The sequence below is a fragment of the Sciurus carolinensis genome, chromosome 1 (assembly GCF_902686445.1).
Source record: "Sciurus carolinensis chromosome 1, mSciCar1.2, whole genome shotgun sequence".
Taxonomy (NCBI): domain Eukaryota; kingdom Metazoa; phylum Chordata; class Mammalia; order Rodentia; family Sciuridae; genus Sciurus; species Sciurus carolinensis.
In genome coordinates this window covers 102,218,469-102,362,647 of record NC_062213.1, presented here as the reverse complement: position 1 = coordinate 102,362,647, position 144,179 = coordinate 102,218,469, and the positions used below count along the sequence as shown (strand labels likewise).

The window sequence follows — 144,179 nt, the reverse complement described above, 5'->3', positions numbered from 1 at the left end:
ATAAGATTCTTGGTTGGCATCCATTTTCCTTCAGAGTTTCAAAAATGTTTTTCCAGGCCCTTCTAGCTTTTAGGGTCTGGATTGAAAAATCTTCTGATGTGCGTATTCGTTGCCCCCTGAATGTAATTTGGTTCTTTTCTCTCACAGCCTTTAAAATTCTGTCTTTATTTTGTATATTAGGTATTTTCATTATAATGTGCCTTGGTGTGGGTGTGCTGTAATTTTGTGTATTTGAAGTCCTATGAGCCTCTTGTACTTGATTGTCCATTTCATTCTTCAGACGTGGGTATTTTTCTGATATTATTTCACTGAATAGATTGTTCATTCCTTTGGTTTGTTTCTCTAAGTCTTCCTCAATCCCAATAATTCTTAAATTTGGGAAAATGAAAACATGATATCCCATAATTCTTGCAGATTCTGCTCATAATTTCTTACCATCTTCTCTGTTTGGTCAACTTTGTTTTCAAGATTAAATATTTTGTCCTCAGTGTCTGAGGTTCTGTCTTCCAGGTGTTCTATCTTTTGGTTATGGTTTCTATGGAGTTTTTAATTTGGTTCATTGTTTCCTTCATTTCAAGGATTTCTGTTTGTTATTTTCTCAATATCTCTAACTCTTTATTGAAATGATCTTTTGCTTCCTGTAATTGCTCTTTTAACTGTTGATTGGTGTGATCATTCAGTGCATGCATTTGCTCTTTCATCTATCCTTCAATGCCTGCATTTGCTCTTTCATCTCATCATTTGCTTCCCTGTTCATTTTTATTATGTACATTCTGAACTCCCTTTCTGTCATTTCTTCTGCCATGCTGTCATTGGATTTTATTGATGTAACATCTAGATTTGTTTCGGGCATTTTCTTCCCTTGTTTTTTCATATTGTTCAGGTATCAGTGGATCACTGAGATATCACAGATTTCCTCTATTGACTTATAGTGTCCCTGAAGATTTCTAGTATATCACCTCCTAGCCTTCAGTAGCCTGAAGTGTTGGAGGAAGTTGATAATGCAGTGCTCCACAAGGAAGCTGCCTCTCTAGGTGTGGTGGCCTTCAGGTGGGGTGTATTCCCTGCCTGTGGGTAGAGGTGCCTCCACTTGTTGACCATTGGTCATCCAAAGGGGAACTAGGCTGCAGGCTGAGGCAAGGCCTGTTTGGACCTTTGTCTCTGGTTTTACCGTCCTTGTAAAACCTTGCCTGCAGGGAAGAGTCACATGGTGGGGAATTCTCGCTGGTCTGTTCCCCTCCTAGAAGTCCCCCTCAATCCACAAATACAGCCTGCACTGGGCAGCCTTGTTCTGCAACGTTCCCAGGGGCCCTGACCTACCTCCTGGGCCTGGGAGTCTCGCCCTGAATCAAAGAGTCTCCTTATACTGCCCCTCCTCAGAGAAGCTGCCAGCAGTCCTGGAACCTTCACTCTGCCCCTCGGCTTCTCTCTGTGCAGCTGGTCCACCAGGAAGCTGCCTAGGTCCTGGTACCCTCCTCTGCACCTAATCATCTGACTGTGCGGCCCCTCCTTTAAGCAGCCACCTGGAGCCCCTGTGCAGTCGATCCGAATCCAAGCATTGTGCTGAGCAGCCCTCCTCTACAATGCTCCCAGTTGTTCGAGTTCATTGCTCCAGTGGGGATAGGGGTGTCTCTTGGGCAACTCTATTTCACAAAGTTCCCTGCATTCCAGGACTACTGCCCCATCTGGGACGCCTCTCCAAAGGGAGAGACTCACCCTGCGGCTTTGAGTTGGTTCCATTCTCTCAAAACCTCGTCTTCTTGAATCCTGAGTCCTGGAGCAACATGAATAGCAGTCACACTCTAGTCCGCCATCTGAATACTCAGGAATTTCTCTGTCTTCCTGCAAAAGGGATAGAGGCAGCAGATGGCTAAAGAATCCATGGAGGGAAAGTCCTGATCATGCTGGCCAGTGAGACTGATGCTGGTAGTGCTGGGGAACACACCTGGGCCCTGACAGGCATAGACGCTGACTCTGCACTGAGCTTCGTTTACCCAGTGCCAGGGACAAATGTTCAGAGGTCTACTGAGCAGAGCAGTACCACCTGCTCAAGCTTAATCAAATGTAAGTTCTGCAGACCAAGGAACTCTCTGAAACACCCATACTGGCCAGCAGTAGGCAGAGGGATGTCTCCTGAGTAATAGTTTTTAGAAGAGTGAAAGTGGCAACTGAAACACTGGTTGTATTAAGTGGGGGAGATAAAGGCCCGAAGGGCTGCCACCTACCCATTCTCACGTCTGTGCTCACACTCAGCAGCTGTGAGGCTGAAGGAGTATCCCCACTTGATAGTGCTCTGTATTCCTGGTGGATCTTTTGGGGGCAGCACGGAAGGATGGTGTCAGACTGTGCAACTCCTTCCAAAAAAGGAGCATGCTTACATGAGAACCATACACATATGCATCTATTTGTGCATAAGTGTGTATGCGTGTGTGCATACATATACACACAGAGACATGTTTTTTCATATTAATAGTTTCTTCCCCACTTCAATTTTATTTAATATTTAATGGTCAGGTAATTTCAATTGTTGATTGAAGACTAATAAGAAAAATCTCCCTGTTTTTTTCCTATAATAAACACAGTAATTCTCCATAAAAAAGAGTAGAAGCATGAGAAAAGTATAGACATCTTGACTGGTGAACAGTGATGCAAAAATCTTATATAAATTGTTAATAAATAATGTAAACATTTTTCAACATACAATACACACAATGAGAAAAATATTAAATATGAATGTGACTCTCCATGAAGTATTATTAGTCACGTGACTATGTAGATTCTAACCAGGTTGAGAATTCAAACATAACAATACTCTTAGTAATCACCCTCATCTATATATTTTACTGGTTCATTTTAGAAATAAATGATAGTTGAGTTCATTTTGACACTTAGGTGTCATCTTACTCCTGTTAGAATTGCAATTATCAAGAATAAAAGTAACAACAAGTGTTGGCTAGGATGTGGATCAAAGTGTTCACTCATACATTGCTGATGAGACTTCTAGTTGTTGCAACCACTATGGAAGAAAGTATGGAGATTCCTCAAAACATTAGGAATGGAATCACCATTTGACTAGTTCTCCTAATTCTCAATACATATATATGAAAGATCCACTTGTTGGTGCTGGAGGAGGAAGTACAGGAAGTCAGGGCCCTGAATAGGATCTTCAAACTGGAAATCAGGGAGGAATTCTGTAGTAAGTGAGTCCAGTGTCTCACACTCAAGGAAATTTGAAGCCATAAGTCTCTCCCTTTGTCTACACTCATCAGGAAGAATCTGGGTTGACATTGTTTCAGGAGACTGGATCCTTGCCTGATTCAGATTTGGACAGGGTGGCAGTAGGCAGCTACTGAGCCTCAGGACTTCGTCCCTCCCATCTAGTGAATATCACATCAGATCTCAGCTTCACTGTGCTGAAGGTGTGGGTGTGGCAATTGGTTGAAACATCAGCAGAGGATTATCTCACAGACACTCGTAAGTGCAACCCTTCCTCTCTTAATTGTCCATAATTGGGTTGTTTCCCTGTTTGTTTTGTTCTGTTTTGCTCTGTTTTGTTAGAAGGTGGGAATTCATTTAACATTTTCAGTGGAATTGAATAAAAATGAAGGTAAAGCTGCATGTTTATGTGTAAGAAAGCTATAGAGGGACCAAGACAGAAAGTTACAAGTTTGCATTTTGACACACGTGGGAATATGCAAATCATGAATTCTGTTGCGTGGGACCAACACTAAATGTATATTTGTAAACTGTGATCTGAAAGAGAAATGGAAAGAATCCCTGAGGATCTGCCTGCCACACATTTAGGTCCGCAGTAGTCCTCAGGGTAGACGGTCCCCAACAGGAGTAAGGTCAGGAAGTGATGAGAAGAATTCCCTCAGGACCCTCAGATGCCCAAAAATCAAAGCCAGTCTCTGTCCAGCTATGGTGAGGAGTAACCCTTCAACATGTTTATGTCATTAGCACAGGAAGCAAAGTAGATAGCTGGTATCTGGAAAAGGACTTCACTCTTCTTTTGAGCCCAGTGATTTCTGTCATTGAATACACTGAGGCATTTTCACAAACTTGGAACATTGTCTCCAAAAGGCAGAAAAGTGTCAGCAGAGAAAGGGAAGTGGATATTGGATCATATTGTGGCCTGCACTCCATAAGCTTAAGGCCTCAAAATGCTTGGGACTACAGGAACTTCCACTGCTACTTGACCCTGGCACAGAACAGCCTCTTAAAGGCAGTTGGATCTCCTGAACATACACCAGCATGCACTGCAAGCAATGCACCACACACAGGAAGAGAAGCTAATAGACCAATTGCAGACAGCTCCAGTCTGCACTCGCACTTCCTCGCCCTCCACCTGGGGACTCTGCAGCCTGTGTCAAATGAATAAGAAAAACAGGGACAGATGCTCAACCACTGGCTTAAGTATTATGCAAAAATTGAGCACAGAGAGAAGTGCTGAGCCTTTGGTTTTGGGGGAACCATCAGGGAGCTGGTGGGATTAGGGAAGAGACCAAGGGGTGCACCTTGAGGAAACAGCATGAGAGCTGGTGCAGAGGAGAGGTTGAGTGTGCAGGTGGCAGCTGAGGAGAAACAAGGGGAGTGCAGAGGCCTGATGCCCACTGAGCAGGGTTAAATGGGATATGTCAGGTGGCACAGGTCCACACTGACCTTTGCACTAGGGAAACACTGGTCTCAGATATGCCATATAGGGTGTCCAAGTAGGTGATGTACTAGTCAAATCCTGGTAAGAGGCAAAATATCAAATTTATGTCAATTTTTTTGATGTTAAGTACATTAACCATTTCTAATCCATACCAAAAATGCATGCAATGGAGAAGACAGAGACTGCCTTTGGCATCCTTCCATGCTCCTACCCATTTTGTGTGGGGGAATAGATAAGACAGGCACTTGGCCTGGCCGGGGCCATTGTCTTTTGACCTGGGAAGGTGTGTGGTACTCTGGTCTCCAGGAGCCATTGACAGCAAAGCCTGAGGTCTTACAATGCCTTTGCCTTTATTCTCCTGGTCACAGGAGAGGACTTGAGGCTGTGGCTTCTACTTCCTGTAATCCCAGAGAAAGAAAGGAGATGCCTAAATGGCACTACAGGTTTTTCTACCTTTTTTTTTCCATTGAAATTGCTTGCACAACTTGAATAGATTACAGATACTTGGTTCCCAAACTGGTTACTTAATATCCAAATTTTGCAAGTAAATACTCAGAAACCACTCTGAAGTTGGGAATATCTCTAGCCTCAACTAATTCCAGGGCAGCCAGATACAGATCTTCTCATTCATCCCTGCATACAGGCTCCAAATGCACATTCAAGCTGGGAAATTCTTCAGGTGTAGCTCTGAGGATCAGAACCCCTGTCTTCATCCTAGAGATCGCTATGTACATAAAACCCAGTTTTGTCATGAGGTGCCTATGCCAGAAGAAGCTGATCTGTCTGATTCTTCAAGCCCCAACAGTGAGACTTGAGCACAACTTCCCTCCATCCAGATGCCAGCCCAGCCTTGCCATGACCCTGCTGGGCAGGAATGGAATTGTGGAAACATAAAACAGGACCTAGCTCTGATTATTGAAACTAAATGTTTTTCCTGTTTCCTTTTTTCTATATCTTGATCACTTCTTCCTGAGGAATTCCTACTGTAAGTTTCCATGACATTTAAAGAGACTAGCTGAGGAACTTCTGGAACAAAATCCAGTCTAGTTGATCTGTGTACTTCAGTACATTTGGTAATTATTAATTTATAGTTTTGAACCTAAGGAAGTAAAGAAACACTCTCATGTGATTCAGGAAGACATAATATTTTTCCTTTTTTTAGGACAGCATCTCACCATGTTGTCCAGTCTGACCTCAAACTCTCCATGTCTATGTCTAGCTCTCCAAGGTAGCTGGGATTATAGGTGTGTACCACTGTGACTGGAAGCAATAGATTTGCAGATTATATTTGGCAATGCTCCATCCAACATACCCACCTGTCTCTGATCTTCTCCCTCAACAATCTGCACATTGATAAGGAATGAACATGAAGATCTTTTTAAATAAACACCCATGATGTAATAACAGCACATTTTCAATTATCAAAAGTCAATTTGTCAAAGAAAGTGTGGGCAATGAACATGCATCAAGATTTCAAGGTTGTTAGACTCAGGCAGGGTCCAGACCTGCTTTGAGAATGATGAGACCAGCACTGGGGCTCTTTAGGCTGCCCTTTACACTATTTCAGGTTAAACCTTCCCATGTTACTTCAAATACTCTTCATGTTGGGGTGCTGGAGGGTGCCAAGAGAATGGAGGCAAAGGTGGGATTTTCACCATAATAGATTGGAGAAAACAAAAGTTTTATTATATGATATAGTTTTTTGCTGTGGTGCAGGGCCAGATTTTCTCTCATATCCCTCTATAAGGCAAATCATAATGAGTCATAAAAGCTCTTCATTCTACTGAGGTCCTGCCCTATACCCTCAAGGAAGGAATGCTGAAGAAGAGCCACAGAACGATCTTGCTGAGTTTCTCCCTCAGTCTGTCAGCATTGCCTCAGTCCCTTTCTGTCCAATCATATTGCCATATGGTTTTCCCAATGCCTACCTGTGCAATCACGTACCCTTAATGAAGCAAAAGTACAAGTTTCAGAGAGCTTCAGGATGGATGCATACATGGAGGTTTTGAGATGATGGCTCTGTCCTTCCCAAATGCTTTGCCCTGAGCATCTCTACATCTGTATCCATTGTTGTCATATCCTATAAATAGGTGGAGGATTCAGGGAGTTCTCACCCCCAAATCAAGCACCTCAACATGCTGGTCATCTACACATATTGGAACATAAAGAGCAGCAAGTGCCCAAACATTTTCCCCCTTTATATCTTCTTGCTGCTTAATGTCTGGAAAATCAGGGAGGGAGCAATTACCCCTGCTCCTTCAATAAGATTTCATTAACTGAACTCATAATGCAAGAATACTCATTTGTCAACACTTCTGCCCCAACTTCTGCTGTTCCATAGTCCTTTATTTAAGTTCCATAGAGAATGATTTGCAAACCATTGTTAATTCTGGGGGCCAAGAACACTTTGTCTAAAGCACAGGGAATTACCCTGAAAATTATTAGCTAGCTATCCCAAAATATTCTGCATACCTCATTTTGCACATCCCTTGCAGAAAAGGGGGTTTATCAGCTTTTGAATCATGTTGGAGAATGGGAAATTACAATGCTCTGGTATAAACACATGCAGTGAATTTCCCTTTCCCAGCATGAATATATTATATGCCTTTCTATTTTATCTTTGTTACTTTATTCAGGAATCAGATGAGAAATTTCCCCCTCCTCTTCCACCATAAGATACAGAGGTTTCCCAGGGATGATTGAGCCATGCAAGCAAATTTGTCAAATTCCTTCCTAGTTAGTTGATCAGAAGCACAGTTCTGTCAATCTGAGACTTCCAATTGATTTCTGAAGGGGTGAGGGGGCATTCTTGGTGAGGGAAGTGGTGTTTGCTCATGTAGTTCTGCCTCACAGAACCTTATGTGGGAAGGTCAGTGATAAAATTGTGAGGGATATGGAGACTTCTGTCCCTGTGTGGTCACTAGGTCACCCATGATCTGGAACAGCAGCTATGTTTATAACCATTTACTGAGTATACAAGTTACTACTGATATTTAGAGATCGAATCCAACACATGGGGACTTGGTCCCTTGGATGCACATGGAAGTGTATTTAATCAGGAATAAGTAAAATTACCAATCCCTTGGTCATTGTTATCCAGGAGGCCTAACGTGAAAATAGAGGAGTGGGCTGAGTCTGACTGATGCTAGACCAAGCTCAGAATTCATTCTACCTAAACTTAGATCAGGAGTCTCAGAATGACCTCCCCCTCTTGGGAAAAACTCCTGGCACAACAGAGAGTACATCTAGGACTCTGGGCACCAAGCAGGACACCCATTTGAGGAAGGACAGTACCAACAATCTATGGAAACCAGAGGGTTTGGATTGAAGAAATAGATTTACTTACTTTCATGAAATGGATGGAGACAGTAACAACATTAGGAGCAGAGTGTTTGGCTTTCCACTGAGGGGAAGAGCGTGTTTGTGTTGATGCAGGATGCACAACTCCAGGTGAAACCACTGCAGATGGCTCTTCCTGATGCAGAGTCACACTAGGTTATTTCCAAGGGAACAGATGGCCTTGGGAAATATAAAGTCACTGTACAATGACTTTCATGCAGAGGACAGGACTTGCCACAACCCATATAAATGCTGGAGGGGCTTACATGAAGCAGCTTTATTGCTACATATGTATGTGTGGGACTAGATTCAATTTGACTGGGATAGTTATCCATTCATTAAGCTCATCACCCCTGTCATGGGAGGTGCTTTGGTTAATGGGGGCACTCCAATTGGTTATGCAACTCTTCCTCTGCCAAAGCATTTCAAATTCATTGTCTCTGCTTCCCCTTATGTCTTACAGATGCAAATATAAAGAAGAAACTAATTAAAAAAAACTAATGAATAATGGAGGTAGAATTATAAGATTCATTCTGGGGAAGGTGAACGTATTAAAAAGACTTTTGAGAATTAAGATGGATATGGACATTGTTAAAGTAAAACTCTTGAAGCTACAGGATATCGGAAATATTCCATACAAATGCTGAACGGAAGAAGAAGGAACCAGATCCTGGGAAGGTCCCACAGTTACCAGCATCAGAAGAAGCTATGGGTTGGGCCATGCCTGCCCTCCAGAGCTAAGACCATTGTGTGGACTTTGGGGAAGGAAAGTACCGTGACCTTCACTGACCATAGATTAGCAGAACGATGTTTGCAGGGGAGGACTGGGGACAGGAGGATAATCTGTAAGAAGTACTTCTTGAGTGTTCTGGGTGAAAAACATCTCCCAATGACCCTTTGGTAGTCATCTATTGACCTTTTGAATCTAGGATTTCAACATGTGCTTAAGATTATGAAGCAATTCTTTGTTTATTTTCTCTTAAGGTTTTATCTCAATGACTTTACAAAATCTTTTCTTCTCTTTCATTCTTTGGCCTAGTACTGCATGTAGAACATCTCAGAATTTGGGGTCTTATGAAAACAATGGTGGGTGTGAAAGTGGAAAATTTAAAAGGAGAGTTAAAAGTCTCTTCCCAGCAAAGTGTAAATCTTGAACCAGTTACTAAGAAGTGGAGTGAATAAAATTGACATTGATGGGTTTAAAAAAATGTAATACTATCATGAGCTAGCTGTGCCATTAAAAGAGACTAGAGACATTGAATTCTTCCCAAATCTCAAAATTTATTGAATAATATTAAATTTAAGAATTCATTTGTTTTTCAGTAAGTCATGAATTATACCACTTTCACCAGTTGTAATTCACTGAAAATGTACCTTGTTCATTTGGTGTCATAAAAAAGGCAATCACAAGTTCTCTTATCTAATCCAATCTTAATATTAATCTTTATTGTTTCTAACACTCAAGGCATATATCATACATCACACAACTGTGTGTGTGTGCGTGTGTGTGTGTGTGTGTGTGTTGTATAGGTATAGAGGGAAAGTCAAAAGCGTTAAGTTTGCTACATGTTTCAGGATGCTGTGCAAGTGCAAAGAGCCAATAGGAATGAAAGGTTCACTTTAGGTGGTAACATAAGATTTTTAAGGAATCAGTTCTGCAGAGTTAAAGTGAAAGACATAGGACTGCAGATTATTTCAAAGTGTCAGTTTTAGGTGTCAGCATGAAATGAGTCATAGATGGTCATAAAGGGCAGAAGAAACCAGGCTATACATATGAGAAATCCAAATTCAATATCAAGCTCAATGTTTTAGTCAGCTTTTTCACTGCTGCAACCAGAAGATATGACCAGCATATCTTCTTATAGAAGAAAAGTACATAAAGGTTCATGGTTTTGGAGGTCTTAGTCTACAGAAATTCTTCTCCATTTCTCAGGGCTCAATGTGAGGCTGAACATCATTGAAGAACAGTGTGGTGGAGGTAAGCAGCTCACATGATTATCAGGAGGCAGAGAGAGAGAGACAGAGAGAGAGACAGAGAGAGAGAGAGAGAGAGACAGTGTCCACTTGCCAGATACAAATATATACCCCATAGCCATGCCCCCCATGAATCCCTTCCTCCAGTCACACCCCACCTGCCTCCAGTGACCACTCAGTTAATCCCATGAGGAATTAATTTGCTGATTAAGTTCAGGCTATGACCAATCATTTCTCTTCCAAACCTCCTTGCATTGTCTGAGGTGGGTGTTTTTGGTGTACACCACATCTAAACCATAACAGTGAATGTGAAACATCTGAAAACTTTTCCTTTAAAATATGGAACAAGAAAAGACTGTTCAATTTCACCATTCTTATTTGATATAATACTTGGAAATTTAAACAAAAAGTCAAATGGATGAATTAAGGAAGGAAAAAATCAAGTTCACAGTTTGCAGATGATACTATCCTGTACTTGGAAGATTCTAAAAGTTTCATCAGAAGGCAGATAGAACAAATAAACAAATTCAGAAAAGTAAGAGTTACAGGATCAACTTAAAAAGTAAATAACTTTGCTAGACACCAATAATGAATCTACTGACAAAGAAATCAGGAAAATGATTCCATTCACAATAGCCTCAAGAAATTCCTAGGAAAAAAATCTACCAAGGAGATAAAATAAAATGAAAACTATGAAACCCTGAAGAAAGATATCAAATGAAGAATAAGAAGGTGCAAAGTACCCACATGATCATGGATAGGCAGAATTAATATTGCTCAACTGACCATAGTACCAAAAGCAATATACACATTCAATGCAATCCTCATCAAAATATCCATCCCATTCTTCACAGACAATGACAAACAATGGAGAATAACATTGACCAAATTATATTGTTTTATTTTGTAGATGTACAAATATGTTACCAACATTATGTACCATCACAATGCACTATAAAAAAATTATGTCTGAGGAATCATAGTGTCATGGTTACAATAAAAACCTGATGGGAATTTGTTACTTAGGGAAATAATTAGAGAAATGAACCCAAAGTTGGCCCAATGTTCCTGGGTTCCATGGCCTAACTCTTGCTGGGGACCAAAAGTCTTTTATAGAAGGAGGAGAAAATGGACTGAGGTAAAGCAGAGAAATTCCTGGGACTAAAACATGAACATAAGCAATAGGGTTGAAATATTTGAACAAGCTTCCTGAAAAGTAAGAGATTGCAGGTTCTGATAAGAAGTCGCATCTCCTTTCCCTCATGTTGATGGGAAGGGATACTCTGTGCAGGAGAAGAACAGTCACACGAGGAGTAATGAAGAACTGAAAATAGTTGGGAAAGTCCAAACAGTGGCTGCAGGAGGTAATGGAATGAAGGTGAGAATTTAAAGGAGAGTTGTTATTTTTCAACAGAATGTATTGTGGGACTAGTGTCCAGTCTGCTCCACACTCACTGACATTCAGGGGTTGAAAGTCAGTAAGACAGAATCAGGCTCATTCAAGGACTGTCGTCATCAGAACACAGAGGTGTTGTGGACTTTGAAACTCCATCTTGTTGAGTTCAGTGGAAAAGATTTTACAGGGAGGGAAAGGAGATACACTGAGAAAATGGTAGTGAGTATTTTTACAGTAGGGTCTTATTCACATGGGGCAAGAACCTCCTGTGTTTTCCTCTGATTGGAACATAACTATCAAGCTTGCCTTGCTGGGACTAGGGCGTGTAGATTTGTTGTTGTAATACTGGTGATTGAACCCAAGAACATTCTATCTGTGAGGCACTTTCTCAAACCTTCACTCTTTTTTTCTTTTTATTTTGAGGTTAGTTCTTGCAAAATTGCCTAAGCTGGCCTCTACCTTCCTACCCTCCTATTTCCAGCTCCTGCCTCCTGCCTGGGCTCACAATGCCTGCCTGCATTTCCTCAACATATGCATATTACTTCTTAGCAAGATAAACTTCACAGCAACTATCATGCTTTGCATAGGTGATACACAGAACTAAGATATAAGCAGATATATTGAAAATATCACCAGATAATCTTGGTTCTGTTAATCTCAAGAATGATTATCTGGCAGTTATCTTTATTATTTATTTATATATTGGTATGAGGGTTTGAACCCAGGACGACCTTAACACTGAGCCACATCACCAGACCTTTTTACTTTTTATTTTGAGACAGGATCTCATTAAGTTGCTGAGGCTGGCCTTGAACTTGTGATCCTTTTCCATCAACCTTCTCAGTAGCTGGCATTATAGGTGTATGACATTGTGTGGTTGGCAGGGATCATTTTAACCATTTATGTGGAGCTCTCTTTAAAATTTTATGGTGCTGGCCAAAAGGGTACATATGTAGTCTTTGAAAAAATTAGGAAAGAGGAGTAAAAGTAAGTAACCCAAAAATAACTTCCACAGGAGCTGCCCTGATACAACTTCAAGTGAATTTTTTCCTCTCTTTCACTTGGTTGGGTTATGGGGATGGAATCTGATGATGGGAAGGCTTTCTTTTTTTCTTTTTTTTTATTATAAACAAATGGGATACATGTAGTTTCTCTGTTTGTACGTGGAGTAAGGCATAACATTTGTGTAATCATAAATTTACATAGGGTAATGTTGGTTGATTCATTCTGCTATTTTTTCCCTTCCCCCCACCCCTCCCACCCCTCTTTTCCCTCTATACAGTCCTTCCTTCCTCCATTATTGCCCCCCTCCCTAACCCTATCTCTAACCCTAAAACTAACCCCTCCAACGCCCCATTATGTGTCATCATCCACTTATAGCGAGATCATTCTTCCTTTGGTTTTTTGAGATTGGCTTATCTCACTAAGCATGATATTCTCCAATTTCATCCATTTGCCTGCAAATGCCATAATTTTATCATTCTTTATGGCTGAGTAATTTTCCATTGTATATATATGCCACAGTTTCATCCATTCATCAATTGAAGGGCATCTAGGTTGGTTCCACACTCTGGCTATTGTGAATTGAGCAGCAATGAACATTGATGTGGCTGTATCTCTGTAGTATGCTGATTGTAAGTCCTTTGGGTATAGGCCAAGGAGTGGGTTAGCAGGGTCAAATGGTGGTTCTATTCCAAGTTTTCTAAGTAATCTCCACACTGCTTTCCAGAGTGGCTGCACTAATTTGCAACCCCACCAGCAATGTATGAGTGTACCTTTCTCCCCACATCCTCGCCAACACCTGTTGTTGCTTGTATTCTTGATAATCGCCATTCTAATTGGGGAGAGATGGAATCTTAGGGTGGTTTTGATTTGCATTTCTCTTATTACTAGAGATGTTGAACATTTTTCCATATGTTTGTTGATTGCTTGTAGGTCTTCTTCTGTGAAGTGTCTGTTCACTTCCTTAGCCCTTTTGTCAGTTGGGTTATTTGTATTCTTGGTGTTGAGTTTTTTGAGTTCTTTATATATTCTGGAGATTAGTGCTCTATCTGAAGTATGATTGGCAAAGATTTTCTCCCACTCTGTAGGCTCTTTCTTTGCATTGCTGATAGTTTCCTTTGCTGAGAGAAAGCTTTTTAGTTTGAATCTATCCCAGTTATTAATTCTTGCTTTTATTTCTTGTGCTATAGGAGTCCTGTTGAGGAAGTCTGGTCCTAAGCCGACATGTTGAAGATCTGGACATACTTTTTCTTCTATAAGATGCAGGGTCTCAGGTCTGATTCCGAGGTCCTTAATCCATTTTGAGTAAGAGATATGGGTTTAGTTTCATTCTGTTGCATATGGATTTCCAATTTTCCCAGCACCATTTATTGAAGAGGCTATCTTTTCTCCATTGCATATTTTTGGCAACTTTGTCTAGTATGAGAAAATTGTATTTATTTGGGTTTGTATCCGTGTCCTCTATTCTGTACCATTGATCTACCTTTCTATTTTGGTACCAATACGATGCCATTTTTGTTACTATCGCTTTGTAGTAGAGTTGAAGTTCTGGTAATGCAATACCCCCAGCTTCATTTTTCCTGCGAAGGATTGCTTTAGCTATTCTGGGTTTCTTATTCTTCCAGATGAATTTCATGGTTCCTTCTTCTATTTCTGTAAGGTACGTCATTGGGATTATAATTGAATCTGTATAGCACTTTTGGTAGTATGGCCATTTTGAAAATATTAATTCTGCCTATCCAAGAACATGGGAGATCTTTCCATCTTCTAAGGTTTTCTTTAATTTCTTTCTTTAGTGTTCTGTAGTTCTCATTGTAGAGGCCTTTCACCACTTTTGTTAGATTGATTCCCAAGTATTTTATTTTTTTCGAAGCTATTGTGAATGGGGTAGTTTTCCTAATTACTCTTTCTGAAGATTCACCACTTATGTATAAAAATGCATTAGATTTATGAGCATTGATCTTATATCCCGCTACTTTACTGAATTCACTTATGAGTTCTAAATGTTTTCTGGTGGAATTTCCTGGTTCCTCTAAGTATATAATCATAACATCAGCAAATAGGGATAGTTTGAGTTCTTCTTTTCCTATTCGTATCCCTTTAATTTCTTTGGTCTGTCTAATTGCTCTGGCTAGAGTTTCAAGGACGATATTGAATAGGAGTGGTGAAAGAGGGCATCCCTGTCTTGTTCCAGATTTTAGGGGGAATGCTTTCAGTTTTTCACCATTTAGAATGATATTAGCCATGGGCTTAGTGTAGATGGCCTTTACAATGTAACGAATGTTCCCACTATCCCTATTTTTTCTAGTGTTTTGAGCATGAAGGGATGCTGTATTTTATCAAATGCTTTTTCTGCATCTATCAAAATAATCATGTGATTCTTGACTTTAAATCTATTGATATGGTGAATGACATTTATTGATTTCCTGATGTTGAACCAACCTTGCATCCCTGGGATGAAACCCACTTGATCGTGGTGCACTATCTTTTTAATATATTTTTTATGTGATTTGCTAAAATTTAGTTGAGAATTTTGCATCAATATTCATTAAGAATATTGGTCTGAAATTTTCTTTCCTCGATGTGTCTCTGTCTGGTTTAGGTATCAGGGTGATATTGGCTTCATAGAATGAGTTTGGGAGGGTTCCCTCCTCTTCTATTTCATGGAATACTTTGAAAAGTATTGGAATGAGCTCTTCTTTAAAGGTTTTGTAGAACTTGGCTGAGAACCCATCAGGTCCTGAACTTTTCTTTGTTGGTAGACTTTTGATGACTTCTTCTATTTCATTACTTGAAATTGGTCTATTTAAATTGTGTATGTCCTCCTCATTCAGTGTAGGCAATTCATATGTCTCTAGAAACTTGTTGATGTCTTCGAAATTTTCTAGTTTGCTGGAGTATAGATGTTCAAAATAGCTTCTAATTATGTTTTGTATTTCACTGGTGTCTGTTGTGATATTTCCCTGTTCATTCCGAATTTTAGTAATTTGGGTTTTCTCTCATCTTCTCTTTGTTAGTGTGGCCAAGGGTTTATCAATTTTGTTTATTTTTTTGGAGAACCATTTATTTTGTCAATTTTTTGTATTGTTTCTATTGTTTCAATTTCGTTGATTTCAGCTCTGAGTTTAACTATTTCCTGTCTTCTACTACTTTTGGTGTTTGTCTGTTCTTCTTTTTCTAGGACTTTGAGCTGTAGTGTTAGGTCATTTATTTGTTGAGTTTCACTACTTTTATTGAATGCGCTCCATGAAATAAATTTTCCTCTAAGTACTTCTTTCATAGTGTCCCAAAGATTTTGATATGATGTTTCTTTGTTCTCATTTACCTCTAAGAATTTTTTAATTTCCTTCCTAATATCTTCTGTTATCCATTCATCATATAATAACATATTGTTTAATCTCCAGGTGTTGGAGTAATTTCTGTTTTTTACTCTTTCATTTATTTCTAATTTCAATCCATTATGATCTGATAGAATACAAGGTAGTGTCTCTATCTTTTGTATTTGCTAACATTAGCTTTGTGGCATAATATATGGTCTATTTTAGAGAAGGATCCATGTGCTGCTGAGAAGAAAGTGTATTCACTCTTTGTTGGATGGTATATTCTATAAATGTTTGTTAAGTCTAAATTATTGATTGTGTTATTGAGTTCTATGGTTTCTTTCTTCAATTTTTGTTTGGAAGATCTGTCCAGTGGTGAGAGAGGCATGTTAAAATCACCTAGTATTATTGTGTTATGGTCTATTTGGTTTCTGAGATTGAGAAGGATTTGTTTGACATACATGGATGAGCCACTGTTTGGGGCATAGATATTTATGATTGTTATGTCTTGCTGATTTATGCTTCCCTTAAGCAGTATGAAATGTCCTTCTTTATCCCTTCTGACTAACTTTGGCTTGAAGTCCACATTATCTGAAATAAGGATGGATACCCCAGTTTTTTTGCAGAGTCCATATGCATGGTATGTTTTTCCCCATCCTTTCACCTTTAGTCTATGGGTATCTCTTTCTATGAGGTGAGTCTCCTGTAGGCAACATATTGTTGGATCTTTCTTTTTAATCCAATCTGCCAGTCTATGTCTTTTGATTGATGAATTCAGGCCATTAACATTCAGGGTTATTATTGAGATATGATTTGTATTCCCGGTCATTTGGTTCATATTTAAATTTTTATTTATTTATTTATTTAATTTTGACATGACTTGGTTCCTCCTTTATTTGACAGTTCCTTTAGGATAGCTCCTCCCTTTGCTGATTTGCTTCTTTGTTTTTCATCTCTTCCTCATGGAATATTTTGCTGAGAATGTTCTGTAATGCTGGCTTTCTTTTTGTAAATTCTTTTAGCTTTTGTTTATCATGGAAGGATTTTATTTCATCGTCAAATTTGAAGGTAAGTTTTGTTGGGTATAAGATTCTTCATTGGCATCCATTTTCTTTCAGGGGCTTGAAAAATGTTATTCCAGGCCCTTCTAGCTTTTAAGGTCTGGATTGAAAAATCTGCTGATATCCGTATTGGTTTCCCCCTGAATGTAATTTGGTTCTTTTCTCTCACAGTCTTTAAAATTCTGTCTTCATTTTGTATGTTAGGTATTTTCATTATAATGTACCTTGGTGTGGGTCTGTTGTAATTTTTTGTACTTGGAGTCCTATAAGCCTGTTGAACTTGATTTTCCATTTCAATCTTCAGATTTGGGAAATTTTCTGATATTATTTCATTGAATAGATTGTTCATTCCTTTGGTTTGTTTCTCTAAGCCTTCCTCAATCCCAATAATTCTTAAATTTGGCCTTTTCATGATATCCCATAGTTCTTGGACATTCTGTTCATGATTTCTTACCATCTTCTCTGTTTTTTTCAACTTTGCTTTCAAGGTTAAATATTTTCTCTTCAATATCTGAGGTTCTATCTTCCAGGTGTTCTATCTTATTGGTTTTGCTTTCTATGGAGTTCTTAATTTGGTTTATTGTTTCCCTCATTTCAAGGATTGCTGTTTTTTTTTCAATATCTCTAACTCTTTATTGAAATGATCTTTTGCTTCCTGTATTTGCTCTTTTAACTGTCAATTGGTGCAATCATTCAATGCCCGCATTTGCTCTTTCATTTCATTGTTTGCTTCCCTTATCATGTTAATTATGTACATTTTGAACTCCCTTTCTGTCATTTCTTCTGCCATGCTGTCATTGGATTTTATTGATGTAACATCTAGATTTGTTTGAGGCATTTTCTTCCCTTGTTTTCTCATATTGTTCAGGTATCAGTGGACTGCTGAGATGTTGCAGATTTCCTCTCTTGACTTATAATGTCCCTGAAGATTTCTAGTGTATCCCCTCTTATCCTTCAGTAGCCTGAAGTCTTGGAGGAAGCTGATAATGTGGTGCTCCACAAGGAAGCTGCCTCTCTAGAGTTGGTGACCCTCAGGTGAGGTATATTCCCTGATAGTGGGCAGAGGTGCCTCCACTTGTTGACCAATGGTCAACCAAAGGGGAACGAGGCTGTGGGCTGAGGCAAGGCCTGTTTGTGCCTGTGTCTCTGCTTTTCCTGTCCTCGTGGGAAAACCTCACCTGGCGGGGAAGACTCACCTGGTGGGGAGGTCTCGCTGGTCAGTTCCCCTCCTGGAGGTTCCCCTCAATCGACAACCACCACCTGGGCAGGGCAGCCTTCCCAGGCAACGTTCCCAGGGGCCCGGACCTATCACCTGGGCCTGGGAGCCTTGCCCTTCGCAGACGAGTCTCCTTAGGCTGCCCCTCCTCAGAGAAGCTGCCCGAAGTCCTGGCAACTTCGCTCAGCCCCTCAGCTTGTCTCTGTGCAGCTCTTCCACCAAGAAGCCGCCTAGGTTCCCAGACCGTGCTTTGCACCTAATCGCCTGGTTATGTGGCCCCTCCTCTGAGCCGCCACCTGGAGCCCCGTACAGATGCTCCGAGCCCCAGCGACCCGCCACACGCCTCTTCTTCCAGGCAGCCACCCAGTGTTCTGTGTGGTCGCTTGGAGACCAAGCAACTCACTGCGCACCTCCTTCTCCTCAGGGCAGCCCCACTACCGTTGTTCAGGAGGTTGCTCTGAGTCCAAACAGCTTGCCGCAGCTCTTCCTCTGGGCAGCCACCAGAACCCCTGCGGGTTGCTCCGAAACCAAGCTTTGTGCTGAGCAGCCTCCTGTACAAAGCTCCCAGTGTTCACAGTAGATTCAAAAAAAATAAAATACTTGGGAATCAATCTCACAAAAGAGGTGAAAGACCTCTACAATGAGAACTACAGAACACTAAAGAAAGAAATTAAAGAAAACCTTAGAAGATGGAAAGATCTCCCATGTTCTTGGATAGGCAGAATTAATATTGTCAAAATGGCTATACTACCTAAAGTGCTGTACAGATTCCATGCAATTCCAATTAAAATCCCAATGATGTACCTTACAGAAATAGAGCAAGCAATTATGAAATTCATCTGGAAGAATAAAAAACCCAGAATAGCTAAAGCAATCCTTGGCAGAAAGAGTGAAGCAGGGGGTATCGCAATACCAGATCTTCAGCTCTACTAAAAAGCAATAGTAACAAAAATGGCATGGTATTGGTACCAAAATAGAAAGGTGGATCAATGGTACAGAATAGAGGACATGGACACAAACCCAAATAAATACAATTTTCTCATACTAGACAAAGTTGCCAAAAATATGCAATGGAGAAAAGATAGCCTCTTCAACAAATGGTGCTGGGAGAATTGGAAATCCATATGCAACAGAATGAAACTAAACCCATATCTCTCACCATGCACGAAACTAAACTCAAAATGGATTAAGGATCTCGGAGTCAGACCAGAGACCTTGCATCTTATAGAAGAAAAAGTAGGTCCAGAGCTTCAACATGTCAGCTTAGGACCAGACTTCCTCAACAGGACTCCCATAGCACAAGAAATAAAAGCAAGAATTTATAACTGGGATAGATTCAAACTAAAAAGCTTTCTCTCAGCAAAGGAAACTATCAGCAATGCGAAGAAAGAGCCTACAGAGTGAGAGAAAATCTTTGCCAATCATACTTCAGATAGAGCACTAATCTCCAGAATCTATAAAGAACTCAAAAAACTCTACACCAAGAATGCAAATAATCCAATCGACAAATGGGCTAAGGAAATGAATAGACACTTCACAGAAGAAGATCTACAAGCAATCAACAAACATATGGAAAAATGTTCAACATCTCTAGTAATAAGAGAAATGCAAATCAAAACCACCCTAAGATTCCATCTCACCCCAATTAGAATGGCGATTATCAAGAATACAAGCAACAACAGGTGTTGGCGAGGATGTGGGGAGAAAGGTACACTCATACATTGCTGGTGGGGCTGCAAATTAGTGCAGCCACTCTGGAAAACAGTGTGGAGACTCCTTATAAAACTTGGAATGGAACCACCATTTGACCCAGCTATCCCACTCCTTGGCCTATACCCAAAGGAATTAAAATCAGCATATTACAGAGATACAGCCACATCAATGTTCATAGCTGCTCAGTTCACAATAGCCAGATTGTGGAACCAACCTAGATGTCCTTCAATTGATGAATGGATAAAGAAACTGTGGTATTTATATATAATGGAATATTACTCAGCCATAAAGAATGATAAAATTATGGCATTTGCAGGCAAATAGATGAAACTGGAGAATATCATGCTAAGTGAGATAAGTCAATCTCAAAAAACCAAAGGACAAATGATATCGCTAATAAGTGGATGATGACACATAATGGGGGGTGGGAGGGGTTAGTGTTAGGGTTAGAGTTAGGGTTAGGGAGGGGGGCAAGAATGGAGGAAGGAAGGACTGTATAGAGGGCAAAGAGGGGTGGGAGGGTTGGGGGGAAAGGGGAAAAAATAACAGAATGAATCAAACAACATTACCCTATGTAAATTTATGATTACACAAATGGTATGCCTTTACGCCATGTACAAACAGAGAAACAACATGTATCCCATTTGTTTACAATAATTAAAGAAAAAAAAAAAAGCTCCCAGTTTTCCGTGTTCACTCCTCCAGCGGGGTGAGGGGTGTCTTGCTGCCTGGGCTGGGCAGTCTTTCTCTGCAGTGTTCCCAGGGTCCCGGACCTACCTCATGGGCCTGGGAGCCTCACCGTTCGCAGACGAGTCTCCTTAGGCTGCCTCTCCTCAGAGAAGCTGCCCACAGTCCTGGAACCTTTGCTCTGCCCCTCAGCTTGTCTCTGCAGCTCTTCCACCGAGAAGCCACCTAAGTCCTGGGACCCTGCTCTGCACCTAATCGCCTGGCTATGCAGCCCCTCCTCTAGGCAGCCGCCGAAGCCCAGTGGGTTGCTCCGAGTCCAAGCACTGTGCTGAGCAGCCACCTCTACGGGTGCTCCCAGTTGTCAGTGTTCACTGCTCCTGCGGGGGGAGGGGTGTCTCACCGGGCAACCGTACTTCACAAAGTTTCCTGCGTTCTGGGATTACCACCCCATCCGGGACACCTCCCCAACGGGAGAGACACCCAGCAGCTTTGAGTTGGTCCCAAGTCTCTCAATATCTCCTCTTTTGAATCCTGTGTCCTGGAGCAACATGAAATGCAGCCGCCATCTAGTCCACCATCTTGAAAACCTCCAGGAAGGCTTTCTTAACCAATAGTGTAATACCAAAAGCATGGAACCACATCCTTATTGAAATATTAAAGGCACATGCTAAACAGGAATTGATCAGATTACTTCACCCACAGAAAATAGTGTAACCTCTACTGTGCATGTAGGGACACATTCTCTGTGCAGGTTCACCAAGTGGCACATACTTTAGGACTGATGATAAAGACCTCTGAGCACTTCCAAGTGAATACTGAGGGTTGGTACTGAGTAAATTTTACTGTAAATTTTACTGTAATTTTACTGTAATTAAATTACTGTAAAATTTACTGAGTAAATTTTACTGAGTAAATTTTACTCAGTTGGTACTGAGTAAATTTTACTGTAATTTTTCTTGATACTGCCAATAAAATACAAAAGAATTAAGGAAAAATTCCCCAAAGGATAATGATATTCATTATTTTAATAGCAGAGTAGGGTATTGAGAATATGTGTGCCATAGAAAACTGTGGGCAAATGAAAATAAGCTGATTGATGCGTGGAAGAATTTTAAAGAGACATCTGAGAAGGATTACATCAAATATTTTGAAAGAATAATCTCTGGCCATAATGATTAAAAATTATGGTGAGGTTTGTTGAGAATCAAAATAGAGTTCCTGGAACATGTCCTTGCGGAAGTACTTTTTGAACTCAGGTAGCCATGGCATTCCTGTAAGCGGTGCTTCTGGCAGAGACTTTTGTCATGGTTTGAGGTAATTTTTAATAAAAACCATTTCTTCATGACTCCCAGCTTTCTTGATAGTTTGTGAGGGTTGACTACATTGAGTTCATTTTTTTTTCTGACCATGTACACATTTCTTTTCCACTGTCAAATATTAATTCAAACACCCTCTTGAAGAATTTATTTAAAAAAAATCTTGGAACCTGAAATACCATAATGTCTTCAGAGGCATCAGGGATACACTCTGCTAGCAGGATACTGCCCAAGACGACTTGCTTAAATTGGAAATGGCTTACACAGGATCATGCTACTGAAGAGAGGCAGGGAGGAGGTAATATCAAGCACACAACCCATTTCCCTAGGATTGGAATTACGTAAAGAGCTGCTGGAATCTGTCAACACTTGAATCAAGACCTAGAAAGAGCTCTCAAATGACCAATGGAGAGCCATAGGGTTTGTGGGTGGCAGGTCCAAGATGAAATGACAACATCAGGTTTCATGGAAGCACCTCTGATTGAAGAACATTAAAAAGCCAGCTGGTTGGGCTGAACTGCATATATAACACTCAAAGAGTGACAGACGTCCCTGGGTCTGGGCATTTACTGAATGAAGGGAAGAGTCCAAGGTCATGCTCACATGGTCAGGCAGGAGGCCAGAGGAAACGGTGCATTCAAAGGCCTGCCATGTGGGGAGCAGCCCTGTGGATATCAGGAGTGCATTCAAGTGGAACATGGTGCCCATCAGGAAAGCCCCTTCCAGGTAGGACAGTGTGTTAGAACTGGCACCCCTTGTCCCCATGTGACCATGAATACGACCATTTAGGTGCACAAAATGAGGGATATGGTACTGCAGAAATGGACAGGGCTCCATCAGGACATGTTCTTTTCCCAACCTTTCAGGGTCATCATGCCAGTAGGAATTTCTCTGTCTTCCTGCAAGAGGGATGGAGGCAGCAGATGGCTAAAGAATAGATGGAGGGAAAGTCCTAAACATGCTGGCCGGTGAGACTGATGCTGGTAGGCCTGGGGGACACACCTGGGCCCTGACAGGCATAGACACTGATTCTGCACTGAGCTTTGTTTACCCAGTGCCAGGGACAAATGTTCAGAGGTCTACTGAGCAGAGCAGTACCACCTGCTCAAGCTTAATCAAATGTAAGTTCTGCAGACCAAGGAACTCTCTGAAACACCCATGCTGGCCAGCAGTAGGCAGAGGGATGTCTCCTGAGTAATAGTTTTCTAGAAGAGTAAAAGTGGCAACTGAAACACTGGTTGTATTAAGTGGGGGAGATAAAGGCCTGAAGGGCTGCCACCTACCCCTTCTCACGTCTGTGCTGACACTCAGGAGCAGTGAGGATTAAGGAGTGTCCCCACTTGATGGTGCTCTGTATTCCTGGTGGATCTGTTGGGGGCAGAGGGAAAGGATGATGGTTAGACTCTGCAACTCCTGCATGCTGATATGAAACCCACATAAATATGCATCTATTTGTGTTAAGTGTGTGTGCATACATATACTCATATACACATACACACACATATTTACACATATATACTCATTTATATTAATAATTTCATTCCCATCTCAACTTTTGGTAATCTTTAAAGGTCAGGTAACTTCAATTGCTGAATCAAGACTAATAAGGGAAGTCTCCATGTTTTTTCATGTAATAAGCAGAGTAATTCTCCAACAAACAAAAGAAGAAAAACAAGAGCAAATGACAAACACCTTTACTTGTGAATGATGAAGAAAAATCTTAAATAAATTATTAATAAACAACATAAACTTTTTTGTACAATACACACATGAAGAAGACACATTAAATATGAATGTTAATCTCCTTGAAGTATTTTTAGTCACATGACTATGCAGATACTACCCAGGTTGAGAATTCAAACATAACAATATTCTTATGAGTCACTCTTATCTACTTTTTTATTGGTTTATTTTAGATATACATGATGGTAGATTTCATTTTGACAGTGTGGTTTCATCTTACTCTGGTTAGAATTGCAACTATGAAGAATACAAGTAACACTTAGTGTTGGCTAGGATGTGGATCAAATGTTCACTCATACACTATTGATGGAACTTCAAGTTGTCGCAACCACTCTGGAAGAATATATGGAGATTCTTCAAAAAATTAGGAGTGAAACCATCATTTGACCAGTTCTCTTACTTCTCAATATGTGTGTGAAAGATTCAAAATCAGCATACTACATGGACACAGACACATCAATGTTTATAGCTGCTTATTTCACAATAGCTAGGTTATGGAGCCTATCTAGGTTCCCCTCAACATATGAATGGATAAAGAAATTGTGGTAGATATACACAATGAAGTATTACTCAGCCATACAGAAGAATGAATTTAGGACACTTGTCAGTAAATGCATGGATCTGAGAACAGCATGCTGACTGAAAGGAGCCAAACCCCCCAAAACGAAGGTCAAACTATTACTCTCATATGTAGAAGCTAAATAACAACAATGGGGAGAGGAAGAATAGAAGTCCAGTGAATTAAAAAAAAAAGAGAATTTAAGGGTAGGGATGGGAATGTGCTCAAAGAAAGACAGTGGAATGAATGAGATATAACTTTCCTATGTACATATGTGAATACACCACAGTGAATCTCACCATAGTGTACATGTACTGGACTGGGGGTCCTAACTAGTATAAGATATATTCCATGTTTGTATAATTACATCAACATGGGTTTGTCCATTTGTGCCCCATAAATACTTTTGAAATTATAGCCCATATTTTGTAGGGTTTGTTATGGTTCCAGGCTCTTGTATTTGCCCATTGCAGGACACAGGAGGTCACGAGAGCTCTTCATTCCAGAGGACTCCAGCCCCATACTCTCCAGGAAGAAATGATGAGGAATCCAAAGAGACTGGCCTTACTGAGCTACCCATCTAGTCGGTTTGCTCTCACTCGCCCTCTGTCTGTCCAATCATATTTGACATAATGATCCATGCTTGAAACATGTTTACCCAATGAATTCTCCAAGACATTCCAAAAGGACAGGGTTCAGAGAGCTTCCAGAGACTGTAGATGTGAAGATGCATGGAGTGTGGTATGTCTAGCATGGAGAAGGAGGCTCCATGCACTTTCCCCCACACCTCACCCTGTCCATTTCTTTCTCTGTATTCTCTATAATCTCCTTTATGATAACCACCTAATGCTAGCAAATATTACTCTGAGTTCTATGAGTTGATGAATCACTTTAATAAAACCTTAATAGGAGGGACTTGTCAGAACCAGAAGTTTGGTCAGCTGGTGACCTCTACATACTTGATTCCCTGCCTCCTGGTTGGGAGAAAGTCCTACATATTTTGTGATGGAGAAATGATGTGTGCAGTGAGAGAACAGTGGGAGAAATGAGCCGGAGTGGGTTTTCTCTTACATCATCTTCAAGGGCATTGTTTTTCTTTTAATTTTGATTCATTGTACACTAATGGGGTAAAACTTTCATTTCTCTGGTTGCACACAGAGTCACACTAATTGTGTAATCATACATGTACAAAGAGTATTGATGTTTGTGTCATTCTATTATTTTTCCTTCCCTCTACCCCTACTCACCCCTAATTTTCCACTATACAATTCCATCATTCCTCCATTCTTGCCCCCCACTTGTAAATTACCTTCATATGCTTATCAGAGAAATCATTCGACCTTTGCTTTTTGGCATTGGCTTAGCTCACTTAGCATGATATTGTGCAACTCCATTCATTTACCTGCAAATGTCATAATATTATTCTTCTTTATGTTTGGATAATATTCCATTGTGTATATATACCACAGTTTCTTTATCCTTTCATCTATTGGAGGGCATCTAGGTTGGTTCCAAAATCTAACTATTGTGAATTGAGCAGTTATAAACATTGATGTAGCTGTGTCACTGTAGAATGCTGATTTGAAGCCTTTGGGTATAGGCCTAGGAGTGGGATAGCTGGGTCAAATGGTGGTTCCATTCCAAGTTTTCTAAGGAATCACCATACTGCTTTCCACAGTGACTGTACAATTTGCAACCCCACCAGCAATATATGAGTGTACCTTTGCCAAAACCTATTGCTGCTTGCATTCTTGGTAATAGTCATTCTAATTGTGGTGAGAAGAAATCTTAGGGTAGTTTTGATTTGCATTTCTCTTACTACTAGAGATGTTGAACATTTTTTCATATATCTGTTGATTACTTGCAAATCTGTGAAGTGTCTGCTCATTTCCTTATACCATTCATTAATTGGGTTAATGGTATTCTTGGTGTAAAGTTTTTTGCATTCTTTATAAATTCTGGAGATTAGTGCTCTACCTGAGGTGTGTGTGGTAAAGATTTTTCCCACTCTAGGCCCTCTCTTCACATTGTTGATTGTTTCCTTTGCTGAGAAAAAGCTTTTTAGTTTGAATCTATTCCATTTATTGATTCCTGCTTTTAATTTGTGTGCTTTAGGAGTCATGTTAAGTAATTCTGGTCCTAAGTTGACATGATGAAGGTTTGGACCTACTTTTTCTTCTATTAGGTGCAGGGTCTCTGGTCTAATTTCTTCATCCCGTATGCATTTTGAATTAAATTTTGTGCAGGGTGAGAGATACTGTTTAATTTCATTTTGTTGCATATGGATTTCCAGTTTTCCTAGCACCATTTTTGAAGAGGCTATGATTTTTTCCATTTTATATTTTTGGCACCTTTTTCTAGTATGAGAAAACTGTATTTCTGTGTTCTCTATTCTGTACCATTGGTCTACCTGTCTATCCTGCTGCCAATACCATGCTGTTTTTTTTATTTTTTTATTTTTTTAACTATTGCTCTGTAGTATAGTTGAAGTTCTGGTATTGTGATACCTCTTGCTTCACTCTTCCTGATAAGGATTGCTTTAGCTGTTCTGGATCTCTAAATCTTCCAAATGAATTTTATGATTGCTTTCTCTATTTATACGAGGCACATCATTGGAATTTTAATTGGAATTGCATTTAATTTGTATAGAGTTTTTGGTAGTATGGCCATTTTGACAATATGAATATGTAGGATGAGATGTCGATGAGGTAGGAGGTGAGAATATAGAGGTATTAGTACATAGGAAATGTGAAAGAGGAATCTGAAGAAGTTGGAAGTTAGCAGGATGAAAGTTAGAAAGAGACTCCAGGAAAACAGGTGAGAGGAAACTATAGAGAGTAAAAAAATTAAAATAGAATAAAATAGAGAAAGAAAAAAATTTTAATGTAAAAATAAAAATATACAACAAAATTGTAATGTACTAATCAGATATCACAGCCCTCAGTAGCCTGATGCATGAAAAGTTCTTGGTTTTAAAAATGTTGGAGATGTGAGAGCAAGAAAAGAAAGAAAGAGAAAAAAATCCTGAAGGAGAATTGAACATTTTTTTCTCTTAGAGTTCAATATCTTCTTTGCTTCTCTTCTCATCTGATCAGTGTGGTTGTTTGGAGTTTGCCCAAGATGGTAAAGTTTGCTAGGGTAGGAGGATTAGTCTTGGAGGCAGAACTCCTGGAGGCAGGTTACAGCAATTACCTGTCCCCATGGGAAGATTGCACCCCAGGAATCTCCTTTGGGGTCCACTTGTGTGACATGGGAGCCTGGTATTAGCCCCTAACGTCACCTGTGGTTCCCACAATTTCTGGTTTCTAATTTATTCTTTAAACTGTACCTCTCCTGCAGCCCCTTTCAACATCCCAATCAGGAAACTCTCACTCTGGAGGTCCTGAAGGCTGAGTACCGGAACCTGTGCACCTGTCATGGAGAGTTGTTCTGTGTTAGGCAGATCTGGACCAGTCATTGAGAGATGCCAGCCAGCGTAGCTGCAAGAGCTGGGCCAGGTTGGTGGCTGGAGGGTGGGTTCAGATGTTGTAGGTACCTTGACAATGGGCTTCCAGGCCTCAGCCAATGTCCCAAGATGGTAGTTGCACTAACTAAAGATGGTGATGGTGGCAGAAAAAGTAAACCAAGATGACTGCAAAGGCATCCCAAGATCGACGCTTTCAGAGATGGGGGAGAAAGGGTGGGACGTGCAGTGGCGCTGAACAGCCTATTCAGAGATGCAGTGCTGTGGCTTGTCATGCCATGGCGGGTGGCTGCCTCCAGGCCCTGTCCAGTGACGCCAGGTGGAGATTGACCATGTCAAGGAGGCTATGGCAGAGGTTGCAGTATCCCAAGATGAAGGCAGACTGGAGAGCCCCACGTTGGTAGATGAGGAGCCAGATGCACAGCAGACGAGGGTCTTTCATCGCACTCCATGGCAGGCAGGGGCCCCATGTTTGTCTTTGTTTCTTTTACTTCCTATATTTCCAATCCAACTCATTGCCCCATTTGCAGAACAGTTCAACAGTCACAAAGGTTTGTGATACCATGACACTGCTGGGCAGGAAAGGGGCTTGTGAAGATACAAAGCAGGAACTAGCTCTAATTACTAAAATAAAATAAGATGTTTTGCCCTGCTTCCTCTTGTCTATGTCTTGATCACTTCTTCCTGAGTAATTCCTGCTGCAAGTTTCCATGAGGTGGAAAGAGACTAGCTAAGGAACAACTGGAACAAAATCCAGTCTGGTTGATCAATACCCTTCTTTAAAATTGGTAATCATTAATTTACATTTTTGAACCTAAGGAAGTAAAGAAGCACTCTCATGTGCTTCAGGAAGTCATAATATGTTTCCTTTTTTAAGACAGCATCTCACCACAATGTCCAGGCTGTCCTCAAACTCTCCATTCCCATGTCTAACCCTCCACCGTAGCTGGGATTATAGGGGTACATTACTGTGACTGGCGGCAATATAGTTACAGATTAGATTTGAGAATATTCTCTCAAACACACCCCGGGCTGAACTTTTCCCCCGAGAACACAAACATTGATAAGAAATGAAGAAAAAGATCTTTGTAAATCAATGATAATGTTGTAATACCAACACACTTTCAATTATCAAAAGTCAGCAAGAGTTCAAGGTTGTTAGACTCAGGCACAGGGCACAACATATATAGCCCCAGACCTGCTGTGGAGAATGAGGAGAGCAGCACTGAGGCTCTTTCGGCTGCCCTTTACACTATAACAGGTAAGACCTTTCCACGTTCCTTCAACAACTCTTCACGTAGGGGTGTCAGTGGGGCAGGGGGAGCTAAGGTGAAGGTGGCATTTTCACCATAATAGATTGGAGCAAACAAAACTGTTATTATATGATGTATTTTTTTGCTGTGGTTCAGGGCCAGTTTTTCTCTCATGTCCCTCTATAAGGCAAAGCATAATGAATCATAAAATTCTCTTCATTCTTCTGGGGTCCTGTCCTATGCCCTCAAGGAAGGAATGCTGAAGAAGAGCCGGAGAAACATCTTGCGGAGTTTCTCCCTCAGTCTGTCAGCATTGCATCAGTCCCTTTCTGTCCAATCATATTGCCACATGGTTTTCCAAATGCCTGTCATACCTATGCAGTAAAGTTCCCTTAATGAAGCAGGACAAGGTTCAGATGGCTTCAGGATGGATAAATACATGGAGTTTCTGAGAGGGTGGCTGTGTCCTTCCCAAATGCTTTGCCTTGTGCATCTCTACATCTGTATCCATTGTTGTCATGTTGTATAGAGTAAACTGGTGAAGGATTTTGTGGATACTCAACCCAAAATTGAGCACCTCAACATGTTGGTCATCTACACATATTGGAACATGAAAAGGAGCAAGTGCCCAAATATGTCTCCCCCTTATATCTCCTTGCTGCTTAAAGTCTGGAAACCCAGGGAAGAAGAAACTATCTCTGGTTCTTCACTGAGATTTCATTAACTAAATTCATATCACAGGAAGATTCATGCCTATCAACACTTCTACCCAGACTTCTCCTATTCTATAGTCCTCTATTTAAGTTCCATAGAGAATGATGGTTCAATAGCAGGGCCAAGTAAACTTTGTCCCAAGCACAGGGATTTTTACTGAAAATTATTAGCTAGTGAAACCAAAATTGCTTACATCCCCCATTTTGTACTTCCCTTGTAGAAAAGGTGGTTTATCAGCTTCTGAATAATATGGAGTAGTGGGAAATTGCACACATCTGATACACACCCATGCAGAGAATCTCCCTCTCCCAGCATGAATGTGTGCTGTGCTTTTCTATTTCATCTTCATTACTTTATTCCAGGGAAGATTCAGAAATCAGATGGGAAATTTCCCCTCCTCTTCCATGAGAAAATACAGATGTTTCTCTGTCAACCTGAGATTTCCACCTGTCTTCTAAAGGTTGGAGGGCATTCTTACGGAGTGAAGTGGGATTTGCTAGTATAGTTCGGCCTCACAAAAAATTAGGTAGAAAGCCAATGATAAAATTGTGAGTTATGTAGAGACTTCTGTCCCCGAGTGTCCACTTGATCACCCATGCTCTGGAAGAGCAACTGTGCTTTCAACCATTTATTGAGGATAAAAGTTACTACTGGAATTGGAAATTGGAAATAACACATAGGGAGTTGTTCCCTTGGGTGAACACAGAAATGCATTTAATCAGGAAAAAGTAAAATTTCAATCCCTGGGTCATTGTTATCCAGGATGCCTAAAGCAAAAACAGAAGAAAGGGCTGAATCTGACTGATGCTAGACCAAGCTCAGAATTCAGTAGGCCTGAACATAGACCACCAGCCTAAGAATGACCCCTGGAAAACACTGCTGGAATATCAAAGAGTACCTCTAGGACTCTCGGCACCAAGCAGGACACCCTTCTGGGAAGGACAGTACCAACAATCTATGGAAACCAGAGGATGTGGTTTGAAGAAACAGTTTCATTTACTCTCCTCTAGTGGACTGTGACAGTAACATCCTTAGGAGCAGTGTGTTTGTTTTAAATGCTACAGAATGAAAGCATGTTTGGCTTGCTGCACGATACACGTCTACAGATGACTGTTCCTGATGCAGAGCCACACTAGAGTATTCCCAAGGGAACAGCCGGCTTGGGGAACTATAAAAAGTCACTTTACATTCACCTTCATGCTGCGAACAGGACTTGGCATATACCATATAAATGCCAACTGGAGCAGCCCACATGAAGCAGTTTTAATGCCTCCTATGCACATGTGGGACTAGATTCAATATGACTGGGATGTTCACCTGTTCATTTATCCCATCACCCATGTCATGGTAGATGCTCTGCTTAATGCAAACCATTCTGCATAGACACCCTATGTAACTCTACCTCTGGGAAAGTATGTCAAATTGATTGTGTCAATTTCCCTTTATAGGTCTTACATATGCCAACATAAACAAGAGGTTAAATAAGAAGAAAGTAGTGAAAAATGGAGGTAGAATTATAATATTCATACCAGGGAAGGTGGAAATTTTTAAAAGATTTTTGAGACTTAATATGCATGTAGAAATTGTAAAAGGAAAACTCTTGAGGCCAGAGGAAGTCTGAAATAAAAGGGCTTTATTGAGCCATTCCATACAAATTCTAGGCAAGAGAAGAAGGAACCAGATCCTAGGCAGGTCCCACAGCTAATAGCGTCAGAACAAATTATGGATTGGGCCATGTCTGCCACTCCAGAGTATTGTATACACTTTGGGAAAGGAAAATCCTATGACCTCCACTGGCCATAGATTAGCAAGGACAATGCTTACAGGGGAGCTTTTTGGATAGGAGAATAATCTTAAGAAGTACTTGTTTCTTGAGTGTTCTGGATGGAATGCAGCTCCCAATGACCCCTTGGTAGTAAGCCTCTTGCCTCTTTGAGTCAAGGGCTTCAGATTCTGGAGCAGTTTCTAGTTTGTGTGGTCCTAATATTATCTGTACAACATATTTTCTTCTCAATTTTGTGGCCTCATACTAAATTTAGGATGTCTCAGATTATTTTTCTCTTATGGAAAACATTGGTGAGGGTGAAAGCTATTGTTGTAGTTTGATTTTGCATCACTGTGAAAAAAATGTACCTGACAAGAACATCTTAGAAGAGGAAACTTCTATTTCAGGTATACAGTTTCACAGTTCTCAGTCCATAGTTGGTCAATCATTGCTCTGGGACCAGAAGCATATTACAGGTAAAAAACCTAGCAGGGGAAAAGCTGTGCAGTCATGGTTGGGTCAAGAAGTAGAGAGAAAGAAAGAGAAGGGGCCACAGGACAGATATGCCTCTCCAGTGCAAGTCCGCAGTGACCCACCTCTTCTAGCCACATGCCAACTTAGTCCATTCAAACAATGATAGAAAGATTATGTTACAGTTCTTGTAATTTAATCATTTTACCTCTGAACTCTTTAGGAGACACCTCACATCCAAACCAGAACAGAAAGAGAATGTAAATGGAGAGTCAGATGGGTGCAGTTGTGCATGCATGCAATTCCAGGAACTCAGGAGGCTGTGTCAGGAGGAGAGCAAGGCAGAGAGCAGATGTGAATGCAGAGAATCACTGTAGATGATCAGATAAGTGTTTTAAGGAATCAGTACTGCAGAGTTGAGCTGAGGAGCAAGGGTCAGGATGGTAGGCAGTTTCAAATGTCAACTTTTGTGTCAGCTTGATTTGGACTATGCATCTCATCAGGGGCAGGAGAACCCATGCAGAGTTGAAGCATGGGACTTGGCAGTCAGAAGCTCATTACTGTCACAATTTTCCTTGCCAAGGCTCATGAAGCATGACAAGGTGACAGGATCAGTGTACTGCCAACATCCAGTCTTGTGTTGCTCCTTTCATGGGACTTAGATAAGCAGGGTTACATAAGGTGAGATTATTAAGTTCCTGTGTCTGGTGTTACTGATAGGATTTCATATACCCAAGTGTCCAGGTATTCCTAATTTAATTTGATAAATAATTAATCAATTTGTTCCTTGCATTTGTGCTAGGCAAATAGTGGTTGTCTGTTTGTACAAATAGTCTGTAGTGTCTTTTTAGCTTGGCATTTTTACCCAAAACACAGTTTCCCATGACAAACTACTGCTTTACAAAATGGAGCATCTTGGGAATAGGCACAGTTGGAAAGCTACTATGCTATACATCATGGAGTAACTCAGAGCTTGGCACACCCTGCTGTCCACAAATACATCACTATTCAAATGTGGATGACAGAGTCCCTCTGCTGGTAACTCAACAAGCAAGGGTTCCTTACAAGTTGGCTACATGTATCCCAGTTGGAAGAAATTGTAAAAGTCATAATGCCAATTTTACAATGAGAAAACTGATCTAGAATTTCTCAGTCATAGAAATCAACATGAAGATTGTCCAAATGGCCAGGGTTATATAGCCAAACAACTGCTGTGTACAAAAAGTCTTTTGTACAAGAGAGGGCAAAATGGTCTGGAGTAGGAAAAGAGAAATTCCTGGGACTAAAATATAAAATGTAAACATATAAGGGCTGACATGTTTGAACAGGCTTTTGGTAAAGAAGCTGTGTCTCTTGACCTAAATATTTGATGGGAAGAGATATACTATGTCAACTGAGGGAACACTCTCCTAAGAAGCATTATAGAATGAATACCTGATGATAAAGTCCAGAGGGAGGTTATAGGAGAAAAAGTGAGGGCTGATGAAATGACAAAAAAGGTTTAGAGAAGAATTGTTATTTTTCAAAAGAATGTGTTAGAAACTAAGATCCAGGCTGCTCTACACTGAATATCCAATATTCCGTAGATGAAAGTTGATAGGAAGGAATTAGGCTCATTCAAGGTCTATTATCATCAGAAGGTGGAGGAGGTGTGGACCTTGAAATTCTATCACTTAAGGGAGCAAATGACTTTTAAAGGGAAGGAAAGGAAATACAATGAGAAAATGGGCATTGAGTGTTTCTTCTAGTGGGGTCTTAGTCATGCAATGTAATTCCATATTTTTTTCCTCTGACTGGACCCTAACAATCAACTTTGACTCTCTGTGGCTAATTCCTGTATTTTGAGGAGCTTTGTTTTATTTCATTTTGTATGGTGTGGTATTAGTGATTGAATGAAGAAGCATTCTACTGAGTTATCACCCCAGCCCCCAACACTCTTTTATTTGATTTCAAGACAGGGTCTCACTAAGTTGCCCAGGCTGGCCTCTGATTTCTGATACACCTGCCTCAACTTCTTGAATCACTAACCTAAAGGCATACCCTACCATGCCTGCCTAGAGCCTCTATTTTCTCAGCAAAATGAGAAAATTTTCTTAGCAAGTTAATCCTCACACCAACCTTCAGGTTTTGTGTTAAATGATACACAGGACTAAAAACTAAGTAGAAGTATCCAGATATTCTGTGTTCTGTAACTCTAAAGAAAGAATGTCTGGCCATTAAGATATTCATGATTTATGTGGGGCTCTCTTTAAAATTTACAATGCTGGGCAAAAGGGGCACATGTAATCCTTGTGATTGGGTTGGGGAGGGGAAGAAAACTTTATCAAGAACACTCCCCATAGGAACTGCTCTGATTCACCATCATGTGAATCCTTGCATCTATTTCACCTGACCTGATTGTATTATGGGAATGGACACGGTCTGATTGGGCAATGGTTCTCTTTACCAATACTATAAAACAGAAGGCATGTAACCATGTCCCTACTGCAATCTTAATAGCACATGCTAAATGAGCACCAATAAGATTACCTCAACCCACAAAACGTAAACTAATCTCTGATGTGCGGATAGGGACACATTTTTTGTATACCAGTCCTACGTGGAACGTTAACTGGAGTTTATGACTAAGGCCTCAAAGTGCAGCCCAGTAACTTGAGAGGTTTGGGACTAATTTTCACTGGAATTGAGTTTACTATCTTGCTACTATCAATCAAAATACAAAATTAATCACAGAGTTTCTTCCATAATAATATTAATTTTTGTAATAACAGCAGTACAATGGGAATACAGGTGTCAAAGTAAACTATGGGCAGACTGAAAGATGTTGAAGCAAGGAGAGGTTCTTAAAGACAAAACTGAAAAAGATTACCTCAAATATTTTGAAATAATAATCTCTGGCCACAATAAATAAAATTGGGGTGAGGATATTTGGAAACGGAAATAAAGTTGCTGGAATATGTCCTTATAGAAGTACTTTTCCCCCATATTTTTGTTGGTGCATCATAATTATATATAATGGTGGGATTTTTTATTAGATATTCATACACATGCATGATACAACAATATACTTTGGTGAATATCATTTCCCAGCATTCCCCCTTTCCTTCTCCTCCCTCCCTGTGGTCTCTTTCCTCTACTCTACTTATCTCCTTTCAATTATCACAAGACCTCAACACATCTTTCTTTTCCTTTTTCCTCTCTGGTTTCCACATATGAGAGAATCTATGCAACCCTTTGCTTTTTGAATTTGGTGTTCTTTGCTTAACACAATGTTCTCAAGTATCTTCCATCTTCCTGAAAATGATGTCATTTCTTTCTTCATTTTGGCTGAATAAACCTCCACTGTGTATATATACCACATTTTGTTTAACCATTCATTCATTGATGGACACCTAGGTGGGTTCCATAGTTTGGCTATTGTGAATTGTGCTGCTAGAAACATAGGAATGCATATATTGCTATGCATCCAAAAACATAGATATGCATATGCTGCTGATTTTAATTCTTTGGGATAAATGCTGAAGAGTGGTTTAGCTGGGTTATATGGTGGTTACATTCCTAGTATTCTGAGGAATCTCCACACTGATTTCCATAGTGGTTGTACTAATTTACAATCCTACCACCAATGTAAAAGAGTTCCTTTTTCTCCACATCCACTCCAGTATTTATTATTGTTTGTATTCTTGATGGCTGCCATTCTAACTGGCCTTTTTTTTTTTTTTCTTTTTAAGGAGTGTCTATTTAGTTCATTTCTCCACTTATTAATTCAGTTGTGATTTTTGAGGATTTTTAAATATATTCTGGATATTACATTTGCTTTGAGGGGTTGCATAGTTTCTGGTCTAACTCCTAAGTCTTTGATCCATTTTGAGTTGACTTATGTGCAGAAGAGATCTAATTTCATCTTATACATATGAAAGATACACTCATACATTCTTCTATATATTCTAGATTTCCTAGCACCATTTGTTACAAAGAATATCATTTCTCCAACATTTATTTTTGGCAACTTTATCAAGTATCAGATAGCTTTAAGTATGTGTGTTAGACTTCTCTTCTATTCCATTAGCCTTCTTGTCTATTTCAATGTCACTACCATACTGTGTTTGCTACTGTAGCTGTGTAGTATTATTTGAGATTGGGTATTCTGATGCCTCCTGCATCACTATTCTTGCTCGGAATTGCTGTGGCTATTCTGGGTCTTTATTCTTCCAAATAAATTTAAGGACTGTTTTTCCTAGTTTTGTGAAGAAGGTCATTGGTAATCTGATGGGAATTGCATAGAACCTGTATATTACTTTTGTTTGTATGGTGATTTTTATAATATTAATTCTGTTTAGCCAATAACATGGGATCCTTTCATCTTCTAAGTTCTTCAGTTTAGTTTTATAGTGTTGTATAATTTTCTTTGTAGGTTCTTTCACCTCCTTAGTTAGAGTAATTCCCAAGTATTTTTTCTTTGAGATTATTCTGAAAAGAGGGTTTTCCTGATTTCTTTCTCATGTGAATTACTATTGGAGTAGAGGAATGCTTCTAGATTTCTGAGTGTTGATCTTGTATCCTGCTACATCACTGAATTCATTTATCAGCTCTAGAAATCCCCTGGTGGGGTTTTGTGGGTCTTCTAGATACAGGAACATGTAATCATCAAACAGATAGTTTGACTTCTTATCCTATTTGTATCCCGTTAATTTCCTTCTCTTGCTGATTGCTCTAGCTAGAGTTTTAAGAACTATATCAAATAGAAGTAATGAGTGTGGACAACCTTGTGTCATTGCTGATTTTACAGGAAATTTTTTCAGTTTTTCTCTGTTCAGTATGATGTTGTTTTGGAGTTTGTATATATAGCCTTTATAATGTTGAGGTAAGTTCCTCCTTTTCCTACTATATCCAGCATTTTTAACGTGAATGGGTGCTAGATTTGATTAAAGTTCTTTTCTGCATCTGTCAAGAGCCATCATAAGATTCATGTTCTTAATTTTATTTTGCTTGTGAACTACATTTATTGATTTGCATATTTGAATCAACCTTGTATCTGCTGGGATGAAACCCACTTGATTATGGTGTATTAAATTTTTTATGTGTTTTCTAATGCAGTTTGCCAATATATTATTAAGAATTTTTGAATCTATGTTCATCAGGAATATTTGTCTGTACTTTTTTTTATTTTTACAGAATGTATATTGATTCATTGTACACAATTAGGGTACAATTTTCATCTCTGTGGTGTACACAATGTAGATTCACAACATTCATGTAATCATACGTGTACATAGGGTAATGATGTCTTAGTCCACTGTCTTACCTTCAACCAGCACCTCTTGCCCCATTTCCCTCTGTACAATCCAAAGTTCCCTTTATTTTCTTACCCCACCTCCACAATGTATCATCATCCACTTATCAGAGAAAACATTTGGCCTTTGGTTTTTGGGGATTGGCTCATTTCACTTAGCATGATATTCTCCAACTCCATTGACTTACCCACAAATGCCATAATTTTATAATTCTTTACAACTGAGTAATATTCCATTGTGTATATATACCACAGTTTCTTTATCCATTCATCTATTGAAGGGTATCTAGTTTGGTTACACAATCTAGCTATTGTAAATTGAGTGACTATAAACACTGATGTGGCTGCATTACTGTAGTATGCTGATTTTAATTCCTTTCAGTATAAACCAAGGAGTGGGATAACTGGGTCAAATGGCGGGTTCATTCCAAGTTTTCTGAGGAATCTCCATCCTGCTTTCCAGAGTGACTGCACCAATTTGTAACTCCACCAGTAATATTTTTCCCCATATCCATGCCAACACTTATTATTGCTTGTGTTCTTGATAATAGTCATTCTAATTGGAGTAAGATGAAATCTTAGGTTTTGATTTGCATTTCTCTAATTACTAGAGATGATGAGCACTTTTTCATATATTTGTTTATTGCCTATATATCTTCTTCTCTGAAGTGTCTGCTCAGTTCCTTAGCTCTTTTATTGGTTGGGTTCTTTGTATTTTTGTGTAAAGTTTTTAAAGTTCTTTATAAATTTTGGAGATTAGTGCTCTGTATAAATTGTGTGTTGGAAAGATTTTTCTCCCACTGTGTAGGCTCTCTTCTCACATTATTGATTGTTTGCTGGGAAAAAATCTTATAGCTTGAATCCATCCAATTTATTGATTCTTGCTTTCATATTTTGGGCTCTAAGAGTACTGTTAAGGAAGTCTGGTCCTAACCCAACATGATGAAGATTCAGGCCTACTTTTTCTTCTATTGGTGAAGGGTCTCATGCCTAATTCCTGAGTCCTTGATCCATTCTGAGTTGAGTTTTGTGCAGGTTTAGAGATAGGGGTTTAATTTCATTTTGCTGCATATGGATTTCCAGTTTTCTCAGCACCATTTGTTGAAGATGCTATCTTTTCTCCATTGTATGTGTTTGGTACCATTGTCTAGTATGAATAACTGTACTCACATGGGTTTGTCTCCGTGTCTTCTATTCTGTACCATTGGTCTACCTGTCTATTTTGGTATCAATACCATGCCATTTTTGTTACTATTGCTTTGTAGTATAGTTTAAGGTCTGATATTGTGATACCTCATGCTTCACTCTTCCTGCCTTGCTTTGGCTATTCTGGGTCTCTTATTCTTACAGATGAATTTCCTGATTGCTTTCTTTATTCCTATGAGGAACATCATTGGAATTTTAATTGGAATTGCATTAAATCTGTATAGCACCTTTGGAAGTATGACCATTTTGACAATATGAATTCTGATTATCTAAGAATATGGGAGATCTTTCCATCTACTAAGGTTTTCTTTAATTTCTTTCTTTAGTGTTGTGTAGTTTTCATTTTAGAGGCCTTTCACCTCTTTTGTTAGATTGAGTCCCAAGTATTTTTTTTTGAGGCTATTGTGAATGGAGTAGTTTTCTTAATTTCTCTTTCAGATGATTCATCACTTATAAATAAAAATGCATTGGATTTATACATGTTGATTTTATATCCTGCTACTTTGCTGAATTCATTTATTAGTTCTGGAAGTTTTCTGGTGGAGTTTTTGAGATCCTGTAAAGATAGAATCATGCCATTGGCAAATAGTGATAGTTTGAGTTCTTATCCTATTCATATTACTTTAATTTCTTTGGTCTGTGTAATTACTCTAGCTTGTGTTTCAAGGATGATGTTGAATAGAAGTGGTTAAAGAGGGCATCCCTATCTTGTTCCTGTTTTTAGAGGGATGATTTCAATTTTTCTCCGTTCAGAATGATGTTGGCTGGGGTCTCAGTACAGATAGCCTTCACAAGGTTGAGGTATGTTCCTATTATCCCTATTTTTCCTAGTGTTTTGAGCATGAAGGGGTGCTGTATTTTATCAAATGCTTTTTCTGCATCTATTGAAATAATCATATGTTTCTGAACTTTAAGTCTATTGATGTGGTGAATTACATTTATTGATTTCCAAATGTTGAACCAACCTTGCATCCCTGGGATGAACCCCACTTGATCCTGATGCACTTTCTTTTTAATATGTTTTTGTATGCAATTTGCCAGAATTTCCTTAAGGATTTTGTGTGTATGCTTGTCAGGGATATTTGTCTGAAGTTTTCTTTCTTTGATATGTCTTTGTCTGGTTTTGGTATCAGGGTGATAGTACCTTCATGAAATGAGTTTGGGAGGGTTCCCTTCTTTTCTATTTCATGGAATATTTTGAGGAGTGTTGGTATAAGTTCCTCTGTGAAAGTCTTCTAGAACTCAGCTGAGAATCCATCTCGCTTTTCTTTGTTGGTAGGCTTTTTATGGCTTCTTCTATTTCATTGCTTCAAATTGATCTGTTTAAATTGTATATATCCTCCTGGTTCAGTTTGAGAGGATTATATGTCTGTAAAAATTTGTCATGCCTTTGAAGTTTTATATTTGTTTGGAGTATAGATTTTCAAAGTAATTTCTAATTATGTATTTCAGTGGTGTCTGTCATATTTTCCTTTTCATCACAGTTATTTTAATTTGAGTTTTCTCTCTCCTTCACTTTGTTAGTGTGGCTAAGGGTTTATCAATTTTGTTTACTTTTTCAAAGAACCAACTTTTTGTTTTGTGAATTATTTGAATTGTTTCTCTTGTTTCAATTTCATGGATTTCAGCTCTGATTTTTTTCCTGTCTTCTACTACTTTTGGTGTTGTTCTTTTTCTAGGGCTCTGAGATGTAATGTTAGGTCATTTAGTTGTTGAATATTTATTCTTTCTTGAATGCTCCCCTTGCAATGAATTTTCCTCTGAGTACTGCTTTCATAGTGTCCCAGATAATTTTATATGTTCTATCGTCATTCTCATTTACCTCTAAGAATTTTTTATCTCCTCCCTGATGTCTTCTGTTATCTATGCTTCATTCAATACCATATTATTTAGTCTCCAGGTTTGGAGTAGTTTCTGATTTTTATTTTATCACTGCTTTCTAATTTCATTCTGCTATGACCTGATAGAAAACAAGATAGTATCTCTTTTTTTTGTATTTACTGAGGGCTGCTTTTTGGTATAACATATGGTCTATTTTAGAGAAGAATCCATGTGCTGCTGAGAAGGAAGTGTATTTGCTCACTGACAGACAAAATATTCTATATATGTCTGTTAATTCTAAGTTATTGATTGTGTTTTTGAGTTTTATGGTTTCTTTGTTTAGTTTTTGTTTGGAAGGTCTATCCAGTGGTGATAGAAGTTTGTTAAAGCCACCCTGAATTATTGTGTTGTAGTCTATTTGATTTGTGGAATTGAGAAGAATTTTTTTGACGTACACGGATGCACTGTTGTTTGGGACATAAATATTTATGATCGCTATGTCTTCCTGATTTATGGTTACCTTAAGCAGTATGAAATGTCCTTCTCTATCCCTTCTGACTAAATTTGACTTGAAGTCCACTGTATTTGATGTGAGGATGGACACCCCCACTTTTTTACTGAGTCCGTGTGTGTGATATGTTTTCCCCAGCCTTTCAACTTTAGTCTCTGTATGTCTTTTTTCTATGAGATGAGTCTCTCGAAGGCAGCATATTGTTGGGTCTTTCTTTTTAATCCATATGCCAGTCTTTGTCTTTTGATTGATGAGTTTAGTCAATTAACATTCAGGGTTATTATTGAGATATGATTTGTATTCCTGGAGATTTTGGCTTATTGTCAATTTTTTTAACTATACTTGTCAGTTTTTAACTATACTTGCTTTCTCTTTGATTGGTTTGTCCTTTAAGGTAGTTCCTCCCTACGCTGATTTACATTGTCGTTTTTTATTTCCTCCTCATGGAATATTTTGCTAAGAATGTTCTGTAGTACAGGCTTTCTATTTGTAAATTCTTTAACTTTTGTTTGTCATGGAAGGATTTTATTTTGTCATCAAATCTGAAGGTTAGTTTTGCTGAATATAAGATCCTTGGTTGTCACTCATGTCCTTTCAGAGCTTGAAATATGTAGTTCCAGGCTCCATTACCTTTTAGGGTCTGGGCTAAGAAATCTGCTAGTATCTGTTTTGATTTCCCCCTATATGTAATCTGATGCTTTTCTCTCACAGCCTTTAAAATTCCAACCTTATTTTGAATGTTAGGCATTTTCATTATAATGTGACTTGGTATTGATCTGTTGTAATTTTTTACATTTAGTGTTCTGTAAGTCTCTTGTATTTGATTTTCCATTTCATTCTTCAGGTTTGGGGAATTCTCTGATATTATTTCATTGAATAGATTACTCATTACTTTGTTTTGTTTTTCAAAGTTAATAATTCTTTTTTTTTTCTATTTTTTAATTAAAAATTTTATTACACAAATCCGTAAATACATTTCTTGAAAATAGTTTTACATTAAATTTCCATCAACTGCTTCTTTTGAAAATGTGAATTTTATTTTCACATCTTGTCAGATCTCACCTCCCCCTTCCTGGCCCCCATCAACCTTAGATATCTGACTGTGAATGGCTTTAGGGACATACTCTGTGTGGATGACTGGAATAAAGAGCCTGGGTTTTCAAAAGCTTGAACTATGACACTACGTGGTGACTTTGAGCATGCTGGCTAAAAAGTATCTAACTCTTAGGGTTAAAAGCATTAATTGCATTATTTTTTTTTTTTGACTGAATACATACTTTTATTTTTTATTTTTCACTTAAGTGAAAAGCTGCAGTGCAAACAAAACCAGACCAAGCTGAAACATAATTGAACAAGTGGTTTCTTTTTTTTTTTTTTTTTTTTTTTTTTACATTTACATAGGGTAATGTTTATTTTATTTTTCCCCTCCCCCCACCCCTCCCACCCCTCTTTTCCCTCTACACAGTCCTTCTTTCCTTCATTCTTGCCGCTGTCCTTAGCCTAACTCTAAACCTAACCCTAAACCTAATGCTAGCCCCTCCCACCCCCCATTATATGTCCTCATCCGCTTATCAGCGAGATCATTCGACCTTTAGTTTTTTGAGATTGGCTTATCTCACTTAGCATGATATTCTCAATTTCGACCATTTGCCTACAAATGCCATAATTTTATCATTCTTCATTGCGGAGTAATATTCCATTGTATAAATATGCCACAGTTTCTTTATCCATTCATCAACTGAAGGGCATCTAGGTTGGTTCCACAATCTGGCTATGGTGAATTGAGCAGCAATGAACATTGATGTGGCTGTATCTCTGTAGTATGCTGATTTTAAGTCCTTTGGGTATAGGCCAAGGAATGGGATAGCTGGGTCAAATGGTGTTTCCATTCCAAGCTTTCTGAGGAATCTCCACACTGCTTTCCAGAGTGGCTGCACTAATTTGCAACCCCACCAGCAATGTATGAGTGTTCCTTTTTCACCACATCCTCGCCAACACCTATTGTTGCTTGTATTCTTGATAATCGCCATTCTAATTGGGGTGAGATGAAATCTTAGGGTAGTTTTGATTTGCATTTCCCTTATTACTAGGGATGTTGAACATTTTTTCATATATCTGTTGATTACTTGTACATCTTCTTCTGTGAAGTGTCTGTTCATTTCCTTAGCCCATTTGTTGATTGGATTATTTGTATTCTTCGTGTAGAGTTTTTTGAGTTCTTTATAGATTCTGGAAATTAGCGCTCTATCTGAGGTATGGTTGGCAAAGATATTCTCCCACTCTGTAGGCTCTCTCTTCACATTTCTGATAGTTTCCTTTGCTGAGAGAAAGCTTTTAAGTTTGAATCTATCCCAGTTGTTGATTCTTGCTTTTATTTCTTGTGCTATGGGTGTCCTGTTAAGGAAATCTGATCCTGAGCCAACAAGTTGAAGATTTGGACCTACTTTTTCTTCTATAAGATGCAGGGTCTCTGGTCTGATTCCAAGGTCCTTGATCCATTTTGAGTTGAGTTTTGTGTAGGGTGAGAGATAGGGGTTTAATTTCATTCTATTGCATATGGTTTTCCAGTTTTCCCAGCACCATTTGTTGAAGAGGCTATCTTTTCTCCATTGCATAGTGTTGGAACCTTTGTCTAGTATGAGAAAATTGTATTTATTTGGGTTTGTGTCCATGTCCTCTATTCTGTACCATTGATCTACCTGTCTATTTTGGTACCAATACCATGCCGTTTTTGTTACTATTGCTTTGTAGTAGAGTTGAAGATCTGGTATTGTAATACCCCCTGCTTCGCTCTTGCTACTGAGGATTGCTTTAGCTATTCTAGGTTTTTTATTCTTCCAGATGAATTTCATAATTGCTTGCTCTATTTCTGCAAGGTACATCATTGGGATTTTAATTGGAATTGCATTGAATCTGTATAGCACTTTAGGTAGTATGGCCATTTTGATGATATTAATTCTGCCTATCCAGGAACATGGGAGATCTTTCCATCTTCTAAGGTTTTCTTGAATTTCTTTCTTTAGTGTTCTGTAGTTCTCATTGTAGAGGTCTTTCACCTCTTTTGTGAGATTGATTCCCAAGTATTTTATTTTTTTCGATGCTATTGTGAATGGGATAGTTTTCCTAATTTCTCTTTCTGAAGATTCATCACTTATGTATAAAAATGCATTGGATTTATGAGCATTGATCTTGTAACCTGCTACTTTACTGAATTCACTTATGAGTTCTAAAAGTTTTCTGGTGGAATTTCCAGGTTCCTCTAAATATATAATCATGTCATCAGCGAACAGGGATAGTTTGAGTTCTTCTTTTCCTATTCGTATCCCTTTAATTTCTTTGGTTTGTCTGATTGCTCTGGCTAGAGTCTCAAGGACGATGTTGAATAGAAGCGGTGAAAGAGGGCATCCCTGCCTTGTTCCAGTTTTTAGGGGGAACGCTTTTAGTTTTTCACCATTTAGAATGATATTAGCCATGGGCTTAGCGTAGATTGCCTTTATAATGTTTAGGAATGTTCCCACTACTCCAATTTTTTCTAGTGTTTTGAGCATGAAGGGATGCTGTATTTTATCGAATGCTTTTTCTGCATCTATTGAAATAATCATGTGATTCTTAACTTTAAGTCTGTTGATATGGTGAATGACATTTATTGATTTCCGAATGTTGAACCAACCTTGCATCCCTGGGATAAAACCCACTTGATCGTGGTGCACTATCTTTTTAATATATATTTGTATGCGATTTGCTAAAATTTTGTTGAGAATTTTTGCATCGATATTCATTAAGGATATTGGTCTGAAATTTTCTTTCCTCGATGTGTCTCTGTCTGGTTTAGGTATCAGGGTGATATTGGCTTCATAGAACGAGTTTGGTAGGGTTCCCTCCTCTTCTATTTCGTGGAATAGTTTGAGGAGTATTGGAATGAGCTCTTCTTTAAAGGTTTTGTAGAACTCGGCTGAGAACCCATCTGGTCCTGGACTTTTCTTTGTTGGTAGGCTTTTGATGACCTCTTCTATTTCATTGCTTGAAATTGGTTTATTTAAGTTGTGTATGTCCTCCTCGTTCAGTTTAGGTAATTCCTATGTCTCTAGAAATTTGCTGATGTCTTCGAGGTTTTCTTTTTTGTTGGAGTATAGATTTTCGAAATAGCTTCTAATTATGTTTTGTATTTCACTCGTGTCTGTTGTGATGTTTCCTTGTTCATTCCGAATTTTAGTAATTTGAGTTTTCTCCCTCTTTCTCTTTGTTAGTGTGGCTAAGGGTTTATCAATTTTATTTATTTTTTCAAAGAACCAACTATTTATTTTGTTAATTTTTCCAATTGTTTCTTTTGTTTCGATTTCGTTGATTTCGGCTCTGATTTTAACTATTTCCTGTCTTCTACTACTTTTGGTATTGGTCTGCTCTTCTTTTTCTAGTGCTTTGAGCTGTAGTGTTAAGTCATTTATTTGTTGATTTCTACTTCTTTTTTTGAATGCACCCCATGAAATAAATCTTCCTCTAAGTACTGCTTTCATAGTGTCCCAGAGATTTTGATATGATGTGTCTTTGTTCTCGTTTACTTCTAAGAATTTTTTTATTTCCCTCCTGATGTCTTCTGTTATCCATTCATCATATAATAGTGTATTATTTAGTCTCCAGGTATTGGAGAAGTTTCTGTTTTTTATTCTGTCATTTATTTCTAATTTCAATCCATTATGATCTGATAGAGTACAAGGTAGTATCTCTATCTTCTTGTATTTGCTAACAGTAGCTTTGTGGCATAAAATATGGTCTATTTTAGAGAAGGATCCATGTGCTGCTGAGAAGAAAGTGTATTCGTTCTTTGTTGGATGGTATATTCTATATATGTCCGTTAAGTCTAAATTGCTGATTGTGTTGTTGAGATCTATAGTTTCTTTATTCAATTTTTGTTTGGACGATCTATCCAGTGGTGAGAGAGGTGTGTTAAAATCGCCTAGTATTATTGTGTTGTGGTCTATTTGAATTCTGTAATTGAGAAGGATTTGTTTGACAAACGTGGATGAGCCAATGTTCGGGGCATAGATATTTATGATTGTTATGTCTTGCTGATTTATGCTTCCCTTAAGCAGCATGTAATGTCCTTCTTTATCCCTTCTGACTAGTTTTGGTTTGAAGTCCACATTATCTGAGATGAGGATGGATACTCCAGCTTTTTTGCTGTGTCCGTGTGCATGGTATGTTTTTCCCCATCCTTTCACCTTTAGTCTATGGGTGTCTCTTTCTATGACGTGAGTCTCTTGCAGGCAGCATATTGTTGGATTTTTCTTTTTAATCCAATCTGCCAGTCTATGTCTTTTGATTGATGAATTCAGGCCATTAACATTCAGGGTTATTATTGTGATATGATTTGTATTCCCAGTCAATTGACTCATATTTGTTTTTGACATGATTTGGTTTCTCCTTTATTTGGCTATTCCTTTAGGCTAGCGCCTCCTGTTGCTGATTTGCATCGTTGTTTTTCATCTCTTCCTCATGGAATATTTTGCTGAGAATGTTCTGTAATGCTGGCTTTCTTTTTGTAAATTCCTTTAGCTTTTGTTTATCATGGAAGGATCTTATTTCATCGTCAAATTTGAAGGTAAGTTTTGCTGGGTATAAGATTCTTCATTGGCATCCGTTTTCTTTCAGGGCTTGGTATATGTTGTTCCAGGCCCTTCTAGCTTTTAGGGTCTGGATTGAAAACTCTGCTGATATTCTTATTGGCTTCCCTCTGAATGTAATTTGATTCTTTTCTCTCGCGGCCTTTAAAATTCTGTCTTTATTTTGTATGTTAGGTATTTTCATAATAATGTGCCTTGGTGTGGGTCTGTTGTAATTTTGTATGTTTGGAGTTCTATAAGCCTCTTGTACTTGGTTTTCCATTTCATTCTTCAGATTTGGGAAATTTTCTGTTATTATTTCATTGAATAGATTGTTCATTCCTTTGGTTTGTTTCTCTAAGCCTTCCTCAATCCCAATAATTCTTAAATTTGGCCTTTTCATGATATCCCATAATTCTTGTAGATTCTTTTCATGATTTCTTACCATCTTTTCTGTTTGGCCACCTTTGCTTTCAAGATTAAATAATTTGTCTTCAATGTCTGAGGTTCTGTCTTCCAGGTGTTCTATCCTATTGGTTATGCTTTCTATGGAGTTTTTAACTTGGTTTATTGTTTCCTTCATTTCAAGTATTTCAGTTTGTTTTTTTTTCAGTATCTCTAACTCTTTATTGAAATGATCTCTTGCTTCCCGTATTTGGTCTTTTAACTGTTGATTGGTGCGATCATTTAATGCCTGCATTTGCTCTTTCATCTCCTCCTTCAATGCCTGCATTTGCTCTTTCATCTCCTCATTAGCTTCCCTGATCGTTTTAATTACGTACATTCTGAATTCCCTTTCTGATATTTCTTCTGCTGTGCTGTCATTGGGTTTTATTGATGTAGTATCTAGGTTTGTTTGGGACATTTTCTTCCCTTGTTTTCTCATATTGGTCAGTTGTCAGTGGGACCCTGAGATATTGCAGTTTTCCGCTACTGGCTTATAGTGTTCCGGTAGATTTCCAGTGTATCACCTCCCAGCCTTCAGTAGCCTGATGTCTTGGAGGAATCTGATAAAGCAGCTCATCTGAAGAAAACTGCCCCTAGGCCCCTACTGGTTCCACGGTTTGGAACTGGCTCTGTGCGGAAATGTTCTCACTGTGGGCCTGCGCCATGCAGCTGGCCGTGTGGGAGGAGCCCACTGCCGGAGTGTGGAAGGCTACCTTGGGAAGACTCTAGCTGCCCTGCCCGGCTCCAATAAGCCACCTCTATCTGGGCCTGCCACCCAGGCCAAGCTTTACCCAGTGGGCAGACTCACCCGTGGCTCTATTTCAGTCCGAGTCTCTCAATGCCTCCCCTTCTTAACTCCAGGGTTCTGGAGCGACTGGGGGTGCAGTCTCCCTCTAGGCCGCCATCTTGGATCGCCCCGTGAAGAGAGCCTGCAGCCGGAGTGGGCAGAGCCGCCTGAAGAGGTCTCTGGCTGCCCTGCCCTAATCCCAGAGGCTGTTTGCGCATCGCGGCTCTCCGCTGGTTCGTTGCCGGAGTACGCTGTGCTGCAGGGGCTCCGGGACTCCCAAAGTTAATAATTCTTAATTTTGGTCTTTTCATGATATCCTGTAGTTCTTGGCGATTCTGTTCATGATTTCTTACCATCTTCTCAGTTTGGTCAACTTTATTTTCACGATTAAATATTTTGTCTTTGTTGTCTGAGGTTCTGTCTTCCAGGTGTTCTATCCTATTGGTTATGCTTTCTATGGAGTTTTTAATTTGGTTCATTGTTTCCTTCATTTCAGTTTAATAATCTGTTTTTTATAATCTTTCTCTGGACTTTCATCTACTTCCATATCTGTGGGATCCTTTGTTGGTGCATTGTGGATTTCAGAGTGGAGATTTGCTTACTCATTTCCTCATAGATTTGTTTCATTTGTTTTGTTTTGTTTTGTTTTGACTTGCACTATTAAGGATTCTTGTATGTAGCTTATTGGAGATATTGGTCTGTAGTTTTCTTTCCTTGATGTGATCAAGTTTTGATATAAGGAGTGTTACTGGCTGAAAAGAATAAATTTGGAAGTGTTTTATTCATTCTATTTCATGGAATAGTTTGAGGGGCATTGGCATTAGTTCTTGAAATGTTTGGAAAAATTCAACTGAGAATTCTGGGCATGACCTATTCTTTGCTGGAAGGCTTTTTATTACTGTTTCTAACTCATTGCTAGTTATTGCTCCACTTAAGGTTTCTATGACCTTTGATTTAATTTTGGCAGGTCACATGTATCCATTTCTTTTAGTTTTTCCAATTTATTAAAGTATAAGTTTTCAAAATAGTCCTTAATGTTCCTCTGAATTTCTGTGATGTGTCTCCTTCTTACCTCTAATTTTACTAATTTTTGTTTTTTCTCTCTCTCTCTCTCTGTTGTTTTTGTTGTTGTTGTTGTTGTTGTTTGTTTGTTTGTTTGTTTTTGTTTTTTGGTTAGTATGGTTAAGGGTTGATCAATCTTGTTTATCTTTTCAAGAACCAACACTTCATTTCATCTATTGTATTTATTTAATTTGTTTCCCTGATGTCAGTTGTGATCTTAATTATTTTCTTTCATCTCCTGGTTTTGGAATTGATTTGTTTTTGTTTTACGAGGGCCATGACATGCATCATTAAGTTGTTTATTTGGAATATTTGTTATTTCCTTATGTAGGCAATCAAGCTATAAATTTTCCTCTTAGAACTATCTGCATAGTGTCCCAGATATTCTTATATGTTGTAACCCTATTGTTCCATTATAAGAATTTTTAGATTTCTCTCCAGTTTTCCTCTGTCACTGATTAATCATTTAAAAGTCTATTGTTTAATCTCCAAGTGTTTATATAGTTTATGTAGGATTTTTGTGTGTGTTGATTTCTAATTTTATTCCATCATGATCAGATGATATGTGAGGAATTATATTAATACTTTTTATTTGCTATGAGTTACTTTGTAGTGGAAAATATAGTCTTTTTGAAGACGGTTCCATGACCAACTAAGAAGAAATGGAATTCAGCTTATTTTAGATGAAGTATTCTATAGATATCTGTTAAGTCCATTTGATTTATAATATATTTTAGGTCTTAGGAGGCTTGACTGAGTCTGTCCGAATCACCTATCTATTTGTGAGAGATGTATTGAAATTACCCAGTATTTTCGTCGTACCTGTCTAATGTAATTAGGTGCACCAGTGTTTGAGGCATAAATGATTATTATTGTTATATTTTCCTGCTGAATTTTTTCCTTTTTACCAGCACGAAGGGATCTTTATCTGTTCTGATTTGAAGTCTGCATTTTTGGATATGAGAGTACTACCCCTACTTGTTCTTAAGTTCCATTTGCAGGGTATATCAATTTCCATCCTTTCACTTTTATCTTGTGGCTGCCTTTGCCTATGAGGTGAACACCTTGCAAATGACACATAGCTGTGTGTTTTTTTTATCCATTCTGCCAACTTATGCCTTTAGATTGGAGAGTTCATATCTTTTACATTCACAATTAAATAAATTTGTATTAATTCTTGCCAATCTAATTTATTTCTAATGTTTAATTTAACCTGGTTCTCATTTGCTCAACTACTCTTTAAATAAGATATGCCCATTTTCAGGTCCCATGGTTTGTTCTTTATTTCTTCAGTCTAGAATCTTTTAAGTATTTTCTGTAGTACCAACTTCATAGTCATAAATTCATTTAGTTTCTGATTATTTTGTAAGGATTTTATTTCTTCTTCAACTCTGAAGGATATCTTTGTTTGAAATAACCATCTTTACTGGCAGTTATTTTCTTTCAGGTCCTGGAACACATCTTTGCAAGACTTCCTGAACTGTATAATTTGTGCTGAGGAATAAGACTGATTCTTTTTGGCTTGTCTTTAAATGTGACATGACATTTTTCCTTTGAGGTCTTTAAAAGGCTATTCTTATTCTGTACATTAGGCATAATTATGATGTATTGTGAAGAGGTTCTTTTATGATCTTGTCTACCTGGGTTTTTGAATGCCTCCTATATCTGGATGTCATCTCATTCGCAGGGTCTGGAAATATTCAGTTATTTTCCTAAGGAGATTATCCATGTCATTAGTCTATATCTCACAACCTTTTTCAATTTCAATTATTTTTAAATTTGATCTCTTAATGTTGTCCCAGATTCTTGTATAATCTGCTCATAGTTATTACTTATTTTCTTTTCTTTTAATTGTCTGATTGTTCAAGGTTAGTAATTTTGTCTTCCAAATATGAGAATCTGTCTTCAGCATGGTATCCTCTTTTAGAAAGACTTTAAATCAAATGTTTTATTTGATTTATTTCCTCTTTCATTTCTAAGATTTCTTTTTGGTTCTTTTGAAATATCTCTATCTCCTTACTGAATTTCTCTTTTAATCCTGTACTGACTTCCTCTTTTCAATAAGTCATTTTTCTGTGTTCTGGTGGAAGTCCTTGATCATTTTTATAATCATTTTCTGACTTTCTATCTGGTATTTCATCCATTTAAATATCTTTGGATTCAATCGCTGGTAAATTACAAACTTTAAGTGTCATGTAATCTTGCTTTTTCATATTTCTTATATTACTGTGTTGGATTCTATGCATCTCTTTGGATGGGTTTCTCTTCCTTTCTTGGGTGTGGGATTTTTTAGAGCACAGTTTTCTCTTGCCAGAGTGTTCTGGGATATCAAGATTTTGGAAATTTTTCAACATTTTCCAAATAGGTTTTGTAGTATATTTTCCTTTTGAGTCTTTGGTGATAGTTGGTGTATTTTGTTACACAGTATATTATGTCAGAGCTTGGGGTTGCCAATTTCCCTGTAGATCACAAAAGAGTGGGATTCTTCTTGAAGACCTAGAGCTAATTACCACACAAACAGGAATAGTGTTGTTATGGTTTAGATGTGAGGTGTCCCCCAAAAGCTAATGTGTAAGACAATGATAAAAAAGTTTAGAAGTGAACAATGATTGGGTTATGAAAGCCTTAACATAATCATTGCACTAATCCACTTGAATGGATTAACTGGGTCACAACTAGGATGAAGTGTGTAGATAAAGTGTGACTGGAGGAGATAGGTCATTTGGGGCATGCCCTTGGGTTTTATATCTTGTTCAGGGTGAGGAGTGCAGTCTCTATCCCTTTCCCTCCCTCCTCCTCCTCTCTCTCTCTCTCTCTCTCTCTCTCTCTCTCTCTCTCTCTCTCTCATTCTCCTTCCTGTCACATCCTGAACTTCTTCCCTCCTACACACCTTTTTGCCTTGATTTTCTTCCTCATCTCAGACCCTGAATAGTGGTGTTGGCCAAAAAAACTTTTCCTCCTCTAAAATTGTTTTTAACATGTATTTTGAACAGAGCAGCAACAAAGTTGACTGAAACAGATGGGGTCAGCAATTCCCATCAGTAAATACAATAAATAGTTATAAACTAGATCTGGCATTAAACAGCAGATGTCAACTATGCCCTTCATCGTCCTATTAACTACAACAACACAAATGGTGGGGGCAGCATTTACATAAACCAAATAGTTTTAAAAAAGAGTAAGAATAAAATTCATTAAGAGAACAAAAAATATTATAAGAAGGTAAAATAAAGTTTACAATGTTCAAAATATTAACTGACAGAAAGTATAAGAAATGTATTAAGTAATCACTATAAACAGAAGAAAAAATTAAGAAATTAAGAGAGAAAAAGAGAGAATGAGAAAATTTGGCTATTAGAGGGAGAAAAACATTGTCATAATGTAAGAAAGGGAAACAAAACAAAGAGAGGCAAGAATCATAATCCTCAAAAGATGAGAGAAAGGAAAATAATAATCATAAAAATTGTAAAAACAAAATGTGTGAATGAACCAATCAGCACAGCAAGAACATGAGAGAGAGTGAGAGAAAGAAGGAGAGAGAGAGAGAGAAAGAGAGAGAGAGAGAGAGAGAGAGATTCTTAAAGAAAATGAAAGAATTTCTCCACCAAAGTAGACAAAACTAAGGAAGAGGAGGGGTGATCACTGCTTAGCCCAACTATTCTTTCCATTTCTTCTTTGGCTATGTACCCCCCCCCTTAGAGAAAGTATGGGCTAGAGGTGGTTAACACTTTCCTCTTTTTGTTTTGCATACTGAGATGGCAAGCTGGAGTGGGCTAAAACTGAAGCTAATTACCACACAAACAATAATGTTATGTGAGGCATTCCCCAAAAACTCATGTGTAAGATAACACAAAAAAGTTTAGAGGTGGAATGATTGGGTTATGAGAGTCTTCACATAGTCATTGCATTAATCTACTAGAATGGATTTACTAGGTCATAACCAGTATAAAGTAGGATGGAACGTGAACTAGTGTTAATTGGATTTTTGACTGGACAGGCCAGATACATGGTCTCCCAGATTGTGATTGTTGCAGTGTTCAAGACAGGGAGTTCTAGTTGATGGTGCTTAGCTCTAAACAGGTCTTTAGGATTTGCTGGATGCTGTCTGCTCTGTAGAGACTACATCAACACACCCATGGGGCTGGAAAGATGCTGATTTCTGCTGGGAATCTGGATCTCATAAGTCTCTCAAAAATTCTAGGGTAGGGAAGCCAACCTTCCATAGTCCTCTCACACTCCACTGCACACAAATATGACTTTCTCAGTCTTAGTCCTTGAGTGTATTTTCACCCACCTATTCAGTTTCCTGAACTTCTTCAGCCAGTCACATGAGCTACCAAACACAAAGGGAAAGCAAGTTGCTCTTCTCTCCGTATCTCAGACTTGTATCCCTTTGGGTATAATTTTCTCTGTGCCTGTTTCAATTACCTTCTGCTAGGGACACTCTAGGCCACATAGAAGGCACTTGCTGGGACAGTGTAGCACTATTTTCTATCATCTCATGGACTCCCACAGCAGCGGACTACAGCACGGCCTCCTCAAGATGATTCCCAGTCAGCCCTCCACATGCCAGTTAAGAAGTTCAAAGCATTTTTCAAATACCAATTTGCTGTGCAGCCTCTGGATCAGCTAAGTGCAGACTACTTCTCTGTTCTACAGGTTTTTCCAAGACAAATATGTCTGTTGTGCTTCTCTCTTTCTGTGTTATCCTTCCCCTTTACAATGAATTGGTGCTGCTGGTGCCCCAACAACCAACTTGACTCCAAAGTACTTTTTCTTGCCATTTGCTCAATGTACCCAAATCTATGAGTCTAAAATATTGTGACTGCCTGATATTGAATTTCAGTGAAGTCCCTCTTTTAGTCACTTTTCTAAAAAGCAGCACACCCACTGCTTGAATCCTGAGCCACAGAAAAACTGCAAATGCAGCCTTCCTCTAACTTGACAGCTTGAAATAATTTTTGCACTCACGCAGCCATGGTTTCATGCAAGGTATTGTTTCTGGCAGAAATATTTGTCATAGTATGAGGCAATTGCGCATGAAAAACATTCCTTCCTCACTCGCGACCTTATTTATTTTTTGTGAGGCTTGACCACAGTGAGCCCATTTTGGTTTTGACCATTTTAACATTTCTTTCCATCTTTCAGACCTTAATCAAGCTACCCTCATGCATAGAGTTCATAAAATCACCTTGAAACCCGGACTACCATGATGCCTTGGGATACACTCTACTGAGCATAGTATTGCTCAGTAGAAATAGAAATGTTTTATGAAGGACCATGCTACCTCAGGGAGGCAGGGAGGAGGTAGTCACAAGCACATAACCTACCTCCCCAGGATTGGAACTAGGTAAAGAGCTGCTGGAATCTATCAATACTTGAACCAAGACCTAGAAACAGCTCTTAGCTGACCATAGAAAGCCACATGGTTTATGGGTGGAAAGTCCAACAAGAAACAACATCTGATTTCCACAGAAGCTGCTCTAACTGAAGTAGTTTGTGGGTGACAGTTCCAAGTTGAAATGAAAACTCTTCTTTCCGTAGAAACTGTTCTACCTCAAGAAGGCAACAAGTCAAGTCAATGGATCCAATTGCATGCTGAGAATTTGAATGGTGATAAAAGCTCCTGTGTTTGTCTTGGGGGTTTCTGAATCATGGGAAGTGGCCAAAGACCTTCCCACATGATCCTGCAGAAAACCAGTGGAAAACTGGTACATGAAGAGGGACAGCAATGTAGGGAGCAGTCCTGTGGACATATTAGGTGTGCATTCAAATAGGACATGATACCCATCATAAAAACCTCCTTCCAGGTTGAGAAGGTTGTTAGAACTAGCAATCCATGTCCCCACATGACCAATGAATATAGCCACTCATTTTGTGAACAAATGAGTGGATATGGTTATGCAGAAATATAGAGATTGGGCTCAATCAGGACATGTTCTTCTCCCACACATTCAGGGTCATTAGGGAAAATTTTGTTTGCCAAGAACAATCCTGCTTGGAAAGTGACAAAATGGACAGGAAGTCTGCAAACCTGAGAAGCCTCACCCGGAGAGACACATTCATATAATATGAACAACTGGATGAATTATTAAGATTGAGTGGAATTCTGGGAATCTAGCAGATTCTCTTGAGATGTTTATCAGTTTGTATATCAGTTTGATGTGAAGAAACCATGTTCAATAACCAGGATATAATGATACTAACATAATATATATAAACACTAATATATAAGTTGATGATACAAGTACATATACTAATATATATATATTTATATATATATATATACACACACTAATATGTATATATATGTGTGTGTGTATATATATATATATATATATATATATATATATAGAGAGAGAGAGAGAGAGAGAGAGAGAGAGAGAGAGAGAGTCTTACTTTATTATCCATCCATTGGTTAGGATTTAGTCACAAACCTGGTGTCCAATCAGTTTTTGAAATGACGGTCCATGCTTCCATAATGCCTATTAAGTGAAAGGCCCATAAAAGCCCCAAACAAGTACGGAGTTCGGAGAACTTCCAGACAGGTGAAGGCATGGAAGTACCTGCATGGTAGTACATCCAGAGACACCAGGAATGTTAGTGCCCCTTCCTCCATACCTCACCCTTTGCATCTCTCCATTAGTATCCTTTGTAATATATTGTATAATAAACTCATACAACTAAGTAGACATTCCTCTGTGTCCTATAAACTGTTCAAGAAGCCTAATCAAACTTGATGGGGGTGTTGTGGGAATTTCAATTTACAGCTAGTTGCTCAGCAAAAGTGAAACAAAATGGAGTTTGTAACTGTCATCTTCAGGGTTTAGGAGTCATGGGAACTGAATCCTTGCTCATTTGGGATCTGACAGTATCTCCAAGAAGAGTGTCAGAATTGACTGGGGTAAAGGACACTTAGCTTGTGTCCAATGAAGAATTGATTCCATGCTTGCTGGTAAGCAGAATCCTCACATACTGTGGGATCATGGAAGTGACCTGTGTTGTGAGAGAATAGTGAGAAAAATGATTTGGAGGAGGGTTTTCCCTTACATCATCACAAGGGCTTTCTGTGCACCTGTACTCATTGGACTTCTCTTTTTAGCCTCTCCAGGGTCACCATTCATCATACCCGCTCCCTGCTGTGCTGTTTCCTGCATTGACCATGACTGGGTGGAGCTGCCTGGTGACAGGAGCAGGAGGGTTTCTGGGCCAGAGGATGGTCCGTATGTTGGTACAGGAGAAGGAGTTGCAGGAGGTCAGGGCCCTGTACAAAGTCTTCAGACCACAAAACAGGGAGGAATTGTCTAGTAAGTGAGCTGATGCTTGAGTGTCTGGCTCTATTATGAATCCTGAGTGTGCATTGGAAGTGCCTATTTGTCCAGAAAATGAAGGAAATTTGTAGTCATAAGACCTCTCCTCCTATATCTGCATGACCAGAGGAATCAGTTGGCAGTGTCAAAATAACACTGTGAAGCTCTCCAGTGACTGAATTCTGACACAAACCAGAAGTAGACATGGTGGCCATCACAGACAGTGGACTTCTAAGACACATCGGTTCTCTCCTCTGCCTACAGAGCTTTAACATGCTGAAGGACTGGGACTTGGCAAGTGATATGCAAAATTTACAAAGGGCTGTTCAGCAGGAGACCCTAGCAGTAGGACAATATATCTCTTGTCCTATGTCGTCTTTGTCTGTTGGTTTGTTTTGCTTTGTTTTTTGTTTGTTTGTTGAGAGGGGGTCATTTAGTCTCATCAATAGCACTGAAATTAAAGGAACTGAAGGAAGGTGAATTTGTGTGTTAGTGTGGTGGGGGGTGGGGCGGGGAGAGAGAGAAAGAGAGAGAGAGAGAGAGAGAGAGAGAGAATACATGAATTAATTAGCACATGACAGGGCAAAACAGAGACAGAATGAGGACCAGCATCACCACACATGCTCGCCTGGCTTCCTCCTACATCTTTCTCACCACCACTCTCTGCTCTTCACCCCACAAAGAAAGTGATGGCAGATTTGGGGTAGCTACCCATTATTCTTTGCCAAAATTACTGCCCCATTGGAAATGCATTAGCTGTAGTGATAGTGCATTTCTAACCTGCTTCATCCTCAGATCCTCAAAACAACCTTTTGGGGAAGTTGGAAGGAGGGATCAATCCTCTAGATATAGAGGACATTAAAGTTCAGAGAGAGAGGTGACTGGTCCAAGGTCTTGTGATTATTGGAGAGCAGATAGCAGATTACACCCTGACCCATGGAGCCCCATGGACCTTGGATGACTCTTGGCACAATGATTCTTTGGATTCTCTCATTGACCCCTGTTTGCCACATGAACTTTCTGCCACCCTGCCCAGCCTGGGGACACATGACTAGGAGAATACTACCCTGAATACAGGAGCCCCTGAATAGCCCTCTGGGCCCCTACACATCTATAGCTCTTCCTGTCCCTTCCTCACATCTTCCAATGTCCCATTCCTCCCCTGTCTGCTTCAATGGGGTCTCTTTTTAAAAATATCATGCTAAGAGAAATAAGCCAAACCCAAAAGCAAAAGGGAGTATGTTTTCTCTGATATATGGTCATTCACAATGTGGGTGGGGGAGGCAAGGATAGGGAAGGATAGAGTTTCTTTATATTAGGTAGAGGGGAGTGAAGAGAGGGGAAGGGGTATGGGGTAGGAAAAATAGTAGAATGAAATAGACATTATTAACTCATGTACATGTATGACTGCGTGACCAGTGTGATCCTACAATATGTATAATCAGAAAAAATGAGAAAATACACTCCATGTATGTATGAGCTATCAAAATGCATAATGCATCCTACTATCATGTACAACTAATTAGAACAAAAAGCATTTTTAAAATTTAACAAAATACCAATACTGTTGGTAATGATTATGTCACACAAATATTTGCAATATTAAATCTCATGATAGGAAAGAGCAATACTCAGAATGGAGGAATATCCTGGCAATACCTCAGGCCTGCAGAAAGGAAGGAATGAAGAATTCTGACTGAGATTTTTCCTCACCAGTCACATATTTGGTGCAACCCATTGACAGTGCAGACTCATGAACGTCTCAGGACAGAAATAGGAAATAGGTAACATTGATACCTTTTCCCACAAATGAGAAGATGAACACACAGAGGTTAATTAATTTGCCCAAGGACCCACAGCAAGAAGGCATGTGGGCTTGAGTCCAGGAGCTTCAGCTCCAGCATCTTAGCTCTTAAAGACTAGTTAGTTCACTTGTCTCTCTCTGACTCTTCTTCAAGTTTAGCTCACACCAGGAAAGCAAGTGGGTGTTCCAGCTACAACAGTTGTTAAGAACTCAGTGTCTTGAACCAGGTGGGAGCTATGGCTCCAACATGAAGTACTCAAACTACCCTCTCCTGGCTCTCAGGGTACCTGAGCACTAACAGTGAGGGTTCAATTCTATCTGTGACTTGGGCTTTGCTTCCCTGTCAAAGCAATTCCTCTGAACCAGTTCCTGAAGGCACAGCAAAGGAGACTCAGAGAAAGGAGCAGGTATGAGAGATTAAATCAGAGCAATGCAACTCTCAAACGAGCCCCACCTCCTTCTCATATCCCTGTCCTGCCCTTCTCCACTACAGCACCTTCCTGGAATTGCCTGCGATGGGAATGAGTCTGGAGGACACAAAACTTGGCAGAGGATGGAGATAAGCAATTCTACTTGGACCCCAGGAAGCACCTTCCCCAACCCAGAGTTTTCCCTCTGACTGCCCCCCTTTGCAGTTCTAGTGCAGAATGGCCAATTTTAATCCAGTTGGCTTCTCTATAGTCTGCCTCAGAAAAGTTGGTTTCGAACAACCAGTGCTGCACTTGCACCACGGAGGAAAATGAGTAAGGCTTGGAGGCAGAGCCAAGGTGGATCCTTCACTAGAAGCAAGTGCTTAGAGCTGTCCCTGACTTATTTGAGCCTCACTCTCCTCACCTATTCAGGAGACAGGAACATCCCGCAAGATAATTAGGAAAGAAAGGAAGCAAACTAGAATTTGTGTGCAAATTATGAAGCACAGCAACATAGGATGTTGATGCAGACAGAATGCAGCACAGTGTGGGCTTCATGAGCTAATTTGAGATGACAATATGCCTGGCAGAGTCATTCCTGAGGATCAGAGGAGGCTGAAGACACTGATGTTGTACCCCCTGCCCAGCACTAGTTGGTTGTTGTGTATGCACTTCAGAAGCTGATTCATTTTCAGGATCAATGTCTGCTGTCTGATAAGAGACATTCCACTAAATCCCATTAGAGCCCATTCTAAACTCCCTGTCAATGTCTCCACTCTCCTCCCAATCACATGAGCAGGAAACACATGGGTTCATGTGATTATTTCCTTTTCTGCTCAGCTCAGACCCAGTGAGTACCAAAACCTGTCAGGCAGAGGCCTGATATCCCCACCTTGTGGGTCTCCCTCCTATGCTGCCACTGTTGGGACTTGGATCCTTCTCATGGGGTGTGGAGCAAAGACATTCTCATTAACCTGTTGCTTACATTGCTCTCTCTTACACCCCATAGCTGTGCATTTGACATGTTGAGGCTGGGGTTAGCTTCCTATGTCACAATTCTGCCTCTGCTTCTCCTTCAATTCCAAATTCACACAGGATTCCTCATTCCCTACAAAATTAAATTATCATCTTTCCCTCATGTCCAACTCTGCACAGCCTCAGTCTCTTCTTATTGAAATTGTTGAATGTCTCATTACTCTCTTTAACAATTTGTATGTTCTAGACACAAGTAAAGGTTCACTGCTCAGAGTCATATTTATATTACAGTGGGATTAAAAAGAGTTGTTTGTTCTTTCCAAGTAAATCCTACACATTCTGATTTGTGTGCTTTTTACTCTTTCTAAGGAAGGAGCCCCCTAGCTAACATCTTCCCATTATGACTGTCCATGAAAACCTAGTCAATTGTCACTTTTATGAAAGAAATATCCACGCTCATTCTGAAAGCTTCCAATGATCTGGCTTGTGTCCCCACAGACTTACAGACAAAGACCAAGGTGACATGGCTGGAAGGAGACATTCTGGATGCCCACTGTCTGAGGAGAGCCTGCCAGGGCATCACAACTGTCATGCACACAGCCGCTAACATCAGTTTCAGTGCCAGTCAGAGGGAGACCATCATGGATGTCAATTTGAAAGGTAGAGTGGCCTGGGAGGAGATGGGGCAGATAGAGCTAAGGGTGGGAAAGCAGGATAAGGAGGGGTAGAGAATCTCCCATCCCCATGGAACATCTGCTGTTCTCTGACTCAGGAGTCTTTGTTCACCTATCTTTTGCTCAGGGTCCTTATTCTCAGGGTTTTGCATGAGAAATTCAGAGTTGAGATAGGGCAAGGAACTTGGCCAAGGCCCAACAGGTAATCAGTAGAAAAATGGAAATTTAAACTCACACCTGTGTAGCTCCATCTGCCATGAACCTCTTTCTGCTGCTCCTTTATTCCAAACTCACCTTTACTCTCACTCCAAGTTCTTAAGATCCATCCATCCCCTGTCTGCCTGGGCCAGAAAAGACCTAGCAGGTGCCTCTTCCTTCATGATTCTAGCTCTTGTGCCAGGGCTGATGAGAACATCCAGGGTCCAGCACTCCCCAACCCACAGTGTTTTTTTCAGAAATAATCATTTTCCATTGTCTATAATACTATCTCTTCAACTCACTCTGAGTCCACTCTCATGGAGCAGAGCCTACAAGGGTGACCAAAGTAACTCCTCCTTAGATCTTCATTACTACATGCTAGGTGCCTCTTTGTAATTTGCTGCCTTCTACTACTTCGAATTAGACACATTTGCCTAGGGAAGCTTTCTATGTTGAGCCCCGGAGGCCAGTCACTCCCATACCAGTGCAACCCAAGCCCTGACACTTCTGTCCTCCATGCCTTGACCTCCACATTTAATGACTCAGAGACTTCTTTTCCAAATCCGCCAAAAGGTGCTTTTTTTGTCTTTCACATAACTACCTAAAATACCCTTTCTCGTTCCCCATAGACATGCCCTTAACACCCCCTTCCCCACACACACAACACACACACACACACACACACACACACACACACACACACACTGCAGGATGAACTAGGACTAATCAGAGTTTCACTACTATTTCCTGCCTCATAAAGCCTAACCTCTGCTTCTTCCAACAACAGTGAATTTGAAACAAAAGTGGCCTTGTAGGAGGCACAAATTATAAATATGTTGTCAAGGCCTAGAAAATACTGTACAGTGGTGGTCATTCTTCACTCTGTTAGCAAACTAACCCCATACCTTCTAAAGAACATTTTATATTTTTTCAAAAGCAAGACTCTCTCTTCAGAAAATCAGATTGCAAAACTATTTTAAATGGCAAAAATATACATTCCTATATAGATAATACTTTCTCCACAACATTCCTTTCTTCTTTAAGGCAAGACAGATCTGTATTACCTTCAGGATCTGTAGGTCAACACTGCTTCATGTGGTCCACAGAATTCTAATATTATACATGCTCTCAATTGAAGGTTCACCTTCCATTCCAATTTCAACCAAGCTCAATAGAAAAGTTCATTGAGAAACTTCAGAATAGTAAATAGACTAATACATTTGGTGTGACCTTGGAGGGAACACACAGTCAGGAACAGAGGCTGGATCTCCAACATATCCCCAAAACTCAATAACCATTTGCTCAGTGACTTAAACAATATCCTCGTGACAAAGTTTTTATTGAAGTTCAACAAATGTAAATCATAGCAGCACTGTAATGTTTATTTAATGGTGAATTTTGCCTTCAACAACAGTGCATGAGCTGGTACAATATAAAATTCCAACTGTCCTTGAAAGTATGGGCTTCTGAATTTCTAGATTTAAAAAGTTCTATTTTAAATGAAGTGGTATGCATGATTAATGGGCCTTTGTTTATTTATTTACTTATTATTTTATTGATGGTAGCAGGGACCAACCTTAGAACCCAAAGTAAACTAAGGAAGTATTCAATCACTGAGTTATATGCTCAGTGCTAATGGAATTTTGTTAATGTTCAGATTGGCAAACTATAAACTAGCAACCCTATGTACGTTATTTTCACAGGGTCACTATACCACTGAGCTACATCCCAGTCCTTTTTATTTTTTCATTTTGAAACAGGGTCTTGTTAAGTTGCTTAGGGCCTCACTAAGTGGCTACGACTAGCCTTGAACTTGTGATACTCCTGCCTAGGCTTCCAAGCCACTGGGATTACAGGTATGCACCACACACCTGGCTTCTAGGTACATTTCTAAAATCGAACTATACTCATACAATCACAAATATACACATATATCAAAGCACAGACAGGTCTACAAACCCACAAGGCAAGAATTCTTCATTGCCAAATATGAATATCAGTCTATTTTCAGCATTTTTCCTGGGACTTTACTATGGCAGATATAAATCTAGGACAAGGAAGAATGTACTTGGATCAGGAATAACCCCCTCTGTCAGGGGTAACAAATGGAAATACAGGAGAATCTGTGACCATGGTGACTCTTAGGGTTATTTCCTGACATGGACATCTTACTCCCCATGTGCAGGTACCCAGCTCCTGTTGGAGGCCTGCATCCAAGCTAGTGTGCCAGTTTTCATCTACACCAGCTCAGCATCTGTGGCTGCACCTAACTCCTATAAGGAGATCATCCAGAATGGTCACGAGGAAGAGCATCATGAAACTACATGGACTGCTCCATACCCATACAGCAAAAAGCTGGCTGAGAAGGCTGTGCTGGCAGCTAACGGGAGCACTCTGAAAAATGGGGGCACCTTGTGGACTTGTTCTTTAAGGCCCCCGTACATCTATGGGGAAGGAAGCCCTATACTTTCTCATCTTGTGATGGAGACCCTCAGAAACAATGGGGTCCTGAGAAGAATAGGCAAGCATTCTGAAGTCAATCCAGTCTATGTGGGCAACGTGGCCTGGGCACACATTCTGGCCTCCAGGAGCCTGCGGGACCCCAAGAAGGCTGCAAGCATTGGAGGACAGTTCTACTACATCTCAGATGACACACCTCACCAAAGCTATGATGATCTTCATTACAACCTGACCAAAAAATGGGGCTTCCAGCCTGATTCCAGGCAGAGCCTTCCTCTCTCTCTGATGTACTGGCTTGCCTTCCTGCTGGAGGCAATGAGCGTCCTCCTGAGTCCCATTTACAAATATCAGCCCCCCTTTGACCGCTATTTACTGACAATAACAAATAGTGTGTTTACCTTCTCCTACAAGAAAGCTCAGCGAGATCTGGGTTATAAGCCTTTAAACACCTGGGAAGAAGCCAAAGAGAAAACTGTGGAGTGGATTGGTTCACTAGTGGAAAAACACAAGTGAGCACTGAGGGAAAAGGCTCACTGATGGGCAGATGGCAGGGATGGGGACCTTGGTTTTGTCAGGAGCTATATGTTCAGTTCCTCCAAATGGCTCCCTCTAGAAAGTGACAAATGAACCATCTAAGGTCCTTTGACATAATGATTACAATGGGAGTGACACAACGTAAAGATTTCCTTGGCCACAAGGAGCCTCTTTGTTCCAATTCCCTTCTCCAGTGCTAAAGCATTTCTTCTCTTTGAACATCTCCCATTCCTTCATAAAGCTTAATGAAAACATCAGGCTGGGGGCAGGGACACATGCTTATACTCAGGGTCAGAAGCAGGAGGTTTGCAAGATTGAAAACATCCTCAGCCTTTTAGTGAGACCCTAAGCAACTTAATAAAACCCTGTCTCAAAATTTTAAAAATTAAAAATTAAAAAAAGTGCTGAGGATGTGGTTTAGTGGTTAAGCTCCACTGGGTTCAATCACTGGTACCAACAAACAAACAATAAAGGACCCAGAAATTGTCATGACAGAAGACCAATAAATTTAAAATGCATACCAGGAGAAAGCGTGTTTCTATGAAGACACTTTTCCACTCTCCCTTCATACCCGGGTATGGCCACCTTTAGGTCAAAACCAGTGCATAGATCTGAGTGGGGAGAGAAGTGATAGGGCCTGAAGGGGATTTGAGGTTGACTGTAAGACATGAGGTTCAGTCATGTACTGAATTCCTGCGTAGGCCCACAGATCAAACCCATATGGAGTCTCTCCTGCTAATCTTCACACCCCAAGAAGAAACTGTTCATCTGACTTCAAAAAATCAGAAAAGAGAGAGATAATGCCTGTTTTCAAACAGGCCAGGTAGAGCCAGCATGACCATAATGTGCACTGTGGTTTAATATTTACAAGGAAAGTAACTTTGAAATAATCCTTCTGCTTATGCTGTCTGGTTTGACTTTCTTTAACCCCTTTATATGCTGAAAGCCATCTTGTTTGATAAGTTCATTGAACACCCAAAGTTTCGTGGGTGTTATCTGTATGTCAAACCACATGTAAAATCCAATGAACATCCTTAAACTTAACCTGTTGAAAGTTTGCATTTTGACACCTGGGAATATACAAATCACTAATTCGGTTGAGTTGGGCTGTCTCTAAGGGTATAGATGAAGACTTTCTTCTGAGTAACAAAGAAAAAACACTGAGAAACCACCTGAAACACTTCAAGGGACAAAGAATCAGTAGTGAGCACAGGAATGGAGTGTCCCCAAGAAATAGGTAAAGTGAAAAATGCAGCCTCCCCTCTGGCAGCTTAGGTGCCTGAAGAACAGAACCAAGTGCTGCCCAGCTCTGCTGAGATATGCACTCCTTCCCCGGGTCTAAGCCAGTGGCACAGGAGGCATAGGATGTTCTTGAGTTCTTGTCAAGGACCCTCTCTCTCCTTTTTAGTCCAGTGAAATCCATCACGGAACCCACCAGGGTAGTCTCACAGGGATAGGATGAGGCATCGTCTCCAAAAGGAAGACAAGTGTGTGAAGGGATTGGACAGTGGACTGACTGAAGGAACATGAAGCCTTGGAATGCTTTGGACAACAAAGTCCACTATCCCTACATACACTGGCACAGAATTGCAGGCAGTCAGAGCTCCTGCACATAAGCCTACATGCACCACATAAAATACACCACACAGGGGCAGCAGAGACAGGAGACAATGGCAGCCTGCATAAGCCCTTTTCTTCCCTTCACTCTGCAGCTCCTGGTAAAGAATTAAGGAAAAGCACAGGTAGTTTCTCAGTCACTGGTTAAAAAGTTCTAAATATCTGAGCATGGAGAGAGCAGCTGAGCCTATGATGTTGGGGAAAACTTCAGAGTGCAGATGGGATTTAAAAGCCAAAGGGGTCCATGCTGGGAACCAGAAGTACCAAAGGGTGAAGTGGCCAGAGGGTGATGGCCTGTGCAAGTACTTTCAGGAAGTGAGCGTACCAAATTTTATGTCAATTGTTTTGATCTCTAAATATTGCAGATTAACTCTATACATAAAAAAATTTTTCAAAGTCCAGTTCCAGGAAGGGGACATGTGTATAGATGTCCAAGTTTAAGTGTAAAATCATGTTTCTTAAAAACTGGGTGCTAAAAGAGAGCCTACAGAGTGAGAGAAAATCTTTTCCACATGCACTTCAGATTGAGCACTTAATTTCCAAAATTTATAAAGAACTTACAAAACTTTCACCAAAAATACAAAGAACCCAAACAATAAATGGGCCAAGGAACTGGACACTTTACAGAAGTGTACTGGACACTTTATAGACATACAGGTGATTAATAAATATATGAGAAAGGGTTCAACATCTCTAGTAATTAGAGAAATGCAAATTAAAACAACTCTAAGATTTCATCTTACTCCAATTAAAATGGCTATTATCAAGAACACAAACAATAATAGATGTTGGCATGGATGTGGGGGGAAAGGCACACCTTTTCATTGCTGGTAGAGTTGCAAATTGGTGCAGCCACTCTGGAAAGCAGTGTGGAGAATCCTCAGAAAACTTGGAATGGACCCACCTTTTCACCCAGTTATCCCACTCCTTGGTTTACACTCAAAGGATTTAAAATTAGCATACTACAGTAACACAACCACATCAATGTTTATAGCAGCTTAATTCACAATAGCTAGATTGTGGAACCAACCTAGAAGTCCTTCAACAGATGAATGATAAACTGTGGTATAAATACACAATGGAATATTATTCATTATAATATTATAATAATATAATAATATAATATTATTATTATTATTAAAGAATAATAATACTATGGAATTTTAAGATAAATAGATGGAATTGGAGAATACCGTGCTAAGTGAAATAAACCAATACCAAAAAAACAAAGGCCAAATGTTTTCCTTAATAAGTAGATATATAATGGGGGTGGGAGGTAAGAGAAGAATGAAGGAACTTTAGATTACATAGAGGGAAATGAGAGGGGCGGGTATGTTCAATGGTGGAATGAGACAGAGATTATTACCCTAAGTACACGTATGATTACAAGAATGGTATGTATCTACATCATGTACAACCATAGAAATGAAATGATGTACCCCATTTGTGTATAATGAATCAAAATGCAGTCTGTAAAAAATTTAAAACTAATAATTTTTTTTAAATGGGTACAGAAGGTAATAGTCTATTCTAGATCCCACTCTACAGGTTATCTTATTGTAACCTTTCTTCATGTTTGAAATAGGCTGAATTTTTGTTTAATAAAATCACTCTCATGGGAAAAGAAGTCTTCAAACTGAAAAACTGTTATGTGGGCTGAAGGCAGTCCTATGGGTTACAGATTTCCATGTCTGTTCCCAGGCTGGTCTAGTTGAAAGATAAAATGTGATACCAGGGGATGGGGTTGGGTCTTAGTTGTAGAGCACTTGTCTAGCACATGTGAGGAACTGGGTTCAATTCTCAGCAACATATAAAATAATAAATAAACAAAATAAAGGTATTGTATCCATCTATAACTACTAATTTTTTGTTTAAAATGTGAGACTAGGTGGTTGCTGCACACACAGGAAAGTGTGCAGAGTTCACAGAAGCTCCCTCCTGGGCAGGGGCTCACCTGGCCCAGGCATTTGGACTGGATCTGGAGAGTGGGAGGATTCCACAGGCAGAAAGATGAGGGAAATTGCTCCAGACAGAGACAGTGGGGTCTTCAAAGGCCCATGTGGGAAAGGGGGTACTGCTTCTGCACAAGGAGACATGTCTGGTCCGACCAGAGAGCTCAGGTGCAGAGGAGGAAGATACACCTGCACAGGCATGAGGGACACAGGCCTGAAACACCTGCCTTGGTCTTCTCAGGAGATACTCACTCCTTCTTTCTTCTCCTCAGAGTATACCTTCTGTGCTCCTTCTGGAGAACACTGGACATTCTATTATTTTTTATTTTTATGCCTCATCTCCTCTAAAATTCAGAGTCTGTGGGAAAAGAGGTCATTTCCAACAGTGACAAGCAATGAGAGTCACAGAACAGGTCTGGGCACTCACTACTTAGTCGGCCATGGGAGGCAGTGAAGGTTTCTCTTTGTTTTCCCAGAAAGGTCACTGTGGTGGCACTCCTGTAGGAAGGATGGAAAGAGAAGAGGAGGACACTTCAAGAGTAGTCCAGAGATGGTGGCCTGGTATATGTCACATTAACAAAATGTAATGCACAATGCATACCAAGGCAAGTGTGGGACAGAGTGAACAGGTGGTCACATCAGTCCCGTGGCAACACTTTCTCAAACCATAAACCTGATGGCATCCCCTACTCCTCCTCCTTCCTCTCACTCAGTTCTACCCATTCTACCTCTGAAATGCCATGAATGTGTCACCTTCCTCCCTGGTCACCCAGCCTTGATTCAGACCCCCGTCATTCCTTGCCTAATCCCACACAGAGCCTTCCTGCCTGGGTAGTCATCCATGAAAGCCATTCTGAGCACGTTGCCAGAGATGTCTCTCCAAAATAACATCAAACCTTGTCACTCTCTCCCTTAAAACCACTCAGTGGGTCCCCAGGACAAGGACAAATCTGACAACCTGAGGATGACTCCAAAGGCTTAAAGACTTACCCTCTACCACCTCAGACTAAATTCTTACCAATCCCTGCTCTACCCCCAAATTATCCAACTTGGTCTCCAACCATACCATGATTCAGACCTTTCTGACTACTTTGTGCTTCTCCCTGTTCGCACTTTAATACAAAGAGTTCCTTCTGCTTAGAGGATGCCCAGGTCTCTTGCTGGCACATTCTTCGCAGTTTCTTATTCACCATCAAAAACTTTTCATTTAAATGCCCACCTTCTTGCACGTACCTAATTAAACTACACGTATATATGTATTCATCCACCCACCTCTACAGCTCCAAGTCCTGAAGACAAACTCACTCCTTCATCTGTATGTTACCAGTGCCTGACCCAAGTGGGCTCACAGGATCAATGTTTGGATAGATGGACGAACGTACAAATAGTAAGACAGAACACAAACAAACTCAATTGAATTGCTGACATATGGAAGGAAAGTGAATGAAATCTGGGGAGCAGATGCGTTAATGACAAGAAGGGATACAAAGGTGCCTCCAAGGTGTGTATGAACCTGAAGAATTGTGTCATCATTATGAGAATCAGAATCAAGAGGAGAATCCCAGAGACCTCCCTGGTGTTTGTGGCAGGGAGCGGTATAGATTTTACTATATGGGGAGGACTGAGTGAACAAGTTAGTCAAGAATAGGAGAGAGGAAATAGAAAAGACTTCCATGAAAGTAACACCACTTGCAAAGATTATAATGGGAATGGAAATGAGACATACTCCTGAAACAAAATAAGGCCCTCAGCATTTTTATGCTATAAAAATAAGGAAATTCTCTTTTTAAACACTGGAACCTTATGAACTTTTCCAATTTAAAGTCATATTAGGAGATTCAAGATGAGGCAACTTATTCCCTCCATAGCAGGTACTTTGCACATCAGAGGACTCTGGGGACATGATGGGGAATTTCTTACCTTTTTCTTGGCTCAACATCACACAGTAGGGTAATAAGCAGGGAATGGAGCCGGGTTCTGAAGCATGAAAGAGTTCATCAGGAGGAGCAGAGGAAAAGAGAGAACTAGCACATTGTGCATTGCCACTCTGACCTCAAGAAAAGGGGACATGAGGTCACTTGCAATTTCTGGGGCAGTCATGAATATTTTCTACAATCAGAAGCTCCCTATCAATATAGAGTGAGCATATACTCCGAACACAAAACCCAGCACCAGCAGCATACCAGCAGCATCAGCCCTTTCACCAGAGTAGGTGCAGGAGACAGAGGGGTGGACCTGACATGGAATGCTGGCCTGTGGTCATCCCAGCATGGCCTTGGCCATGAGTGCAGAAGCATCTTTTTCAGGAGCCCAGAGCTCACTTCCTCCTGCCCTGGCTGAAGTATGTCAAGTCACTGTGAATATTAGTAGGAGAGCATCACGGGTAGGGAGAAGTACAGACACTCAGGGGTCTGTGTGGGGCTTAATGGCCTGAATAGGGTCCCACATTTATATGTTGTTGGCAAAATATGCGGTCAGTCCTAACTATAGTCAAGCCTTTCCTCTAGCCTAAAGATATGGTCTTCTAACCATCCTTATTTACCTCCCAGAGACCAAAGAGGTGAAGTGACTTGCCAAGTTCCTCAAAACCATCAGTAGTAGGGTAGGGTCATGCCTGGTCTCTACAGCTGCCTGACTCTAGAATCTACCAAGTTCTTTCAAGCTTGTGTGATCTTATGTGCTCCTCCCCCAACACCTCACACCTGTACCTTCCCCTGCACAGACAAGATCTCATCTCCATATAGTACTGGGCCAAGGCTGCAGCATCATTAAACAGTGGCGATCTAAGGCCAGCAATAGTCTGGATCTGAATTCATGAACATGATGCACACAGCATCTGTAGACTTCAACCCAGAGAGCAGTAGAGCTACCTCTGTAAACCACCCATGATGCTTCCATCACTTTTATTCATGCTCATGGTACATCTAGCAACACATGTATATAGCCAGATCTTTCCTAGCCCTGTCTCTGTTAGTCTTCAAGAGCATACACTGCCCAACAAGTCAGATAAAGTAGCCATTGCTTGATTTGCAGCACTTGTGTACATGATCATCTACGGTTACATAAGAACTCAGGAGAGATTCTGCTTTATGCTGCTTTGCTGAGTTACCATTTCCCTCATGCAGAGCATGTGAAGTCTTTCGATTAATGACATGCTCCTAGCCTTACCATCCCTGTTCCCTCAGACATGTCAGCAGTCTTACAATTTTACAAAATAATTCAGCACAAGGAAGCTGTTGTAGATGGTCAGCAGGGAACAAAATCAGCCTTCACCTTTATATTTACAGAGTGGTAAAATATGCCAGCTTCTCCATCTCTCTCCTATCTATCTCCCCACATGGAGAACACCTGTGCAGATCCATTCCACCCTTATGGTTCAGAGAAGGCATCAATGTTGTCTTCTGTGAATCAAATTATAGCAGTGAACTGCTTCCAATGACTCCATGGTCTCCAGTACTGGAGACCATCCTGCAACTTTGGTGGAAGATCCTCCACATGTTAGAATGCCAGTTTGAGCACTTCACACACACTCATATCTTTTCCAACCTTCCAACTTGTTATTGATACACCTTGCCAGGTCCCCATGGGTATAGAACACAAAGAACTTTGTACTGTTGAGATGAGCAGGATACTAGATGCATGCAGAGTAGGGTAAAGAGTACCCTAGACCCCCTCTGAGCAGCTGGAACTGGAAAACCTTTGGAATGTGCTTTGGGTTAGCAGAGATGACCTTGAAAGTCCAGGCTGGCAACAGGCAACTAAAATCTGGAAGCACCTGGGGCTCTGACAGGAAAACAGGAGGCCAACACTAGGCAGTTCATGCTGGAGACTGACTGGACAAGCTCCTCCCCTCTGTCACTAGTGCTAGTGCCCCTTCCCACATCCTCTGGTGAACAGCAAAGACAGGTGCTTGGTGTGGTCCTGACCAGTCAGTATCTTCACACTTGGGGAAGGTGTATGAAAGATGGTCTCCAGAAGCCCTTTGCAGCAAAGCCTGGGTATCTTACAATACCCTTTGCCTCTATTCCCCAGGGCACAAGACAGACTTGAAGCTTATGGCTTCTACTTCTTGACTTATACAGAAGAAAGGAGGTCCTTAACTGGTCCTACAGAGTTATCAATCCTGTTTGCTATTAAAATTTCCTGGGCCACTCCCATAAAATTATAGACACTTGGACCTCATTGCAATTAATCAATAGCTAAAAAGTAAATGCACAAAAACCTCTCCAAGGTTGAGAACATCTCAAATCAAACTAATCAAACCCAAGAATTCCCAGAGGACCAGATACAGTTCCTCTTACTGGTCTGTTACAGAATCCTGCTCCACCTGCCCATTTAGGCTGAGCAACTCTTGAGGTATAGACCCAAGGACCAGATCCTCTGTTGTGCCTCTGTAAGACAGGTTTGCCTACATTAAAGTCTAGAGTTTTATGTTTTCAAGAAATGCCTGTGGAATCAGGAGCTGGTATAGTTGATGCTTTCAAAAATCAGGCTTGGTAAAGAGTATGATAGGCACAGCTCTGTGACTGCTTCCTAGGGACCAGCCTTCCCATGTCCCTGCAGGGCAGGGAAAGGGCTAGTTTACAGGCAAACATGGAGATAACTGTGATCATTAAAAGCAGGATGAATTCTCAAGCTTCCTCCTACCTCTGTCTTCATGATTCCATCCTTAGGAATTGCTGACTTGATGTCTATTTGGCTGGGTAGAGAGACTAACTAAGAAATACTATGAGCAAAGGTTAGTTCAGTTACTAAGTTCCCTTCAGCATTACCAGTAATCACTAATTTACATTTTTGAGAACTGAGGGAAAGAAAATACTTTGTTATGTGATTCAGGAATACGTTTTAAATAGATTAAATTGGAAATGGAAGTTCCTTTCTCCACAACTACTTGTTATTGACCTTTCTCCCAATCCCTCACATACTGATAAGGCACAAAGACAGATCTTTGGAAATGGATACCAGTACTGTAACAAACACATTCACAATATGCCAAAACCACTTCAATCTACATGTGCTGCACTGAGTTGCTGGTAAGAATGTGTAAACTATTGAGATTTCAGATCTTAGCTAATTCATGGATGATCTAGGATTCACCTGAACTTTCTACTACAAGAGTCAGAAAACTGTTTTTGTTAAGATATAGATAATAAATATTGTAAGATCATGGCCCATGTAGCTTTTGTCACAACCTGTCAGCTCTGCCATGCAGCGTGAAGAGTCGCCATGGACTCTTACATAAATACATAAAGATGGCTGCATCGGTGAGACTATATTCCAATAGGGTTTTATTTACAGAGTCAGGCCAGATCTGGTAGTTTGCCAATTCCCGATTTAGCAGCAAATAGCTTCCACAGGTTGAACTGAGTGACATTTAATGAATGACAAATAAGGTAGAAAGAATGACATAGTAAAAGACTGATAAGGATTTAATGACAAATATTCCATATTGATTGATGAACATCAGAATACTGTCCAAGGAACCAACATTAAATAAAATGACCTGAAAACAAGGCAATTCTCACGTACACAAGCACACTCACATAAAACCTGTTACTCTTAGGATTATTAAATTACTATTTTAACAAACAGATGTAAAATAACATTACAGTGAAGAAAAATGTGCACAAACTTCAGAAACACAGTTCAGATTGTCTATGAACACAGATTCTTAATTTGTACTTTTTCACATATGTACAGCCTCTTGATTGTAAAGAGACCACACGGCGCAGAGGGTTAACTTATCTTCTTCCAACTCAGAACTCAAGATTTAATCAAAACCATTTACCTTCCAGGTTTTGTTTAATGAAGGGCAGCAGTAGAAGCCTGCTCTGGACCAAACTCACCAGGGAACAAAAAATACACTTGCCTCCATCATTATCAATAAGTTGGAGTAAAGAATCTTTAACACCATCAAGGATGAACTACAAATTATAGGGTTTACCAAAGAAATACTACTATTCTAAAACTAAAGAAACAACCTCCTAAACATATTTAGCCTCACTTAATGCAGGTATTTTCCCTGAAAAAGTATATGAAAAATTGACTCACATTTTAAGTACACCCTGGGAGTGGGGTGTTGATGGCCATACAGTTTTCTTCTACTAAATGATTTGCTCATAGAAAAGACACTGACATGATACCTGACTCTTTTACCCATGGTAATAGAAAGAACAATAGAGGCAAGTCCAAGGATTTCTACTGCCATTATTTCATGCAAGCTTCAATCTTCATTTTCCATTGAACCCTCTCTCAAAGCTGCTGATATGGGATACATTTGATGCTAATGAGACTGTGCATATTGATGGCAGCAAAAGACCAAATAACCAATAAAGTGGATAATCAACCCATGAATAATCAAAAGTTGGATGAGATTTCACAGGCACAGGCTTGAAAGAACTTAAAACAGATGGAAGAGGTAGATGTGCATAAAAAAATACATAAAGAAAAAAGATTACCTATAAAGTGGCTACATTATTTTTAGGTGGTCTTATACACTTGGTATTTAATTCAGACTATAAGAGTCATTATAAATAATGGAAATGTATTTTGCTGGTATAATTCTTGATTAAAATAAAATTTAAAAGAATTAGTATTTTGAAATTATCCCTAGTGTGAACATCTAGTTTTATTTATGAATAGCAGTAAACTGATTCAGAGGGCAAGATCAACAGGCAACATACAAACCCAGAATTTGCAGAATTTTTTTCAGTGTTCTTACAATGACAAAAACATGCTTTTCTACAGTCCCCAAAGAAGTTCTTTGCTAGAATACAACTGATCAAGTATAAATTACTAGCATTCACAGAAACTTTGCTAAAACTGTAAAAACAATTTTGTAACTTTTCCCCCCTTCAACTGTGTCCAACAGTTTATGAAGATGCTTCCCATGAATAATACAGGGTAACAAATGTTAGTGAAGAAAACAATACTGTTTCCCACAACTCTAACTTCTAAAGGCTAACCTAGGGGAGGAACTTTCAGCATATGGAACTGAAATCTATACAAAAATCATCTAACTACAGCTCCCTACTAGAAATACAACATAACTAGGTCACTCTAATTAAGTGACAAAGACCAGCTTTGTCAATAAGGACATCTTTGGCCCTTCTAGGCTAGCTTTGAGTTTCCAATCAAGGGTAAGAATGTTCAGTGTCCTTATTTTATTATATAAATCATGACAGATAAGTCTTCCTAGCAGCTGAGCTGGAGAACACAAAAGGTGAGGCCATACCTCTTCACACTGTCCTCAGCCTTCACTCAGGTCAGCCTGCTACACACCTGCCCCCAGGCTTCCCTTAAGACAGAGGTCATAATACTGATTTACCTCACAAAGATGTGAGAAACAACTAACAATCATTAAAAAGCATAAAGCACTTTGCAAGTACAAAAGTGCTATTTTGGCATCTATATAACAACTAGAAAACATTCAATGCTTGTGCTATTTGGCAATTTTGCATTTACACCTCTCCCTGACTGTGCCCTCTTTGTGTAAAGCCTTGAGATTTCTACTGTGCCTCCACATGTAGGAAAATGAAATTCTTGCCTGAACTAGATCCCTCATCAATATGGATGGAGTTGGAGGTAAGTGGGAACAGGGCACACACATGCAAAGTGAAGGCAAAGAAACAAAGGAGCCTTGCATCCCAACTTATAAACTTTGCTTTCCTGGATTTTTCACATACTGCCAGAAAAACTCTTAAGCTAACTGACTTCTGTAGCAGGTCACCAGGACAGCAGTTTACCATCTGGGGTTCACTTGAAACACAGGCATCAAGCTGACCTGGGAAGCGGAAAGTCACACATAGCTGAGATTGTTCCATTTGCCTGACACTTAAAAGATCACAAATGACACCTTAAAGAAATACTGGGTCTGGCACACACCTGACACAGGGCAAGGGGCAGGTCACCCACATAGATGATTTTGACCTCCCACAAAGTCAGAGTATGTTCAAGGCAGTACCAAGGAGTCAGAAGCAAGAGCACAAGAGATCTAAGAACCAGTTACAAATGTATTTCTAAACCCTAGAAGTCATCCCTTAAAATGAGGTTGTGTAGTTTTTCTTCACGGTTTCCCTTGGATGCCTCAAAATAGCAGCTGTGGCTCAGAGAAAGGAAGAGTATACTAAATATCCTCTCCTTCAGGATTGACAAGAGTCTCCTCATTATAGCTGACTTGGGGGCTCAGGGAAAACATTGGCCTACCACCTGATTGGAGCAGTTCAGAATTATTTATACCCGCATTATACTTTACCCATAATTTTCATTCCAACCATCTCTTCTCCCCTGATTCCCACAGGTCATCGAAGCCCAATCTACTCCACTGCCTGCCATCCTGTTTTTCCCCCACTCTCCAAATCCCCTTCCTCAAAGTACCTACTTCTTCAAGCCCTTCACTCCCTACAGGGTATAGTTCAGGAAGTCATTACTCAAACACATCTCCCCAAAAGCTTCCTGGAAGGGAAGTAGGCAAAATATAGCACCCCAAAATAAAAACTCTTACTGAAGACTCCTTAACACCAAAAGGCTCCTCAGTCACTCTCAGCTTGCCCCTCCCCCCACGTCTTTCAATAAGGTTTGTCCCCAGGACACCTATTCCCCACATGCTTCACAGAGGGCGACCTCGCTCAGACCCAGCCCTAGCACAGGTGCAGCTTCTGGTGCTGCGCAAGGTGTGTTTTGTAGCGGAAGCCTTTGCCACAGCCGGCGCACTTGTGTGGCTTGTTCCCAGTATGGATGCGGCGGTGGCGGATCAGGTGAGAACTCTGAATGAAGCTCTTGCCGCACTCAATGCATGTGTAGGGTTTCTCGCCGGTGTGCGTGCGCTGGTGCTGCGTGAGCGTGGAAAAATCGCTGAAGCGCTTCTCGCACTGGCCGCAGCGGAAGGGCTTCTCGCCGGTGTGCACACGCAAGTGGTTCACCAGGTGTGAGTTGCGCCCAAAGCCCTTGCCGCACTCGCGACACACATAGGGCCGCTCACCCGAGTGCGTGCGCTTATGCGTGAAGAGGTGGGAGCTGACGCTGAAGGTCTCACCGCACTCTGAGCACATGTAGGGCTTCTCGCCTGTGTGCACCCGCTGGTGCTTCACTAGGTCCGAGCGCCAGCTGAAGCGTTTGCCGCACTCGTTGCAACCATGAGGCTTCTCGCCCGTGTGGATGCGCTGATGGTTGGCCAGGTGTGAACGGCGCACGAAGCCCTTGCCGCACTCCCCACAGGCGAAGGGCCTCAACGCTGCAGCACCTGCACCGCTGGCGGCCGCATGCGCACGCCTGTGGCTCAGTAGATGAGAGCTGAGGCTGAAGGCCTCTCCACACTCCGGACATGGATAGGGCTTCTCACCAGTGTGCAGGCGCCGGTGCTTGAGCAGGTCAGCACGCCAGCTGAAGCTCTTCCCGCAGTCTGCACACAGGTTGGGCCGCTCTCCAGTGTGCAGGCGCAGGTGGTTTGTCAGGTAGGTGTTGCGGCTGAAACCCTTGCCACACTCCCCGCAGCGGAAGGGCTTCTCGCGCGGGGGCCGGGCCAGAGCAGGCCCCGCCCCGAAGCCCCCTGCCACGCCCATTCCCATCATCCCCACCACAGCTCCGCACTCGCCAGCGAGGCCGAAGGGCTCCAGGCTGGCTACCGCAGCGGCCTCGGCCAGGCGGTGAATACGCTGGTGCTGTAGGAAAGCGGCACCTGGGCTGAAGCTCTCCCCACAGTCGGGGCAGATAGTGGGCGCGTCCATTATGCTGGCCACCAGGCTGTCTAGCTCCCCGAGGTCCATGGCCATGGGGTGGTGAAGACGGTGGAAGCGGCGGTGAGCAGGTCTGTCACCTCGGTGGCGACTTCCCAGGGAGAGGTGGCGCCTCCAGGGAAGTACGGGAGGTGGCGGCTGCTCCTCTTCCTCTTGTAACCTGTTCTCTCCAGCACTCTCCTCCTCCTCTTCCGGGGGACTCCGGGATATGCTGTCTGACTCAGATAGTCCTGCGAATATCCCCATGTCAGCCACACTAGGCTGGTCATCTTCCTCATGGAGAGCAACGGCTTCTTCCTCACTCAGCAGCCCCTCTGCAACAGAAGGCAGGTGGGGCTTACTAGACCTGGCCCTCAATAAGGTAAGCCTAGAGTAAAGGAGCCTCAACAATAAGAGTGTGGGCCAAGGAGTAATGCATCTCCCCCAAGCACTCCCAACCCCCACCCATCCCCTTACATTCCAGCCTCCCTCCCACTTGGTTCCTCCCAGAAAAGGCCTAAGAAGTATACACTTTGTGCTGACTTTGCTACAGTGTGTTCCAGTTCTTCCATAAGCCCCAACCAGCTGAGCTATCTGAATGCAGGAAATGGCCAAGCGTGTGCCAGGAAGAACTCCCTGGGATCTTGATCTCCAGAGAAAGGTTTTTCACTTCATGAAACTACGAGTGCCTTTTAAGGTTACAGCCTCAAAAGAAAAGTCTAGGCCACCACCACCACCAAAAAAAAAAAACAAAAAACAAAACAACAACAACAACAAAAAAAAACACCCCACTTGGCCTAACCAAGCCCCTGATTGACTTTTAAAATGCCGTCTGAAAAAGGTGGCACAGGGGCAGGAGGCTGAAATGAAAACGAAATTCCATGCATGATTATGAACCCAATTTTTTAAAACTGCAGTCTGGTACCACTTAAGGTGAAACAACAAACTAAACTCACCTTAAAGATTTGATTATGAATGGGTGAAGAAAGTGGTAATAGAGGGGAAAAGCATGGAGGCTAGAGCTGGTGAGCCCAGGATGGAGCTTGGTTCATGGATACACACCTGTTAGTCTCTAGCTGCTTTATCCCCAAGCAGAGGGCACTCCAGGAAGTTACTCAGTTGTGGAAGATCACATGCTTGTGTGCACTGTGGGGGAGGGCAGCATGGAGTCTGGGACTTTGCCAGGGGGAAAGGAATGTAACCTCATAGCCCTGACCATTAAGTATTTCAGCTCATTTCTGACCCTGGAGGATGTACTCAGGAGGATAAAGCAACAAATGCCCAAAGACAGAAACAAGGGAGTGGATAAAGGCCCAGCTCTCAGGTCAGGAATGGCAAGGGATTTAGTAGAGGAACTGGGCACTTTGGAAATTAGTCACAGAACCTAAGCAGGTCATTGAACCCTGAGTTTACTTATCTGCAGAGGGCGGTGACTATACCTGCATCTGGATACTTTGCTCAGCACTGTGCTAAGTAACTCTTTAAATGCAGCAACTCATTTAACATTTCCAGCAACCCTGTGAGGTAAGTTCCACTGTTACCTGAGTAACTGCAGTGCTGTTACAACTGGGAATTAACATCAGTAATCTAATGCTGTAAAGTGCTGTGCCCATGATGAGCCTCTTCACCAATGCTTACCAGCCTAGCTCACCTCAGACTGGATGGAAAAAAAAGGATGCTCTCCAGGACCAACACAAGAAAGGCCATGTTAGTACAGAATCCTGCTTAATGGTCTCTAGAAAGCTCCCCACAAAGAATGCTGCCTCTGGTTGTAATTCTAGAGAGCAAGATGTGAATGTAGTGGGGAAATTCCCACCTTCTCACCTGTGCAGATGTCGGACACTACTTCCCTCTCCCTTGAGTCCTCACTTAGAGCTTCATCCTGTGGGTTGGAGCCCATCTTCTGCTCCAGGTGGCCTCTTTCTTCTGCCTCCTGTGAATTAGAGCCCATTCCTCTGTCTTCTGGGTCCCCTTCCCTGTCCTCAATGTTCTCAAAATCAGAGCCCATTGCTCTGTCTTCAGAGTCCTGGTGTTCACACATACCCCGATTATCTTCTTGTTCCATCTAGGAAGAAAAGAACAAGGGAAGTGACCAAGGATCCCTGCTCCAGACAAAATACACAGAAAGGTCACATCAGCCTCTACTTGTCTGCTCACCGTGTCTGACCTTGATGTCCCCATCCAATAAAATGTCTAGACTTCCAAGCCCCAGATGGCAAATCTCTATTCCCCACCCCATGTAAATTTAAGGTAAACAAGTGGGTGCAAAGGAGGATGTGTAGGTAGTGGAAGAACAGTAGCAACCTCATTCTAAGGTCACATGGCAACACTCACTGGACCCAGACTTGGTCTGCTCCTGTCTATGAAGTAGATATTTATAAGTGGGGGTTAGAGTTTAACCATGAGGTAGGCATCCTCACTTTTATAGCTGAAAAAATTTAAAGTTCAAAAAAAGAAGACCTGATAGCCTAAGGCTGCATAACTTATAAGAAGTAGAGTGGAGACTAAACCAATTTTTTTTTATCTCAAAATCCTATGCTTTCCTTACTCTATTTAAGCTTGTCCTTCACAAGCCCATAATACTCTTGCAAGTATTTTAGCTAATTATGAGAGGGCCTTCATGGAGCCAAAGGAAAAGTACAGTCAGGACACCAGAATAACTAACATCAGTATAGTAACTTCCTACTTAAGACCCTGTCTTCAGTGGTACACCAACTCTGGCTTTGTGACAATGATCTGCTGCATTTCTGGGAGCAGTAAGCCAAGATGATTGAAGCTTTTTAGCAGGTTTGTTGGGGCAGGAGGCAGAAATGCAGGGGCTTCCTAGATTAGAATCCATTTCTGTGCTCCTAATTACATATTTCACATTATCTGAATTGAAAGTAAGCTTTAACAGGAACATGCACAAGGGACAACTGATAACCCTTCTACAGAAAGGGCCAACATGTGAACTACAGGAAAAAAATAGCATCAGATTCCTAAGCCTTCTGTAGATTGTTAGGTTTACATCTCAAATACAAAGGGCCCCCTGCCAAGACTGAGCATTTGGGCCAAAAATAATTTATTTCTGCCATCCATCACTCCCACAGCTGGGCTCAAGGCAGCGAAACAGTTTGTAGGTGGAAGAACTTGGACTATGACTTTGTGAGAGACTACCACCTCTCTTCACTACCTCAGCAGTCCCAAAACTGGAATGCAAGAATATGGCTGATGGGTCCAGTCCCCATGCCACTAAAAAAAAAAAAAAAAAAAAAAAAAAAAAAAACATAAAGCCTAAACAAGATGCTTTTTCCCTTGACTGGGAATTTTTCCTGCCTCTGTTGAAGCCTTCCCTGAGGCAACCCTGGCTCTGCAGACCCTTTGGAGTGGAAAGCGGAGTTACAGGCAACGGAAATTCCTCTGGCTGGGTCAGCCTCTATGTAGAGAGCACAATGCATATCAATTAACCTCTCATTGTTTCAGAGTCCTCATCAGTGGAAGGAGGTTAATGTTACTTAACCTTGCTCACAGGGAGAGTGTCTGGAGGAAACTAATTAAAATGCACTTTGGAAAACACTGCTGAGAATAATTGATGCTTTGAGTTTTACAAATGTGAAATACACATTATTCTCTTTTTTAAGTTCTAATGCTGGTCCAGCACACCTCAAAGATACGCTGGCTCCTCTACAACTTTGGATACACATCACCCTGATAGCATATTATATCCTTTTCTCAGTGATGATGACATAGTCCCTAAATTAGAATGAACAAACAAACAAAAAATCAGGCTCTTCCCTTAAATATTTTGGGTGCCTGAGGATGATCAGTCAATAGTGCCCTGCAATATAGCTGAGTTCCTCTAGAAAGCACACCATTTAAAATGCCAGGTTCTCAACACTCTGGTTTCTTCTGTTAGGCTGTAGGAGAAAGATCTCCTTAAAAGCATGAACCTTTTCAGAGGCATAACCCACAAGAGACTGTTGTCCCCAGTCACTTCTGCCCATCACTCTTGCCTTCTGGATGCCAGATTTGGACTCAAGTCTACATTTAATGCTCCAGAGGTGTGGAGAGGCAACAGTCGGTTTTATTTATGGCCTGCTGCTTTGCTAGTGTCCGAAGGCAGCAGAGGGGATGGGTGTTAGGGAAGGGGGAACTAATCAAAGGTTTTTGCCAACCCAAGGCCAGCAAGAACTCCATACCAGTAAATTAAGCACGCCACCAGAAACTCATAAAATGGAAAATTTCAGTGTCCAGCATGGCCTAGATGGGACCGTAGCTCTCCACCCAGAAAGGTGGGGCGTAGCAGACCAACCTGGCAAGCACGGAGCAGGGCTTCACCTCTGTGCCATGACCTCAGAAATGGCAAGAGTGGAACAAGAGGACATTCTGGTTTGTGATTTCTTGCAAATCAAGAGAGCACTCACACCAGAGAAGTTAAATTCAGAAACAAGATTTCTCTAGATTTAAGGAAGATGAGATGCATGGGAGAGCCAGTGCCCGAGTGGCCCACTCAGGGCTGGCATATGAATTCACAATGCTGCCACACTCAGAATCAAGGCAGGTACTGAGCTCCAAAAAACAGGGTCAGGTATGCTCTGAAGAAAGCCAGAGCTCCTGTCATCCAGAGGCAACATTCATGGCACAACTACTTCAATCTGCTCAGGGCAAAACTGGGAGTCTGTACCAGCAATCCATATTCAGTTCCACTCATGATATCACAGGCTGGGGTTTGGGCAACTGTCGTCAAGTCATGGAGAAGGCCATTTGGAGGTAAGGAAGGGATAGAGAACTTGATAAAAAGTAGCTCATTTAAAAAATTACCTCTTTGTTCATCAATAGATGTATGCTAGCATATATATTCACACATGAATACACAGGCTCAGAGAGGGCAACTAGAAGAATATTTATTAAAATGTTAAAAATCTCTTGTTCACTTTCGGGGGTTTTGCAGATATTAACTCACTTAATCTTAACAAAAATCCAATGAGGTTTGCTCTTTCCAGCTTCACAGACCAGAAACAGACACAGAAAGCCAAGGTCATATGCACGCTCACCTGCAGAGCAGGGTCCATACCCTGGAAGTCCAGAGCCAGTACCCACGTTCCTAAGCAGCTTCTGTTAGTTTGGAAAGTCATGTCCATTTTGTGTGCATCTATATTTTCCACAGTAAACATGTATTTGTTTTTAACTAGGAAAAAGTTCAGTATTATTTATAACATGGTAAAATGTATTCAAGAAAAAAATCTATGATTTTTCTAGAAGCAACAAAAAGACAAGAAGGAGTATGATTACCTCATTCTAGAAGACCTGATTTTCAAAAATGTTATCTAGGCAGTGGTATAACTAAAGTGTCAGTCAGTAGATTTCAAGCACACTTTGTTCCAGCTCCTTCCCCACTCATTCTCAAAATAAAAACTAGCAACATGTTTTCTTGGGCAAGGCCAGGGTTGGATAATGAGTGGGTAGCAGGGCAGTTTGATGGCTTTATGACCAGATTAACCTGGGTTCAAATTCTCTGCTCTTTGCCAGATATTTGACCTTGTGCAAGTTGCGTGACCTTGCTGAATTCAGATTCTACATCCTTAAAAACAAAGATGCCCTCACCTACCTTGCTTGGGTGCTTGAGAACCATGTAAGATTGGTGTTTATAAAAGCCACTGGCACCTTGGAGACACAATAAATGGTAGTTTTACTAATATAGTAAACTTTAGTCAATATCTTGATTTTAAAAATTACATCAGTTCACAGCTCTATTCACTGAGAATGGCCTCCGATGAGTACATGCAGAGCTTCCCTCAACCTTGCTGCTAAAGGCTCAATGAGCAACCCACCAAGTGAAGCCAAGATCCCAGGAGGAGCTAGTGGCACAGGGGAGCTAGGGAGAGGGGAAAGTTTATAGCTGCTGAGATATATATATATATATTTGAATGGGGATTGGGTGGGTGCTTCAACAAACCCTGACCAATACCATCTGCAAGGGAGCTATCCACCCCCTAGTCAGAAAGAATAGAAGTACAGAACAACAGGGTAGTAGGAGCAGCCAGGCAGACAAAATTAATTCCACATTTCATTCTAATCACTAATGGAGACAAAAAACTGTAAGCAGTAATGGGAGAGAGGCCTGGTTAGGAAGCAGCACAACCACTGTGCTGTGAGACTCTGGGTATTTGCCCCCTCCGGACATGAACTCAGGTAAGTTCATCTGGGGAGACATTACGGTCAGGTTCAGTAGACAGTTTCAGCTCCAGCATGGCAACTCACACCCCACCCCCCTAAAGATCCCTTACACCTTTATATGGCCTTTGATGTGACTGCAGATCACATCAGTCAGCGTGGCAGTGGGCAACCTCCCCAAGACTTCAAATCCCAGTTTCTATAACTTAACAAAGTCTCAAGTCAAAAAGAGAGAACATTCGTCACCCTATAAAGTCACTCTGCCTTCTAACTATACTCAACCCTACTGAAAATACTAACTAATCAGCTCCCTCTGAAAACTTTGCTGCAGATGTGATAAAGTATCTTTGAAAAAGAAAAAAGAGAGGGAGGGAGGTGGGACAGGGGAAGTGAAGCTAGTATCAGAGCCAGAATTAGAATTTAACCTGAGATTTTTTGGCATATTATCCCATCTCTTTCTTTTGAACAGAAGCCCCACTATGAATTTAACTGACTTTCCTGTGAGGGGGTAGAGGTAGACACACACCTCTCTCACACCTTCCTGGATTTTACAGAGAGAAACCAAGACTGGGAATAGTAGCAAATGTCCCAGCCTCTAGAAGATAAACCACTGCTAAGCTCTCCGTCTTGGTAGCATTTTGTTGTTGTTTTGCAGGACCCCACACTGCCCTGCCACCTTCCTGCCACAATGGGCCTGAGCGGGCAGGAGGTAACCTTCTGCAATCAGGCTGGGAGTCAGTGTTCCATCTGAACAGACCTATGTCTACACTACAATTCTAACAGATCCCTCCCCAATGGTAACTGCAGGTAATTTGGGGTGACCATTTTTTGTAAGAACACTAAACAGGTGGTGTATCTCCTAGCCATAGTCAGGACTCAAACTATCTTTTGGCATTTTCCCCTCTACTGGCTCCTCCTCCACATGGGAGCAGCTGGCAAGAGCCCTGGACGGGAAAAGCAAAAGGGAAGGACAGATTGCCACCACACCTGGCAGCACTAGCAGAGGTGGTCCAGTAAAGAAGGAGCAGGCCAGTGTAGAACAGACCTCCTTGCCCAACCCTGAGGACCCACGAAGCCCCCAGCTGGTCTGGCAGGGAACCATGCTGAGCCCAACTGCCAAGTGGCTCACAGCCAGGCCGGCAGGGCTGTCATGTCAGGGAAAGGAAGCAACCGGGTGGGCAGTGGGCCAGAAGCGACTCCCACTCAGCCGCCTCCAAGCCTCAGCTCCTTTCCTGTCTCCCACTCATCTTGCAGGTCCCTTCCATACCTCCTCAAGGGGATGCTGGGAGGGCTAGCAGCAGTTGGAGGCTTCCTCCAGCTACTTCCCATACCCGCTGCCCACCACTCTCTCCCAAAGGAATTTTCCATACCAGAGTCCAGACAGGGACACCTGATTGGATAGAAGTCTGGAAAAACAAATTTAGCCCATGGTTCAAAGGTTGACTTCAAGACCATAACTGGGGTCTAACCACGGATTCCAGGGGGTTAATCATTTGTCCATTTAAAATACCAACCAAGTAAACGGTCAACTAGCCTCATGGTGAGCTAACATTCAGAAAGATCTTAAAAAGCAAAGCCACCTCACTACCTTTGCAAGGCATGTCTCTAGATCAGAGAGCAACAATCTTATACAGACTATGTCCCCATCCAAGGTAGGCAACTCACTGTCCCCTTAGCTGGCTTTCCCAGTCACACACAGATTGTCCAGCCCCAAATGCCAGCCTCCCAAGTGGCAGACGGCCTGTAAGGTGAACATTAATTCCAGACAGAGAATGCCAGAAGATTACTGCAACTAGGTGCTGACCGCTCTCCAGACAGCAGAAGCTAAAATAATAAGGTTTCTGCCTTGCGGTTGGTGCTGTTTTACCTGGAGAGGGAAGTCCAAGTTAAAAAGAGAAGGGTACTCACCCAACATGCACAAGATACTAGGTTCAGGATCCAGCAACACACACACAACTAAGGCAACAGAGAAATCAGTCTACAACCCCACAGGTCTGCACTAGTCTGAGACTCCTTCAATCTTTGTGGTCAAGACTAGTACAATGTCCTTGGAGTCAGGCATTCCCTGTCCATTAATTGGGTTAGGGCCCATCAGCTTGTCACAGCTGCCAAGCCTCCACCACCATCACCACCCAACTCCCTTGCAAAATAAGACTTACTGCAATGCAGAGACAGATCTTTAGTACCCTTGAAGTTATACTCTGCCCTCAGATTAAAAGTCACAAAAGCTAAAAAGGTCCTGATGGAGGTATGTACTCATCTACATTTTATATTTTACTGATTAGAACATTCTACCTGATACATAGGAATCCCTTTGGTGATTTTTTTTGGGGGGATCACCTGTGCCATCACTACCCTTATCCATTAGCTTGTTTGGCTTTTTTCTTTTTCTTCTTATGTAGCAAGGGCAGTCCTCAGTAGAATGATCCTCACACAACTTTTTCAGCAGCTGACTCAGATGTTCAATGTTTGTATTCATGAAATAATAGACCTTGGAAATTTTTTGGTTCAAACTCCTTTTACAGAGAATAAACTAAAGGTAAGAAAGGGAGAGCACCAGAGTTAGAGACCAAAAGGCAGGTGACTAGAAGAGTTGTGGCCAGAATCTCAGTTTCTGATGACCTTGCTAATGATCTTCGCATCTCTTTGATATAAAAAGCCTCCTTAAAAAATAGTCAAATAAATCTGGGGCATACATCTGCCCCTTTTATCCCCCCACTCTGTTTTAGTCAGGTTTTTCCCAGAGAAACAGAACTAATGGATGGATTTGTATTTATAAAGAGATTTATTATAAGGAATTAGCTTTTGCAGTTATGGAGGCTGGCAAATCCAAAATCTACAGGCTAGGCTGATAGATAGAAGACCAAGAGAGTAGATGCAGTTCTTGGTTAAGGGTCATCTACTAGAGAAAACCTGTCCTTGCTCAGGGAGAGCAGTCTTCTTGTTCCATTCAGGCCTTCCACCAATTGGATAAGGCTCTCACTCACACTATGGAGGACAATCAAGCATTACTCAAAAGTCCACTGATCTAAATGTTAACTTTATCCAAGAATAATGAAACATCCAGAATAATGCTCAGTCACATATCTTGACACCCTGTGGTCCAGTCAAGATGACACATAAAATTAATATATAACTTAGCTAAAAAGCACAGTCTGCAATAATCCTATCATAATTCAAAACTTACTCATGAAAACAGCTTATTTTTCAAGAAAACCATTACTACATACAAACACTTGAATAGAGTTTCAGGGATATGTGCTGAAGACAACAGTGGGGAAGAATCAAGATTAATCTTAAAGTATACACAGACACAAGTCAGAAAGAGGTACAATTTAATAATCCATGTTGCTAAAAGAAAAAGAGATGATATGGAGTATTAATGAACAGGCATGTACTGGGAGAGTTAATGCCAGAATCTAGAATTAAGGTGGCCAGATGGGGCCAAGTAACCTCAGGAAAGCTTTCCCAACCCAGAGATTCTGTGATCCTCTTTCCACTGGAATGAACAATCCTTGAGAGAATGCGCCTCACAACAAAAAAAGAAGTGGTGTTAGGACATTTGATCTGTCGCCTCCCACTGCACATTCAACAGGAAAACCCGCCCTTCCAATTCTGCCCAGAATAAATGGTGTTACTGATGAAGAATGGCTGGTGTATGCTGGCTGGCCAGGAAATGCACCCAGTAAGTGACACCTCTGCATGTAACTGGCCAAGGTATCTTCCCACAGAGAGCAGGGGGAGAAAGCTACAGAAGTCACCTGATGCCTGAATTGTCATGCCTAATCAAGTTTTAAACTCCACAGCTATATTGTTCTCCAGATAAAGTAAAACTTTAGCACACACTTAAAAACACCTCTTTAAAAATAACATACTTGTTTTACCCATTTCCTTAAAAATAACAGATAAGCAAATCCCAGACCGTAGAAAACTAAAACACATGATCCAGCTTCTTCAATAACAATATAAAACAGTGACAAAAATGGCAAAAAACAGAAGGAAAACCTTATGGGTCAAAAACCTAAGTGCTTATCAACCAACTTCCACGTAGAGACCTTGGATGAATCCCAGTTCAAATTAACAAACTACAAAAACAAAGTACAGGACAACTGGGGGAACTGTGAATGTTGATTAGATATTTGGTATTAAGGAATCATTCATTTTTAAGGTGTTAGTATTGGATTAAGTTTGCAAAGAGTTCATACATCTTTACTATGTGAAATATTTATAAGTGAAATAATATGTCTAGAACGTGCTTCAACATATTTCCAAGGCAAAGGAAAACCAGGGGGTGTTGATGGAACAAGATGGGCTGTATTCCAACCACTGTTGAAGCTGGATGGCCATATGTGTAAGTCTATGATACATTCTCTTTTATCCACTTTTATATTTGCTACAAAGCTTACTAACAAAAGAGTTTTAAAATGGAAAACAAATTATATTTTTTCTCATATTTAGGATCGATTATATTCACTTAAGTTATGAGCAAAACAATAAAATGTCAATGATTTCCACAAGAGGAACAGCCTGCTTTTACAAATCATGCCAAATGCGGAGAGATTACTATGTTCCTGAATAGAGCTCATGGGAAGAGGGGACAGGAACAGTGAAGTAAGAGACTATGAGAAAAAAAAATCTTAAGTTTGATGTTTTTGGGTCTCCCCACTCCACCACTTTTTATGAGATTCAGGAATAGCTGTTATGTCCAAAATAGAATCAGAATCCTGTTTCCACTTTTATCTACTTTCATATTTTTAAAGAACTCAAAGGATGCTGTCAGCTAGGGCTTATTAATTTCCACCATTAATTCAGTAATTCTATACTCAAAACCAAAGGGAAATAAACCAGGCTAGAGGCCCACATGACGACAACCCTTGAGGAATTAATTCAGGACAGTCAAACTGAGGAAATGATGGGAGTATCCCATGGATTAAGTACTTCAATAAAGGAACATCCCCAGAACAATCCTCAAATGGAATGAGAAATATAAGGGCATGCAAAATGAAAGGACGATGACAACAAGAGTGATGTATGAACCTTGAGATGAACCTTGTCAGGAACACAATTACTTCACTAGCCAAACCTGAGAACTTTTAAATGTAGAGAGTGTCCTCTTCAGAGAAATTCAGAGGATGCCATCCAAACAGACTCATACCACAGTACAGAGACAAGAGCTACAAGGTATGTTCCCACTTTATTTTGAAACCAAAAGCTTGCAGAAAATATCTGAAAGAAAATTCTTTCAGGCAAACAGTGCACACAACTAGTCCCCAAGACGCAGCTTTCCTTTAGGAAGTGATGCATCTGTCTCAAGAAGGAAGCTGTAGATGTCCAGGGCTCATTCATAACTTGAGCACCACAGTCACTAAGTCACTCGCCAGGCTCTGTCTACTCGGTTTCCTTATGCCCCTCCTATTTCTAGTTCCTAGCATTTCCCGAAAAGCAGCAGCACCACCCAAACTTGTAAACAGAATGTTTTTCCTGAGCATGGGTTCTGAGCCTGGGTTCTAAGCCTTCAGAGCTCAGGAACACCCTGAAACCTTATGTAAATGTGTATGTGGACACTTTCTTCCAATGAGAAGGCCCACAGCTTTTCCTTGGACCCTGAAAGAATCCATGAAACAAAGACAAAACAAACAAAAAACCTGTTATAAACCACCCCTCTAAAGAACTCAAAATACATTCCAAATCATTAAAATATGTCAGAAGTGATCCAGAGAGTTTTGGGGAAGGAGAAGAGCAACTTTGCCACTGTGTACCACAGATCTTTTGCTGGGCTGGCGGAGAAGAGAAAATAATGGCAGTAAGCCCAAAACCAGGTGATAACACTGACTAGTACATTTAAACAGGGGATGGAGAAGGAGGGACCAAGCAAAGGAAAACTGCCTGATCCAGTCTGTGCTCTCACCTAGCAGCCTATTGCAGATGAGTCCAGCAGTGAGGATCTAGAAAGGAAAAGTGAATCACCCTGAGTACCCCACATAACAGCAGACATGGGCTAGCATCTCAAATTTGGTTTCCTTCATCCCTTGATACTTAACCAGACATAGCTAGTGGTGCTTGGCTAACTGGCACTGGAGATGTAGGCCTCCCAGCATCATTAATTCACCTGCTTTTCACTTCCTAATCATTTGTGTTATCTGGCAGGTACATTCACAGAGAGGGAATTTGCTCTTGGAGTCACTAATACACTGCCTCTCTGGGATATATTCCTAATTTATAAGTCTGACCCTGGTTTTATGGCTCCCCAGCTGCTTACTTGGGCAGTGAGTCAAATCACATTAATCAAGCCATAACCTACCCAGTACACAAAACGCTTTGTTAGTTAATCCTCTTCTCAAAGGAAAAAGGATTAAAATCTGGCCAAAGTCACCAACTCATTCCTAACAAAAATCTTCAGTGTCAGCAAAGTCATCTTGCCTATAAATAATATCATGAGAATTCCTGGGTAAAGAAGGGGATTCTAAGAGTTATACAAAACGCCAAGATTGAGAGACCTAGTTCAGGATTAACAGTAAGTCAGGAAAGTACACTGGGGGGGATCAAGCAGCCAGCTCATCCAACATGACTCCTTAGGACAAATCCTGTTTTCTCAGATTCACCTTCTTTTCCTTGACATCTTTTGCCCTGATTTAATAGCTTTGCATTGGGGCTAAGGATATAGTCAGTGGTAGAGCACTTGCCTAGCAAGGTGAAAAGCCCTGGATTCAATTCCCAGAAGCATAAGAAATTAATTAGTTAGCTACTTTGTATTCCCTGCATGAGAGGATGTATAGAAGTGGGCTAGGTGTCGGGGGCAGGCAACTAACAAACTAAATTTTGCTGAAGAGAATATATTCACAGATGATGAGAAAGTCTCACCACTTTGGAGTAAAAATTTCTTTAAAGGATCTCCCATTTTCCAGACAAGAAAAATGAGGACCAAAGATGATATAGACTTTGTTGGAATTCATGAAGGCATGCAGTTGGTGGAGAACTGGGACTATTGCTCAGGTTACCTGACTCCTTCTATGCAAAATCTCCCTGCACCGGGCACTCTCCAGTCTGTTCTGACATATTTATGAACTTAGTGCTCTGGCTTGCTTGCATGAGAGTATTTTGCTGCTGCTGTCTTCCTTTTTTTTTTTTTTTTTTTCCCTCTTTCTTCTCTTGCAGACTCCTGTTAATATTCCCCTGTATTGTAACTTCAGTAAGTTTTCCTTTAAGAAACAGAAAATATTCTTCAAACTTGTATCTGACCCTCTGAAATGGTCTCTGACTTAATAGGTTTGGGATTATCTATTGCTTTTACTACAGAAATACAGAATATCGTGTTGGCTAGAAAAAAGCAACTGTTTGAATCAGCACTTACTTTACTGGGCTATTATGGTAGACAACAAATAACTTCAAGTCCTTGCTATAGTATTTGAAAGGAAAGTCAGAGAGAAAGGAAAACAAAAAGCCCATGAAGCTATAGAGGTAGTACAGACAGTACTGACTATGCCATTTTAAAAGAATAGGGGTATTTTTGTTCTTGTGTTTTGTGGTGCTGGTCCAGTGTCTTAAACTAAGCTACACCCCTATCCCTCCAAAAGGATCTTTAAAGACATTCTTCCATTTAAACTATGAAACCCTCTCATTAAAAGAAGACTTTGTCATCCTGCAGTATCATTTTTTTAAATGCCTAAAACCAGTCACAAATTATATATTATATAACATTTCCTCCCAGTGCCATTTTTTTGGCCAGATAAGTTTTCATTTTATTCTTTGCTTTTAGTACCCAAGAATTGAACCTAGGGGTGCTTAATCACTCACTGAGCTACATCTCCAGTCCTTTTTTTTATTTTATTTTATTTTTTTTTTAATTTTGAGACAGGGTCTCACTAATTTGCCTCGAGTCTCCCCAAATTGCTAAGATTGGGTTTGAACTTGTGATCCTCCTGCCTCAGACTCCTGAGATGCTGGGACTACAGACATTCACCACTGCACCCAGTCCAAGTAATTTGGGGGTGGGGAGGGGACTTGGGATTGGACCAAAGGCTCTCTATCCCTGAGCTATATCCCCATTCCTTTTTTAAAGTTTTATTTTGAGACAGATCTTCTAAGTTGCCCAGATTGGCCTTGAACTTGCAAGCCTCCTGCCTCAGCTTCCCAGGTAGCTGGGATTATAGGTGTGTGCCACTATATCAAGCTAAGGTTGAACAAATCTTTCAGGCTACTGGGTAAAGGAGGAAAAGTTGCCAGTGGGTCCTGGTCAAAGCTAACATCATCACCCCACATACCAGCTTCCCCACAAGCCTGGGCTTCCAGGTGTGAGTCAGCTCAGCAAATGATATTAACTGCTAACTTTAGTAAGCCAGGCTCACATCAAAAGCAGCTTTATTTTTCTATCTTCCAAATCCTGTGGTCTATTCTCCTATGATCTCACCAACAACACTGTAAAGTGGTTGGCATATAATTCAGTAACTGGTTGCAGAATTCCCATCAAGATGTTCTACTTGGAAATTTGCTCTGTGCTTGGCATCCTGAGACTGAGTACAAGAAGAATGAGGGATTCTTATTATACTTCACACTCTACCCTGTTTCCTCTTCTTAACTTATAAAACAGGTTGACTTTCAAGGGTCTGTTCTACATTTTCTTCTGTCTTGTCTCAACTCTTTTACATCTTCTGGTAGTTTTAAATTTGCACCTGCTCTGACCAGAGGCCTCACAAATTTGAACCTCTCACCACAATCCCAGGCCTGTACTTCAGATCCACATTCCTGATGACACCCCAGTTATAACTGGAAAGCCAGAGTCCCAAAGTGATGCCTTACACATCCCAGGCAACAAAAGACAGGAGGAAGCTGATAGAAAGGGAAAAGGAGTCAGCAGCCTGGGTTCATTCAGAAGATTGCCACTTTGACACTGTAGGCCTTGGGGACGGTCATTTCACCTCTTCCAGTCTTGGTTACCTCATATACGCAATGCGCCAAAACAAGTCACCTTGAAAGGCTATTGTAAAGATTAAATGAATTTCCATTGTAATGTGTGTATCTGACCTGGGTCATTTCAAAAACAAGGAGTTCTCTTCCCAAATACTGGCTACAAATCAGTTCCTGCCGACAAGTGTCCACTTCTGTTAATGCCTTCTTTGTTCTTACTTCTCAGGCTCAAAACCCTGGAGTCAACTTTGACCTGTCCCTCACTCCTTCAATCAAATCAGTTGCCACATCCTTCCTTTTTAAAATTTCTCCTCTTATTTCATTGCCACTATCCTGGCAGTGGACCCTCATCTAGTTATCATGTCACTCCCTTTATTCTTCTTTTCAGAAACCCCTAAATGACTCTGCACAAGTAGTACAGCTCCAAAATGTCAACAAGGTAACCCATAGCTCTCCTTCTTCACCCCAAAAGGGGCTGCTCTGCATCCTGGAGAAGGCACTGTGTTTCCTCTCTTGCCACATTGTCCCTCCTCAAGAAACATGGGATTTCTCTTCCTTTCTGGAGGGAATCAGTACCTATAGTGGTAAAAGGTTTGAGCCTGTTTTTCATCTATAAAATGTGGTAATGGTGGAACCTACCTTATAGGACTATTTTAAATGTTCAGAATTACTTCATTTTGTATGACTCCTTAAGATACTTTTCCTTATCTTACTCTGACCAATATTAATTTTAAAAATGTAATCATACTTAATAATTCATACCTTACTGTGGGCTCTCCCTCTCCCCACCATCTCCTAACCATAAGTTCCTTGTGTGAACAAGTTATGCTTTAATGATCCTCCACACCATGGGCAACCAAACATTTCGTGAAATGGATACAATTAGGTGAAATTATTATACTCCTTGAATCTCAAAGGGGAAAACTAAAAAGACTAGGAAATCTAGTGATCTGACCAAGACCACATCAGGTATGGCAGGGTCATAGAAATAACCTAGCTCTCTTGACTGGATCTGATAGCCTGTCAGTACCCAGAGCCAAGCTTGCTTAATTATCCTGCTTAAGAGGCAGTCATGACAGAAAGTAGCAATTAGCTTCAAAAGTTAGACAGAACGTTCTCCAAAAAGAATTCTGAGTTCCTTGGTCAAATGTCAGCAGCCCTTGTCTGTATCAAATGGTCCTGTGGCTCCTTCCTCCACTCCAAGCTTTTAACCCTTGCTTAAGTTGTGCAAAGAAAGGAGGTAGTGAGAGCTGTTTGTGTTCAAGGTGGAAAATGTACCTACCCTGATCTGACAGGTCAACTGCTTCCCTCCACCCAAGGGAAGATGGGTCTAGCAATAACAGAAATTAAATGATCAGTGAGAAAAGACCAACACTCAATCTTTTCAAAGCAATAATGAGACCAAGCAAAAAGTTGGTGGGGGAGGATAGAAAACAGGGAACTCATTCAAATACAGAAGAAATTTATATTTAAGAGTGTCTACTGGGACTGAAATTGATGCTCTGGCAGTTTAAGGATATTATATTTCTTTTTGTTTTTCTTAAAACCAGAGAAGCACAAATTTCTTGTTTTCTCCTCTCACCTACATACAATCATCAGCCAGAAAACCCTTTTCTTAAGGGCCCAGAATTAAGCTGTGAAGCAAATATAAGTTCTTAAAGAAATCTGTAAAGACTGCATGCCACATAGGAAGTGGTGACCAGAAATATCTAACAAACCACTAATTTGATCAATAAACATAAGTACCTATTAGGGAAACAGACCAACCATGTTCCTATAGTAACTACCCCCTGACCAGTTCTGACTGTGGCTGCAGTATGGTTCAATTCAATTGACATTTACCTTATTTAAAAAAAAAAAGGATACAAAGGGGAGTTTCTTCAAGTCTCTCACTCTTTGGATTCCTATATCTGGTTTTATATTTAAAACATTTCTGGTACATGTGTATACTCCCAAAAAAGAAAATAAAAATGATGAAAATTCATATGTGCAAAAGCAAATCAAGAGAATAAGAGAGAATAAGACAAGAAGTCACAGACTGGGAGATAATATTTGCAAAAGGAATATCTGATAAAGGAATGCCATCCAAAATATACATAGAACTCTTAAAACTCAACAATAAATAAGCCAACAAAAAAATGGGTATAAAAAGATCTGAACGGACATCTCACCAAAGAGGATATATAGATATCAAGGAAGCATATGAAAAGATGCTCAAAGTCATATGCCATGGGTGAACTGCAAATTAACTACATGATGACACTATCCAACTATTAGAATGGCCAAAATCTAAAACACAAACAACATCAAATGCTGATTTAAAAAAAAAAAAAAAAAAAGCAAAAGAGATTTTCATTCATTGCTGTTGAGAATGCAAACTGGCATAGTCACTTTGGAAAACGGTTTCTTACAAAATGAAGCAGGTACATATCTCTGACCATATGATCCAGCAGGTACACTTCTTGGTATTTATCCAACTGAGATGAAAATTTATGTCCACACAACAACCTGTTCATCTTTGTAACAGCTTTATTCATAATTGTTAAAACTTGGAAGCAACCAAAATATCAATTCAGAATGGATATACAAACTGTAGGACACCCAGACAAGGGAATATTATTATACACTAAAAACAAATGAGCTATGAAGTCATAAAGAAAGGGGAAGGAATCTTAAATATATATTACTAAGTTAAAAAAAACAAAAGTCAATCTGAAAAGGCTACACACTATATATTATTCTAACTATATGTCATTCTGGAAAAGGCAAAACTATGGAGAGAGTAAAGAGATCCGTGGTTGCCAGGGGCTAGGAGTGAGGGATGACTAAGTGGGACACAGGATTTTTACAGCAGTCACACTATTCTCTACAATACTATAGTGGTAGATACATGTCATTATGCATCTGTCATGGTGGCACAGGCCTGTAATCCAAGAGGCTGAGGCAGGAGGATCAAGAGTTCAAAGCCAGACTCAGCTAAGCGACTCAGTGAGACCCTGTCTCTAAATAAAATACAAAAAATAGGGGGCGGGGGATGTGGCTCAGTGGTAGAGTGCCCCAGTTCAATCCCCAGTACCCAAAAAAAGAAAAAAAGAAAAAAAAAACTCTGAATATACGCAGCCAGGAGTAAGACATACAGTAAACTAGGAACTCTGGCTGATGATGTATCAACATAGACTCACCAATTATAACAAATGTATCACTCTGGTACAGGATGTTGACAATGGCAGGGCGTGTGTGGGGACTTACCAGAACTCTGTACTTTGTGCTCAATTTTGCTGTGAACCTGAATCTGCTCTAAAAAAGTGTATTGCATGTATAATCATTTCCCCAGCATATATGCTTTATAAGCATATGCCTTTTCCCACAACTCAATAAAAAAAAAAGATAGTACTTATTCTATCAGGAAAGAATCAAACTGAAATATTTTAAAATGTACGGCACTCATTCATTCAACAAATATTTATTGAACACTTAACCATATGCTACCCATTATTCCAAGTTCCATGTTGTAGAGATGATATTCTAATGGATTTCTTTTCTAAGTCCTGCTTTCAAAACCACCTACAGAAATCAGTCTATATCTGCAGAAGAAAACAGCGTGGGGGAGGGGAAATCTAGGGAGAAAAAATGTGATTCTGTGACATTCACAAAGCTTCCCAAGTATGGGGAAAAATGGTCAAAAGTTTTCTTCCTATAATGCCCTGCCTAAATTTCACCAAGCCTCAAATGATGAATATGCATGGCACTGGGACAAAAGCAATACAAGTCTTAGTAAATCAAACCCAGAAAGAATGGTTCCTGTTTTGAAATTTATGGTTAAGATCCTCATATATACGGAAAACGCCTCTGTGAGTCAAAGTCAGTCCTGTTTCCTTAACTACACATAGCAAATGAGAGCTGCGTGCACAGGACTGAGCCTTGGGCCCGTGTGTGGAGGGAAGTGGGGAGTACCACAAGTGGCCCTCCAGCCTCCAGCACGCCTCAGCACACCTCGTCAGAACCCTGTTGCTCGCCTACATGTATAGAATGACCTGCTACATAGATACAGAAACCCCATGAATTCTCCTGAGTGCCTTTAAAATGACTAACCTGCTTGTAACAGCTCATGGCACACTGCGTTTACACCAAGGCTTTCAAGTTCTGGCAGTCTTGAAGTCAGAGGAAAGGAAGTCTAACTCAGCTTTCAGAGACAGATTCAATTTTGTGGTATGTGACAGTCTCTTCTACCCAAAGAGAGGTGGCTGATTTTTTTTTTTTTTTTTTTTTTTTTTTTTACCATCCCGCATCACACAAGAAGAAAGAAGAAACCTATACCCCACACTAACTTCACCACTCTCCCAGAAGTGGTATCAGAAGTGGAAAGGAATTAACTTCCTTCATCACCCATTCTTCCTTTCTTCTCTTTTTTTTCCCTCTCCACACCTGCCGTCAGGGATTTTCTCAGATGTACGGCAAAAGGCCTTTCCCAGATCTGGCAGAGGGTGAGCATGGCAGAAAGGGGAAAGGTACTGAAGCAACTGCCCCACCCATGCTACCTAAAATCTTTAAGCACTGTAATCATTCACTGCTGGTATAAGTCAAGCTCATAAAAACAGCAATAGGCAGATCTGCTCTGGCACACTTCCAGATGGTGCTTACCTCTTTGGGTGGTCATGTGAGAAAGGTGAAAATTAACCAAGAAAATCATTATCCTCTCTTCTAAAACCTCTTATGAGAGGAGCAAACTGTTGACATGAAAACAATGCTTCATGCCTACATTTCTGCCTTCTACTTATAACCAATTCATCAGTAACGCAGTTTCTGGTAAGTTCATCATCTGCCACGCCGTGTTCAGGACATACAATCCCTGTCATGTGTACGGGCTCACTTACGTCTTCTTAATAGAAGACATTGAAGCCAGATATGGTGGTGCACACCTGTAATCCCAGCTACCCACAAGGCTGAAGCAGGAGGATTGCAAGTTGGAGGCCATCCTGGGCAACTTAACAAAACCCAGTCTGAAAATAAAAAATAAAAAGGACTGGGACTTAGCTCTGAGGTGCAGTGTCCCTGGTTTCAATCCCTAGTACCAAAAAAATAAATAAATAAAAATAAAAAAAGATATTGAACCCCATATATTTCAGACAATGCAAGAGATTGGAGAAGAGGCTAAGGGTGGCCTGATGTGGTCAAGACAGGCTGCCCAAAAGAGGTGAGCTTGACCCGAAGAGTGGAACAAAGAACTCAGGCCAGTAGAAAAAAGAAAACAATTCCAGGCAGACAGTTGTGTGCCCAAAGGTCTTATTAGGGATTCTAAAACTGGCCTTTCCAACTAATGACCATGCAAGTTTAAGATCATAAAAACAACAAATTTACACAAAACAGTGTAGATCTCAGAATGATTTTAGAAGCCCAACAATGGTAGGAAATCTGCAAAGCTGAGGACTGTGGAGAAAGAAGGAATAAAGATCTGGCATGGACAGCAAATTCTGAACAGTCTTGGCAGTCAACAGACCTAAATTCCAATCTGTCTTCAGTTTAGAATCTGGGACTTCAGACAAGTTTCTTCTGACTGAGCCCTGGTTTCCTCATTTGTAGAATGGAGATAATAATGTCAGTCATCAGATGAAATAAGACAACACAAATAAATTATCTAGTTTAATAGCTGATATGTAGGTGTTCAAGAAATGGTAAGCATTATAATCACATGAAAAGAAACCAAGAAAAACTTTCCAGTTAGAGATAAATAAGGGACTACTAAATTGCAATGTCTTTGGGGAAAGAAAGTTTAAGGGTCTAATTTTGCACTTCCATATGCTACATTTCAACCCTGGTAGATTGCTTGGGCTATAAAAATGGAATAGACATGGTGGCTGTATGGCTTATCTGCAAAGAGGACAGTGTTTGTGGTTCTACTTTCTAATGAGCACCTTAAAAACTGAAAAGGAAAGTTACCATCTTCAGGCTAAGAGAATAACATAAATTATTTTTTTATTCACTTGGATTCTCATTCCATACACTTCCTATAGGGCTGGCAAAGAAGCTCTTCAACAAAATTTTCATGAATGTCTTTGTACTAGACTCCTTAAGCCAGGAGCAAAAGATAATGCTTTAGTCTATCATGTCCTAGAGGCATGAGTCCTACAAAAGAATGAATGTCTTCATTCATCTACTCATCTTTTCAATTATTCATGTTTTTAAAATCAAACATCATTTGTGTCAACCTGCTAGGTAAAAAGCACCAGGCAGAAAGAATCACTGAACTCAAGGGACTTACAAATGTATGATGTATGTATGTATGTATGTATGTATGTATTTTTGTGATACTGGGGACTGAACCCAGGGGCACACTTCCATTCTTTTTATTTTTTGAGACAGGGTCTCACTAAGTTACCCAGGCTGACCTCCAACTCGGAATCCTCTAGCCTCAACTTCCTGAGTCACTGGGATTACAAGCACTTGGAGGAACTTGTAGTTTAATGAGGAAAAAGATGACTATCTACCATGACTTAGTACCATGAGAACAAGATTAATTCTGACTAGGGAGGCTTCTATAAGGGAGCTAATCAGCTGGGCTAGGATTTGGACAGTCAGGGGTGGTAGAGACAGTTCAGCTTGATTCCTGGAGGTTAGAGAATGTGTGTTACATCTGGGATGGACAGCTGTTTGCCACAAGAACAGCTAGATAACTTAAGACGGCCCAGGTATAAAGGAGGTTAGAGGTAGGTAAGCACTGGAATTGTGAAAGATTTTAAATGCCAAAGTAAGGAGTTACTTTCATTGATTATATTAACACTACATAGTGTGTGGTACTCAGAAAATTGTAAAGATGCAAAGAAAAAAGGTGCAGCACCTTAGATAGTTTCAGGCTCCAGATGTCTTAACTTTTTGTTTTCTTCCTTCGTGAGTAAACAAGCCCTTTTCTTGCCTTAGTTTATCATCTTTGGAACCAACCTTTACCCTTTTTCCTTCCCTTTAATGGACAACTAGGAATTAGGCAAACAGGTAGCTTCTGAGGAAATCCGAAGAGCTTCTTGTGGGGGAGGGCGAGGAAATGTGATGCAAATCCATAAGCCTTAGTCAGAGGCCATTGCTGACATCGCTCTTCACCACTTCAATCCAGCTACATCTGCTGGGTTTTCCAACTGGTATCTGCTTACCCTCTAATCACAGAAGTGTTTGAAGGTCACCTATGTCTTCCTTTGTGTCACATATAGGGCAACCTGACTTCCCATTTACGATCTTGGTTCCACTTGGGGCCATCTTATTTTCTCTTGGGCCAGACCAACACCAATGTTTCCCCACCTCCAAGCCCCAAGCCAGTATGCTCCAAACCAAAAACTATCCGCTAATGCACAAAGCATTCTCCCTCACTTTCCCATTCTCATGCCCTCCACCTCGACAATTCCATTCTTACCTTACTTTGGATATCTCTTCTCTTCTAGACAAGCCAATTAAAAAAATGTTTTGTGCAAGTTTCTCTCTGTGCCCTATCACATCCTTCTTGCTATAAGCATTGAGTACCCCAGACTTGCCACCCAAGTGGCAATTTTAAAGGTGCATTTGGTTCTTAAATGTGTTCCACATTAGCCAGTTACAGTGGTGCACACCTGTAATCCCAGCCACTCCAGAGGCTGAGGTAGGTGGAGTGTACCTTCAATGTCAGTCTGGGTAACCTAAGAGGATCCTGTCTCAAAAATAAAAAAATAAAAAGGGTTGGTGGTATTGCTCAGGGGTAGAGAGGCCCTGGGCTCAATCCCCAGTACAAAAACAACAAAATGCATTCCATATTAGATAATAACCGTATCTTGCCTTAAGAAAAGGAGGTAAAACACTTGGAGACAAGTGGGAGGACAGAAAAAAGAGGCTCCTTAGGTGAGGTGAGTTCAGTTGCAGCAGTCACCCTTGGGCAGTGTTCAAACTTATCCACTCATCCATCACAGTTCTTAAAGACCATTAACTTGCCATTATCCCACATTTCCCACACTCAGTCTCATGGGAGGAAGATAACACTGCCATGGGAGACACAGAGTACTGTGTCACCCCACAGGTTAAGGACGAATAAGACCTCTACAGAGCAGAAATACAGCATCAATTGCATTCAGCCTGGCACACAAGTGTAGGGGTAGGTGATCCACTTGAGGGGCTTGGGGGGAGCAGTTAGGAAAAAGGAAAATCATGGAAACTCCCAGAATTAATAACCTGATTCTGGAGGCCTGACCATTATGTCTACTGGTCATAAGAGATTCGGTGTCCCTGTGTCACTGCTCTCCTTCAACCTCTCTCTTGCCCTCTTTTCCCAACACACCTCGCCCCATATCTCCACTCAATCCTGAGCTTCGGCATGCCCCCTGGGTGCAGGTCCCATCATTGCCCAGCACACTCCCACCCACCCACAAGGCCATGTGTGGTTGGAAAGCCAACCATAGCTCGATGGCGACTCCTTTAGTGCGGTGAACTGCTACCTAGCCCTCCACCCACCCGTCCTTATTGTGCCATTTGCCCAGTTTAATCTCAGCCAAAAACGCTAATCCTAGTCGGGGAAAATGGAGGGGAGAAGAAAGGAGAGGAAGACATTTCACAAGGACCCAAGATGACCTGCTGCCCCTTTCAGAGTCCCCACCCTCACCCTACTGTCCTCCGGTGGGGCTTGGGGAGCGAGCAGACACGGCAAGGGGAGTGCTGTCCGTCGGGTCCACAGCTGCACACAAAGCCCTTCACCTTCTCCTTGCCTTCCAAGCTCCTCCCTGGGCTTCGTTTTTCGAGGGTCTCTGATGCCCCCTTCGGTGATCTGCGGGACGGTCTGACTCCCTCTCGCAGCGCTGCCTCCTCCCTCGCGTGGTAGCCTCCTCCCAGTCCCTCGTCAAAGCCCCCAGAGGGTGCTTAGCCTCGGCTTTGGAGGCGCGAGGGCACGCCGTGCGCCCGAAGAAGAGCGGACAACGGTTCAATCTGCGAAGCATGACTTCGCCCAGCCTTTCAGCCACAGCTCACAGCTCTCATGCACACAACCCATCCCCGCAATGGTCAGGTCGGGTCCCTATCAGCACTATCCTTAGGCGGCGGGTGAGCCCAGCCACAGCCGTGCTCCTACCTGCGTTGCGGCGGGCGCGGTGAGGAGCGGGGGACACAGAGCGCCCTGGCCCGAGCCTCGCACCGCGGCGCGTCTGTCCTTGTGCTGCGGCGGCGGCGGCTACAGCGGCCGCCGGCTGCTTGGCTCGCTGGCACACTGGCTAGCCGACTGGCTGGCTGCCCGGCTGACTCCTCACAGGGGCTTCCTGTAGGGCTGGACAAAGGACATTTCCTGGGAGGAGCAGGGGAATGTTCCCAGCATGCCTCGATTTGTAGTTCGCAGGGACTTCCTGCCACCAAAGCAGTATCCCTGACCAGGCTAGGACCCCCAGGACTGGAGATCAGGCACTCACTCCCCTAAGCGCCGAGGGAAAGAGCTAACCTGTGCGGGGTGCCCTGGGCCCGCCCCGCGGCGCTCGCTGAGCCGCCGCCCTGCACACGCGTGGTGTCTGAGCTGCGCTCCGGGCACCGACTGCAGCGTCCGGGTTGGACACCGCGGCAGAACTGTCGCAGTGTGCAGAGGCTCTGCGAGGAGAGCGGCCTTTTCTTTAGAAATGAGGAAGTTTGTGGTGGGTTCTCTTTGAGTTGCCTTTTTTTTTTTTTTTTTTAATAGATTTTCTTTTTCTTTTTTACGCCGTCGGAATCCTGGTGGGGGCGGATTAAAGAAAAGAACTTGACTGCTCACCAGGAATTCAGGTTCCTTAAGATCTTGGCGCTTCACCCTTAAAACCATACTGGGCTGATTGTTTCCAGATCCTGACCCGGTGACATTCTTCCCTCCAGTGTTGGCCTTGGCCCAGGTTGTCTTTTCAAGAAAAGCAATTGAATTAAGAGATGGAAAATAAATTATGTGAATTAAACTTTAGACACGTAAAATCCAGTGTGCTGTTGAATGAAGAACGTACTGGACTTTCTGCTAATCTTAACTCTATTCATCTTTAAGACCCAGCTCCCTTGATCCTACAAAAGCAGACATGATGCATAGGGTATATTGAGTGTGTGTTTGGAGGATGGAGACGTGAAAGAATGGAGACCTTGGCGACAAGAGAGGAACTCCACTTCCATCCTAACGTGGATCAATAAAGTCCTCGGACTCCAAACCCTTGTGGGAAAATCAAGCAGAGGCTACATGACTAAAAAGGTTGGGTTTTGTCAAGGAGAAAGAGCAGAATGTAATGAACCCAGCTAGGAAAGGCACGTTCTGGGATTCTGGGATGCTCTAGAATGTGTTTGAAATCAGACAGGTCACAAGTACCTGTCATTTCCACTTGGCATCTCACTTTTTTTGCGGGAGGGACGGGGGGGGGGGGGGGGGGGTCGTTCCAGGGATTGTACCCTGGGGTCCTTACCCACATCTCCAGCCCTTTTTATTTTGAGACAGGGTCTTGCTAAGTTGCTTAGGGCCTCACTAAATTGCTGGGGCTGGCTTTGAATTTGTAATCCTCCTGCCTCTGCCTCCAGAGCTGCTGGGATTACAGGCCTGCACCACCACACCACACCCACACATCTCACATTTTGCATCCTCATGAATTAGGACATTTGGGTAGGGACTTTAGCTTACATTTAATAAAAGGTTATCCACTGGGAGAATGCTGTAGTTCTCTTTTTCTAGAACTCTCATCACAGGGATAAAGTGGGCTAGTTTAATTTAAGGTGGAGAATTGATAAGAAGCATGGAGATAGGATGGTTCACCTCCCAAAAGTTTTTGTCACTTTATTGACTATTCATCTAAATTAGTTTTACCCCAATCCCTACATTTTCTGGCCCCTACAAATGAGTGTTTCTTCATAGTTTGCAGCCTGGCAACATTCCAGTGAAATTCCCCACAGCCCCAAGAAAGAGTTCATAATCATTGTCAAAACAAATAACCTCCAATAGCTCCATCTGAAAAGGTGATAGGTGTGCCTGTGGCATTTAACATGGTCTGTCTTCATTGAAGGTATTTTCTGCCTTGCTTCTAACCAAAAATCCTCCTCCTCCTACATTTCTAACTTCTGCTCAGGATTAAAATTTCACTCGTCACCCCCACCCCAAACCAAACTTGTCCCTCTCCTTTGTTTCCAATCCCAGTCAATTCATTATTTCAACATAGATTTATATAACACATTCCTTCAGGCACTGAGCCTGAGTAAACATATAACATCCAACAATAAGATATTCACTGAGTAACTGCAAGCTATGTCTTACCCTCTAGGAATCTACACCCTAGTTGAAAAGACAGCTACCACACACTCAATATACAGCTTTCAAGTGTTGTGGTACAACTTTATAAAGACATTGTGTTCTCAGACAATGGTGCTTTTTCCATAAGTCCATTTGTTCCCATGGAGCAGGAGTGGAACCCAAGTGGCAGGAGTGGAAATGGAAGGGAGGAAATGCAGACAGTTAAAGAGGAAATTTGGTTGTGAAGGGGTGGTAGCTGGGAAGGAAATATGATCAAAGGAAGGTTTTCTGTTCAGGGGAGGTTTCGTTTGCCTTTTAAGATGAGAGATCCTTGGGAATATTTAAATGCTAGTGGAAAAAGTCTAAGAGAGAGGCACAAAAAGACAGAGGAGAAAGGATAAGGGATTAGCATTCAAGGAATACTTGTTGAATTAACAAATTCCTGCAATGGAGCATTGTTGGCGATGTTGAAACTGAAATGAATAAACTGCACATTCCCAGCTAAGATATGCAGAGCCTGAGACCAGACAGAAATGACATTCCTTTCTCCCTTGTCATGCGCCCTTCCCTGCCCTTCATGTCCTCAGGGGAAGGTAATGGACAAGTGGGTGAAAGGAAGAATCAGGCTTCCCCAGTATCAGAGGACAAAGCCTTTGCCAGCTTAGCAGTAGGTTTGAAAAGTACCCAGCAACTTCAGAAAAGTCTCAACTTCTGTGCCTACTGATTTTGATGTTATTCTTAAACAAATATTTTACCCTTGCCTTTTTCTTTCATTTTTTTTCACCATTTTGAGGTAAAATACATAAACTATTTTCATTCTCATATTTCAAGAGGATTGAACCTGGACAGATTTTTCAACACTTCTTTTTTTTTATTTTGAATTATTATTACTATTTAGGTGAACAGGAAGCAGAAATTATCGATGGATGTTATTAAGGAAGAGTTGGCATGGTGGAAGCCCTCAGAGTGTAGGGCCCATCATTTATCCAGGGGACCATGATTGGGGATGTATTTCACCCTATAGCCATTGGGTGTAAGCTATTTGTCAGCCACCGTATTTTCAAATTAATTCATCCTCATTAAACTTAGTAAAACCCCACTTCTTTGAGATGTGGATCTTTGAGTGACCAGAGTACTTGAACTTGGCCCTGCATAGGGCCTTAATCACATGCTTCTTGTTCTGCAGCCTGGTGCTGATGGACATGATGACTTAACCAACGTGATCCCTGGCCACCATACCCTGGGGCTTCCCAAAGGTAACAAGCATACCCATCTGGAACCTCGCTTGTGAACAGCCCTAGATCAGAGATATGTGCTATCTCAAAGATCCCTTAGGGCAGCTCAAAACAGCAACGGGCTGTGTACATGACTGAAGAGTCTGCTGTTTGAATATTGGGTACCATAAGAAAAGAAGCCCAGTAGCCTATATTTTTGAAGCTTTCCAGTATAAGTGATACATCTGTTATTTTTCTTAACCTAGCAAGCATCCATCGCCCCTCTTTTGGATAACAGCACCTTTAGGAAATAACCCCCTTTCCACTTTTAGACCTTGTGGTTTAAGAGGTAGAAAGCCAACCTTCACCTCCATTTCAATGGTGGTACAGGATTAAGACCTGCTAATAGGTCACTTCCAGTGCTGTATGAGGGATAAGATCTAAAATAAGTTACAACACAGGAAAGGGATGGGTTGAGGGAGGGAGAGAGAGAAAAGAGAGAATACACACACAAGCGAATCTTTACAATATTGTTTGATCATGCCTGAAGCCAAGATACCCCTAGACTTTTTATTTACATGAGCCAAAACATTCCCTTTGGGGCTTAAGCTATTTTGAGTTAGTCCTAATTTGCAGCTAGAAAAGTTCTATATAGCCATATGTGGGATGTTGCAGCCCAGCAATTGGCTGGGTTGAGGAAGAGTGAGAATAGAAAAGGTTCCTCTGTGCCAGACTAGGGAGCTGAAATTCCTTTTAAAATGGTAGCCAAGAAACTGAATGAAAGTTCTCAGATTCCATCATGTCAGGGACAGAGTTTGAGATATTGACCAATGTTAGAATTTTAGAGGATTTAAGCTACTTATAATTTTATAAATGATCTAAAGAAAAACACATAATAAAGATGAAACTGGTTGTGTAGACACAGAGAGAAAGAAATGACAGCCTACCTAAAAGTTTCCCTTTCTGCTTCTAACCAGCAACCCCAAATGACAAAGAGTTCAATGCACCCACCATGGTAAAGAATTGAAAATGCTGTCCTATATGCAGTGACAGAAATGATGTTAAAGTAAAAACTAAAAATGGGAAGACTATCACCCAGGTCTGCATCAAACTCTCCAGCTGTGCTATCCCTGTCTGAGGAAGGGAAGAATTAAAACTATTTTTAAATATGATGATCATATAATTTATCATATAAAATAGGACAGTTTTGAGTATGAATAGGGGTGCTATTAATAATTATACCTAGATGACTGCTCTAAAGCAGGTCACCCTAATTAAAAGAGCTATCCATTAGGGTTAGGGTTAGGGTTTGGGAGGGTGGCAAGAATCGAAGGAAGGAAGGACTATATAGAGGGAAAAGAGGGGTGAGAGGGGTGAGAGGGGTGAGAGGGGTGGGAGGGGTGGGAGGGGTGGGGGGAAGAGAAAAAATAACAGAATGAATCAAACAACATTACCCTATGTAAATTTATGATTACACAAATGGTATGCCTTTACTCCATGTACAAACAGAGAAACAACATGTATCCCGTTTGTTTACAATAAAAAAAAAAAGCTATCCAGTAGGACAATGACTTGCATCAAAAAGTCAATCCATTAGTCCTCACCTACAATTTTTTCACATCACCCGTGGCAGAGGCCAAGATTGTCACCATAAAACGTAAAAATGGAGAATAAACCAGCCCTGAGCCTGCCTTTAAAAGACAAACTTCCAGCCAGGGTCTACAGCAGAGATGAAGGTCATACTTCTGAAATACAATATCAAGTGAGTGGCTAAAACAGCTCTCTTCCAAGAAAGGGAACCCTCCCCAATTCCCATGGAGTCGTGATCATGGAGGAAGAGTCGTCAGTAAGAATCCTTTCTGAGAGTAAAACTACAAGTTAAATTGGCCAGAAAACTCAATTCCCTTCAGGGCAGGTAATTCTTGCTATTTCTAATTAGCAAGAGTGTGATATTTCCTCCGGGAGAGTCTCTGTGCTTATTATTTACCCTCTTCTTTGTTTTCATGTAAGAGTCACCCTATTTTCCCCTCCACCATTTTACACAGACTGTGTATGAAGTGACTGAATTTGTACTTTAGCCACAGGCCGTAGAGTGAATGAAAATCATTAAAAGGTCATGGGCTAGAAGCGAGGGACCAAGAAAAAAAACGAGACAAGTTAGACATGAAAAATGTGCACTCCCTTTGGAGCACAGGAGAATGGATTTTCATGCATATGTGGGATAATTGCATGCTATTAATAGGGATTCTTCTCCACCCACCCAGTACTGGGGTCTGAACCCAGGGCTGCTCTACCACTGAGCTGCATACCCACTTTTTTTAATTTTTATTTTCGGAAAATAAAATTGCTAAGTTGCCCAGGCTGTCCTTGAACCTGCAATCTTCTTGCCTCAACCTCCCATGTAGGTGGGATTAAAAGTGTGCACCACCATGACCAGAAAGTAGGGGCATTTTTAAAGTCATATGTATGGACAAAGGGAACACAGGAAAAGGATCCCAGTATGTGGCTACTGATTTTTGATGACTCTCCAAAGTCATCCAAGTCTTGTTACTTTTTCTTGTAACAATAGCCTGATTTTCCTTCTAAGCACCACCTCCATCTTCCGTTTGAGTCTTGTCTGGAATAGGGTGCTATCTTCCCCACCTCTTCCTCTTCATTGTTCAATTCCAGGGCTGGATTCTTAACCCAGCCCTATCCAGTCTGCACCTCCCACAGGCTAATGATTGGGTCAGGGATGGGTATATAATCCAGAAGCCCTCTTTCTCTGTAGGAATTGCTAAATTAAAAAGATAAATATGAACACAATGGAAGATGTAGTCTGCATGCAAAGTCAATGCGGCAAAAGGAAGAGCAGAGAGGAGAGCCAAAGAGAGAATTTATGTGAGCTCTTCAAGCCAGCCATTCCTAATCTATCTGGTACTTTTCAGTCCTGCAAACCTCTAAATTCCCCTCCCCTGCCATTCTGTTAATTTTTCTAATTTGAATTGAATTTCTGCCTATTTCAACAGAAATTGTCCTGACTAAACTCAAAGAATTTGAATGTTTTTCAATATGTTTTTGTGGTGAAATTACCCAGAAAAAGAGGGAAAGGAAAATAAGACAGGACAAAAGTGTAGATTTCCATAAATGTCAGCCATCAACCAAGGGTTTTGTTTTTGAGTGGACACACCGTTGTTCCCAGTTCCAGCTCTCTGAGCCCATAATCCAGGCCTGCAGGGTCACAGCTGTGTGTGGTAACCCACCACCTGACTACTGTCTAGGTTTTAAACAGTGAGGGACACACTGATCAATCAGTGCTTGACTGTTAGGGAAGCTCAGTCATGTTTTCATCTTCATATTGACTCATTTGCTTAAAAAAAAAAAAAAAAAGTTTTCCAACCCTTAAAGTTTGACTAGCCTGGTTGGTTTATCAATAGGCAACATACAGCTTAGTTTTTCGGTCTCCTGTCATTTTGTTTTGTTTCCTGGTAACACTTAGTAACTTCCTCTTCAGTTCTCTTGCATTTTCCCTTCTTCTTCCTAGAATCAACACTCTGCTCCAGTTCCAGACTGTCTGTGAGTAATTCTTTCTCATCCTAAACCTAAAACATCCAGGCTCAGTGATGGAGTGCTTGCCTCGCATGTGCATGTGCGAAGCCCTGGTTTCCATCCCTAACACTAAACCTCAATGTCACCTCCTGATAGAGATCTTTCCAACCAGTCTATCTAAAGTAACCTACCTTGTTCTCTGTTAACCCTTTGCTTTCTTCATATTTGAAATAGTTTAAACTTTGACAGTTTTTTGTTTGTTTCCTGCAACTAGCATAGAGACTCCATGAAGATTAGAAACTATGTTTGTTTTCTTCCTAATTTTGTCCCAAGAGTTTAACACAGTGCTCAGCTATTACAGTACAAATTCATAACAGTGTTTGTGGAATACATCTAATGACTCTTTTGTAAACAGCTGCAGGGAACAGCATCAATGTTCATTGATGGGTAACCTCTCTTGGATATACATTTTTATAGTAAATTTTTATGAAATATAATGTATAAAAATAAGTATTTCACTGGTGTTCAGATTTTGAAGCACAGCTTGATCCCCAGAGGAGAATTTGGAGAAGAAAGTGAAAGTATTTCCCATCTGATCAAAGGAAGTGGAGGGAGGAAAAGGGAATGTTATCACTAGGATTAGCCAGGCTGAGGACAGACCCCAAAATAGCCTGCCTCTGACAACATTTCCCCTAACCCAAGCCAAGACTATTTCCTTGCTGGGCTTCAGAGACCCTGGAACCTCTAATATGTCAAGAATGAAGAGTAGAGGAAAATCAATTGTTTTAAGTAACAGGAAAAACTGGGTCCTAAGCTAAGGTGTAACTGTACTCAGCTCTGTACTCCGAAGACTAGAAAATATTCAGTTTACTAAGTTTTTAAAACAAATCTCTACCTGATTTAATGGGAAAACATTAGATGTTCTTTCTCTAAGATTTAAAGCAGGATAAGAGTACCTAACATCACGGCTGTTCTTCAGCTTTGTACTGGAGATCTATACCAATCCAACAAGAGAAGACAATCAAAGTTATTAACGTAAGAAATGAAGAAATAAAACTGTTGTTTGCAAATGCTACGATAATCTATGTGGAATTATTTTAAACTGGAATCCATCTCATTTATTTAATATTCACAAGTAAGAAAAATGAAGTTCTTAAAAGCTATGTTAACGCTGGGTGTTGTGGCACATGCCTATAATCCTGGTGTCTTGGGAGGCTGAAGCAGGAGGATCACAAGTTCAAAACCAACCTCAGCAACTTAGTGAGACCCTGTCTCAAAATTTAAAAAATTTAAAAGGGCTGAGTTTGTAGTTCAGTGGTTAAGTGTCCCTGGATTCAATCACTGGTATCACCAAAAAAAAAAAAAAAAAAAAAAGAAGAAGAAGAAAAGAAAAAAAAGCTACACTAGCCCAAGATTGTTCATAAGTAAGCCTCAGATACTGAAATCAAGCCAAAGAGACAAGAGTTTTTTCTGAATAGGAACACTCAGAGTAAGAAGGGGAGAGCCAGGAAGTTCCCTTCATCCATCCCTTCACCCACACACTCATTCACTCAGTCGCCATAAATACAGTGTTCACAAAGGCCTGTTCTCCTTCCTGTGTTGTGCTTGATGCTAGGGACAATTGATAAATTAAAAAGAAATATTTACAGACCATGAATACATCAGTGAATAAAACGAAAGACACAGATCCCGAAAGCAGCATCCTGGCAGAACAGTAAGCACACAAGGAGGCAATGCTATGACGGAGCTTGCAGAGCAGAAATGGGAGCAGGTAAGAAACTGAGGGCATCCAAGATGAGACCCAGAGTGGAGCTGCATTTTCTGGGCACCTCGAGTAAGGGCAAAGACCTGAGATGCTGTGGGGCAGGGGTGGCGCAGAACAGTTGTACAGAATGACAATGCTTGAGACTGGAGAAGTAGGTACAGGCCCAGAATGACCTCCTGAGCCATGGTAGGGCGCGTAGGAGGTGGATACAGCGCAAGGTATTCAGACACAGACTGGAGAAGCATTACTGATAGACCAGAAAATTAGTGTTTCAGTGAAAGCATTCTGGTAGTTGTTGTTGTTGTTGTTGTTGTTGTTTTACTGTGTCTATACTCAATGGTGTCTATCACTTCGATCAGCATGCTGATTTTTTGGTAATTTATCACGAGCCACAGCTTTTTAAATGGTGTTACCAACACTATAGCTCATTCTGAATAAAATTGCATTTGCACCTAGTTGACTGGATTTCCACGCCTACTCATCATCTCCTCTCTGTGAGCACTGTGGCTTCATTACCAGTTTTATCGTCTTCAATCAAGTAAGAGGATATGGCTTTGGAGAAGGAAAAAAGATAAGTCAATCTATTCAATAAATATTTGTGGAGCATAAATACATCAGTGAATAAAACAAAGTTCCCACTCTCAAAGAACTTATAGGCTTGAGGGAACCAAACAGATGGTGATAATTTCAATATCAGAATCAGCAAATATTACATGACATCATGTGCCAAGTTTGTTCTACATGCTTCTGTATATGAATCCTTAGTCATTTAGTACTCTCAACAACCCTGTGGGGAAGTTACCATTTATTATCCTTGCCCAGTTCACCTTCTAGTTGGTTTAGACCCCCAGCAGTATAACTTCAGGATCTGTGCTCTGACCTCCTTCATCTTAATACCTAATGACAATTCAATGTGATAAATGACCCAATGCACAGTCATTGTATTAGAAAAGTGACCAGGGTGTGACTGGTCCCTAACCTAGTTTTCAGAGTCAGGAAACATTTTCTGAGAAAATTTTAAGCTGAACCTGGAAGGGGGAGGAGTTTAGCCAGGGTGAGAGGAAAAGAGGAGTGGATTCTAGGTTGAAGGAATCTTGGGTACAAAAACCCAAAGTCTAGATGCAGATGGTCACAAAGAAAGACTTTGGAGCATCCTGGAAGGTCAAAATGAGGCCAGAGTAAACAGTGGGAGTGGGGGTAGGGAGGAGTGAAAAAGTAAAGGTGGTTTTCTAGATCAACTACCTAGTGCTAGGAGAAATCACACAGACGAGACAATGGAGTTCCAGAAAATCCCGAATTCCAATAGTATAATCCCTTTCAAGATACGATAAACTTTTGTCCTCAAACCAAAATCAGAATCATTTTCTGGACTTGTGAATTTATTTAGATAAGTCTCAGGAAAGTATTTCTTATTACTTACATAGAGTTAGTTAGGCATTTTAACTATTCACCTTTGAAGAAAGGAATACAATTGTATTAAAGATAATAAAAGAGATAAACATGATGACACATACCTGTAATGATATAGTTACTCGGGAGTCTGAGGCAGGAAGATTCCAAGTTCAAGACCAGTCTGGGTAATTTAGTAAAACCCTATCTTAAAATTGAAAAGGTCTAGAGATATAGCTCAGTGGTAGAGAGCTGACTTGGCATGCTCAGTCCCCAGGATCACATACACACAAATTATCCCATAAATAGGTTCATTCTATGGTTGAACTGTCATTCTTATATTCAACTTTTATTTTTGTGGAGCACCTCCTATATGTTGGTGTGACACCAGAGAACACCTCAGTGAAGAAGAAAGTTTCTTGAGCCTGCAGTATATGTATTTCAGCAAATTCTGAGTATCTTAGTATGAACAGTCACGGTGTTAAGACATGGAAGATATCTAAGAATTTGGTCAAACATTCAATGCTGCAGATGAAGAAACGAAAGATATCAAGTGACTTACCCAAATTCAGACATGGTGATTTAGTGTGGTGCTAGGGACATGATGTAGTGTCTCACACCTGTAGGTCAATGCTCTTTCCAGTAAAACCCTGTCCCCTCATATAACATGAACCACAGACTCGAAAGAAGCATTTGTTAGACCTCAAGAGTGCAGTGTCAGGATTCTCATTGGTGTACTTCTTTAAGAATTCTCCCTTTCCCATATGGTAACAGCCTACACATGACCAAATTTGTCCAGTTCGCAAAAATATTTTCATATTCATTATCTTATTGAAGCTTCCAGTGGTTCTGTGAAGAAGACTCTGAATGTATTAATATCCCAGTTTTACAGGTGAAGAAACTGAGTTTTAGAACTTTGGTGACATGAGCCTGGTTACAATGTAAGACAGAGGGTGAACTATTTCCCCAGACCTCAATCACTGGGCACAGAAACATTACAGAACTTAATCAGAGATTTGGTCCCATTTACCTCAGGTTTCTACCAACACTCGCAGCACAAATGATGAAATTTAAATTGGTTCTACTCTTACTCAGGAAGGAAGTGGCCAGGTACAGTGGTACAAGCCTGTAATTCCAGCAGCTCAGGAGGCTGAGGCAAGAGGATGATGAGTTCAAAGCCAGTCTCAGCAATTTAGTGAGGTTGTAACAACTCAGTGAGACCCTGTCTCTAAATAGAATACAAAAAATGGGGATGTGGCTTAGTGGTTACATGCCCCTGAGTTCAATTCCTGGTACCAAAAATGCGTGCGTGTGTGTGTGCGTGCGTGTGTGTGTGAGAGAGAGAGAGAGAGAGATTCTTAATTCTTTTAGTATACCTACCACAAAGTCAGCTGGTTGGAAAACTAAGTGAAAACTGGAGAGCAAAAACTGTGGTAAATGTGTGGTAAATGTTTTATTGGCATGAAAGCCAATAAACTTGACTAATCGAGAGGGAACTTTAAAAATATATTCACATATAGATTACACAGGTGAGGTGTAACTAGATTCTTACTACTACAGGAATTATAATTGGGGGTATGGATCAGTGGTAGAGCCCTTGACTAGAAGGCACAAGGCCCTAGGTTTTATCCACAGCACCAAAAAAGAAAAGAGACAGAGACGGAGAGAGGTAGTCTTGCTGCTGTTCCAGTGGTTTAAGAAAGTTGCTATTTTTTTTTTTTTAGAAAACATATCTTGAATAAGACTGTGTAACTATATACAAGTAAGTTATCTCTAACATGGTGAGTGTAAGTGACTAATGCTTTCCAATTTTGAGAACTGGAAAAACTTTGAAGCCAAAGACGATTTCAAATAAGTAAAATATTCCTCCATAGCTAGTGCATATAACAGATCCCTTATTTGAACAGAAAGAAATATTTTTTATTAATGGAAGTAGTCTTCTATATTCCCACCTTTCTCTATTAAAATTTGGAAAAACATCGAATTATCCAAGGTCTGCATTTGGCTCTTGAGGCTCCTATTCAGTGACTGAGGCTCAGCTTCTTTTCCCTACAATGTTTTTGTCTGGGATTCCCCCCGACCTTTAAGTCCCTTGCCCCTTTGCTGTCATTTCTCCCCCTGTGATTCCCTCTTGTTCTGACAGGTCATGCCACAAAACTCTCATGTCTTGTTTTGGTTCATGACTTTGGTTCATGACACATTTTGTGCAACTTTTTGCTTCATCTTAAAACTCTCTGGCACAGGGATCTTTCCTAAAATTTGTTTTTAATTGACACATTAAAATTGTACATATTTATGGGTTATGGTGTGATAATCCAATACACATATACAAATACTTAATGATCAAATCAAGGTAATTAGCGTTTCACTGTCCTTAAACATTTATTATTTCTTTGTGTTGGGAGCTTTCAAACGCCACCCTTCTAATTTTTTTTTTATAAAATCTATAATAAATTGTTGTAAACTATAGTTGGCCCCACTGTGCTGCAGCACTCTAGACCTTACTACCCCCATTGGAACAAAACTTTACTGCCTGTGATCCCACCTCCCACTCTCCCCTGCCCAGCCTCTACTGACCATGCTCTACTTTCTTCTTCCATGAGACGAACTGTTTGTGAGTGAGATGAACTGCATGTGAGTTAGAACATGCAGCACAAGGATCTTGCCCTGCACTTATCTTCTGCCTTTCACTCCCACCCCACCCCACTGCACCCCCACCCTCACACCCAAGTGCTCAGCAACAGAGTAGTTCTTAAGTCCCTGGAGGAATATAACCACTCAGTAGTCACAGGCTCTTGCCTAGCACAAGTTTTCAGTGGTGGGTGGGTAGAGTAGTCTTTTGTTATTTTGGTTCCCCACCCCACAAGGGTCTCACTACCTTGCCCAGGCTGACCTTGAACTGAGATCTTCCTCTGCCTCGGCCTCTGGAGTTGCTGGGATTGCTGGTGTGCTGTGTACCACCATGCTGGGTAGATTCCCAGAGTAACCTTTATGTGTTCCTGTAGTTAGCATACCAGCTATACTCTATTTCCAGCTTCACTTCCTAACTATTCTCAACCATAAATCCTTTCTTGTCCATAACTTCAATGATATTAACTCTTTTATTTCTCAAACTTTGTTTCCTTTTCTATTCTAGAGGTTCACTATAAATTTGTTTGGGGGACTGCTTCCAGAGGTACTTTATCCATTACCAATAGGTTCTTTAATAGCTACTTTAATTATTAACACGTACAGTTATTTATAGAGATTAACTAGACCAGCCCATAAAATGGGAACTCCTGTCCCAGGATGATTATATCTTTGTGTGGTTAGATTGTCCAAGTACAAACTGTATGTAGATTACTTTTTTCCTGTGAGATTTTGTTCATGATCATTTGCTTCAGCTGTTGATATAAAAAAAACCAGTTTAACAACTTCAAAAGGTCAACTGAAAAAGCAACTGCTCCACCTGTGTACTTATTCAAAATAAATGGAAGAGCTCTTAGATCTATGTCAGGTTTCTTTCTTTTCTCTCTTTTTTTTAGGGAATAGGAATGCAGGACCAGATAGGAGGTAGATGGTTAATTGGGATATATCTTTAGTTAGATCTGTTGTGATATTGGGGTTTTCTACACGTAAAGAGACTAGAAAATCAGAACAAGGGTTTATCCCAGGCTGGGATCTTTGTAGGTACAGAATTTAGGGCGGTAACTATTCTAAGAGTTTGAACTACTTCAAAGAATACAGTTTTCAAGGACCATCTTGAAAAATGTCCAAGTAAGAGAGAGACAGAAGCTGTAAAACCAGAGCTCATTCAATATGGCTAGATTCAACCCCGATAGTTAATATAGGTAACTTCTGTGTTGCTTTTATCAACCCCATCCTACTTAATTTTTAAATTTGAAAACTTAAGCATGTTCTAGACTGATAATTATCTGAGAACTCCTAGGGAAGAAAGGAATAGGTGGTCAAGGCTGCCTTGCAGCCTCAGGTAAATGGAGCAAAACAGCTACTGCATTCTTTGAAAGGTGGCAGATGAAGGAATCTATTGTTACCAAAGAGCAGCTGTTACCCAAGACACCCTGAGGCATCACATTAGCAGACCAGAACACATGACTGTTTCTTAACTGTCTCCAACTTGGAATCACATGTCTACTGTAAGTGGTATTTGGAGAGAAGGGGAGAAAATATTTGTTTTTCTGCTTTTCATGTCTCTATTAAAATGTAGGTACAATAGACAGGGTATTCATCACCATGAACTTCATTTTTTATTTTTTGGTACTGGGGACTGAAACCAAGGGCACTATACCATTGACCTATATCCTGAGATCTTTTTCTTTTTTATTTTGAAATAGAGTCTTACTGAGTTGCTGAGTCTGGCCTTGAACTTGAGATTTTCCTGCCTCAGTCTCCAGAGTCACTGGGATTACAGGCATTTGGCACCAGTCTAGCTTCTTCAAGGACTTTTTTGGTAATTGCTCAGTTTACACTGAGTGGGTCACTTTGTAGAAGTGTTGTTTAATGGCATGGTCAGGAAGGAGATTTGATGCACAACAGTAGGTAGACAGAGTTCAGTCAGTCTTAAATAGTTAAATCTGTCCATTTAGGGACAGAACTTTGGAAAAATAATGATTATTAACTATGAAGAGCTTAATATGTTTCAGAGTTTGGGCTAAAAATTTCAAATGTATCTCCTAATTTACTCCTTACAGCAATTCACATAGGCAGTTACTACTTTCTCTATTATAACTGTGAGAACAGTGAAGCCCAGAGATGTTCAGTAACTTACCCAAGATCGCAGAGCTGGTAATTAGCAGAGACAGGTTTAATACCCAGATCTGACTCCAGATCTCAAGATACTCTCCCAGGAAAGGCACCACTAGCTCACGTGGCTGAAGGGAAAGCTATAATGCTGTATTTTTTAACCATGCAGGTTAAAAGATTAAAAATACAGGTAAGATGCTTATTTCCTTGCAATTTTCTCTCCATTCTACCATATTTTACACGTGCAGATGTTGGTATTGTGCTTTCATGCTGAGCTGTGTGCAGTGCATATTGTTTATCTCTATAGAAGAATGCCCAGCAATCTTGCTGATATTACCCCCAAGGTGGATGCTACATTCTACCAGGGTATGATGTGGGGTGTGTGTAGTTCTCATTGGCAGAAAATTTACAACCACCTTTACAATATAAGATATGCATATAAAAAGATAACCCAAGGCAGCATATGATAAGCAAAAAATCACACCCTGCTCCACACTGGAGGAAAGAAAGGACAGACACAGTGGTCAAAGTGGGATTCCTGGAGGAAAAGACAGGTTCTGAGGACTGAAGAAGAGCATTTATTTGGGGGTAGAGGAATCAGATGGAGCAAGGAAGTGGAAGGTGTGTTTAGGAACAGTGAAGACATGGGTCAACTCTACTAGGCTCAGTAGGGAAGGAGTATCAGACAAGACAGGAAAGGCAAGCTGAAACTGGATTGTGCAGAACCTTGAAAATAGTGCATAGACAGTCGTCTGAACTCATCACAATAAATGAAATTCCCAAAGTAAAACACTAGGCTATGTAGGCTGTTATGCAACACTAGCAAAAAAAAAAAAAGAGCAAGGATGAAAAATTGTGCTCCATTTGTGTACAGTGTGTGAAAATGCATTCTACTGTCATGTATAACCAATTAGAACAAAAAAAAAATTTTTAAAACACTTAAAAATAAAAAATATTTTTTTTTTTTAAAAAAAGAGCAAGAACTTTGGAAAGAAGGTTGATCCGGAGTCAAATTCCAGCTCTGCCATTTACTAGCACTGTGACTTTGGGCTACTTACTTCATTTCTCTGTGTTTCAATTAAATCATTAGTAAAATGTGAATAATTCCCATCTCACATGGTTATAGAGCACAGATCCAGCAAACCTCCTCTTTAATGAGCCAGATTATAAATATTTTATTTTTCATGGGCCATTGTAGGGTGAAAACATACAGACATATACAAACAATCTAATAAGACTGTGTTCCAATAAAACTTTATTAATAAAGCAGTCAGCCAGCCAAATTTTTGAACATGGTTTGCCTATCAGTTATAGATTAAGTGAAATAATATTTATAAAACACATAGTACAAAAGAGAATTTTTTTCCATACTGGGGACTTAACCCAGGGGTGCTATACCACTGAGCAACACCCCAGCCCTTTTATTTTTTATTTTGAGACAGGGTCTTCTTCGTTTGCCCAGGCTGGCCTGGAACTTGTGATTGTCCTGCCTCAGACTTCTGATTCTTTGGGGTACAGTTATCCAAACTTGGATAAAAAATAGAATTTAAATAACCATTCCAACTTTTGTCAACTCCCTTCTCCCCCACACTGGCTTGTGCCCCCATTACCACATTCTCTTGTAGTTGATACTTATGTATATACTCTTTATCACTTGCTTTTCTGTTCTAATGGCCATAATATTGTTCCATAAAAAGAACTCCAAAACCAACACTTTTCAAGCGTTTGTTTTTATTGTTGTTTGGTACTGGGGATTTAACCCAGAAACACCTTACCATTCAGCTACATTCCCAGTCCTTTTTTAATTTTTTTTTATTTTGAGACAGGATCTCCTTAAGTTACTGAGGTTCTCACTAAATTGCTGAGGTTTGTCTCCAATTTAAAATCCTCCCATCTCAACCTCCAGTGATACTAGGATTACAGGCGTGAAACATTGCATCTGGCTGCCTGGGAGGTCCTTAAGGGCATATTTGCTAAAATTATAATGAAAAGGGACTCTTCCTGGATATAATCATAAATGAAAACTAGGTCCATTTTTTCGGATGAGAGGGCACAAAGCAGCACCCTCCCTTCTCCTGTAATTAGTGCCAAGAGAAAAAGCTTCAGAATTCCACCTGCCAATTTGGAGCAGGACTGAGTAGGAAATTTGGAATGAAAAGGCGCCCCCTAATGGAGTTTTGCAGAACTCACTTGAATTCTGTTTCATACTCCAACTAGGATTATACAAAATGAACATATCCTGCAGGCAGTTTACAAGCCCCCAGTGTCACCTCTTTTGGGCAAAAACTGTCTTGTAAGATGAATTTTGCTGGGGAGTGGGAGGGGTTAGGGTTAGGGTTAGGTTTAGGGTTAGGGTTAAGGAGGGGGACAAGAATGGAGGAAGGAAGGACTGTATAGAGGGAAAAGAGGGGTGGGAGGGGTGGGGGGGAAGGAAAAAAATAACAGAATGAATCAAACAACATTACCCTATGTAAATTTATGATTACACAAATGGTATGCCTTGACTCCATGTACAAACAGAGAAACAACATGTATCCCATTTGTTTACAATAAAAAAAAAAAAAAGATGAGTTTTGCTTCTGAGGAAATTAAAAAACGAAGTGGTTAAGGATTGAACCAAGGTCGCCTTCCATGAGATGAAGCAATAGAGAGAGAGCAAGATACGTTTTGAAAGAGACTCAGTGGAAAAGTCTTACCAGGGCAAATAGTGGGAGACTTTGCCACCTCCACAATTTTGTGTAGGACCTGTTGCCAACAACATAAAAAAAATCCAGTAAGAAGTCATCAGTCCATCTCACTGAAACCTCTCCCGCTATCAAAGAGTTCAAATTGTGCTTGACATGCTGTAAGCAAAGCAGTCATAAACCAAGCTAGTCCACAGGGATGACTTGATGACTGGTTCTTTACCAAAGTTGTCCTTTGGTAAAGGGTACACTAATTTCCAACTGTTTCTTTTTCATTCCCTTCCTCCGCACCAATAAGCCACTGAGGCAGGTTTGTTGGTAATGGGTCCAAATCTATAAACTCTGCATTGCAGAAAATATCTAGTCTTCCTGGAGCCCTTCAGTAGTCATCCTTGGGAGACTGAAAGCGAAATGGCAAAAAATAAGCCAGACCATGTTAAAGAAGGAGAAACCAGATATTGTTTCTAATGCCTGTCTGAACTATAAAAATAACAGAATTTGCAAGGTTAATTAAGAGCAAAGTAAAGATTATGGTGGGAAATATTTAGCTTTAGAAAACAAGGCTGGGGCTGTAGCTCAGGTCCTGGGTTCAATCCCAGCACTGCCAAAAGATAAAAAATTATATATAGTACAAAACTAATGAGTCACACTTGTTCCTTAAAGGAGTGAATCTCAAACTCAGTTCCTACTTATTCTATAAATAGGATTTTTTTACTGAATTTGAGTAGAACCAAGGGAAAAATAAATAAATTAATGGGAATAATTTTCCCAATTCGATCTATAGCTGTTTTCCTTCTGCTTATACCAAAATCTAGCTTCAGTCAGATTTCCTGGTGCATACCTGTTATCCCAGCTACTTGGGAGACTGAGGCAGGAGGATCTTGAGTTAAAGGTCAGCTTTGGTGACTAAGTAAGATCCCATCTCACAAAAAGTAAATAAATAAAATCTAGTTGTCAGCATTAAAATAATCCTTTAATGAATGATTTTTTTTTCTTTTTTGGGTACTGGGGATTGAAACTAGGAGCACTTTACCACTGAGCTACATCTCCAGATCTTTTTTAATTTTTATTTTATTTTATTTTTTATTTTTCAATAAGACCCTATCTCACTAAGTTGCTAAAACTGAACTTGAACTTGAGATTCTCCTGCCTCAGCCAACTGAGTTACTGGGATTATAGGTGTGTGCCACCTTGCCTGACTTCTTTGGTGAACTTTCTAAATTACATTATATTTCGATTTTTGGTGAAAAGCACTTTCATTTCCGAATGTTCTTCCTCTGAACCTAAGATTAACACTGTTGATAGTGTGTTGTTAAGTAGTATTTTGTTATCCCTCAGCTTTGTCTAGTGACAAGACTCCCAAATGAATGTGTTTGGGCAATTCTACTTCTTATTTTCTTCTCTATCTGGGCCATCAGAATAAGAAATTTCACTAGGCATAGTGGCACACACTTACAATCCCAGTGATTTAGAAAGTTGATGTAGGAGGATTCCAACTGGAGGCCAGCCTGGGCAATTTAACAAGATCCTGTCTCAAAATAAAAAGGACTGGGGATGTAGCTGCAGTGGTAGAACACCCCTGGGTTCAATCCCCAGGAAGGAGGAGGAGGAGGAGGCGAGGGAGAAGAGCAGGAGTGGGGAGGGGAGGAAGAGAAGTAGAGGGAGGAGGAAAACAGGGGAAGAGGAGGGGGAGGAAGGGGAAGAAGAATTTTCTTGGTTTGTTTGACCTCATTCTAAAGAACTGGGCCTTCCACCTGGTCTTGGAATCTCTTCTGATGGATCAACAGGATATTCAGGCAGCCTGTAGTGGATGTCCAATTACCTACTTCGATAGTGGCTATGGTAATCCTTACTATATGGCCAGCTTCCCTGTGGGTATGGCCTTTATGCAAGGGAGATGATCTGAAAAGCTAGTGGATGTGAATTGGATGAAAATAGTAGAGATGTTAGCCAGGAAGATTAGGTCTGCCAGACTTAGGTCAGACTCTTCAACTGACTGTGATTCCAAGTTCATTTGTTTGCTTTTAGTTCTCAAGTTTTCCATGTTCTTATCAATCCAGGCAATAGGTTTGCATGCTTGCCTGTGGACATAGGCAACTATTTCCCCAGCAGGGCCTGTGTGTGATCTGGATGTATTGTCCTCCATTTGTCACCAAGGTTATTAACAGAATTATGCAGATCTAGCTAATGAGCTAAAGAACCCTAAGGGAGGCAGAAGTACAGGGACTCTCTACTGGTCCCTTAAGAGCAAATGACCAGGAATAAAGAATTGTGCCTAGGGTGGAGTCAACTGATTAGTCAAGTCTGGAATTAGGAAGAACAGGGGTTCCAGGCATAATTTCCAGTGTTTTTTTTTCTGTACCTCTGTGCAGTTTCCCTCATTCCCAGGTTACCTGTGAGCCCTGGGGAGGGGAAAACTAGGGTAGAAATGCTCAAATTGTATCTAAGGGCTCACACAGTATAGCTGAGGGAATCTTTCCTCAAAGATCTGGACATGTAGATGCTCTGGCCAGAGAGGATGGAACACAGGAGACTGGGGACAGGGGCAGATGTCCAGGAAAGGACAGCAGAGGCAAGGCCTGCACCCAGAGATGATGAAAGTGACAGTGGGCAACAGTGGACAAGGTAAGCAGCAGCTCTGATGATCCTTGAGGGCCTGACCTAACTTCTAGAAATCTCAGAGAATACCAAAAACTGGTGGCTCCACCCAAGTTACATATTTCTAGGAATCCTCAGAATTAGCTAGAGAATTAAGAAAAACAAGAGCCTATTAGCCTGCAGTTATGAGCATGAAGGGTGGAGAGTGGAATTTTTTTATTATAAATATAACCCTGGATTACTATTATGTAATACTGTCTATTAACACTTGAGACATGCAGAATATAATTACATTAAACTATTTTAAAAATGAACGTGCTATTAAGTACAGAAAAACACACTAATCACAGGTATACAGCTCAATGAATTTTCTCAGGGAGAATACACTTGCATACCCCAAATCCAAATTGAGAAACAGAATATTAATATCATTCTGGAGGCCCACCTCATGCTTCCTCCCAGCCTCTGCCCGCTTCCACCAGTGAACACTATACTGACGTAGTGACAGACATCTGTTTTGTCTGTTTTTGAACCTTATGTAAATGGCAACATACATAACTTGTCTGTTTGTCTTGTCTCATGCAACATTATTTTTGTGAGATTCATCCCTGCACTTACATGAAGTTATGATTTATTTATTGTCACTGCCATGTGGGATTCCACTAGAAATATCCCACTCTTTATTCACCCATCCTACACCCTATTTGTGTTGTTTTCACTTTGGAGTTCTTATGAATAATGCTGCATGAACTTTCTACTACATGTATTTTGGTAAATAATTTGGCACGTTTCTGCTGGATATAGACAGAAGAGTAGAATTGCTGGGGTATAGGGCATAGGGCATATATATGCTATGCTTTGGAAGATAATACCAAACAGTTTTCCAGAATAGTTAGACATTCTACTTCCCTCCAATATTAAAGCATTCCAGTTGCTTGCTTTATGTCATTCTTTCTTTGGGTCATTCTGGTAAGTATGGAGTATGCATACAACTTTAAGTTTTATTGCCAGGCATGGTGGCACATACCTATAATGCCAGCAACTGGAGTCCGAAGCTGAAGGCTCACAAGCTCAAGGCCAGTCTCAGCAACTTAGCAAGGCCCTCAACAACTTAGTGAGCTCCTGTCTCAAAATAAAATAGAAAAAGGACTGGGAATGTAGCTCAGTAGTAAAACACCCTTGGTTACCAAAAAAAAAAAATCTTTTTAAGTTTTATTTTCAAATCTGGAAAATTCCCTGACCCAGTTAAGATATTTCTTGAATATGGCCAAATGGAGTCCTCAATAAAAAGATTAAAATGAATTCTTTTTTCTGAGGAAGTTAAAAGCATTTGTAAGAGATTTGCCTTATAAAAAATGAATTTCCTTGTTTACAAGGTTTTAGGGCCTTATATGTTCTAAATGAAAGAATAAAAACAAAATCAAAAGATGGGTGAAGGGTGGCCATACAAGAAGATTTTCTGTTCCTCCCATGCTGGTTCTTTAATATCTCCTGTAGGTCTTGATGCTAACATCCCCCTACTAGACTGCATGATCTCTCTTCAGATGTCAGCTATAATAGCATAATATGTGGGCCCTTCATTGAAACCTCACATCCCAGAGCACAGAAGATTATTGCTGGAGACCTGCAGTCAGTGTTAGTAGGAGAACTGCAAAACTTTCCTTGTAATTGATCTTGAAAGGAAAGACTATTTTCTCCTAGGCCATTTCTCTAGGGGAAACTGGGTTAATTTAAGTGGAAGGAATCTGTTGTGACCAAATCACAGACAATAAAACAACTCTGGGAGTGCTATGGAATTTTGCCATTTTCAGCTTTAGAGATCAATGCATAAAATATGCATTATTGGTTTTCTCTTTTTATTATTCCCCTTGGTCTAGGGATTTTGAATTCTGCAAAAATATTTTTTGCCTTTACATGAATCATTGACCTAGCTGTCCCCAAAGTATTAGCATACTTAAATTGTATCCGAGAACATTGAAAAGATTGAAAGGAAATGAGGAATTCTCAAATTCTGTCAGCATGTTTCTTATTTCTACAGACTTGTTGGTCACAGCTAACTTGAAAGAAAGTAGTCCACAACATAGCCTAAAAATAACTTCTGAAAAAATAATAAACTGAAACCATATTTATGTCTTTTTGCAAACTGGGCTTCATTCTTCCAGTGCTAGTACGAAGGATAGTTAAGAAACCACAAATTAAAAAATATGACCATGCAAATAAGGAAGGGCATGAAGCAAAACAGGAAGGAAGTGATGTGAAAATTTTTATGAATTATGCTATGATTAGTAATTTTCTCAAAATCACTTAGTATCATAAAACTTTTGGTTTGGCTATGAGGAGAGAATGGGGACATCATTAACCAGTTCTCATTTGAGGAACTTTCTCTAATTTCAGGGGTTAGGTACCATAGCCTTGTTCCTCAACTAGACTATAATCTTCTCCAGGGCAGGGACCATATAGTAATTCAAAACCTTACTAAGCACCTGCTAGCTGCTGGGGCGGGTAAGATGACACTTCTGCTATCAGACCTTTCTATGCCAACCACCTATCGAACCCCTGACTGGTGTCTTCTCTCAGACTCCTGGAACTATGCTCTCCTCTTCTAGAGACACTTGCACTTTTGCTGAGCCCTTGTGATGCCAACATGTTTGGACCAGCACCTGTTGCTCGCCGGGATGCATGCTTTACCTAAAGATCTTTCTCTAAGCACGTGAAGATACTTGACCACTCCTGATTCTGCCCTCCTCTATTGGTATGTCTACTTCAAGGTTCTAGATTCTTTTTTTTTCTTTTCTTTTTTTTTTTTTTTTTTTTTTTGTCCTGGGAACTGAACCTAGAAGCACTTTACTACTGAGTCACATCCCCAGTCCTTTTTATTTTTTATTTTGAGAAAAAGGTCACACTAAGTTGCACAGTGTTTCTCTAACTTGCTGAGAATGGTCTTGAATTTGTGATCCTCCTGCCTCAGCCTCCCAAGTCACCAGGATTACAGGTGTGTGCCACCGTGCCCTGCAAGGTTCTGGAGTCTCCCAGGTTGCTCATCTAGCTCTTTTTTGGGCTGTATCACTTCATTCATAAATATGGTTGTCCCTTGGGATCTGTGAAAGATTAGTTCCGGAACCCCACAGAAGTCGAAATCTGCATATGTTTAAGACCCTTATATAAAATGGCACGATATATAAAATCATATAATCCTATATGATTATATTGAATATATAATCTTATATAATAGGATATAGGATTATTATCCTACACCAATAATCCCAACTACTCAGGAAGCTGAGGCAGGAAGATTGTAACTTTGAGGCCAGCCTCAGCAACCTAGTAAAATCCTTCTCAAAGCAAAAAATAAAAATGTCTGGGTGTGTAATTCAGTGGTAGAGCACCCCTGGGTTCAATTCCCAGTACCATAGCCACCACCATTATCATCATCATCATCACCATCTCTAGATTATGTATCATAACTAATACAATATAAATTCTATGTAAATAGTTGTACTTCATTGTTTAGGGAATAATAACAAGAAAAGAAGTCAATACCTGTCCAGTTACAGATGCAATTTTCTTGGTTGAATCCATGGATGTGGATCCCCAGATACAGAGGGTCAAATGTACTTTCTCTCTGCAAATGGTTATTAGGCTTCTGATTAGTGTCAGGGGCTGTGCTGGGTGCTTAGGATACAAATATGTTAATGGTCATCAGGCTGCTAAAAACGAACAATCACAGGCATGTGAAAAATGCATATGAGAAAATGCTACAGATGCCTCGGTAGCTGCATGTGTATGAGATACGGTGACACAGCAGGTGTCATCTTTTCCATGAGATAAGATTTCATGAGTGAACATTAGATAAAGGGTCATTGGACTTTTGCTCCTGTAGTAGCTCAACCTCCTCCCTGGGCCACTCTGCTTTGCTGGCCAGAGAGCTGGCTGTACTGAGCAGAAGAAAGGACCAGACGCTGCCCAAGGGTCTATCAGTCTAGTGTTCTGGGCAATGCTGCGGTTCTACAGCTTCTGGAGTTAATCAGATGATGATTATTAATGCCATGGTCTTCTGTTGTCCATGCACATTTTAGAATTGCATTTCCTGAGGGCTGGTGTGGCTCAGGGAGAGAATACTTATTTAGTATATGCAAGGTCCTGCATTTGACCCCCAGCACCCCCTGTAACCATCACCACAATTGATTCTAGAACATTACTTTAAAAAAGAAACCTCATACCCACTCCACTCCTTCACCTCCCACCCCCCTTTTATTTTCTCTTTCTATTCCCACCTCCATCAAATACTAGTGTACTTTTGGTCTCTTATAGACTTGCCCATTCTGAACATTTCATGTAAATGAACTCACATATTATGTGACTTTGGGCCAGGCTTCTTTAGCTTAGTGTTTCAGGATTCATCCACATTGTAGCATGTATTTTTTCTTTGAGCCAAATTACATTCCATTGTGTGATTATGACACACATTTCCCTTTCATTAGTTGATGAACAATTTTGTTGGTTCCATTTCTTCTCTATTCTGAATAATGATGCTACAAACATTTGTACACATAATTGTGTACACATTTTTATGTGGATACATGTTTTCATTTCTCTTGACTGTTTAACTAAGAGTGGAATTTCTGGGTCATATGATAACTCTTTACTTTTTGAGGAGCTGCAAATTCTTCTCTAAAATATCCAAATCCTTTTACATCCCTTCATCAAGGTATAAGGGTTCCAATTTCTCCATATCCATGTTATTTTCTCTATTTCCTACTGAAGCCATTCTAGGAAGTGTGCAATGGCATCTCAATGGGATTTGGATTTGCACTTTCCTAGTGATTAACACAGTTGAGTATATTTCTGTGTCCGTGTTGGCTATTTGTATACCTGCCTTGGAGAAATGTCTATTCAATTCCTTTGTCTATTTTTAAAATTGGGTTATTTATCCTTTTATTCTTTGTTACATGATAATCATATAATTATAATTATATTATTATGATTTGCAAATATTTTTTCCCATTACATGAGTTCTTTTTACTTTCTTAATGGTATCCTTTGAAACACAAAAGTCTTTTATTTGAAGAAATGAAATTTATCTATTTTTTTCTTAATGCTTATACTTCAAATGTTGTATGCAAGAAGACTTTAGCCTAAACCATACTCACAGAGATTTCCTCCTATGTTGTCTCCTAACAGTTTTATAGTTTTAGCTCTTAAATTTGGATCTATGGTTCATTTTCAGATAACTTTTATGAATGACGTGAGGAAGAATCCAAGTCATCCTTTTACATGTATATATCTAGTAGTCCCCACATCAATTCTTGAAACGATTATTCTTTTTTCACATTGGATTGTCTTGACAATCCAATTTTTTTTGTATGCAAGATAATGTCCTAGAGATAGTTGTACTTCCAGTACTGTGCTAAAACATAAGTGGTAAGAATAAATGTTCTTGTCTTGTTCTTAAAAGGAAAGCATTCATTCTTTAACTCTTATGTAGGTGTTAGCTAAGGGTTTTCACAGATGCTGTTTATCAGGCAGAGGACATTCCTTACTATTCCTAGTTATTGAGTGTTTCTTTCATGAGTGTTGGATTCCATCAAATGCTCCCTCTGCGACTATTTAAGTGATCATGTGACTGTTGAACTTCAGTCCATTGGTGTAGTATATGACATGAATTAGATTTGGGGTAAACTGTGCATTCCAGGGGTAAATTCCACTTAGTAATATAGTTATTTTTATGTTGCTTGATTCAGTTTTTATTATCTTGTTGAGAATTTTTGTGTCCGTAATCATAAAAAATATTGGTCTGTAGTGTGTTTATGTATGTGTGTGTAGGTTCAGTATCAACACCATAGAATGAATTGGGAGCTATTCCCTCATCAACTTTTTTGGGGAAGATTTTATGAGTAATTGGTGTTTAATTTAAAATGTTTTCCAGAATGATGAGAAATGCTAAGAGAGTGTAATCCTGATACTCCAAAAGACAAACTATTATTTGTCAGAAACAAATTTTTTAAAATAAGAAGTCAGACCCCATGACTTGTGAGGGAGAAGGACCCGCGGTATTTGGAAAGCTCTCATGGATCCTCTTTTTGTGATCTGACAAGACAGATTGCAATAGAAATTTTCAGTCTAACCCATATGGAAATCTTGACCAAAAATACCAGTGAATCAAATGTGACCAAAAACTTTTAACAGTAGAGTAAGTTTATTTCAGGAATGCAAGGACAAAAATACTATTTTTTATTTTTATTTTATTCCTGCCCATTATTTCCCACAAATAATAGTATTATGTATTTATGTGGTAAAAGATGTTATGCTATGTGTTTGCATCGTGGAGGGATAACTTGAGCTAATTAACATAGTTGTCATCTTACAAACAATTCCTTAGTGATGAAAAAATTTAAAAGCTACTTTTTAAACAATTTTTTTGATACTGGGAATTGAACCTACGGGTGCTCTACCACTGAGCTACATCCTCAGCCCTTTTCATTTTTGAGACAGGGTCTTGCTACGTTGCTGAGGCCAACCTCAAACTTCTGATCCTCCTGCCTCAGCTTCCCAAATCACTGAGATTACAGGAGTGCACTACTGCACCCAACTCGATAGAATAATCATTTTGATAAGGTTTTAAAAACTACTCATACACAAACGCTTCCTTCAAAATGATAAAGAACATGTGTATACTATACACTACATATATATATATGTATATATATATATATATACATACACATAGGTACATACACATATATTTTAAAGAGAAAGACAAATACTGCATGGTTTCACTTATATGCAGAAACTAAAGAGTTGATCCCAAAGCAGTAGAAAGTAGAACAGTGCTTACCAGAGCCTGGACAGGATGTAGGAGAGGGAGAGATGGAGAGAGGATGATTAAAAAGTACAGGGTGCAGCGGGACAAGAGGAATAACTTCTGATGTTCTGTAGCACAGTAGAATAATTATAGCTAACAACTATTTATTGGATATTTCAACATAACTAGCAGAAAGAATTTTGCATGTTCCCAACACAATGAAATAATATATGTCTGAGGTGATAGATATGCCCAATACTCTGTCCTGATTATTACACATAGAACACCTACATGGAAATTTCACACTGCACCCCATAAGTACGTATAATCACTGCATGCCAAATAAAAATAAAAATATGGGGCTGAGGGTGTAACTCAGAAATAGAGCCCTTGTCTGGCATACATGAAGCCCTGGGTTCAATCCCCAGCTCTACAAAACATATATATATTTAATGATGCATCTTTGAAAGGCATCTCATTGGAGTACCATCTTTATTATTATTCATTGTCATTTGAGAGGTTCTGGCTAATACTTTAAAATATGATGCAGAAATAAAAGGGGGACATTTAGAAAGGTGAACACAAATAATTGCTATTTATAACTGACAATATCCCCTAAAAAGCTAAAAAAAAAAAAACTTGGAAAAAAGTTAATTTTAATAAAAACAGAAAGTACTGTGGTTATACCCAAGGTGAATATAATTCAACAGTTTCTTTCACTGATAATAATAAACTCATTTTATGTGAGTTCCTGTGGTGTGGTAGGCACTGTACCAAGTACTTTACAGTTACAATCTGATTTAATCTTAAAAACCTCTAGTCATTAATTAATAAATTTTTGAAACAATTCTTAAAGGTAGATACTACCATTTTCTCCATTTTATGAAAGAGGAATTGGGGTTTTAGGGATACAAATGAACTTGCCACAGTGCAAGCATGAAGCAAATCTAGAAGCAATTAACTTCACTCTTCACTATTTTCTTATCATTATAGCTGTTATTATTATCAACATTATTATTATCATATTATTATATGTTGAGGCATTGGGCTGAAATTTTCATTACTGCTGTAATTTCTACGCATCTTATGAACAGAGGCACTGGAAATCTTTGATCCTGACTCTTTTCCAGGCTGTTTGTATAATGAATACCCTGAGAAGCTAGAAACAGCATCTCCAAACAGAGCAAAGGACAGGTTTGTTTATTGTCCAGTATAATAAAGATAATGTCTCACTTCAAGAAGAAATTTCTTTATAAAATATTTTCAAAGTATAAAAAGCGCAGTTCGTCTTACGTAATGCACTCACTGCACATGTGCAAATGCAGGCAGCACCTGACTTTCTATTGCTGCCCTGTGAGAACTGGAGCTCGGGAACTGCTGCAGATGCTGCCAGTCTGGCTACTGCTAATGGTGTGAGAAGCAAAGACTTTGGTCTCTGGCCTGGAATCTCTTAACTTCTGCCAACATGAAACTCTGGCAGGCGAACTTCATCTTGCAAGTAGGGTAAACTCTCAGACCCCTCACACATCTGGAGAGACACACTATGATGGGAAGATTGACCATTGTAAGGATGTTAAACTTCCTGAAATTTAATCTTTATTTTGAACTTAATAAAGTGATTCTTAGTTTCCATTGAGAAATGAGTCTAAATCACCAAGAATCACTATGACTTTTTAAAAAGAAAAACAGGGAGTAAAAAGGAAGTACTTGCCTTATCAGTTATTAAATTATTCATAAAGCTATAATAATCAAAACAATAATTGCAGTTCTGGCAAAGAAAAGATAAGAAAAACAATGAAATAGAAAAAATGACTCAAACAGATTCTATAGCAGAAGAAATTAAAATATCATACAGGAAGCAATAAAAATCAATGGCGGAAAGTTGAACTGAATAAATTACAGTTTCTAAAAATGAGTTGAACATTTGGGGGAAAATCAGTTTAGAGATTAGCATAACACATTAATATGTACTTTTGAGAGATAAGATTTAAATATGAAGAATAATGTTAAACTGTTAGAAAATATAAACAAAGTCTGGGAAATAATGTCTAATCTGTGAATAGGAAGGAATATTTCAAAATGCCTCTCAGAATTTTTAGACTATCATATCTTTTGACCCAACAATTTAACTAAGAGAACGTAGACTTTATGGATTTGAATCAGCTAACTAGCTTACTTATTGGGGCAACAGGGAATGGTAGGAACTCAATAAATATTTGTAAATGAAACAAAAAAATGTTGTACTAAAACTTAAAGATGTATGTTCAAGGATGTCCCCGTGCTCCTCTCTGTGCCGGTTGCCAGTAGCCACCCTGTGCCTTGAGATTTAAATGAAGTTATCCTCAAGCCAGGTGTGATGCATTGTGCATCTATGGTCCCAGCGCTAGAGAGGCTGAAGTGGGAGGATCACTTAAATCCAGGAGTTCAAGACCAGCCTGGGGGTATATTGAGGCCCCCATCTCTAAATAAATAAATAAATAAATAAATAAATAAATAAATAAATAAATAGAAGTTGGTTTGAGGATCCTAACCCTGTGGGATGTTCATTGTCCTCCCTGTGCTTTCTGAGTTTGGGTTATTTTATTTTCTCATGATTATTTCTCTCCTGCTGAGAATCCTGGATTTGTTTGAATCCCACTTGCCTCTCATCTCTTAAAACCTGTTCTACCTTTTTAAATTTTTTATTTAATATAATTTTACTTTATTTTTATTTTTGTGGTGCTGGAAATTCAACCCAGGGCCTAGCCCATGATAGGTAAACACTCTACCTCTGAGCTATATCCCTCACTCTGTCCCATCTTTTTGATCTGAACAAAACCTATATGTGAAACTCAGTTTCCTTCCCTTAATTTTCCACCTTATTAAAACGAAACATGACAAAGAAAAACAACAAAAACACCTAAGGCATTTGAATGTGTCTCAACTTTTATAGATTTGAGATGACAAATGGAATTTTTGAAACCACATGTATTGGCTCATTCAAAATTTGATTAGACATTCTCATATATAAAAGTTCTTTAGCTTCTTTCCCATGAAAATTTTCTCCCCAGCTACAGTTGTTCATGGCTCTAATAATCTGATTGTCACTTGACCTTCTCTTTCCATATCAGGAATTTCCTCACATCTTATCAGTTCTGTGTATTTCAGGACTTGCTTTCCCATGGGCGAAAGTATAAGCAAATGCTTCACTTTGGTTTGCAGAGAATTCTGCTTTCCACATGTGCCCCTGTCCTGGAACAATCTCTGCATTTCTGAAACTCTGATAATAGGCTAAACTACTCAAAGGACAATTATTTTGGTCTTAAGCTTTAGCAATACAGAAAATAGATAGATTTCCACATTTTTTACTTCCTTTCCTCTTTTAATCACTCATATTTTAAGTAAAGAGGAAGCAGTTAAGATACAAGAATGATATAAAATGGGGAGTGGGGGTGTGGGGAGCAAGAGAAGAATGGAGGAACTTTGGATATAAAGGGAAATGAGAGAGGGGTATGAAAAACGGTGGAATGAGACAGACATCATTACCCTATGTACATGTATGATTACACAAATGGTATGAATCTACATCATATACAACCATAGAAATGAAATGATGTACCCCATTTATGTACAATGAATCAAAATGCAGTCTGTAAAAAATTTTTAAATAAATAAATAATTTTTTAAAAAGATGCTTATTTTCCTTTTGCTGTGAATAGTGTTTTTTCACTCAGCTATACTTATTAAGGTAATAAATTTTAAAATAATACACTTGATCATCAATAGAAGATATCAGGTTAAATGAATACGATACAATGGTTTCCAAAATGTAATAGATCCAGGTGTTCTGAAATGTTAAGATGATCAAACTCTGTTATGAAGATGTAAAAAGTTAAATTTTAAAAGTAAGTTGCCTACTGGGTGTGGTGGTACATGCTGGTAATCCCAGTGGCTCTGAAGGCTGAAGCAGGAGGATCCCAAGACAAAGCCAACTTCAGCAACTTAGCAAGGCCCTTAAAAACTCAGTGAGACCCTGTCTCCAAATAAAATATTGAAAAGGGTGGAGATGTGGCTCAGTCATAAAGCACCCCTGGGTTCAATCCTTGGTACAAAAAGTAAAAAAATAAAAGAGGGCAAGTTGCCTGAGAGCATATGCAGTACAAAACCATTTGGCAATGTCTGTATATACTTTTGATTGTCACATCTGGGTGGTAGCAGTAGGGAACTACTAAGGACATCTAGTGCATAGAGACCTGGAATGCTGCTAAACATTCTACAATGAACAGGGCAACCCTCCAAGCAAAGCATTTTCTGACCCACCAAGCCAACAGTATCAAGGTCAAAAAATCCTGTTCTAATTGTGTTAAGTGAAATAAATCAAATTCAGAAGGTCAAGCATTGTATGTTTTCTCTCATATGTGGAAGCTAAAAAAAAAAAAGGAAAAGAAAGGTGGGGGTGTCTTATGAAAATTGAAGGAAGACCACTAGAGTAGTGGAAATGGAACAGGAGGAGAGAGGAGGGAAGGGAAATGGGAAGTGCTGTAGAATGATATTGGTCAAATTATATTGTTATAAACATGTATGAATATGTACGACAAATATCACTATTATGTACAGCTATAATGCAACAATAAAAACTATTTAAAAAAGAAATCTGTTCTAGGATTTCTCTTAACAGTAGGCATCTCCAAGAGTTGAATCATGAAGGAATTATACTCTTTCTAAATCTTTAATCACTCAGTTTGCATTTCTTTTAATGAGCCTATTGTAATAAGAAGTTCTTTTGTAATTTTGAAAAGCTAGAAACAGTAGGAAGAGCTCACACATAAAACAAAAATCAATATATTTAATCAAATTACACAGTGAATCAACAGACAGGGAGAGCACAGGGCCAGTGCACCTAGGAGAGGAGAGACATCTGTTTCCAAGGGATGCCAAGCTGAATAATGAACTCAGGTAAGACTCAACCCTCCATCCCAATGGAGGAATTTCCTCCTGAGAGTGCACCTCACCAATGGCCTGCTCCTTCCTAGTCTCACCCTGAAGTGTGCTGCCTGTAATTCAGCAGATTAATATTCAAAGGGCTGGGACGTGGGAGGTTGTCTTCCTCCCCACCTGAACATCACACCTGGAGTCCATGGGCTTAATAGAACGAAAAACTACATGTGAAATAGAAGTCATGGTGCTATTTGTTCTTCCACATCGTAAATCTCAGTTTTTTATTTTTGTGTAATTGTTGCTACACTGGAATCTCTTGGGCGCCATCTGGTGGATAGATTTCCAATGCCCAATCAGATGGTCACCTTCCTAACATTTTAGTTTTAAAATCACTGTCTACAGTTTAAGTTCCTCTCCCATAGTACCATGTCTTATCTACAATTCCTCAGCACTCTGTGACATTGACACATTATAGATGACCATCAGTTTTTTAGAAAGGTAAACACTGATCCAATATAAACTGGGAATGAATACTGAAACCTGGTATAGACCCACAGGGGTCAGAGAGGGTGATAAAAACTAGGAATAGGCTGTCCTGTTGCTACGGTTCAATGCCTGGAACTAGAAGCAAAACATCTCCAGGCCTAAGAATATCTAAGATCCCAGACAGGCTCCTGGAGGACACAGAGCCTGACAGACTTGTCTTGGAGCCCAGTAAATTTATCATTTAGAGAATTAAGACTTAGACCCACTTCCCTAGGAAGATGCCACAAGGTGCCAAAACACTCTAATATGTAATTTAGTGCTTTCCTATTGCTTAAACTCTGCCTCTCTTAGTTCCCTAATAACATGGTTCCCAGTTTCCAAAGAGTGGGCACCAGAGAACTTTGCCATCTAATAGGGACTGCTGCCTCTGAGTGAGTCTAGTGGCTGCTAGAGGCCAGTGAAGCAATGTTTTCAGACTTTTCAAAGTGAAAATCTTGACTACCGTGTGAAATTTCTTAATTTTTTCCATTGTTGAATCTGATTATTTTTGAAAGACTCCATGGGCCAGAAAACATTTGTGTTTGTGGCCAATATTTAGTGAGTCATCAAAGAGTCTTTAAGTCCTTTTGAATTCTTCTGATGAACTGTGATTCTGATTTCTGCTTACATCTATGCATGATTACTTTTTTGTGTGTGTGGTAGTTCTGGGAATTGAATCCAGGGGCACTCTACCACTGGGCTACATCCCCAGTCATTTTTACTTTTGTTTTGAGACAGTTGCCAAAGTTGGCCTCAAACTAGTGATCCTCCTTCTTCAGCCTCCCAAGTAGCTAGGATTACAAGTGTGTGCCCAGCTTGCATGAATAATTTTCAAATGAGGTCAATCAATAATTCTAGGTCATCAGACCACAAGGGCAGGAGTGTTTTTTTTTCTTTGAAGTTTCAGAAAATCTGCTTCTCTTGAAGGAAAAGATCAAAGTGTTTCTCTGGGGGAAAATATTTCTAGTGCAGCACCTCACCCCACCCCTTCATAATGCAGCTCTCCTTTCCTTCTCTGTGCTACAGATCTCTGCAGCCTGTTGTGTTTTGTGCATCTGAGTTATATGAAGTCTCTGCATTCTGAGAGTTTCACCAGAGTGTGGTCTTTTGGTAAACTTGAAGTTTTCATTTACTTGAAGTCTATGATGCTATTAAACTGATTCCAATCAAGCAACACATACTGAAGCTAACATATGGTTTGCCATTGGACTTTATAAAGGTTAAGGTCGAATGTCGACCTCAATTCATTACATATAAACATAATACGTATACTGTAAATAATACATCAGGGTCAACATTCATCCCTGATGCTTGCATGAGAATGTGTGTGTATGTACACACACACTCACACACACACACACACACACACACACACACACAAACACATTGTTTGGTCTCTTAACAGCCTTAATGACAGTTGTGGGAAATTCTCTAGAGTTGTCAGTCACAATCCCCTATGAGAATCTGAGTCTTTTCCTTAAGAAAAACACTCCTAGGCACACCATTTCCAAATGCCTGTATATAGACTGCCTAGGTATACATGGACCCCAGGTTAAGATCCCCTGGTATGTAAATGAGGGACAAGGCAAGGGCTCAGCTCCTGTAGGTCTCATTTGAAGGCGGCCTGTTGACCAAACGCTCTCTCTCAGTATACTACCTTGTAGCAGAAGAGAACCAAGATTTTGAGATTCTCGTTTTGATTTTGGACATACTGGGGATTGAACCTATGGGTTCTTTACCACTAAGCTACATCCCCCAACGCTTATTATTATTATTATTATTAATGTTTTTAATTTTGAGACAGGGTCTTGTTAAGTTGCCTAGGTTGTCCTCTTGTGATCCTCTTGCCTCAGTCTCCCAGGTTGCTGGAATTACAGGCATGTGCCACCAACTGTAGCTGAGGCATGCTTTTCGCACTCCGTTAGCAATCAGGGCCCTGTACCCCATATAGCCTCTCTGGGAAGTTTTCTGACACCAACCAACTGAGTACCAACTGAGTTTTCCAAAACGTCACCTGTGACACTTCCTGGAGTTAGTGAAGACCCCACAGGTGATGGGTTCAGTCCTGTAAGACTTCTCCCACTTGCGATGCCAGTCACACGTCCCAGGCCATCCAGACTGCTAATTCACCAGCTAGAATTCTAGCACTTCCACAACCTCCTACTCAGGTTCAGTAATTTGCTATAATAGTTCAAAGAACTCGGGGGTGGGGGAAGTTTGTTGGTTTTGCATGAAGCATACAGGAAACAGTCAAAAGGAAGAGCTGGGGAGGGGGCCCAGATCTTCAGTGCCACCTGGGGCAGTGCCACCTCCCAGGATCTGGCATATCTCTAAGCTCCTTATTCAAACATTTTTATAGAGTTCAATTTCTGGCCAATTCCACTTCTCAAAGATCAGAGGCGGGCTGAAAGTTCCAGTCCTCAATTTAGTCTTTCTGGTAACCAGTCCTATTCTGAGGGCATCTAGGGGCAACCTCAGTGCCCCCATTAATAATCTTCAGTGTGATCTAAAGGGATTAATTATAAATAACAAAAGGCACTCCAATTGCTCAGAAATTCAAAAGGTTTTATGAGCTCTGGGCCAAAAACTGGGGACAAAAAAGCAAAACCTCTTACTACATCACATTTTTGTGTGCATTCCAGGCCTATTAAGATCCTATCTGATCCCTAAGCATTCACATTTCTAACTTTTTGTTTGGGTACTATCTTCCATGTTCATACCCCTGCCTCTCTCTCTCTCTCTCTCTCCTTGGATTAGGATTGGGTTTAAGGGCAGAACCAGGGTTCCATTGACATTGGTAACGGGCTAACCAAAAGAAAGGCTAAGATCGCCAAACCTGACCATTCTGCCAGGTCGGGACAAGCTTTAATAGTAAGTAACATGATGGTGCCAGGGAGATGCAGTAGGTAATAGCCAGGCAGGTGGACAATGCAAATCCTCAAACAAGACTAAACAGGATAGCAGGTGGCATCAGAGATGCCTGGAAGTAGGATGGAGCCAGGAGAATGAGGTTCATTGAGGATTTTCATCTCTGGAATTGGGAGAAGCAAGACAGGAACTGGAGCTCCAAGCTGGGAGTCGAGGTAGAAAACTGACACAAAAGAACAAAGCAGGCCCCCAGTCACAAATGCTGTGGTAGAAAGTGATATATTTGAAAGAAGAAAATAGCACATGAACAAAAGTACAATATTTTGGCAGGGCTGTCAGTAAGACTGACTGAATTCTAAGTCAATGAGTTTTGGCCCCATATTTCCTAACACTCTTCTTGGGGATCAGTCCATCTTTGAGTTATAGGGAGATGAATGTGCAAGTGAGGACCAAATGGATCTACTAAAGGGGTCTTGAAGGTCTTGAGGGGTAGAGAGTCAGGCAGGAACCTATAGGAATGTCTCTGGCATCCCCATTCTTGGTAGTATTTTAAAAAACAATCAGTATGGGAAGTCAGTGCTGAACATATCCTTGGCCAGAAACAGTCTAGGCAAATTTTCTTGGTTTTATTTATTTGTATGTTTTCCATAAATCCAATAAAGAGACAATAGCATGTTGTAGTTATAAGTATAAATTTGGATCCAGACAACCTGAATTCAAATCTTGACTTTTCCAATGTCATGCGTCTAATGACATGACATCTAGATGCATGACACTGGCAGATTTTTAAATCCTCATATAGAGGTTAACTTAATCTCTATTTTATGGAAGATAATAACATCCACCTCATGGAATTGTAATGAAGGGATAAAATATATAGAACTGCTTATAATAATGCCTGACATGTAATAAATACTACACGTGTTGAAATATAAATGTGTTAGCTTTCTGTCACAGTGACAAAATATCTGAAATAGCTGGGTGTTGTGGTGCACACACATATGATCCCAGACTTGGGAGGTTGAGGCAGGAGGATTGCAAGTTTGTGAACAGGTTCAGCAATTTAGAGAGAACCTCGGAAAATTAGTGAGACCCTGTCTCAAAGAAAAAAGAAAAAGGACTGGGGATATAAATCAGTAATCTAGCACCCCTGGGCTCAGTTCCCAGTACAAAAAAAACAAAACAACAGCAAACCCACCAAGACTAAGATAATCAACTTCAACTTCAAATAAAGAAAGAAGGAAAGGTTTATGTTTTGACTGATGGTTTTGGTCCATGTTCAGCTGATGATCATTTTGGAAACTGTGGATGGAAGAACACCATGAGGGGGAATGCATGGTGGAGCAAAGGTGCTCACCTCATGGTGACCAGAAAGCAAAAAGAGAGAGAAAAAGAAGAGGGGAAAGGGTCCCAATATTTTCTTCCAGAGCATACCCCAAATGACCTTCCACTAGGCTCCACCTACTAAGAGTTCCATTACCTCTGAATAGCACTACAGGCTGGCAGCCAAGTCTTTAACGTATGGGCCTTTAGAGGACATTTTCAATCCATGCAATTCTGCCCTCAGCACCCAAAGGCTCATGTCCATCTTATAATGCAGAATGCATCTCCAGGTGTCCCCCAAGTCTAAGCTGTTTCAGCATGACTGAAAAACCCAAGTCCAGGGTCTGGGACTCAGTGGTAGAGCACTTGCCTAGCACATGGGAAGCCATAAGTTTGAATACCAGCATTATAAACAAACAAACAAACAAATCCAAAGTCTTCTCTGAGCCTCAGTTCAGACTTTTGGCTGTGAATCCCTATAAAAATCAAAACACAGGTCACCTACTTCCAAGATGCAATGGCACAGGGTAAACATCCCCATTCAAAAGGGAGGGATGCAAGAATAGAAAGGAAGTAAGCAAGACTGAAATCCAGCAGGGCAAACGTTAAGTCGTATAGCTGTCTGGCATCCATGACACAAGATGCTGTGGTGTGAGCTCCAATGGACTTGGACAGTTCCACCCCTATTCCCTCTCAAACTGCAGCCCAAATGGCCACTCTCTTGGGCTGGCCCTGCTTGCTGCCTGCAGCTTTCCTCAGCAGGCATCCCACATTCCTGGCCTCTCTAACTTTCTGAGGTCTTCAACTTTGGTTTCACTCTCAGACTTCACATTGCCCTGTCATGGGGCTATTTACAGGGATTTCCTCAAGGTAAGTCACTAGTAAGCCAGGCTTCATGCAGACCTAAATACTAAGTGATAATTCTAAGTTATGTTGACCCACAATGTCATTGAAGGCCCACAGACAGTTCCCTTTATTTGCTGCCTCAGATTTCTTTTTATATCAAGGGTCATGATCAAATACTTGGAGAATGATGAACTTGACATTGAGATAATATTCAGGATGCAAAAAATGAAAAATTGAAAAAATAAAACTTTTAAAACTCTTTAGATATCCTTTATTTGAGATCTCCCCCAATCAGGAGAGAACAAAATATCTTAGTCTTCCTGTTATTGTAATGCCTATGCTAAAAGAATAGAAAGAATAAAATGTTCAGAAAGTTTAGGACCAATAACTGATGGATTGAATAGTGTATCATATTAGATTCTATAAAAGCAATAACAAACAAAAATTAAAAAAAAGATCATCTACAATTCTGTCATCTTACATGTTGTAATTTTGATATAGTCTTTTTACATTTTATTCAAAAGTTTTTCTATATTTTTCCCAAACACACAGAGACAAATCTTATGTGTCTATGGGCAAGACCAGCCTTTGGGTCACATGACAGCAATCAGGCAGTATTTTTCTATTTCTACTTCTAATGGTTCTGCCAATTCCAGTCCTCTTCAAGTCCCTCCTAACTAGTTCTGGAATTCTCAGGAACTAATCCTCCAGCTATTATGTCACCTTCAGTTTTCCTCTCCCTTCAATTGTCTGCTGTTGTTGATGCTTCCCAAGAAGCCCCAGAAGCCTCGGAAGCTGCCCAGTTCCTCCATCTGGCGTGATGCTTTCTTCCATTCTCTTCCATTAGAGAAGGTTGGGGCAGCTCCTTGTTTCTGTTTTGAACTCCATTGACAAATCACTGAGCTAGAATCAGAGACACAGGTTATCAGGCAGTGCAAATGTGGGGATTTTAGTGAAACTTTCCTTTAGTGAAAAGTTTCCTTTAGTGAAACTTTTAACAGGCTCTTTATTGCAGTCCATAGTCTCTTGAGCATCTCTGAGTCCATAGTTTGGAAAAGAGAAAACGAAAAGACCAGCAGTCTTTTTAGGGTTACCTTTTCTTTTTTGCTGACAGTTCCTGGACTGTACTTACATATTCGATTCTCTTCTCTTTAGGGTGAAGTTTTATTCAATATGTTCTTCAGTCCCGTATGCAAACACATGCCAGAACTAAATATGCAAAAAGCCTTGAACAAACACAATTTAAGGTGTCTGGGCCTCTTAATACAATAGCATAGGTAGATTTCATGGTTTCCTCTTTCCCATTTATTTTGTGTATATTTCCAGGTTACTACATAGTTCTCATAATTATTATGTAAGAGGTTATACAACAGCTACTATATATGATGAATTTGCCATAATTTACTGAATTGTTCTCTTATTTGGAAATTTAGGTTATCAATGATTTTTCTTTCTTTCTTTTTCTTTTTTCGTTTTTTCTTGGTACTGGGGTTTGAGCCCAGGAGTGCTTTACCGCTGAGCTATATCTGAGCTATATTCCCAGTCCTTTTATTGTTATTTCATTTTTATTTTTCATTTTGAGACAGGGTCTTGCTAAGTTGCTGAGGCTGGCCTCAAATTTGCAACCCTCCTGCCTTAGCCTCCCAAGTTGCTGGGATTACAGGAATGAACCACTATGCCCGACTATCAGTGATTTTTCTATGGTTAAATTAGATGAATTGAGAAGGGACAATTTAAATGGTCTTGATTGTGTGTTTTGCTTGGGAGATACATATATTAGTTAAGGAAATCTTGTTCTCTGAATCCCCAAATTTCAGGGTCATGACCTTATAACTATTTATTTTTCAGTCATTTAACAGTCCAGTCTGGGGTTCTTTGTCAGCAATGTCAGGGAGAACTCTGTCTCACATATTCATTAAGAGACCCTAGTGACAGGGCCTTCACCATCTCACTGCTTGGTTTCAAGGTCTCTCTGGGCATCATCATCAGTTGGCAGATGAATAGGAAAGAGAAGTTCATGTGAGAGTTTCTTAAAATAAAAACCACTCTTTTAATGGTGTAATTCGATGATCTATTAATAATTGCGTATAGTTGTATAACCACCATGAAAATCAAAATATAGACTTTCCAACACTATAAAAAATTCCTAATGCCTTTTTATGTCTGATCCCCTTTTGCAATCCCTATCCTCTGACAACTTTCTGTCAATATAGGTAAGTTTGTTAGTTCTCAAATTCCATACAAATGGTATATAAGATATATTATTTTTTGATGCCTCTTTTACTCAGCAAAATTCATGTGATCATTGTAGTAATAGTAGTAATAGTAAGCAAAAGTAGCATTTGCACCATCTGTTGCTTTTTATTGCTGTGTAGTATCCATCAGACATAGTATCTATTGTATGGATACACCATCATTCGTTAACCCATTCACCAATTCATGGACTGGGGTTTTGGATATTATGAATAATACTGATAGAATTTACATACATGTTCTTAAATATACATACATTTTAATTTCTCCAGTGTAAATATCTAGAAGAAGAATCACTAGGTCACATGGCAGGTAGATATTTACTTTGTTAAGATACTGCCATACTGTCTACTAAAACTGCTGTACTATATCTGGCAGTGTTACCAACAATATCTGAGAGTTCTAGTCATTCTACAACCTCACTAATGCATGGAGTTGTACCTGCTATTAATCCTAACCATTTTATATTGTTCTATAAAAACACAGATTTCTAAGGTCTGTATATATTGATTGACTAGATTTCTAGGATAGAGTCATATTTTGTTTTTGTTTTTGTTTTTCGTAGTACTGGGGATTGAACCCATAGTGTTCTATCACTAAGCTACACCCCCAGTCATTTTATTATTTTTATTTTGAGACACAGTCTAAGTTGCCCAGGATGACCTCAAACTTGCAATCCTCCTGCCTCAGCCTCTCAAGTAGCTAGGATTATAGGTATGCGCCACCTGACCCAGCATGAAACCACGTCTTATTCTTCTTGAGTTTCTTTCTGGCACATACATACTGGGCACTCAACAAATATTGGTTGAAGAGCCAGGCATGGTGGCGTACACCTGTAATCCCAGCAGCTCAGGAGACTGAGGCAGGACAATCACAAGATCGAGGTCAGCCTCAGTAACTTAGCAAGATCCTGTCTCATAATAAAAAATAAAAAGGTTAGGTATGTGGCTCAGTGGTTAAGCACCCCTGGGTTCAATCCCTGGTAACTGCCCCCACAAAATGCAAAAAACAAAGCAAATACTGGTTGAATATTTAGGTCATTATATGTTTAGAATTAAATCTGAAACTTGCCTAAAAATCTCTGCAACCTGTATCATACGTTAGACTATAAAATTACCAAATGCTTGCAGTTTCCTGAATACCCATAATGTTCCCCATTCCTATGCTATTTGCATCCTCCCCTACTACTAGAATTTTTTTCCTTGTTATTTTACCTGGTTAATTCCTTTGCCTGTTCTTTGTAACCCAACTGAGGCATCATTTCATCTTTCCCTAGTTCCTGGGCTGGATTATCTATCTCTTCTCTGAAATGTTTAAAATACCTTATGTCGATCATTATCATTTACTTTTTCCATTGTTCTGATCAAAAACAAATATGGAACCAGCTGTATAACATATATGTCCCAGTTTCCTTAGCTGTAAAACATGGATAAGATTTGCATTTATAATGCTGAGCATGTTGGCACACCTGTAATCCCTGAACTTGGGAAGCTGAGGCAAGAGAATCACAAGGCCAACCTTGGCAACTTAGTGAGACCCTGTCTCAAAAAAGGGGGTACCTGGGGATGTGGCTCATTGGTAAAGCACTCAATCCCCAATACAAAAAAATAAAAAATATTTGTTACTTTAAGACCTTGAAAAGTAAATGTTCACATGCCTGTAATGCCAGGGACTTGGGAGACTGAGGCAGGAGGATCTCGAGTTCAAAGCTAGCCTCAGCAAAAGTGAGGCACTCAGCAACTCAGTGAGACTCTGTCTCTAACTCAAATACCAAAAAGGGTTGGGGATGTGGCTCAGTGGTTGAGTGCCCCTGGGTTCAATCCCCAGTAGCCCCGTCCCCAAAAAAGTAAATGTTTGCCACTTAGAAAACTCTCAATAGAATTATGTATTCATACAAAAAATTTAGTCATTTTAGTGGATGTGTAGTAGATTCTTCTTTTTCATTTGCATGATCATAGTGACTAGTGAGTTTGAACATCTTTTCTTGTGTTTACCTGTTTTATGTTTTACATATATATATATATATATATATATATATATATGGTGTGTGTGTGTGTGTGTGTGTGTGTGTGTGTGAAGTGCATGTTCAAATATTTTGCCCATTTTTAAATTTTGGTCATTTGTCATATTGTTTGTAAGAGTTCTTTACTTTTGGTTTACATTTTGTGGATACAAGCAAAGAGTATACTCCTCACTATCCACTGTTTTCCAGTACCTTTAAGTTGTTGCTTTTTTGTATTATGTCCAGCTTGCTTTCTTTTTCTTTTACTTTTTTTTTTTTTTTTTTGTTCTAGGGTCCTTGTGCTTGATAGGCAAGCACTCTACCTTTGAGCTACATCCCTAGCCCTGTGTTCAGCCTTATTAGTTGTTTTCTATAAAAGGGTTGGTCTTTTTTTTTTTAAAAGGAGTTGGTCCTAAAGGATCTCACTGTATCATTATGGAAGATGGAAACAATATACAAGATTTTAAGAGTTGGGGCTAGAATAAGTTCTCATCAGTTCTGCTTATATTGTGTTGGCTGGAATTCAGTCATGTGACAGCATCTAACTTCAAAGAAGCCTGGGAAAGGCAGGGCAGTTTGCCCTGGAAAAGAACAGGACTGATGATGAGCTAGCAAAATCTGCTGTGGGATCCTCAAAGGAACATATAGTTGTAGAAATCCTAACCCAGGAACATGATAAGTCTATTTCTAGATCCCTTCCATAAGAAATAATCATGATGAACTGACTGTAGCCAGATACTGGGCTGTAATAGTTGAGACCAGCATTTTTGGAGTATTTGCTATATGCCAGGCATATAGAAACTCTATAAACATTTCTTGACTATTGAACAGACCCTATTTCTTAAGGCAGCCTGAGGAAGACTGTCCACACCTTTGACTGCTATTGCTGCATGATGGTGTGTTTAATGATGCCGCCCAATCTTGCCAACCCCAGCAGAAGCAGGGTTGTGATGAGGCTGCTCGCCAAGCCCTCCTATTTCCCCCGAGGGAAAGAATCACTGGAGAAACAGAGCATTATTAATATCTCCAAATTTCAACAATCCAGTTTTTCCACTCTCTGGTAATGATTCATAGACTCCTACTGAACCTGGGGGGGTTGGGTAACATTCCAATTTGCAAATTTTCTGTTTGCTCTCTGCTTTTTTCTCTATGCCAAGCTCATGACTATTCACAGCATTCTGTTCTAGAGCTGTTCACAGACCAGTGTTTCTGCTTTCATAGTTGAATTTCCTGCCTCACTACATACCATGGCCAGATTTATCTGTAATAGTTCTTTGATCAACCAAGTGGATTGGAAATAGAGAAATATTTGATATCATTCCTCTATTCAAAGCAGCCAGACACACACAAAAAAATGTAATAATAATAATAATAATGGCTAGCACTCATTGGGCACTATTGCTGGCAAACTACTTCCCTGTACCTTGTTCTATTTGGCATTGTCTCTCAGAGATCACTGTCTTTTATTACCTGATGATTAGTGTCTTGAAAACCATTGTTATATGTGGTTTGTCCATTGTTTTAGATATTCCAGGTAGGACTATAAACCTGGACTCAAGCAATTATTTCAGATTGCCCTAAAATACAATGTTTCAATCAGAAGTCAGAAAACTATTCCTGAAGTCCAGGTAGAAAAGGATATTGACTCTTGGAGGTCAGGAGGACTTGAACAGAGGGCAACCCTAGTCTAAAGGTATGAGAAGATAAACTAAGAAGACAGAACCATGATTCCAGGGTCAGAAATATGAGTAGGGGTTCTCTATCTGGAAAAGCAATAAAGTTAGAAGGACCTGGAAAGAAGAAAGATGAAAGTCTCCAGTCTAGTCGATGCAAATTGAGTAAATGAAGCTTCATCTCAGTCCTGTACATTTGTACTCTGAAATCCTCCGTACATTCAGCATGGCAGTATGGACTCTTGGGCTTGACATTTTTTGAGGAAGCCTGATCTTAGAGCCAGGATTTAAGGGTAGCAGAGGGGAATATTAATTTTGAAGGACTTTTGCAGGAAAGTAACTCTGATGTCCACAGGTGCTTCATTTCCAGAAATGACTGTAAGTAAAATGGGAAGAAACTTTCTGTCTGGTGTCTTCTTAGAGATGCTCTTTTGTCTTAAATTCCACTTTGTATGTATAGGCAAACATGCCAGGGTCCTCTTGCAGCCCAAGACCCAAGTGGCATGAAGGGATCAACCTATGCCTTCTCTAGGCATTGTGACACTGGTTGAATCTTCAACCTATGCCTTCTCTAGGCATTGTTACACTGGTTGAATCTTCAAAGTGTGACAGAAATTCAAACCACAGAAATTCTTTATTTGGATGCACCTCCAGGTTCTCACATGACATTAACAGTGCATGTCTGAATTTGCTGGTTATGTTAGCTTTTTGTCATTGTGACACATATCTGAGAAAAACAATGTAGAAGGAGGAA

At 40.3% G+C, this 144,179-nt stretch overlaps 2 protein-coding genes and 1 pseudogene across 3 annotated transcripts; 1 reads left to right on the top strand and 2 right to left on the bottom strand.

Annotated features, from left to right (window-relative positions):
- The first annotated feature begins 28,611 nt into the window (after nucleotides 1-28,611).
- On the top strand, nucleotides 28,612-64,956 carry LOC124964015 (3 beta-hydroxysteroid dehydrogenase/Delta 5-->4-isomerase-like). Of its 2 annotated transcripts, XM_047523898.1 has the most exons (4): nucleotides 28,612-28,707; nucleotides 55,479-55,683; nucleotides 59,374-59,535; nucleotides 61,933-64,956. In XM_047523898.1, exons 2-4 carry the CDS (start codon nucleotides 55,539-55,541, stop codon nucleotides 62,718-62,720), a joined length of 1,095 nt encoding a protein of 364 aa, XP_047379854.1. In that variant the 5' UTR covers nucleotides 28,612-28,707; nucleotides 55,479-55,538; the 3' UTR covers nucleotides 62,721-64,956. The 2 variants fall into 2 exon arrangements, with proteins under 2 accessions (XP_047379854.1, XP_047379845.1); XM_047523889.1 differs by lacking the exon at nucleotides 28,612-28,707 and having other exon boundaries at nucleotides 55,543-56,074.
- A 6,769-nt stretch (nucleotides 64,957-71,725) lies between these two features.
- Znf697 (zinc finger protein 697) lies at nucleotides 71,726-100,312 on the bottom strand. Its single transcript, XM_047516058.1, has 3 exons — nucleotides 100,154-100,312; nucleotides 77,848-78,088; nucleotides 71,726-76,358 (listed from the first exon to the last, which is right to left on the bottom strand). The coding sequence occupies exons 2-3, from the start codon at nucleotides 78,086-78,088 to the stop codon at nucleotides 74,950-74,952; spliced, it is 1,650 nt and encodes a 549-aa protein (XP_047372014.1). The 5' UTR covers nucleotides 100,154-100,312; the 3' UTR covers nucleotides 71,726-74,949.
- Nucleotides 100,313-103,608: 3,296 nt separating this feature from the next.
- Nucleotides 103,609-103,729, bottom strand: LOC124968604 (uncharacterized; annotated as a pseudogene).
- Nucleotides 103,730-144,179: the final 40,450 nt, after the last annotated feature.

What these genes read in the sequence shown, in the direction of transcription:
- LOC124964015 (XM_047523889.1), top strand. Translation starts at nt 55,891, where the DNA reads ATGGTGGCCATCACAGACAGTGGACTTCTAAGACACATCGGTTCTCTC. An exon ending in TATGTCGTCTTTGTCTGTTG is followed by an intron (nt 56,075 to 59,373) that starts GTTTGTTTTGCT and finishes GTGTCCCCACAG; the next exon opens with ACTTACAGACAAAGACCAAG. An exon ending in CATGGATGTCAATTTGAAAG is followed by an intron (nt 59,536 to 61,932) that starts GTAGAGTGGCCT and finishes CCCCATGTGCAG; the next exon opens with GTACCCAGCTCCTGTTGGAG.
- Znf697 (XM_047516058.1), bottom strand. Translation starts at nt 78,088, where the DNA reads ATGGAACAAGAAGATAATCGGGGTATGTGTGAACACCAGGACTCTGAA. An exon ending in AGTGTCCGACATCTGCACAG is followed by an intron (nt 76,359 to 77,847) that starts GTGAGAAGGTGG and finishes CTTCTGTTGCAG; the next exon opens with AGGGGCTGCTGAGTGAGGAA.